General features: G+C 42.5%; 1 protein-coding gene across 2 annotated transcripts; it reads left to right on the top strand.

Annotated features, from left to right (window-relative positions):
• Window positions 1-16,371: 16,371 nt before the first annotated feature.
• Window positions 16,372-93,942, top strand: LOC311098649 (CMP-N-acetylneuraminate-beta-1,4-galactoside alpha-2,3-sialyltransferase-like). 2 transcript variants are annotated; one of them, XM_084139183.1, is made up of 12 exons: window positions 16,372-16,615; window positions 30,991-31,131; window positions 42,555-42,602; window positions 44,565-44,607; window positions 45,823-45,915; window positions 52,557-52,651; window positions 56,643-56,706; window positions 56,784-56,879; window positions 57,091-57,277; window positions 81,751-81,897; window positions 86,770-86,916; window positions 88,355-93,942. In XM_084139183.1, exons 2-12 carry the CDS (start codon window positions 31,023-31,025, stop codon window positions 88,442-88,444), a joined length of 1,119 nt encoding a protein of 372 aa, XP_083995309.1. In that variant the 5' UTR covers window positions 16,372-16,615; window positions 30,991-31,022; the 3' UTR covers window positions 88,445-93,942. The 2 variants fall into 2 exon arrangements, with proteins under 2 accessions (XP_083995309.1, XP_083995310.1); XM_084139184.1 differs by lacking the exon at window positions 42,555-42,602 and having other exon boundaries at window positions 16,396-16,615.
• The last annotated feature ends 10,419 nt before the right edge of the window (window positions 93,943-104,361 follow it).

Below are 104,361 nucleotides of genomic sequence, written 5' to 3' on the forward strand. Positions count from 1 at the left end.
ACTACCTTGAAAATGTTTTCATAAGCAAAATAATTTTAAACATGAGTTATCATCTTGGGTGCAAGGATTATGCATGGGGGGGAGGACCGAGATGTCATAGTTGCTAGTGTTATTACAAGGACTGTGTTTGCCTATGTTAATATGGCGTATCAGCACAGTTACTACTATTAGAAAATAAAGTTATTCAGAATAATGTTTTTTCCCTCTCATTGAAGATGAGAGTTCTCTGGTTCTTCTCCATGTCGGAAATCAAGGTCAAAGTCTCAGAACATTGTGTTCTTTGAACAGGAAATTTAGGGTGCTATTTTCTGCGATGTTTCTTGTCATCTTCGATGAGCAGTTTACTTTAGCTTTCTAGGCGTGTCAGCTACTGTACTGTATGTATGATGCCACTGTGCCAGTGAAATTATCTTTGGGCAGCCATTGACTACTCTGTGGGTATGTAAAGGATTATTCAAACTCTGTGCAAGTGAGTGCCATACAAACTTCTACAGAGCTACTTCACTGGAATCGTTTTGTAATTGGTTTATTAAGTGGGTCATTATTCTACAAGCAGGGGCTGCGATATGTAATAATCATTCATTATATATTGTACATTGTGTTGGGGGAAAAATGGTCCTTGAGGGTGACAAAATATATGCCATAGAATAAAACTTTATTGTCCATCCAGGATGGCCATTTTTCTTTGGCATCAACTTACATTAAAAGGATCACGTACACATACTGTACATTCTCACATCACACACATTTAAAACTGTCAGTCCATCATACTGCATACACTAAAAACATAAAGGACATTGATACATTCACTCTCAACTGACCGCTGCCCCAACTTACATTGTCCTGGGTCGACCTCTGCATGTTTCCCAGGTAGTGTGTGTTCTACTCAGTTCTTGTTCTATCCTAGTAGTCATGCCATGGTCCCATGCACCACACTTCCTGAGCTCACCACACTAGGCCATTGTACTCTGCCTCCCCAAGCCTGATTCAGCTCCTCTCTACCACTGAAGCAGACCTGGCATGATGCAGCTACTGCAGCTCCAATTACCATCCACACCTTGATTCCTCACCTCTCTTTCCCTCCCTCTTTCCCTCTCCTCCAGGCCACTGTCAAGAAAAACAAGCACTGAAAGCCCAGGAAAGCAAACCTTTCATGCGATGTACAGGCACTGTATAAATGGCCTCAAAACCCCAGAGAGAGTTCTGTCAGGTTTCTGTCCCTGTAGGGCAGCGAGAGACCTGCTGTGAGGACTATGTTCAGATGGCAGGCAGGTGGCTGGTTCATCGACTCTGCTCAGTAGACTGACAGGGAGCCACCTGCAGCCACACGACTGGCTAATGAGCATCGCCGCTGGTCTGCGGGCCCTCACTCCTCACCCCTCCCCCGGCCTTGGCGGAGGATCATATCAACATCTGCTGAAGGATGGGCAGAAATGCCAGGCCTTGAACTGAGCAGCTTTGTTTGCGTTTTCCATGTGTCTCTGCCAGATGAAGAAATGTGTGTGGTTATTACTTTAAGAAGGATTTAGTTTAGTAAAATCACCTGTGTCTGAGAATTCAAAAATGAGAGGCAAACCACAATATATCCACATGAAAATACTTTTCTAAGTAAATTATGTTTGAATTGTATTATTATGTTGCCGTTTCAATTGATATCAAAACCCCTAAAGCTGTTGGATGACTTACAGTGCCTTGCAAAAGTATTCATCCCCCTTGGCGTTTTTCCTATTTTGTTGCATTACCACCTGTAATTTAAATGAATTTTTATTTGGATTTCATGTCATGGACATACACAAAATAGTCCAAATTGGTGAAGTGAAATGAAAAAAATAACTTGTTTCAAAAAATTCAAAAAAATAAATAACGGAAAAGTGGCACGTGCATATGTATTCACCCCCTTTGCTATGAAGCCCCTAAATAAGATCTGGTGCAACCAATTACCTTCAGAAGTCACATAATTAGTTAAATAAAGTCCACCTGTGCGCAATCTAAGTGTCACATGATCTGTCACATGATCTCAGTATATATACACCTGTTCTGAAAGGCCCCAGAGTCTGCAACACCACTAAGCAAGGGGCACCACCAAGCACCATGAAGACCAAGGAGCTCTCCAAACAGGTCAGGGACAAAGTTGTGGAGAAGTATTGATCAGGGTTGGGTTATAAAAAAAAATATCAGAAATGTTGAACATCCCACGGAGCACCATTAAATCCATTATTAAAAAATGGAAAGAATATGGCACCACAACAAACCTGCCAAGAGAGGGCTGCCCACCAAAACTCACGGACCAGGCAAGGAGGGCATTAATCAGAGAGGCAGTAAACACGTTTGGTGTTCGCCAAAAGGCATGTGGGAGGCTCCCCAAACATATGGAAGGTTGGCATGTTGTGAAAATCAAATGATACAAACCCCCAAAAAATCAATTTTAATTCCAGGTTGTAAGGCAACAAAATAGGAAAAATGCCAAGGGGGGTGAATACTTTCACAAGCCACTGTATGTTGTATTTCTTGTGCAAAATTACTAATGACTTGGGCCTACTTAATACACTTTACATTTTAATACAATACATTTTAATTTAGGCATTATCCCAAAATAGGCGTCATATTACATTGGAAAGCGTTTTATTAAATATTGTTGAAACTAGGAAATTAAGTAACATTAACCCATTGATCAGCTTCCATACTCATTTGTGTAGACTACCCAAATAACGTTGAATAATTGAATAATTGAAAGTAACTCCTCTACTTTTCTTACACAAGCTGTATGTGAAAGTAAATTCAGAGTGAGGTTGGGTTTATGTAGGCTACATTGACATCTATTTGCCCAACAAAGGACACCATCATTCCAATGTGTAGAGAGGTATACTATCATACATAGATGGTTGATTGGAACTTTGGAAATTTAGAAGTAGTTACCATTAGCCATATAAATAGGATGCCAAATTCATGATATTAATAATAAACTTTACCTTTGGATATTGGATATTTTGATATATATGGTATTAATATTATCCTTAATTCCTATTTTTTCTACTTCTACTTACCCTCTCTCTTTTTGTCTCTTTCTCTCTGTCTCGCTCTCTCTCACTCTCACTCTCTCTCTTTCTCTCTCTCCTGTTCCCAGAGCTCTCCTTTATCTCAGAGGGGTATTAGTTGCTTGGGGGGCCTTGTGCCAATCACATGGTGGTCAGGTGGTAGAGCTCAGGTTACCTCATGCCTTTTAACAACTGATTTAGGATCAGCCCGAACCTACCTTTAACTATATTCAGCTACACAACAAAAGCAGCCATGGAACAGTGGTTAAAGGTTTTAAGTAACCAGGCATGGTGATAGTGTGAGGCTGTAGACTCACACTTAAGCCTGTTTTCTGTGTCTCCTTTGTCTTGTTCTTTGGCATTAGAGCAATGGGAATGACTGAGGATAAGGTGGGTCTCTCCATCCATGAGGCAATCCATAGAGTATTGCTATCCACTGTAGAATACCGACCCAAGACAACGTGGCTCAAGCAGATATGCTGTTTATTACAATATTAGTATTGGTGGTGGTTTGCTGCAACCACAGAAGACGTGGTGAATTGGTCAGATCACTGGTAACATTGTCTCCTCAAAGTTAGAATAAAATGGAGTTGAAGAACGAGAAACGACAAATTAAAACCTGGAGTGGTTTAGGTTTTGTGTTTTTTGCTTTCATGATTTGACTCGGTTTTGGTTAGGATTTGTGAGTGAATTTCTCCATTATAAGGCTTGTTAATGATTTGTAAGTGAGTTACCAGTGGTCATTTTATTAGGAGGAACTTACTACTACATGGCTTGGTCACATCCTGACTAGTGACTGCCCAATGTACACTCCCTTGTGATATCAATTTCTCAACTGTCACACTTTGGCACTGAATACTGGCCAATACTCCTGTAGTTTAATCATTACCATTTTCCACAAAATTACCTGGGGAGGACTTTTGTACTGAAACGTCTTTATGAAACATGTAAATCAAATCTACATCAGTCATCCATCTCTTGTTAAATCTATCTTGGGCTTTTGCTCATGCACATTTAGACTGCTGCCATAGCAACCACTGTCGATCAGCCAATAGGATGAGAGGGTGTGTGGGCTGAGTGGACCAGTGTTATGGGGAGATTATCCTTCTGGCCACAGGTGAATTTAAGGTCAGGTCTTTTAGCCTCTGTGAGTAACTCAATTAGTTTATCATTTCAGGTTGGTGGACTATGGATGCTTTAGCTGAAATTCAATGAAACCTGTATTAGGACCCTGTACTGAGGGAAAGTATGTTTATAATGTTTTAACAAGGATTTACGTTTGAAGTAAATCAATGTTAATTGGATGAAATTAACAAAACAAAAGTTAATCCAAAAGTGTGTTTTCTCAGTGCAGTTACACAATCATTTGAGTTTCAGTTTGAGTGTGATGAAATCCCAATGACACATTTCACAGAGGACGGCCGCCTCCATTTCCTCATTGTCCACAGGCAAAAGTACAAAGAACACTGTATAAAAGGGTCGATTTACCACTAGCAAATAAATTGGATACGGAATGGGTCTTTTTTGTTTCATCTCCTTGAGGAGGCTTCATTTAAAAGAGCACTCTTTCTTTTCAAGTGGATCGAGTTTGGCTGTGGCTAAGTTTAGTGACCTTCACCCTGCAAAGTGATGCATTTGGGATAGTTCGAAAATTACATCTTTCTTTCCTCACCCTGTAAGTGTAGCACATGGGGATGCGTGAAACTTACTCCTCACCCTGAAGTGTCGCCACTTGCAAAGGTAACTGAACGAAATGACTATCGCCCCATAGCACTCACTTCTGTCATCATGAAGTGCTTTGAGAGACTAGTCAAGGATCATATCACCTCCACCTTACCTGTCACCCTAGACCCACTTCAATTTGCATACCGCCCCAATAGGTCCATAGACAATGCAATCGCCATCACACTGAACACTGCCCTATCCCATCTGGACAAGAGGAATACCTATGTAAGAATCCTGTTCATTGACTATAGCTAAGCATTCAACACCATAGTACCCTCCAAGCTCATCATTAAGCTCGAGGCCCTGGGTCTCAACCCCACCCTGTGCAATTGGGTCCTGGACTTCCTGACGGGCCGCCCCCAGGTGGTGAAGGTAGGAAACAACATCTCCACTTCGCTGATCCTCAACACTGGGGCCCCACAAGGGTATGTGCTCAGCCCCCTCCTGTTCCCTGTTCACCCATGACTGTGTAGCCATGCACGCCTCTAACTCAATCATCAAGTTTGCAGACAACACAACAGTAGTAGGCTTGATTACCAACAACGATGAGACAGCGTACAGGGTGGAGGTGAGGGCTCTGGGAGTGTGGTGTCAGGAAAATAACCTCTCACTCAACATCAACAAAACAAAGGAGATGATCGTGGACTTCAGGAAACAGCAGAGGGTGCACCCCCCTATCCACATCGACGGGACAGCAGTGGAAAAGGTGGAAAGTTCCTCTGCGTACATATCACTGACAAACGGAAATGGTCCACCCACACAGATAGTGTGGTGAAGAAGGCGCAACAGCGTGTCCTATCACCTAAAACCCTCACAAACCTTTACAAATGTACAATTGAGAGCATCCTGTCTGGCTGTATCACCGCCTGGTACGGCAACTGCACCGCCCACAACCGCAGGGCTCTCCAGAGGGTGGTGCGGTCTGCACAACGTATCACCAGGGGCAAACTACCTGCCCTCCAGGACACCTACAGCCCCCGATGTCACAGGAAGGCCAAAAAGATAATCATGGACAACTACCACCCGAGCCACTGCCTGTTCACCCTGTTATCATCCAGAAGTACAGGTGCATCAAAGCTGGGACCGAGAGACTGAAAACAGCTTCTATCTCAAGGCCATCAGACTGTTAAACAGCCATCACTAGCACAGACATACAAACTTGAAAATCGCTGGCCACTTTAATAAATGGAACACTAGTCACTTTAATAATGCCATTTTAATAATGTTTACATTATATATATACTATATTCTATACTATCGTAATAATGTTTCCATATCTTGCATTACCCATCTCATATGAATATACTGTATTCTATACTATCTATTGCATCTTAGCCTATGCCGCTTTGACAATGACATTGCTCATCCATATATCTATATTTATATATTCTTATTTCATTCCTTTACTTAGATGTATGTGTATTAGATATTAGTTGTGGAACTGTTCAATATTACTTGCTAGATATTACTGCACTGTCAGAACTAGAAGCACAACCATTTCGCTACACTCACCACAACATCTGCTAACCATATGTATGTGACCAATACATTTGATTAGATTTTGATTAGATTTTGATTTGATTTTGATTTGATTTTGAATTGGTAGCTTTTCATGTGGCGCTGACTGTTAAGACGCTTCAGGAGGGCGGTCACTTGTGCTGGCAACGCGGTCCTGGAAATGAGCCGAATCAGGAGGAAGCAGTACTCGCTAAACAAGCAGAGTGACATCCTTTTCAGTAATGCCGTGACCCGGATCTACAGTTGTGCTCAGCTCAACACTGGGGTCACTGTTAAGTAAGTTTGAGGGCGTTCAAACAGGCAGCCCAATTTGGATATTTTCTCCACTAATTGGTCTTTTGACCAATCACATCAGATCTTTTCACATCATATCTTTTTCATAGCTGATCTGATTGGTCAAAAGACCAATTAGTGAAAAATACCCATCAGAATTGGGCTGTCTGTCTAATTGCAGCCTAAGTGATTATTTAATAACAAATGTGGTATCCGGTGCTCTGAGGAAGATGCAGGTGTCTGACATGTCTCTGTTCATTAAAATAAATGAGACATCGTGTGCTTCAGTATGAATACTCTAGTTACTCCAATGTTTGGAAGCATGCAGGTTGACTGATGATTTCCTGTTTTACCAAGGATGAGTTTTAAAAAATCACAGTGAAAGTGGCATTAAGAGGCTGCATTTACACAGGGAGTGTAATCTTTTGCCAATAGCTGGTCTTTCAACCAATCAGATCTTTGCCAATAATTGAGTTGTAATTGAATTGGCTGTGTAAATGCAGCCAGATAAAGCAGGGTTTCCCAAACTCAGTCCTGTCCCCCCTGGGTGCACATTTAGTTTTTTGCCCTAGCACTACACAGCTGATTCAAATAACAAACTCATCATCAAGCTTTGATTACTGGAATCCACTGTGTTGTGCTAGGGCAAAAAAAAAAACGTGCACCCAGGACCGAGTTTGGGAAAACCTGAAATAGAGGATATGATTTCGGGGCACTCCCCATCACCAAGCTGTCATCAAGCAGTATGCCAGACTCATCTCACACTTTTTTTTATATAGATCAAGACTCTCAGATGCCCATCTGGCTGTGTGACACAATATCCACCTTTAGAGAATAATCTCATTGAAACAGACATCAATGTCCTGCTAACAGTATAGCTTCCTCCACTGTCCATGTCCCCATACCAAACTCAAACCACTGATGTTCTGCTCGCCAACACACAGGACCGCCCCCCTCCTTGACAACGTACCAACCGTTTGAGCTATCGGAAAATATCTAATTCGATAGCTCCATTGCCGACATTTCAAGCTAGCTGTGGAGTGAGCTTACGGTGCATTCTTAACTCTGTTACATATTTATAATTTGAAAGAGAACTGGACAATAAGATCCTGGAATAAGGTTACCAGGGTCCTGTTATTATTTAACCAGTAGAGTGCTGGACAGGGCCACTTTGTCATGAATGTCTTTACTTGACTTTGTAATAGCTAACCCATTGGGCTCAAACTGGTTGAATCATCGTTGTTTCAACGTAATTTGTCAATGTATTGTGACGATGAATCTACGTAGAAAATACATTCGATTTGAAAAAAGTCGTCAACCATCAAAACTGTTGTTTTGAGGATGAAATTTCAACCACAGGATTATGTCATCATGGTAACCAAATTTCCACAAAGACAAACCTTGTATAAAATATGTTGAATTTGTACCTTTAAAACAACATCAGATGTTCTACCTTATACAGCATTCACTATCTACTAGAGACTTGATCTATCTACCACTATCCATTTGGTCTCCCATCCAGGGTTTTAACCAAGCCTAGTGCTGCTTAGCTTTAATATTTGTCACTGACTACTACCAATGTTCTATCGTAATAATGATTATTGAGAGATCTCCTAATGACTAAATAGATTCACTGTTGCTATTAAAGTCATTCCATAGGGTAGATTTACCAGAGCAAATTAAATTTAAGCATACTTTATAAGTCATACACTGTTTCATCAATGATGCTATTTAGGCCTATAGTATTTGCAAAGTCATCAACAGCTATTGTTTCAATTCAACCCTAAAAACACACAATACATAGGCCTAGGGTTTCAAGCTTTGGTTGATTTCAAATGTAATCTTCAAGTGAATAATTAATATGTTGGATTCACGTCTCCATCTCAACTAAAAATCTAAGTTAAAGAATAGAACTAAATCAAATCAAACTTTATTTAAAGTGCATTTAAAGTTTGATTTGATTTGATTTAGTCCTATTCTATCTTTTTTATTTTGGGTTGAGATGGAGACGTGAATCCAACATGTCAATTATTAATTTGTAGACAAACTGGAATTAAAGCCAGAAGATGGAACTATCCAAGCAGAAGATAAATCTCCTTCAATTGTTGAAATTTGGTTCCACTTGATAACCAAGCACAATTCAATATCACTGTTGGAATACAATAAATAGCCTATTAACTTGTTGACAAGTAAACAAATTATATGATGGATTCATGTCTCTAACTCAACCAAAAATAAAAGTTAAAGAATGGGATTAAGCTATCTGGAACTATCCAAGCAGCACATCTCCTTTAATGTTGATATTTGGTTGAGTTGTCAACCAAACACAATTCAATATTACTTTTGTAATACAGTAAATAGCCTACAGTTCATGCTATCTTACAAACTGTAACATTCAACCTTAAAATGAGTAACACATCCATGGCCACATTTTGAGGTTACTATAACTATACATTTCTTCTTATGTAATCATATAAAGCGTTCATGCATAGATCATCACAGGTCTGTGGAGATATTCAGAATTGCTGTAATAATCTGCTCAGAATCTCGAATGGCATTGATCACATGCACCATGTACTTTTAACGTTGAAATCACATTTTTGCATCTACCTATCAATTTTTGAGATTTGTTGGTATTTTGGCCCATGAATATAAGTATTTTCAAAAGGTTTACATACAAATATTTAAAATGTGATGAAAATGTATATTTTCGTTAGTTTATCATACTACCACCATCAACATGTTAATGAAATGCAACCACATAACCAATTGACATACATCAATAATTTAAAAGCTCACTACATTAAATTACACATAATCTAAAAGCCTATTTCATAGAGAGTGTTGCAAATTGGACTATATTACAATGTCCCTATTATTACAGGCCAGTCTCAAAATAAAGCCTAAAGGATAATTGAGAGTGAACAAATACATTGAAGGCCACTGATGATGCTCTTCCAAGATCATGTGATGAAGAGTAGAGTCAAGGGAGCATGAAGCCTACAGGCCAGTTGTGGCATGAGTCATGAGTGTTGCCAGAGCATACATTCCAAAGCAGAGTTTCAATGCTTGCCTATGGTCTAGGTCTCTTATGCCTTTTGAAGAGATAGAACTTTGTCCATGTGGGACTCTCAATGATGTTATGGGAAACTAATTGCAAACAAACTTCAATTTCGTGCACTGCTCAGCAAACATGTCATGTTCAATGGATGGAGATGGATCTTTGTAATGGATGATTCTGTTGCTGAGGTAACTGAGCAGTAGCAAAGGGCAATATCTGCCTGCCACCAGCGAATACTTCCATGAGGGCAGTTCTGATATATGGACATGATGTTGGACATTTGAGTGCCTGTGTGTTCTGGTATAAATACTTCATCCTCCCACTAATCTGGCTGACCCTGATGGAAAACAGTGGCTGCCCGGATTGTGTTTCCTGGTTTATTCGATATTAATAGATCAGTGTGCGATATAACTATACATCAAGGCAGAATGGATGCCTTTTTCATCCTAGCCGTGATCCCAATATAGGATGGGGCCTATGAATGTCACGTACAAGACTTGGCTGCTCAGAAGATAAGAGAAATAAGTGCATTCTGAGCAGGTGAGGGTATAGATCTGCTGAGCTCCAACAATCTATGTCAGCAGCAACATTTGGGCAAATAGCCTACGATGTGGCTTCTACCGAGAGTGTACAGCCCAGCCCCAGAAGTGACTCTTCTTCTCAACTATATGCAAGAATTTGCTATGTGTTGTCTTAGGAATTCAACATTCTGTGTTGGTCTTGCCAACCCCCATTGTCACACCTCTGAGAAGCAGTGGTTACATCATATAGGTCTGATATCGGATTGGAGGTTAACTTTACAGTAATACTGTTGGTCAACAACTCAGGTTTTGAATCCAAACAACTCAGATGCTTATAAAAGGGTCTAAGATTATTTGTATTTCTCTTATTTGTTCCTGACCTGCTGTGGTGAGATACTTTTGGGTCATGGCCTTTTAGGCTATGGTCTCTCTCTCTCTCTCTCGCTCTGACCATGCTTAGAGTAATGCATTGTAATGCTTGTTAATGCGTTGTAACTTAAGCTTTATGCCTTGTATGTGAAACTATTTGTTATATAAATTAATTAAATGCACTTGTATTTAGAATTTGATTTTGATTTGATTTGATTTGAATCCATTCAAGAGACATTTCATCATTGTCTATTACTGTAACTCAACCATAGTCTCTTGCATATTACTAATTATCGTTATGGAGTCAGATAAACATTTTAATAGGCTAATTGCTTAGTCTTAATACGAGTCGCATGTGATGTATTTATAATATACATACAGTATATCAAAAATGACTGCCCACTAAAGGAGAGGCCTATGTCCACGGTTATTTCTCAATTAGGTTTGGACATGAGACTTCTGAAGTGCTATGGTTAGAATTTATTCTGGCCATCTATCTCTGCAAATCAAACTCTCCCTGAATCCTACCCTTATTAGACCCCACTTCTCAGAATAGTTAAGGACCAATCTAAATGTGAATTGCCATACAACATGATTTTCCAGTAGATATTTATCAAACAACTGCCAGAACAGTTCTGTTTAGGATTGACCATGTCTGGTAACAAAATATGTGCATGCCAAGCAAAAATGATTTATACAGTGAGGGAAAAAAGTATTTGATCCCCTGCTGATTTTGTACGTTTGCCCACTGTCAAAGAAATATTCAGTCTATAATTTTAATGGTAGATTTATTTGAACAGTGAGAGACAGAATAACAACAAAAAAATCCAGAAAAACGCATCTCAAAAATGTTATAAATTGATTTGCATTTTAATGCAAAACATTACTTAGTACTTGGTGGCAAAACCCTTGTTGGCAATCACAGAGGTCAGACATTTCTTGTAGTTGGCCACCAGGTTTGCACACATCTCAGGAGGGATTTTGTCCCACTCCTCTTCGCAGATCTTCTCCAAGTCATTAAGGATTTGAGGCTGACGTTTGGCAACTCGAACCTTCAGCTCCCTCCACAGATTTTCTATGGGATTAAGGTCTGGAGACTGGCTAGGCCACTCCAGGACCTTAATGTGCTTCTTCTTGAGCTACTCCTTTGTTGCCTTGGCCATGTGTTTTGGGTCATTGTCATGCTGGAATACCCATCCACGACCCATTTTCAATGCCCTGGCTGAGGGAAGGAGGTTCTCACCCAAGATTTGACGGTTCATGGCCCTGTCCATCGTCTCTTTGATGCGGTGAAGTTGTCCTGTCCATTTAGCAGAAAACACCCCCAAAGCATAATGTTTCCACCTCCATGTTTGACGGTGGGGATGGTGTTCTTGGGGTCATAGGCAGCATTCCTCCTCCTCCAAACACGGTGAGTTGAGTTGATGCCAAAGAGCTCGATTTTGGTCTCATCTGACCACAACACTTTCACCCAGTTCTCCTCTGAATCATTCAGATGTTCATTGGCAAACTTCAGACGGACATGTATATGTGCTTTCTTGAGCAGGGGGACCTTGCGGGTGCTGCAGGATTTCAGTCCTTCACGGCATAGTGTGTTACCAATTGTTTTCTTGGTGACTATGGTCCCAGCTGCCTTGAGATGATTGACAAGATCCTCCTGTGTAGTCCTGGGCTGATTCCTCACCGTTCTCATGATCATTGCAACTCCACGAGGTGAGATCTTGCATGGAGCCCCAAACCGAGGGAGATTGACAGTTCTTTTGTGTTTCTTCCATTTGCGAATAATCGCACCAACTGTTGTCACCTTCTCACCAAGCTGCTTGGCGATGGTCTTGTAGCCCATTCCAGCCTTGTGTAGGTCTACAATCTTGTCCCTGACATCCTTGGAGAGCTCTTTGGTCTTGGCCATGGTGGAGAGTTTGAAATCTGATTGATTGATTGCTTCTGTGGACAGGTGTCTTTTATACAGGTAACAAGCTGAGATTAGGAGCACTCCCTTTACGAGTGTGCTCCTAATCTCAGCTCGTTACCTGTATAAAAGACACCTGGGAGCCAGAAATCTTTCTGATTGAGAGGGGGTCAAATACTTATTTCCCTCATTAAAATGCAAATCAATTTATAACATTTTTGACATTTTTTTTTTTTTTGTTATTCTGTCTCTCACTGTTCAAATAAACCTACCAAAATTATAGACGGATCATTTCTTTGTCAGTGGGCAAACGTACAAAATCAGCAGGGGATCAAATAATTTTTTCCCTCACTGTAGTGTAGGCGACAATAAAACAATCTCTATTGTTGAACGTTGTGAACCATTGAGTTAGACAGAACTTTGAAAGGACGAGGGGGACAATGAAGGGATTTTGATGGGACCACCACCACACTGCATATGCAACAGCCAAATATAATGTAATAACTGACAGGGAGAGGGCCACGTGAAGGTTTGAACAAATGAAAAGGTGCATTCAACTCAATTGAAATACTGGAGATAATCACAAATGCAATAGAACCATCCCACTGGGTACAACCTGGTTGAATCAACGTTGTTTCACAGTAATTAATCACCGTAAACTGTTGTTTTGAGGGTGATATTTCAACCACAGGATTATGTCATCATGGTAACCAAATTACAACATAGACAAACCTTGTTTCAAATATGTTGCACTTGTACCTTTAAAACAACATCAGTTATTCAATGTTATCTCCACTATCAGAAAAAACAACAATAAACTGGGCAGAACCTCCTACTGGAGAATTGATTTATCTTCAGCTACCCTTTGGCCTCCCATCCAGGGTTTTAACCAAACTCAGCCCTGCTTAGCTATGATATTTGTCACTGACGCTACCAATGTGATATCGTGAGAATAATTGTTGAGTGATCTCCACTTAAAAACTAAATAGATTCACTGTTGCCAGCAAAGACACTACACAACACAACACAGCACTAAACAATACATGAATTGCACTATAATGGTGACAAACTGTGCCCACAAACTGTTAGAACCTACATAAAGCTGTTGTAGTGTTTAAACAGTTTATGACTTTGCTGATGTTTGCAAATGATGTGTTAGAGGAAGTCTGTTATGTGGAGGCCTGGGATTGGTTTATGGGAAAACTACCCATATCATGTTACAGATTATAAATACCATGGTTGGAACAAAGGACGGGGAGGACAACATATTAGAGATTGGGTCAGTTGTTCTCCAGATGTCTGCAGGAGTCTGTAAATTGACGCTGAAATCTTTGGTGTAATAAACCATTATAATCAAGGACAGTGTCAGCGGATTTCTTGTCATCACAGCATAATTAGCATCGTTATTTCGATACCACTCTGACAATTTAGACCCATACTTCCTTAAGTGTGCTGCACCTATCATTGCTGGTTCAGTGACACACATTTTTTATCTAACATTAAGCACAGGAAATATCCCTAAGGTGTGGAAAGCAGCTTTTGTTCTGTCATTACATAAGGGAAGTGACGGTAGTGATTTGGATAACTATCGACCCATCTCTAGGCTCCCTTGTCTGGCAAAGATCCTAGAATCTATAGTCAACAAACAGTTGCAATCTTTTCTTTCTGTTAACAGTATTTTTAGCACCAATCAATCTGGTTTTAGATCTAAACACAGTACCACATCGGCCACTATGCTTGCTGTAAATGATATTGCAAATGCCTTAGATGATAGAAAGCACTGTGCTGCGTTGTTTGTAGATTTGTCAAAAGCTTTTGACACTGTAGACCATGCTATCCTTTTGAGTAAGCTGTCATCTATAGGACTGGGCACTGATGCCTGTCGATGGTTTTATGACTATCTTATATAGAACTCAGGCCGTCATGGTCGACGGGGTCAAGTCTGACCCCTTACAGTTACTTAAAGGGGTCCCTCAGGGTTCAACAATTGGCCCACTATTGTTCTCACTTTATATAAACAACATTGGTGATGATATCAGATATTGTAAATTCCATTTATATGCAGATGACACAGTGATGTACTCTATTGCTCCAACAGAGGACCAAGCTTTAATGCAGTTGGAGTCTGATTTTAGGATACTACAGGGGTCTCTTTTACAGCTTAAACTTGTTTTAAACGCTAAGAAAACAAATGTCATGTTTTTTTCTAGGTCTAAACTCTCAATTAGAAACACTTATGTAATCACTAGCTTGGATGGTACTCAAATCAAACAGGTCTCTGCATCTAAATACTTAGGGGTATGGTTAGATGATAGGCTTTCTTTAAAAAAAACATGTTACTAAATTGGGAAAAAAGCTCAAATTCAAGATAGGGTTCCTTTACAGAAACAGGGCTTGTCTGTCCTCCGTAAATAGAAAACAAATTGTGCAGGCTACTTTTATGTCCGTTTTAGATGATGGTGATATTATCTATATGCATGCATCAGCAAACACATTTAAACCACTGGATGCTATTTACCATTGTGCACTCAGGTTTATCACGGGTGATAGTTACAAAACTCATCACTGTTTCCTATATCAACATGTGGGTTGGGCCTCTCTATCTGTGAGGCGAGAGCAACATGCTCTCTTATTTATTTATAAAGCACTTCTTTTAAAACTACCTCCATATATATCATCATTAATTTCCACTAGATATACTAATTTTAAAACCAGATCACAGATGTGGATTACATTAGAGACTTCTGTGGTCTCCACAGAGTTGGGTAGGACTGCCTTCAGTTCCTTTGCACCTTATTTATGGAACAAACTGCAGATCCAACTTAAGTTAGACACTCTGGTGTCCCTTGCCCATTTTAAAAATGTTATGGAGGATCAATATGATGTTGTCTGTGATTGTTTCTGTTGAATTGTGTTTTTGTTTTGTATGTTTGAAATGTTCTTGTCTGTATGTCTAAAACTGTACATGTCAACATGTTTACACAGGGCACAGTCTGTTTTTCCCTGTTAAAATAAAGATTTAAAAAAACTTTACAAAACTCATATATCATCAATGATGCTATTCAGGTCTATATATTATTTGTTTAAATTAACCCCAGAATTTAACTAAAATAGACAATACAATCAGCCTAAGGTTTCAAGCTCTGGTGGATTTAAAAGGTAATGATATTAACCAAATATCCACATTTTAAGCAAACAAAACTACACATTTTAAGGAAATGTATCTCCTCCTTGGATAGTTACATCTGTGCCACTGACTTAATTAGTCATTGATATGTTGTAGTCACGTCTCCATGTCACCCAAAAATCTAAGTTAAAGAATAGGACTAGATCAAATTTAAACCAATGGAAGTGATGGAGGCATGTGAGCATGTTATTTTCTTTGAAATGACCAAATCACCTTTAAGTAACATCAAACCAAATATGGAGTTGATTTGAATTGATTTCAGGTGATTTGGACATTTTGTTTTAAAACATGCTCACATGCCCTCATCACTTCCATTGGTTGTTAGCTTGTGGTGGCTAAGGTTAGCTGAAGTTTGTAGTGGCTATTTAAAGAAAAACTGTAATCATGGTTCAGTTATCTTGGCCCATAGACTACTTTCAGGGTGTGGAACCATCTAACATCAAGTTGTAAAATAGTTAACTACTCCTTTAAATGGTTGAAAGCCACAGTGATAGACATTTGTGTGACAACTAAACCAAAAATCAGACATTGTTTTTTTATTGGAATTTGGTTGTGCTTTTAGATGGTTGAAAGCATAATGATAACACATTGGCTGTCTTTTTGAGTGGGTGAATATAGGTTGTAATGTCATTGATCAACCTCTCAACAAACTATTATCCAATCGATTACACGTTGAATAATTTGTTTGTTGTACCTTATTTCACTTTTTCTCCCCAATTTCGTGATATCCAATTGGTTGTCCACGTTGAAATGATATGTGTGCCCAGTAGGACATGACGAACATGCTGTTGAGCTGGAGTGGTTTAGAGAAAAAAGAAGGGGGCGCGAGCGAGTGGTCGCGTGATTTTTTGGGGATTTTCTGAAGTCTGACTGTCTTCTGTTTTGCTAAACTGAGTTCTCGGGATTAACATGATGATGGTCGGTAAAGGAGGGAGAATACGGTGGCGACCTCTTCGTTGTTTAAACTAGTCTTGCGTTTTCTCAACAACGGGCAAATCTGAAAAAGGAGAGGATAAGGTAACGACCAAAAACATGAAAACGAATCTGTTTTCTTGTAGCCAGCTCGACGTATTGGGGAGGAAATCCTATTTTTACACGACGTTGGTGAATGTTAGCTAGCGTGTTATTTGAGAACCGCTATTTTGCCTGGTTTCCTTTTGCCTGGTTTCTCGTTTGATGTCGTTTTGGTTAACTATGTAATCTGTTTTTGTAAATGACTATCGTGTATACAGTTTGCAGTGTTGATTGCAATAGCTATATTGAATGACTAATTTAGAAACCACACAAACCCAAGGCAATTTCACCAGTGTCTTTGATTTCACTTCAAACGTTAGCGAGCGACTGTAGCTTGCTAGAAAGCTAGCTAACAAGCCAAGAGTACTAGCTGAAGAAGTTAGCTATCCATCGGCTTTTCTTTTTTGTGGGTTTTGGTGGCAAATTCAACGTTTTGAAGTGTCTTGCCAACCCGACTCCTACTAGGGAAATATGTCCAACAAGCTACATAGTTTGTATTGAGAAACTGCTGCATTACTGCATAGAGAAATTAGGATTATTGGACCGTTATTTTTCTACGTGACGTTACGTGCTAGAACGTTAACCAGCTAGAACAAACCTGGCGTGTAATCATTAGCCAAACAGTTTCGCAACTAAAACGAGTTTCTATTGGACAAATTCAGGTAGGTCGTTTCGGATCTGTTTTCTTCCGTTTAAGAAGTGTTTTGCAACATAATCGGCGTAAATGAATACGCCCCATGCAGCTAAATTAGCTAGCAACTTTAGCTATCTCTATAAAAACCCTAGCCACCTGCAAATGAAGTTAGTTAAACAACAAGAAACTAGCTAGCAAGCCAAATAATGGACTAAAGGAACCTAACTCATTACTCCTTATAGTACAAGGACAGCCAAATACTCCATCTAAAAGTGAATCGATTCTCAATTGCAGTATGGTTCTTTCATACTATGGCCGGACTGGGACAAGAATTCGGCCCTGGCATTTTATCCACTCCAGCCCACATCACTGCCTGCACCATACTGAAAATGGCAGTACTGTTTTCAGTACTGCAGCACCTTATCCTTGTGAGGATAAAGACACAGCCTTTTACTGAAATGTTTTATGAGATTGAAGAACATATTGGGAGGGATCTTAGACCATTCCTCTATACAAAATCTTTCCAGATTCTTAATATCCTTCAACTGCGCTTATGGACTGCCCTCTTCAATTCAAACCACAGGTTTTCAATGGCGGAGACTGAGATGTCTTTGCGGTCAATTAACAATTTCTTTGTGGATTTTGATGTGTGCTTGGGGTTATTGTCTTGCTGGAAGATCCACTTGCGGCCAAGTGTCTGCCACCTGGCAGAGGCAACCAGGTATTTAGCTAAAATGTCCTGGTACTATGGGCCTATTTTGCTTCCACTGGTCCTGGGGCCCTTGTTAAGGTCAACTTTTTACATTTACATTTTAGTCATTTAGCAGACGCTCTTATCCAGTGAGTGCATACATTTTCATACTGGCCCCCCGTGGGAAACGAACCCACAACCCTGGCGTTGCAAGCGCCATGCTCTACCAACTGAGCTATAGGGGTCAACGGCATCATAAACTTTACCAAGTACCAGGACATTTTAGCCAAAAACCTGGTTGCCTCTGCCAGTAGGCGGACCCTTGGCCGCAAGTGGATCTTCCAGCAAGACAATAACCCCAAGCACTAATCAGTCAACCATTTCTCTACCAGTGAATGGCGAGACATGGTCCTCATCCTCTTTTCTTTTTACCAGCTCATGTTTAAAACAAATACAATATGTAAAAACACCAACTCACAACTATAACTGTGCCTCTGCTCTAGCCATTTTGTTTGCCTCCCTGTTGTGCTGTCTTATCTGTCTCAGCATATTCTCTGCTGTCACTGTGTGCTTCATCTTGTTTTCTCTCTGCCAGTCTGCTTAAGCCTTATATGTTATAAAAGCCAAGCTAACAACTAAGGTTATATTGCAAATTAGTGCTTGTCATGTGTTCCCCTGAATCAACACCTACCCTAACAGGCTGGCCACATAGCCATACAAAACATCATTTATGTATGATACCTACTAATGGTTACTTAAGACAGAAACGAAAGTAGGGAAGTTGGCTGGAACTGGAACACGCTGTCGTACACGTTGATCCAGAGCATCCCAAACATGCTCAATGGGTGACATGTCTGGTGAGGTATGCAGGCCATGGAAAAACAGACATTTTCAGCTTCCAGGAATTGTGTACAGATCCTTGCGACATGGGGCCGTGCATTATCACGCCTCAGGATCTCGTCACAGAAGCTCTGTGCATTCAAATTGCCATCGATAAAATGCAATGCAAAGTGTTCGTAGCTTATGCCTGCCCGTACCATAACCCCACCGCCACTGTGGGGCACTCCGTTCACAACGTTGACGTCAGCAAACCGCTCGCCCACACGATGCCATACACGTTGTCTGCCATCTGCCCAGTACAGTTGAAACCGGGATTCATCCAGTGTGCCAGTGGCCATCGAAGGTGAGCATTTGCCCACTGAAGTTGGTTATGACGCCGAACTGCAGTCAGGTCAAGACCCTGGTGAGGATGATGAGCACGCAGATGAGCTTCCCTGAGATGGTTTATGACAGTTTGTGCAGAAGTTTTTCGGTTGTCCGGGTCTTGTGCTGGCTCCATGGTGGCTTAAAGTCCAGGTAGCAGATAATGGACCCTAACAGATATTTATATGTAGTTGGTGCAGATTAAGAAATATACATGGGTTCTAACTTGAACAATTATTTGTTAGTTTACAATTGTACAATTTATGCTTCCCTCATATTAAAAACACAGAGACTGCCGGAAATCCCAGAATGCAAGATGGTAATTTCTATGACTCACACTGTGGAGGAACATATGGCCTGTAGCCTACTGTACATGGTAAGCTGTAAGTGGCACTTCACTGTTTAGTATGGGAAACGGCTGTGAGGAATTTATTGTGTTATTTGTTATTATGTTCACAAGATATTGACACAATTACAATCTTTATAGAATAAACATCTAATTACATCAGTTACATTTGGAAATACATATTTGAGGGAACTTTAGCAAGCCAGCAGCAGATTAAACAGAAGGTTAATTCTCTCCTCCCTCTCTCCTCGGTTTTAGCTTTCTGATATCAGTCTAGCTGGCTAGGTTTAGAATATTTACTAGCTCATACCAGTGACAAACTTGGCTAGCTGGCTATCTTATCGACGTTAGGGCTGACCCCAATTATTCGGTGGTTGGTCGACCGCAATTTTTTATTTGTCGAGCGGTAGCATATACAGTGCATCTTCAAAGTATTCAGAGCCCTACACTTTTTCCACATTTTGTTACGTTACAGCCTTATTCTAAAATGTATTTAAAAATAAAAAATCCTCATCAGTCTACACACACAACCCCATAATGACAAAGCAAAAACAGGTTTTTAGACATTTTTTACAAATGTATTAAAAATTAAAAACGGAAATGACATTTACATAAGTATTCAGACCTTTTACTCAGTACTTTGTTGAAGCACCTTTGGCAGTGATTACAGCCTCAAGTCTTATTGGGTATGACGCTACTAGCTTGGACCTCATGGCTTGGTTTTTGCTCTGACATGCACTGTTAACTGTGGGACCTTTATATTGACAGGCGTGTGCCTTTCCAAATCAAGACTTATAATTTTTCGGTATTTCGTTACATTTTTAGTTTAAAAAATTTGCCAACATTTCTAAACCTGTTTTCGCTTGTCATTATGGGGTATTGTGTGTAGATTGATGAAATAATGTTATCAATTTTAGAATAAGAATGTAACATAACAAAATGTGGAAAAAGTGAAGGGGTCTGAATACTTTCTGAATGCACTGTATATAGTTGATTTTATTAAAACACAGTGTGTCTATATATGAAAAAATACACGTAAAAAAATAATAATCGATTTTTCAAAAGAACAGACAACTTTCGGTCGACAATTATTAATATTTTGTCGGGTACAGCCCTAGTATACATATTCTGGTCTCAGACATTGCTCATTATGATATTTCTTAATTGCCTTTTTTTTATTTTTCTGGATTGTGTGTTTTTATTTTTTATTGCTAGGTATTTTTATTTTTTATTTCACCTTTATTTAACCAGGTAAGCCAGTTGAGAACAAGTTCTCATTTACAACTGCGACCTGGCCAAGATAAAGCAAAGCAGTGCGATTAAAAACAACAACACAGTTACATATGGGGTAAACAAAACATAAAGTCAAAAATACAACAGAAAATATATATACAGTGAATGTAATACGTTATGGAGGTAAGGCAATAAATAAATAGGCCATAGTGCAAAAATAGTTACGATTTCGTAATTAACACAGAAATGATAGATGTGCAAAAGATGATGTGCAAATAGAGATACTGGGGTGCAAAATAAATAACAATATGGGGATGAGGTAGTTGGGCTAATTTCAGAATGGCTGTGTACAGGTGCAGTGATCGGTAAGCTGCTCTGACAACTGACGCTTAAAGTTAGTGAGGGAGATACGAGTCTCCAGCTTCAGAGATTTTTGCAGTTCGTTCCAGTCATTGGCAGCAGAGAACTGGAAGAAGGTGTTGGCTTTGGGGATGACCAGTGAGATATGCCTGCTGGAGCGCAGACTACGGGTGGGTGTTGCTATGGTGACCAGTGAGCTAAGATAAGACAGGGATTTGCCTAGCAGTGATTTATAGATGACCTGGAGCCAGTGGGTTTGGCGACGAATATGTAGTGAGGGCCAGCCAACGAGCGTACAGGTCACAATGGCGAGTAGTATATTGGGCTTTGGTGACAAAACGGATGGCACTGTGATAGACTACATCCAATTTGCTGAGTAGTGTTGGAGGCTATTTTGTAAATTACATCGCCGAAGTCAAGGATTGGTAGGATAGTCAGTTTTACGAGGGCATGTTTGGCAGCATGAGTGAAGGAGGCTTTGTTGCGAAATAGGAAGCCGATTCTAGATCTAACTTTTGATTGGAGATGCTTAATGTGAGTCTGGAAGGAGAGTTTACAGTCTAACCAGACACCTAGGTATTTGTAGTTGTCCACATACTCTAGGTCAGACCCGCCGAGAGTAGTGATTCTAGTCGGGTGGGCGGGTGCAAGCAGCGTTCGGTTGAAGAGCATGCATTTAGTTTTACTAGTGTTTAAGAGCAGTTGGAGGCTACGGAAGGAGTGTTGTATGGCGTTGAAGCTCGTTTGGAGGTTTGTTAACACAGTGTCCAATGAAGGGCCAGATGTATACAAAATGGTGTCGTCCGCATAGAGGTGGATCCGAGCGTCACCAGCAGCAAGAGCGACATCATTGATATACACAGAGAATAGAGTCGGCCCGAGAATTGAACCCTGTGGCACCCCCAGAGACTGCCAGAGGTCCAGACAACAGGCCCTCCGATTTGACACATTGAACTCTATCTGAGAAGTAGTTGGTGAACCAGGCGAGGCAGTCATTAGAGAAACCAAGGCTATTTAGTCTGCCAATAAGAATGTGGTGGTTGACAGAGTCGAAAGCCTTGGCCAGGTCGATGAAGACGGCTGCGCAGTACTGTCTTTTATCGATCGCAGTTATAATATCGTTTAGGACCTTGAGCGTGGCTGAGGTGCACCCATGACCAGCTCGGAAACCGGATTGCATAGCGGAGAAGGTACGGTGGGATTCGAAATGGTCGGTGATCTGTTTGTTAACTTGGCTTTCAAATACTTTCGAAAGGCAGGGTAGGATAGATATAGGTCTGTAACAGTTTGGATCTAGAGTGTCACCCCCTTTGAAGAGGGGGATGACCGCGGCAGCTTTCCAATCTCTGGGGATCTCAGACATTATGAAAGAGAGGCTGAACAGGCTAGTAATAGGGGTTGCGGCTAATTTTAGAAAGAAAGGGTCCAGATTGTCTAGCCCAGCTGATTTGTAGGGGTCCAGATTTTTCAGCTCTTTCAGAACATCAGCTGTCTGAATTTGTGTGAAGGAGAAGCGGGGGGGGGGGGGGGGGGGCATGGGCAAGTTGCAGCGGAGGGTGCAGAGCTGGTGGCCGGGGTAGTGGTAGCCAGGTGGAAAGCATGGCCAGCCGTAGCAAAATGCTTGTTGAAATTCTCGATTATTGTAGATTTATCGGTGGTGACAGTGTTTCCTAGCCTCAGTGCAGTGGGCAGTTGGGAGGAGGTGCTCTTATTTTCCATGGACTTTACAGTGTCCCAAAACCTTTTGGAGTTAGTGCTACAGGATGCAAATTTCTGTTTGAAAAAGCTAGCCTTTGCTCTCCTAACTGATTGTGTATATTGGTTCCTGACTTCCCTGAAAAGTTGCATATCGCGGGGGCTGTTCGATGCTAATGCAGTACGCCACAGGATGTTTTTGTGCTGGTCAAGGGCAGTCAAGTCTGAGGAGAACCAGGGGCTATATCTGTTCTTAGTTCTGCATTTTTTGAATGGGGCATGCTTATTTAAGATTGAGAGAAAAGCACTTTTTAAAGAACAACCAGGCATCCTCTACTGACGGAATGAGGTCAATATCCATCCAGGATACCCGGGCCAGGTCAATTAGAAAGGCCTGCTCGCTGAAGTGTTTTAGGGAGCGTTTGACAGTGATGAGGGGTGGTCGTTTGACCGCGGACCAATTACGGACGCAGGCAATAAGGCATTTGTCAGGATGATATCTATGAGGGTGCCCCTGTTTACAGATTTAGGGTTGTATCTGGTAGGTTCGTTGATAATTTGGGTGAGATTGAGGGCATCTAGTTTAGATTGTAGGTTGGCCGGGGTGTTAAGCATATCCCAGTTTAGGTCACCAAGCAGTACGAACTCTGAGGATAGATGGGGGGGGGCAATCAGTTCACATATGGTGTCCAGGGCACAGCTCGGGGCTGAGGGGGGTCTGTAGCAAGCGGCAACAGTGAGATACTTATTTCTGGAAAGGTGGATTTTTAGAAGTAGAAGCTCAAACTGTTTGGGCACAGACCTGGATAGTACGATAGAGCTCTGCAGGCTATCTCTACAGTAGATTGCAACCCCACCCCCTTTGGCAGTTCTATCGAGACGGAAAATGTTGTAGTTGGGGATGGAAATATCTGAATTTTTGGTGGCCTTCCTAAGCCAGGATTCAGACACTGCTAGAACATCAGGGTTGGCGGAGTGTGCTAACGCAGTGAATAACTCAAATTTAGGGAGGAGGATTCGGATGTTAACGTGCAAGAAACCAAGGCTTTTAAGGTTACAGAAGTCAACAAATGATAACGCCTGGGGAGTAGGAGTGATACTGGGGGCTACAGGGCCTGGGTTAACCTCTACATCACCAGAGGAACAGAGGAGGAGTAGAATAAGGATACAGCTAAAGGCTTTAAGTACTGGTCTTATAGTGCGTTGGGTATAGAGAAAAAAAGGGGCAGATTTCTGGGCGTTGTAGAATAGATTCAGGACATTATGTACAGACAAGGATATGGAAGGATATGAGTACAGTGGAGGTAAACCTAAGCGTTGGGTAACGATGAAAGAGATAGCATCACTGGAGGCACCGATTGAGTCGGTCTCCGCGTGTATGGGGGGTGGGACAAAGGAGCTATCTAAAGCAGGTTGAGCTGGGCTGGGGGATCTACAGTGAAATAGTACAATAATAAATAACCGAAACAGCAATAAGCAAGGCATATTGACATGGGAGAGAGGCATAAAGCAATCACAGGTGTTATTCGAGAGAGCTAAGACAACAGCTGCTAATGGCGACAAAGTTTGGGCTGAGGCTAAACATAAACAGGATGCGGTACCGTATAAAGGAACAGTCCAGCAGGCATCAGCTGTATAGCTGAGTTATCATAAGGTCCAGTTAACAGCAATAGGAGAGTTGGGAGGTAGCTCGGGGGCTGCTACAGCACTGGCGAGCAAGAGGCCACGGCTTGCATGTGCTAGCGGGCCGGGGCTAGCAGATGGATCTTCGTGGTCGACGTCGTAACGGGAAGCCTGTTGAAACCACATCAGACGATTTCGTCTGCAGACCCGTCGTGTTGGAACGGCGGGGCTCCGTGTCAACATTAGGAGGTCCCGTCCGGTTGACAGAGCGGTAGATAGCCGGGAGATGGGCTCGAGGCTAGCTCAGGGCTGATTAGCCAACAACTACATCCATTTGGTTGCAGCTAGCTAGTTGCGATGATCCGGTATTAAAGGTCCAGTGATTCAGTGATTCCGGCAGAAAAAACGATATGTTCTGGGTCGATAACACGCTGTGCAGACAGTGCAGACTGGCCGATAATAGTCCAGGCTAGAGCTGACTGGTAGGTAGTGCAGGCCACGGACAATGGTGAAAAAACGCTAACGGTGGCTAATAGCAAGTAGCTAGTTAGCTGGCTACTCCCGTCCGGTAGACAGAGAGGTAGATAGCCAGGATATGGGCCTGGCTCGAGGCTAGCTCAAGGCCAACATGTGCTAACTTCGGGGGCAGCTGCGATTAGCCAACAGCAACATCCATTCGGTTGCGGCTAGCTTGTTGCGATCCGGTGTTAATGTCCAGTTATTCCGGCAGACAATCCGATGTTCTGGGTGAAAACCGCTAACGGTGGATAATAGCAAGTAGCTAGTTAGCTGGCTAGCTAGTTTCAACTGGAGATTCTAGATAAAAGGTAAGTCAATAATAGAATCCGTTCCACATTGAGTGAGGCGGGTTGCAGGAAAGTATATTTTGTAGAAGGATGAAAAGTGTGATTGGGAAATAAGTACGAAAAATACAAAAAAATACAAAAAACAGGCTATTTACACGGACACGCAACAAAGAACACAACCGCACTGCTATGCCATCTTGGATCTATTACTGCACTGTTGGAGCTAGAAATGCAAACATGTCGCTGCACCTGCGATAACATCTGCAGATGTCTGCGCTCGACCAATAAACTTTGATTTGACATGAAATCAGTCAAAACACCTCAAAGCAAGACATGGTATCAAGATAAAACGAATTGAAACCTACGATTCACCTACGATTCCCCTCATGGCAGATTATTGTCATTGTTGCTATCTGACCGTTCAGTATCATAACAAAGCATGGCTTCCGGCCCCATTGCGCGCATCATTTTCGTGATGTTGTCAGCCATCCCCTCTGTAAGAGCAGCACATCAGTGTTTCCCCTAGGACAGGGTTCCCCAATTAGATTTCCAAAAGGGCCAAATTTGGTCAGGCATGCCAAGCCGAGGGCCAACATGTTTGTTTTTTTGGCGACAGTTTTATGTATTATCAGTTTTCACTTCTATAGTGATTTTATAATTATTAGTAGTGGTGTTAGGAGTCACATAAGAGAAAAATTAAAAATACTAAATTAGTCCAAAACCAACTATTTAATTATGAAATGCCCCTGGAGCATATTCTGTGCAAACAGTCAGCAAACAAAAAGTCCAGCAAACACATTCACACACACACACACACACACACAGCGCCCACTTCTGTCTGGAACACCCATGCTTTGGACATCTGCGTTCAGGCGGTCTTTCTAAGAGAAGAGACGGAAGGACAAACACAGACAGACAGAGATTTTTAGTTAGGTACTTTTCAAATGTGTTATCAGAATATGCCACATTCGTTTTTAAACTTTTAAAATATGTGAACCAAATAATATCAAGCTGTTAACAACCAAAAGTGTTTGATATTAATGTGACAATATAATTAATTAGCTTTTATTTGTGTATAATTTTTTTATTGCTGTGTATTAAGTTTTACATTTTACTAACTAGTTGGATGCCATTTACTTTTATTTAAGCTGTGTAGCATATTTAGTAGGAAACATGCTATTAAATATGAAATGGTTATTTCATTGTAATAATTATTATACCACAAGAAGATTGAAAAATAGAAAAATTTTTTTTGGATCTGGTTCACTCACCAATCAGTGAGAGAAGTGAGAGCGACGGGATGAGGCAACCTTTCTGATGTCAGGCTTGTATTCTGTTGTGGCAGTCCTGTGGCAGTGAATCTGAGAGTCTGTTTCTGTCCTGGCTCTTGATAGCATTCATTGAAGAAAATGCTGATTCACAGATGTATGTTGAGGGGAACATCGTGAGTAGGAGCATTGCAATATCTCTGGTCAGATGTATGTTGAGGGGAACATCGTGAGTAGGAGCATTGCAATATCTCTGGTGTTTTTAAAACGAGCTTGGGGAACCACGTTGATCCAAAAGTCACTCACCAGTGCATCCTTGTGTTGAGCTTTGAGCAAATCAGATGTTCCCATCTCCAAGATTTCCATCTGAAGAGCAGCCTCATCTATGGAAGGCACCAGCTTTTTGTCCACTGGCCGTCAGCTGACACAGAAAACGGCTGTCTTACGAAGAGAAGGATGTCAGCTGAGAGTTTAGGGGAGCTTTCAAATCTTTCTTTGACGTTTTCTGCCAGCCTGGACACAAAATCCTTAATTGCTGGATCTTCCTGCATTTTATTCTTCTCACAATGCTCACGCAGACGTGGAAAGTGCAACTTTCTCCCATGAATGTCTCTCTCCAGGAGGTGCAGCTTTGACCGGAAAGCTTCAATCGCCTCATACATGTCAGCAACAGTGTGGTTCTTGCCTTGTAGTCGCAGGTTAAGGTGATTTAGATGAGACATGATGTCACACAAAAAAGTAACATCTGATATCACCTTGTTGTCAGTTAAAAAGCTCAAAAAGTCGCTGGCTTTTTGGCTCTGCAGGCTGGATAAAAATGACAAGTTAATCACGCAGGTCACACACCCTCTCCAACACACGGCCTTTGCTCAGCCAGCGAACGTCATTGTGGAGCGAAAGATTGTGTTCAGCTGACATTTCCTCAAGTAATGCTCTAAAAAGGCGATGCTGCAGACTAGAGCTCTCACGGACAAAGTTAACTAGTCGAGTCACAGTATCCATGGTCTCTTTCATTTTTCCACACAGTTTTGCGCACAAAACTGACTTGTGAATAATGCAGTGAAATGCCAGGAGTGCTGGGTTAACAGCAGAAAGCCTGCTTACCAAGCCCTGGCGGTGTCCCACCAATGACTGAGCCCTGTCGGTAACAACAGAGACAATTTTACTCACATCTAAGCCATTCCTTTCGAAGAACTGTGTCAGCTCGTTGAATATTATTTCCCCGGTTGTATGCCCGGGTAGAGAAATCAAACACAGCAGCTCCTCCCGGAATGTCTTCCCATCAAAAAATCGTGCGAACACAGACAGCTGTTCCATGTCGGTTCGGTCACAAGACGAGTCTATTGCCAGTGAGAATGCTTCGGTTTTCCTCAAATCTGTGAGTAGACTGGAAAAACACTCCTCCGCTAAAACTTTGACTCTTCTGGTTGCCGTGTTAGCCGACAGCGGCACTTGCTTCAACAGCTCAATAACGTATTTTTTTATTGGTTCCTCTTGGTTTAAAACTTCGGCAGCAATGTCGATTGCACATTGTTTAATTAACTCTGCATCGGCGAATGGCTTCTTAGCTCTTGGCAAGCTTCCAAGAAACATGTAATGAGGCAGCTGTTGCGCTCTCTTGTGCCGATGATGTTTTACACATAGTTAAAACCGAGTGCTTGTATGACGTTAACATGCTTGCAATTTTTTGTTTGCGCTGGTCAGATTTTTCTGGGTAGTTGGGATTAAAACTGGCAGCATGAATAGAGTTAAAATGCCGCTTCAGATTGTCCGCTTTGATTACAGCTACAGTCTGCATGCATATTAAGCATGTGGGCTTAGCATTGTTGTGGTCCGGTAAAAAAAAGCAATACCTCTCAGTCCAGTCAGTTTTGAACTGACGGTTCTCCTGGTCTACCTTGCGTATCTTGGCAAATGCTATGTTTGTTTGACTGGATTTAATAATTTTTTGTGAGGAAGTGGTCAGTCCTTTTGATGAAAGAGGGTTAACTGGCGAGTGGCTGCGGCTGCTGTGTGTGTGTGACACTACACTAGGTAGCTAGTCGAGTGGAGACGAGTATGCAAAGCGCGCAAAGTACGTCTTACGTATGTATGCACGCGGTAAATGCCACAGGTCAAGGTGTGGGATAATTTTAAAAAAAAGCAGAGCCGCGGATATTAAATTCATGTTTATTATAACAAGTGAATGCCAATGCTGTCAGTGTGGGCCAGACATTTGGCTCTTGCGGGCCGGATCTGGCCTGCGGGCCGCTTATTGGGGTTGGCTGCCCCAGGATGTTGTCAAGATTTTTTTGTAGAACGACTGCGAGGTCACTTCTGGAGCCGTTTTAAATCGACATTCTATTCAGAAGTGCATGAAAATTAAACGATGTTGACACCATCTGAAATATAACTGATGCGTGCCACTGCACTGTAGGGAGATGAGGAGAAAGTCGTGGCTGTGCACCTATGTCATTACCACTACTGCTCACTCTGTTTGCTACAAATATGTTGTAACTTGTCATTCTGATCTTGATAGTTAGGGATTTTGGTAATTAGCCCGTTATTTACTGCCCCAGAGTCAGATGAACTCGTGGGTACTATTTTTATGTCTCTGCGTCCTGTATGCAGGAAGTTAGAGGTAGTTTCGCGAGCCAATGCTAACTAGCGCTCCACCTGATCCAACTGGCTTCCCCTACCATCGGTTCCCTTGTTTACACTGTGACAAAGCAGCACTATGCCCATTCATCATTGTCTATCAGTTGGGGGGGGCTATTCATATCTGGTGGGTTATCTGTTTTCAGGAGAGAGAGTGATCGTGTTGAGAACGCTGGTGTGCACACAGGCTGGAATGCCCGAGGGCAATGTTCTGCTTTGACTTGATTGTTTATCTGTGAGAAACAACCCAAAGCGTGCGTGTCTGAGTCACGTTACACCGTTTATTGAACGTAATCCTGCTCTGAATAGTCCTGTCATATAGGCCTAGAATCTTAAAGTCCTATAGTATGCCTTTGCTTTTAACCCCTGGAGAACATCTGTTGATTTTTAAGCTGCTCCATCTCTTTTAATAGTGGTCGCTGTAAAGAGAAGATGTAATCATATTTCAACACTAATTCAGCTCAGCACAAGCCTCCAGCTGTTCAGCGAGAGAAAGTGACATGGAATTTGAATTGTGGCTCAGTTTTATATATCACGCCCATAAATCCAAGGCGAAATGTGCCTCGACTGGTTATGTGCGTAATAAAAGTCAACGAAGGTTCTTGGAATTTGCAGGTAATACCAAATTGCATTTGTGTTGGATTATATATTTTTAACAGTAGTGGCCGGGGTGATTTGGAAATGGCACAGTATATTGTAGAAGAGATTAAGGGAATGGGTTCATAATCCAGATCCAGCCACTATCTGTTCTTCGGTGCTCCACTCAGATCTCAGGGCATGACTGCATGGGCATAGTGGCTTTTCCTTTGTCGCAGTGGAAACAAGGGAACCAATGGTAGAGGAAACCAGTTGGATCATATTACCTCAGTTATGGAGAGAATGAGACATTTAAATGTTTTGGGAAATTAAAAACGTCTGTCTCACAAAAGACAATACTGTATGATTAGCCTAGTTTGGGTGTTGGCTCAGCAAGAGATCTTCCTTTTACTACAGTGTTGACCAATTTTAACCATTGCAGTTTCATAAGTAGCTGACAAGCAGGATGTGCTCCACCTGTTGCAACACACTGGCTTCTCTTTATCTTCCCCCTCCCCTCATGAGCACTGATCTTAGCATAATGGAAAGGTGAAACTAATAACACTTATTGGTGATCCACCTCATTGCATAATCACCTCATTGGGTAGTCTTAGATCTGTTGTCTCTAAAGAGCATAAAGGGTTCTCCCCAGGATTTTTAAACAAGGTGGTGATGCTGCTGAGTACGGCCGAGGGGAGGCCTGGAGGGGGGCAGAGATTTTTTGCGTTTTTGAACACCTGTAACTGCCAAAAAATTGCCTTATGAAAACAAATAAAGTTTTTAAAAAGCGTTGCTCTAAATTGCAACGCCTGTCTTACATTCTTTGGGGAGAGCCGAAGAGGAGATTGGGGAAGGTTAGACAGCCTAATCCAGGGATCATGTTTTTATTTTCTTGAGTGGATGGTGGGGTGCCGGAACAATTTGTAGACTGCAAATTGACTGCAAGAAGCCCGGACAGAGATTAATATTTGACTAAAACATAATCATTTCAAACCTTGCTTACCTTTTGTATACGATCACATGTCTCTCTATTATGCGTGGGAATACATTAACAGATTTCCAAAATGTAAAATCAATTGGAGCTGATATCCTGGTGCTTTTAGTCTTTATGTTCAACAATGAAAATGCACCCCCACAATTTTTTTGGGCTCAGAACTTGGGGGTGGTGACCAATAAAACACGCTAGTTGGGTAACCCTGGCCTAAGCCATTTCTCACAGCCAGACAGCCTATTTGCACATAACACTGACTCCTATATCCTCAACTGCCTTTTCCTCCTCTCCTCTGCATCTGTCCTGTATCTGTAGGTGATATGCCATGTGAATGACTGAGAACCACTATGAAGCCCTCACACAAGCTGCTGTTCGTCCTGTGCCCCATGATGGTCCTGGGCTTCATCTACTACTCCTCTGGGAAGCTACACCTGCACGTATGGGGTCAGAAGCCACGTGAGTTACATTAGACAGCCTACGCCTCTCTCCAATCATCCATCCATTCCTCTCTATTTGTTAGACTGCTGGTCTGTCTCTTTTTCAATTGACTTGCTTTTCAGTCTGTTGATTACACCTGTCTTTGTGTCTGTCTCCTTGTCAGTCAAGCTACCGTCTCTCTGTCTGTCAACCTGTGTGCTTGTCAGTCTATTGTTCACGGATGGTATCGTCAGACCGGTCTGTCTTTTTGTGTGTCAAGTCTTCCTCACTTCCTGTTGCCGTTTTGCACCACAAGCATATATCTCGATTTGCCCACTAGTCCATCAGTTAATACCTTCCCCGGGCCCGTTGGGAGAGAGTAATTAGAGTTGATGTACAGCCGCTCAGACTCACTGCTACTAGAGAGGATTGCAACAGCCCATACAGGACAGGTCTAGCTGTTTGCTATATACAGTGCCTTGCAAAAGTATTCATCCCCCTTGGCATTTTTCCTATGTTGTTGCATTACATTCTGTAATTTAAATGGATTTTTATTTGGATTTCATGTAATGGACATACACAAAATAGTCCAAATTGGTGAAGTGAAATGAAAAAAATAACTTGTTTCAAAAAATTCTAAAAAATAAATAACGGAAAAGTGGTGCGTGCATATTTATTCACCCCCTTTGCTATGAAGCCCGTAAATAAGATCTGGTGCAACCAATTACCTTCAGAAGTCACATAATTTGTAAGATTGCACACAGGTGGACTTTATTTAAGTGTCACATGATCTGTCACATGATCTCAGTATATATACACCTGTTCTGAAAGGCCCCAGAGTCTGCAACACCACTAAGCAAGGGGCACCACCAAGCAAGCGGCACCATGAAGACCAAGGAGCTCTCCAAACAGGTCAGGGACAAAGTTGTGGAGAAGTACAGATCAGGGTTGGGTTATATCCGAAACTTTGAACATCCCACGGAGCACCATTAAATCCATTATTAAAAAATGGAAGGAATATGGCACCACAACAAATCTCCCAAGAGAGGGCCGCCCACCAAAACTCACGGACCAGGCAAGGAGGGCATTAATCAGAGAGGCAACAAAGAGACCAAAGATAACCCTGAAGGAGCTGCAAAGCTCCACAGCGGAGATTGGCGTATCTGTCCATAGGACCACTTTAAGCCGTACACTCCACAGAGCTGGGCTTTACGGGAAGAGTGGCCAGAAAAAAGCCATTGCTTAAAGAAAAGAATAAGCAAACACGTTTGGTGTTCGCCAAAAGGCATGTGGGAGACTCCCCAAACATATGGAAGAAGAGACTAAAATTGAGCTTTTTGGCCATCAAGGAAAACGCTATGTCTGGCGCAAAACCAACACCTCTCATCACCCCGAGAACACCGTCCCCTCAGTGAAGCAAAGTGGTGGCAGCATCATGCTGTGGGGATGTTTTTCATCGGCAGGGACTAGTTATGCACGCTCAAGTTTTCAGTTTTTTTGTCTTATTTCTTGTTTGTTTCACAATGAAATATATTTTGCATGTTGTGTAAATCAAATGATACAAACCCTCAAAAAATCAATTTTAATTTCAGGTTGTAAGGCAACAAAATCGGAAAAATGCCAAGGGGGGTGAATACTTTCGCATTACTATTCCCTAGGTAGCCCATTTCTCTCATACATTTCCTGTAGTTGACGAGGACTAGATTTCCTGCTGGATGGTACTTCTACAGCAGGGTTCCCTAACTGGCGTCCCACGGGTGGTTTTTATTTGGAACCCTGAGTTTTTTTTAGAATTTCATTGTTGGACATAAGACTGTAAAAACACCAGGAAATCAGCTCCAAGTGATTTTAATGGTGTTGATCTGTTCCCAAGTATTCCCACGCATAATAGAGACACGTAATCGTATACAAATGTAAGAATGGTTTGATATGATTGTTTTATGCAAATATTATATCTGTTTGGGCTTCTTGCGGTCAATTTGCCATTGACAAATTATTTGTAATTATGTTCTGGCCCCCCGACTATCTGCTGTGGTCAGCTCCGAACCCACCTGGCATTTTTGGATATTGGTTGGTTATGAATAAGGGTGATGGAGAGGGCTAAGTAACGGTGGAAAATCTGAAACCTGACAGGGCGTGGATGGTGAGGTGATGTTTCACTTCTGGTGGTCCCTGAAACTGTTATTTGTAACCAGTAGAGGGCGCTAAAAGATTTCCAATAAACATACCCTGGAAATATTTGAACTGGCAGGCAAAGGTGTGTTTCATATCAGCAGGAAACACTGTATTTGCGCTTTTCAGTGGAAAGGTTTGATGTAACTTGAATATTTTGTGCTTTAGGCTGTGGTTGCCTCTGAGTAACATGTAGCCAGAGACATTGTATTGAAGGAAGCTTGAGGAGCTACAAGGGACATTTTGGAAGAATATCAGTTTGACACTTCAAGTTTTGGGGTCTTGTCCACCGGAGGGTACAGTAACACCACAGTGAGACAGGCATCCGAAAGGGGACGCCTTGCTTTTAGCTGCCGTCCTAAGTATCGCACTTCCTCAAGTTATCACGGTGGCTCCAATAACTGGCTGTTACTCTTTGTACACTCCTCCCATTTAAATTTGTAATAAACATTGTAATTTTAGATACGTGTGCCGCTTCAAAGATACTTATTTGAGTCTTTCATTTCACTCCTCTGAAGTTGTATTTTTGTCATTCGAGTTATTCCAAAATGATTGAGTTCTTTGAAATATATTTATAGTTATTATGAAGGTTCCGAAGTCACTGTTTCCAGTTATATTTCTCACAACACCAAGACGGCAAACATTTATTACAGAATAACACTATTTGGGATTTGGGGCTTTTTGCACACTGCCACCAGATGTTGAGGTCCCGATGTCGAAGAGGACTGAGAGCATGTTGACAAATCCCTTTTGTGTGCGCTCCCGAACTCTGACCTTTAATCTGTTATTTCACCAGAGAGAATCAAACCGGATAATCCCTGTTCTACACTTTTGTGGTATTCTACTCTGGGAGTCTTTGAATCACTGTTCAGGGTGTTGTGTATGAGTTATGGTGAAAAGATAAGCCAAGCATACCCTTTTAACTACTGTTATGTAAATATGTATCCTTACAGTGAATAGGCTAAATTTACTTCATGTTTTACAATGTAGTCCTAACACTAAACTGGTGTGTCACAAACCCTGACATGGCCAACAGAGCAGGTAGGCTATAGGGCTGAGTCATCATTTTGAACCCCGATTTGAAGGCTATTTTGCCTTTGAACATGACCTACCTGACACCTTGAACTTCAAACAAGTTCATATGGATGTTTTCATTCTGACTGCGGCAACTCGAGAGGATGTTTGACACTTCTGAAGTTGCCGTGACGAGACCCCTGTGTGCATCGCCTAACAAGTCAATATTTAGGGTCCCTGGTTTCCCCCTCTGATTTCATTACTCTCAACGACTAGAGCAATGATGCCCACATACTACACTTGGTTATAGTGTCAAGAGACTGAGCCCCCTCTCCCAAATCTAAATGCACATCACTGACTAAGGGGTCTTTATTAATCTCTCATAAAGATGTCTTGGATGGATTTGAGTGAGTGCTTCAGTTCGACAGTCAGTATGTATCTGTTTAACATCAGAGCCACCCTCTGCACTGTCACACAGGTGTGACTGAAAGTGGACACTCACCTGAGGGTGTCCACTATGAAAGACCACACCTGTGTTTGACGTATAACCAATTAGTGGTTTGCATTGGCGACAATCTATGCAGCTCATTAGCCACCTGTGGCTTCATACACGGCTTTCTCTCTTTTGTTCTTTCTACACGGCTAGGTTTTTATCCGGGCAAGGCAGCAAGCACGCTAGGCTATATGGTTACAGTTAGATAAAATGCATGGAGAGTAGTTAAGTTCCTAATTGGGAATTGTATTTGTTAACACAGACTTGTTGCACCATTGAGAGAGAGTTTGGTTAAAATGCCAGTGTATGTGCATCTTTCTCTTCTAGATACTTGGTCTCCGATACGATACAGGAACGATACGTTTTAGTTTGAAACAAATCGATACATTGAGGATTTGTTGCATAAACCCATTCATTTCCCATTCTAAATTAAAATCTGCTGCAGATGGAGCTCATGAGCTGGGGCTCTCTGAGCTGGATCTGTCTGAGCTGACTTCTCTGTCTGTGTGAGAGAATTATGTTTGTCTATGGTGTATGTACTATGGAGACACCTGATTTGAGCCATAAGGGAGACTAGGCATCTACCACCCTACTACCACCATCAGATTAGGGGGCGCAGTCTGTTCCCCCCCCCACCCACCCTTCCATCACCCACTAATTAATTTGTCATTTTTGCAGATTAAGTGTTTGAGGGTGATTCTCATGAAACCAGTTTTAATCATGGCAGTAACAAATTGAGTTCGGAAACCATGATGCATCTGCAACAATCAACTATCATTCTGAGGACTAAGATGCCTAGATTATGGCACTGTCTTATTTTAAATAAGTTTTACATTTTTCCTGAATTGTGTACAATTTCACCCCAGATTCTTATTACAGAAATGTGTCCTGATTAAATTCTCGGGTAATTTTATACAATTTTACTTGTATTTATTTGAATAAAACACTGTTGCTGTAGTTTATCCATAAATCATATTGTTATACTACTTGAAGTTTACATGAAACTCTAATATTTATTACATTTTACATTTGAGTCATTTAATTTTTCTTTCATACTGGCCCCCCGTGGGAAACGAACCCACAACCCTGGCATTGCAAACGCCATGCTCTACCAACTGAGCTACACGGGACTATTACATTAAAAACTGTGTGGACATGTTTCTCATTACCGTAACACTTTTTTGAGTTGCTGGAAAAACTCATCATTTAAAAAATAAAGTTGTAGTCCTGATGCATCATCTAGAGGAGTAGTCATTTTTCAATGGCAAACTATGTAACGCTCATTACCGAAACATGCATTCTCATCTCTGAAATCTGCTTATTACTGTAATGCATCAATATTTTGGAAATGCTACAAAAAATGTGGTTCCCACCATGAAGCATGGAGGAGGTGTGATGGTGTGGGAGTGCTATGCTGGTGACACTGTCTGATTTTATTTATAATTCAAGGCATACTAAACCAGCATGGCTACCACAGCATTCTGCAGCGATACGCCATCCTATCTGGTTTGGGATTAGTGGGACTATCATTTGTTTTTCGACAGGACACTGACCCAACACACCTCCAGGATGTGTAAGGGCTATTTGACCAAGAAGGAGAGTGATGGAGTGCTGCATCAGCCAATTGAGATGGTTTGGGATGTGTTAGACCACAGAGTGAAGGATAAGCAGCCAACAAGTGCTCATCGTATGTGGGAACTCCTTCAAGACTGTTGGAAAAGCATTCCTCATGAAGCTGGTTGAGAGAATGCCAAGAGTGTGCAAAGCTGTCAAGGCAAAGGGTGGCTACTTTGAAAAATCTCAAATATATTTTGATTTCTTTTAACACTTTTTTGGTTACTACATGATTCCATATGTGTTATTTCATAGTTTTGTTGTCTTCACTGTTATTCTAGAATGTAAAAATAAAGAAAAACCCTTGAATGAGTAGGTGGGTCCAAACTTTTGACTGGTACTAATATATATATATATATATATATATATATATATATATATATATATATATATATATATACACACTACCGTTCAAAAGTTTGTGGACACATAGAAATGTCCTTGTTTTCGAAAGAAAAGTTTAAATAATTCCATTAAAATAACATCAAATTGATCAGGAATACAGTGTAGACATTTTTTATGTTGTAAATGGCTAATGTAGCTGGAAATGGCTGATTTTTAATGGAATATTTATATAGGCGTACAGAGGCCCATTTATCAGCAACCATCAGTCCTGTGTTCCAAACGTTGTTTGCTAATCAAAGTTTATCATTTTAAAAGGCAAATTGATCATTAGAAAACCCTTTTGCAATTATGTTAGCACAGCTGAAAACTGTTTTAAAGAAGCAATAAAACTGGCCTTCTTGAGACAAGTTGAATCTCTGGAGCATCAGCAATTGTGGGTTCGATTACAGGCTCAAAATGGCCATAAACAAATCACTTTCTTCTGAAACTCGTCAGTCTGTTCTTGTTCTGAGAAATGAAGGCTATTCCATGCGAGAATTGCCGAGAAACTGAAGATCTCGTACACCACTGTGTACTACTCCCTTCACAGAGCAGCGCAAACGGGCGAAGTTGCAAAGAAAAAGCCATGTCTCAGACTTTCCAACTTAATCTTTTATTTTTATTGGCCAGTCTGAGATATGGCTTTTTCTTTGTAACTCTAACTAGAAGGTCAGCATCCCGGAGTCGCCTCTTCACTGTTGACGTTGAGACTGGTGTTTTGCGGGTACTATTTAATGAGCTGCCAGTTGAGGACCTGTAAGGCGTTTGTTTCTCAAACTAGACACACTAATGTATTTGTCCTCTTACTCAGTTGTGCACCGGGGCCTCACACTCCTCTTTCTAGTCTGGTTAGAGCCAGTTTGCGCTGCTCTGTGAAGGGAGTAGTACATTGTTAGATACTACTGCACTGTTGGAGCTAGGAACACAAGCATTTCGCTACACCCGCAATAACATATGCTAAATATGTGTGTGTGACCAATAAAATGTGATATGTTATAATTTCTTCCACAGAGTATTTTGTGTAGATCGTTGACAAAAAAATCATGAAATCAATTTTGATCCCATTTTCTAACAAAATGTGGAAAAAGTCAAGGGGTGTGAATACTTTAAGGCACTGTAACCGTGTCGACAGTTATTGATCTAAACTAAGCAAAAAAAGAAACGTGTTCTCACTGTCAACTGCGTTTATTTTCAGCAAACTTAACGTGTAAATATTTGTATGAACATACAAGATTCAACAACTGAGACATAAACTGAACAAGTTCCACAGACATGTGACTATCGGAATTTGAATAATGTGTCCCTGAACAAAGGTGGGGGGTGGGGGGGTGGGGGTAAAAATCAAATGTAACAGTCAGTATCTGGTGTGGCCACCAGCTGCATTAAGTACTACAGTGCATCTCCTCCTCATGGACTGCACCAGATTTGCCAGTTCTTGCTGTGAGATGTTACTCCACTCTTCCACCAAGGCACCTGCAAGTTCCCAGACATTTCTGGGGGGAATGGCCCTAGCCCTCACCCTCCGATCCAACAGGTACCAGACGTGCTCAATGGGATTGAGATCTGGGCACTTCGCTGGCCATGGCAGAACACTGACATTCCTGTCTTGCAGGAAATCACGCACAGAACGAGCAGTATTGCTGGTGGCATTATTATGCTGGAGGGTCATGTCAGGTTGAGCCTGCAGGAAGGGTACCACATGAGGGAGGAGGATGTCTTCCCTGTAATGCACATCGTTGAGATTGCCTGCAATGACAACAAGCTCAGTCTGATGATGCTGTGACACACCGCCCCAGACCATGACGGACCCTCCACCTCCAAATCGATCCCGCTCCAGAGTACAGGCCTCGGTGTAATGCTCATTCCTTTGACGATAAACGCGAATCCAACCACCACCCCTGGTGAGACAAAACGTGACTTGTCAGTGAAGAGCACTTTTTGCCAGTCCTGTCTGGTCCAGCGACGGTGGGTTTGTGCCCATAGGCGACGTTGTTGCCGGTGATGTCTGGTGAGGACCTGCCTTACAACAGGCCTACAAGCCCTCAGTCCAGCCTCTCTCAGCCTATTGCGGACAGTCTGAGCACTAATGGAGGGATTGTGTGTTCCTGGTGTAACTCTGGCAGTTGTTGTTGCCATCCTGTACCTGTCCCGCAGGTGTGATGTTCGGATGTACCGATCCTGTGCAGGTGTTACACATGGTCTGCCACTGCGAGGACGATCAGCTGTCCGTCCTGTCTCCCTGTAGTGCAGTCTTAGGCGTCTCACAGTACAGACATTGCAATTTATTGCCCTGGCCACATCTGCAGTCCTCATGCCTCCTTGCAGCATGCCTAAGGCACGTTCACGCAGATGAGCAGGGACCCTGGGCATCTTTCTTTTGTTGTTTTTCAGAGTCAGTAGAAAAGCCTCTTTTAATGTCCAGATTTTTCATAACTGCGACCTTAATTGCCTACCGTCTGTAAGCTGTTAGTGTCTTAACGACCGTTCCTTTTTTTGCTGAGTTTACATCCTCTATATCCTTCCTTTTACATCTTTCCTGATGAACTCAGTCACCGTGTCCATGTATACATCAATATTATTATCAGAGGCATCCCGGAACATATCCCAGTCCGCTTGATCAAAACATTCTCGAAGCATGGATTCCGATTGGTCAGACCAGCATTGAATAGACCTTAGCACAGGTACTTCCTGTTTTGAGTTTCTGCCTGTAGGAAGGGAGGAGCAGAATGGAGTCGTGATCTGATTTGCCGAAGGGAGTGCGAGGGAGGGCCTTGTAGCCACCCCGGAAGGGAAAGTAACAATGGTAGAGTTTTTGAAGCGTGAGTACTACAGACAATGTGTTGACAGAACTTAAGTAGCGTTTTCCTCAAATTTGCTTTAAAATCCCCATCTACAATAAATGCGGCCTCAGGATATGTGGTTTCCAGTTTGCATGATGTCCAATGTAGTTCCTTGAGGGCCGTCGTGGTATCGGCTTGAGGGGGAATATACACGGCTGTGACTATAACCAAAGAGAATTCTCTTGGGAGGTAATACGGTCGGCATTTGATTGAGGTATTCTAGGTCGGGTGAACAAAAGGACTTGAGTTCCTATATGTTATCATTTAAAGAAAAAATATATATTGATTTTGTAAAACAATTCAGGAAAAATAAAACATACATCTTGATTAGATAAGTATTCAACCCCTTGAGTCAATACATGGTTAGAATTACCTTTGGCAGCGATTACAGCTTTGAGTGTTTCTGGGTAAATCTCTAAGAGCTTTCCACACCTGGATTGTGCAACATTTGCCTGTTATTATTTTCAAAATTCTTCAAGCTCTGTCAAATTGGTTGTTGATCATTGCTAGACAACCATTTTCAGGTCTTGCCATAGATTTTCAAGCAGATTTAAGTCAAAACTGTAACTATGCCACTCAGGAACATTCACTGTATTTTTTTGGTAAGTGTTACAGGCCTTGGTTTTTATATTTTGAGGTTGGACATTAGCACATTGGGCGCACTGATTGGTGTCACATCGTTAGTCAGTATGTATTGCGCCTGTGCTGGCTTGTCATCTCATTTAGTCAGAAGGTCTTTCACAAGTGATATTTAAGAGCGGCTGGCCCAGTGCTCCAGTGGTCTTGCGAGATGTGGAGGGTTAACACCTTTAATTGTCTCTCCCTATTTGATTTCTAAAAAAACTATCCTTTATCTGATCTTCCCTGTTTTCATTTTGCTCCACCTTGTGGTTTGCTTCCTGTGTTTAATCTTGGTGTGGGTTTTAATTTTGTTTGCCTCTTCTTGGGCAGATTTAGTAGGTGCTCATGGTGGATGCCTTTTAGGTCCCAGTTGTTGTCAACTTTCAGAGGGCGCTCCCATGAGTGTCTTTCAGAACCCATCCTAGAACCCCACCTCTTTCGTTTTGGTTGTTACTGACTGTTAGTTTCCTTTCTGTTTGAACGACAATTTTTGGTTTCTTGCTGTGGGACGTAACAACAGTAAGCAACTTCAGTGTAGGTTTGGCCTTGTCTTTTAGGTTATTGTCCTGCTGAAATTCATCTCCCAGTGTCTGGTGGAAAGCAGACTGAACCAGGTTTTCCTCTAGGATTTGCCTGTGCTTATTCAGAACAAAAAGTGAATTGCTTTGCCAAATTGTTTGCAGTATTACTTTAGTGCTTTGTTGCACACAGGATGCCTGTTTTGTAAATACAATCAATTTTAAATTCAGGCTGTAACACAACAAAATGTAGAAAAAGTCAAGCGGTGTGAATACTTTCTGAAGGCGCTGTACATTCTTAGTTCTGAAGGAGAGGACACAGCAGTTGTCACAAAAGATGAGGTATTTTCGTAAGGGAGAAAAAGTAATATGAGCAACAAAATAAAGTGAATTGTGGATTCGTAACGTTTGAATATATTTTTTTGACCGATGCATGCTTAATTTGGATCGGTTTGTGGTCCGCGGTCCGATGCAGTTGTATCTTAAACATTTGAATCGGGGACCGATGCGTACCGGTGAATCGTTATATCCCTAGTATGGCTGTTTCGGTGCAGTCTCCACTGAATTACTAGGCTAGTACCAAACAAAACCCAGGGTTTGCCTGCCTAGAATAACCATGCCTCCTGCTTTGCTTTAATGATCAAACAGAATACAATTTGTGACTCCCATCCCATTGTTCAGCAGAGGTCTATTGGTTGTGCTTAATCATCAGCTGTTGGATAAAAGAACACAACAGCTGTCCTCTGCTTATTTTGGTAGAGGAATATTTTGTTGCTTGTGAAGACATGGGATGGTTTTGTTTGAACCTGAGCCTCGTTATGCAAGAGTTCGCCATATTTATCTCTTTGAAATACAAATTAAAACGACAAATCTGTAAGGGGAAGTGGAAAGGAAATGTGGACCTGTTGCCAACTGCTAAAGAAAACAAACCCTCGTAAACCGGGCAGGGGGATTCAAAGGTCAGGGTGGGTCCGCAGTGAATTACATTTTTTACACGGCCTGATGGGCAACGGTTACATTTATAAGCCCTCCATAATGGGCCAGTCCAACCTGCCTGAAAGTGTAGGAGTAGTCTCTTCTGTCTTGAGAAGATTTTGTAGGGCAAAAAAACAATATGGTCACCTTGAGCCCAAGCTGTGTGTGGCTGTGTCTCTGTTCATTCATTTTCTATCCGTCTGTCTGTCTGTGCTTGTTTATCCGTGTCTGTTCTACCTGACTCCCAGGCCTACTCTTCCTTCTCCTGTCGAGCCCTCTCGGTCTCAGTTGCTCCAACAGCTCACCGGCGATGGCACGAGTGAGCTGCCATTCTAGCTCCTCTGATGTCCTCTAACCCATTTTGTTTGCAGAGATTGATTCGGAGCCCACTATCAAATTCCAGACTAAAGGTCAAAGCACCACAGGCAGAGGCGCTAGCACTCTTACGTGGGGGGACAGTGGGGAAGTGGTGCAACCGGGATGCTTAGGGGATCACATTGGAACATAAACAATTCTCTGCTAACACTACAACAAAAGCCTTGCATTTTATCCTCTCCTTTTGTCTTTCTGAAGAGAAGGTACTCATTCACTCTTTACTGTGGTCTTTGCTTGTACCGTTCAGAAGCCACAATAACACACTAAAATAATCGGGAAGGTGCATTTCGTAGATGATTACCAGCACAATGGGTAGGCATCTATGTTTAAAAAAAAAAATGAAACTTTGGGTACTAATGCCACTAACCTCTCCTCCTCCTTCCGCCTTGGCTGTGGACACTGTTTGCCGTGGTAACCTCCACCGACTGGGTCTAACTGACCCTCTTTTTTTTTCAGAGTTGGAAGCGGACATTGCTCTCACCATGGGAGGAATAGTAGGCTCAGGTACAAACCTTTCCCCCTCCCTCTCTCCCCTCTTCAACAATACACTTCCAAGTGCCTCCTGAAACACATATTATACCTCAGCAGCCATGTTTGGGGGGTTCCTCATCTCCAAGAAGTTCACGCTTCTCACAAAGATAATCGTACGCCATTTTGTTTTGTGCCAATAGAGCTTCTCCCAACATCGTGCCTGGCCAGACTCCCTGCAGGGCTCTGTGTCGCTGCCCATTGTTTTTACAAAGGTCCCACGCTTGGCTCCCTTTCCCTGGAAAGGACTACTGGACATGCTCCCAAACAGTTTTTTGAAAGGCGTTCTATTGGGATGGGATGGCAAGCGAGAAATTAGTTTTACAAATGTGGCACCATCTCTCTCCAACCTTTTGAACCCAGTCAACAACCATGCATACCCTAGACATTGGATGGACCCCAGACACTGGTGTCCGTGGATGAGTTTCAGCCAGCCTGATCTGAAAAGAGCACAACTGTGAGCTGCACGTAGACTCTTATCGTCTTTGACCACATATCCCCAAACCCATTGTGGATGGAGCAAATAAAGCACAGCTCAATCATTCGTCGCTCTATTGAATGTGATTCAACAGCGCCCTCTGTTGTTGAGAACCAGAAGAGCACCTCTGGATCAGCCATGTAAAAGGGGCATAAAGTAAAGGTTAGGCAGCAACACAGAGTCTGAATGCGTCTGGTGCTAGGTGGTTTCAGTGGCCAAGGTTTGTGCTGTACAGGCAGGGTCCTGCTGCTTTCTCTGCTCAGCTACGACACGCTTCCTTCCACCGAGACACACACACTCATAGCTGCTGCATTAAAACCCATGCCCCCAACCACCCGTTCCTCCTCTCTCTCTCTCTCTCTCTCTCTCTTTCTCTCCTCTAGCATCCCTCTGAAGTCGTAGCACAACCACTGGAGTGGTGAGAACTGCTTCCCTTTCACCTTTTTCTCCCCAATTGCTAATTGTATTATTTTGATGAGGCGTCATTTATGTAACAGGCACGTTTTGAAATTGCTGTCCTTTCATGTTTATACAATCACAGATATAGCCTACAGTGTTTACTGGCTTAATCCGAAGATGCTGTTCAGTTGTGAGTAATGGTTAAGATATGGATAATTGAGGAACTGTAGTAGCTTTTAGAGATTCACGAGTAACATACTGTAAGTCTTTGCTGTATTTCACAGAGACATGGCGAAATGTAAATACTTCAGTAACAGTTGGTTCCAGAGACCTGGGGCAATCTGTAGACCTAACGGTTTGACAGAATGACATATGAACTAAGTCAGCATGCCTCGTAGTATATTGCTGTCATGCCGAGTCACGTCCAGGTCACAATGATAGATACATGTGTACACAAACGGACTGAAGTGGAATTCAAATAACTGTCTTGCAGAATTTATTTCAATGTTGAAGGACACACTTATACTAAGCTGTTAACAGTTTTATCTTGTCTGAGGGGAAAAGAGCAGGTAGGTCTTTAAAGACAAATCTGGCTTGTGCTTCTTTCCCCCTCTCTACTAAAAAAGCCTAAACGCCGACAACGCTTGAAACGGCACCTATGGACCGACCCCACGCGGTCCTCCTCCATAGGTGAACCACAACCGCTGTTTTTAACTTATCATTTGGACTTGAACCTCGGCAGAATGTTTTTGGCTGGCTTTCCCTAACCCCCTGCTTGTTTGACCGGCTGTATAAAAAAAAGAAAAAAGATAAAAAAAGAAAGAAAAAATATTTAAAAAATAATAAAATATAAAAGCTCTCTAGCCCTAATGCTTTCAACCAAGTGTTTTGCTTTTGTTTATTTTCTTTATGAAAATTCACTGGCTGTTTACTTGGCGAGAGATGTACAACTACGTTCAACATGAGGATGGATGATCACTCTGTCTCCCGTGTATGGGACGAGTCCTAGTTCATGAGCCATTTTGAATCCTGTTTGTTAATTTCAGTTTTCTTCTTTCTAGTGTATGATAAGGAGGGCTTTCTGCTGAAGCTGGATGGACAGTTGTAAGTAAAACTACTTTTTGTAAAGTACCATTTTATCATTTTAAACCAATAGGGTCATTGGTTACTCATCTCCAATTGATTGTTGTAGCTAGTTGTCTGAGGCTAGTTTTTTAGGAATGGGCTTAGCTATGACCAAGACGTCTCCCATCGTAAGAATGGGCTATATTCAGTTTGAACAAATCAGAAACTGAACTGAATATTAGTTGTATTTTTAGATTGTGACTCAGATTCTTAGATTATCCGTAGGCCAATGGATGTAATCAATGGGATAATAAATCAAATGTGACACTGAACTTGTGACCTATTAATCTCACATCTGTCACAAGTCCATTCAAATTAACATGCCATCATTCATTGGGATTATTTTAGCCAATTTGACACCAAGCAAGTGTGCTTGGTCGAATTGTAATGGCCACATGAATCTCTGTATGAATGTCAAGGTGTGTTTGTGTGTTTTTAGATAAATTGAGGTGTTGGTTCTGGCTTAGATGCAAACTTGAGTAATTGTATTTTGTCGGCGTGAGAGCTCAGCTATGTGCGTGTGTGTTGCACTCCCACTGTAAACGTTGATAGGAGGCCTCAGTCCCTCGTCCCCTAGCTCACAGGCCATATTCTCATCACCACTCCGGCCTCTGGGGACATATCTGTCCTCACCATACACTCACACTATAAGCATAACTTCATGAGAGGGGTTATGCTGGTTCTTATCTGGGGCTGCTAATACATATGCCTACAGCAGTGGTCACCAACTCTGATCACTCCCTCTGACCTAGCAAAGATAGCACGTCAGCAAGAGACCCCAGTCCGCTCCAGCTACAGCCTGTCCATCCACGCCCCTCCTTTACCCTGACATTCCCCCCCATCTTATCAACACTGACTCGGTGTGTGACAGATAGGTCCCAGCACTATGGGAGGCCTCTCTCCTCTCCCTCTGTTTATTTGAACTAGTCTCTCATGCCATATAGCAGGTAATTAATGAGTATGATCGCAGTGAGGAGGAGATACAAGGGGTTGGTTTGAACTTGAACTCCTTAGTCCCTACTTTACCTTTAAATCGGACAGCACCAGCATAGGCTGGGTTAAAAGGGACATCTCAAACCGTTTTTAGTTCTATCTTCCAGGGAGATCTTTGTCTAAACAGTGCTTGTTATCTGGTCACGTTGTTCTCAGTCTCATCTAATCCCCTTTATCCTCCCCTCTTGGCACCATTTGCAGGCCAGCGGAGTTGGCGTACAAGTATAGCAACCTCAGCGAAGGAGTTTGCAAGCCGGGCTACGCAGCTGCCAAGATGACCACCATCTATCCAAAGTGAGCAAAACTCCTTCTGTTCTCTCTTCAGGGTTTGATTAAGGTCCTTGGGTGCATCTCAAGAGTCTTAAGAGGCTTCCTCTCCTTGTCTCCACCCCTTTTGTACTTTGCGCTGATGTGAAAAAACTTGTAAGATGGAGGCAAATTCACAGTAAGCATGTGCCATATTTCAGTTCAGTGCAGATGGAGAGGAGATGAGGAAAGGCAGCCACTCTAGACTATTGAGACGCACCCCTGGAGACGTTATGTCATTACTCCAGCCAGCATGGCCTACGGGGAATGACTTGTGACATAAAAGCCCCACATTCCCACACAATCTTTTAGGTTTCAGTCATGTTTCATTTATTCATATCCTCACCACAAACATTATACCATGTCCTCGTCAGCCCTCCGAACACAAAAGCATCTCTGTTTGGAGAGCGTAGCCCCCCATCCTACCCCATTTGAAATGGTTGCCAGCGGTGCCTCAGGCTTATTGTCGGAGGGGCACCGACTTCCTGTCCAGCAGGGCATGACTCATCACTTCCTCCTTCTAACACAATCCACGGAACACTTGACGGCCCTTGGTGATGTCACTGGGCCTTTGATGCCCTCCCTCCACCCTTCTCTCCAGCCATAGGTCATTATCCCATGAGTGCTCATCAGCTATGGCCAATAGAGGGGCATTTTCCACATAGCAGAACATTTTCCCAAGGCATTTTACTCAGCTGCCCCTAAATGTGGAAGATGGTGACTCCATCTTAACAGTGTTGATGCATAGTCTGCAAAAAGATGGCTAATAGTGTCTCATAATGCTCAAATTCGCTTACAGTTTTGAGTGACAAACAAGACCAGCAATGACTGACAGCTTTATTAAAGATGTCCCGATATTTCTTGTATTCTGTGTTTTGTTATACTTTCTGAACAGAAAAGACTCTGGCATTTTTGTATAGATAATTGACTTTCATACGGAAACCAAAAGGGGCAGTCAAGGCGTGTTACACAAATAGGCTTATGATTATTATGACTCGAGAGAAAAGGCCTTACTTGGAAGAGCTGCGTTGGGGCACTGCTAAATTAGAGCAGTCGTTAAAGAAGCCGGCTGGTTTCCAGGGCACTGCCATCACAATGAAGAGGGTATGTGTTAATGATGTCTCCCAACGACTTCCTCTAATCAGCCACACGTTTCAGATCAAAGTTCCCTACAACACAGAGCACCCGCTGGGACCGCATTGACTACTACCACGTTCTCTTCAGTCACACACAGTTCAATTAGCACTATTAATGGCTAATAGTGACAAAGTTGTGTGTGTCTGTTAGATGTCCTTGAGTTTGAGGTTTGTCATGTGTGATGGGGAAAGCAAAATGTCAGTGGTCGTACATGACGTACAACCACAGATGCCAAACCTCTTGACTTATTCCCCCCAAAATTATGTTACAGCCTGAGTTCAAAATTGATTAAATATTTTTTTTAATCTCACCCATCTACACACAATACCTCGTAATGACAAAGTGAAAACATGTTTTTAGACATTTTTGAACATTCACACCCCTGAGTCAATACTTGTTAGAATCACCTTTGGCAGTGATAACATCTGTGAGTCTTTCTGGGTATGTCTCGAAGAGCTTTGCACACCTGGATTGTTTAATATTTGCACAATATTCTTCTGAAAATTCTTCCTCTGTCAAGTTGGTTATTGATCATTGCTAGACAACTATTTTCAAGTCTTGCCATAGAATTTCAAACCGATTTTAAGTCAACTTTAACTAGGCCACTCAGGAACATTCACTGTGGTCTTGATGAGCAACTCCAGTGTATATTTGGCCTTCTGTTTTAAGTTATTGTCCTGCTGAAAGGCGAATTCATCGTCCAATGGAAAGCAGACTGAACCAGGTTTTCCTCCTAGGATTTTGCCAGTGCTTAGCTCCATTCCGTTTGTTTTTTATCCTGAAAAACTCCCTAGTCCTTAACAATTACAAGCATACCCATTAATTGGCAGACTCCAGTCACCCAAGTCATAGACTGTTCTCTCTGCTACCGCACTGCAAGCGGGACCGGAGCGCCAAGTCTAGGTCCAAAAGGCTCCTTAACAGCTTCTACCGCCAAGCCATAACACTGCAGAACAATTATTCAAATGGCCACCTGGACTATTTACATTGACCCCCCCCCCCCCCTTTGTTTTTACACTGCTGTGACCCGCTGTTTATTATCTATGCATAGTCACTTTACCCCTACCTACATGTACAAATTAACTCGACTAACCTGTACCCCCCGCACATTGACTCGGTACTGGCACCCCCTGTATATAGCGTCGTTATTTTGCGTTTGACTTTTTACTTTTGTTTATTTAGTAAATATTTTCTTAACTCTATTTCTTGAACTGCATTGTTGGTTAAGGGCTTGTAAGTAAGAATTTCACGGTAAGGTCTACGCCTGTTGTATTCGGCGCATATGACAAATAAACATTTGATTTGATGATGCAGCCACCACTATCCTTGAAAATATGGAGTGTGGTACTCAGTAATGTGTTGTATTGGATTTGCCCCAAACAACACTTTGTATTCAGGACAAAAAGTTAATTGCTTTGCAGTATTACACTTGTTGCAAACAGGATGCATCTTTTTGAATATTTGTATTCTGTACAGGCTTCCTTTTCACTCTGTCAATTAGGTTAGTATTGTGTAGTAACTACAATGTTTTTGATCCATCCCCAGTTTTCTCTTATCATAGCCATTAAACTCTGCAACTGTTTTAAAGTCACCATTGGCCTCATGGTGAAATCTCTGAGCTGTTTCCTTCCTCTCCGGCAACTGAGTTAGGAAGGGTGCCTGTATGTTTGTAGTAACTGGGTGGATTGATACACCTTCCAAAGTGTATTTAATAACTGCACCATGCTCAAAGGTCAATGTCTTTTTTAAAATATTTTTTTACCCATCTAACAGTAGGTGCCCTTTGCGAGGCATTGGAAAACCGCCTTGGTCTTTGTGGTTGAATCTGTGTTTGAAATTCACTGCTTGACTGAGGGACCTTACAATTATCTGTATGTGTGGAGTACAGAGATGAGGTAGTCATTCAAAAATAATGTTAAACACTATTATTGCACACAGAGTCCATGCAGCTTTTGTGACTTGTTAAACACATTATTACTCCTGAACTTATTTAGGCTTGCCATACCAAATGGTTGAATACTTATTGACTCAAGACATTTCAGCTTTTCATTTTTTATTAATTTGTAAAAATGTCTAAAAACATAATTCTACTTTGACATTATGGGGTATTGTGTGTAGGCCAGTGACACACAATCTCAATTTAATCCATTTCAAATTCAGGCTGTAACACAACAAAATGTGGAAAAAGTCAAGGGGTGTGAATACTTTCTAAAGGCACTGTATGTCTGCAAAGGGCTACCTCTTTTTGGCCGCTTTTCCATGTCAGCCCACTCGCATAGAGGAGTGGCAACCCCAGCTCTGTATGACAGATCTGAATCCCGTCTTTGGTCTCTCACAGCCAAATTAGTTAATAATGAATGTAAAGATGTAGCCTACATTTTCTTTTTGGCTAATTTAATTTTGGCATAAATGAATTGAGTCTGCAGTAGAAACAACTGAGAGTTATTTACTTGGCCAGAGAAATCCCCTCTCCCTTAACCTCTTGAAATGAGGTCCCTCCCTAATCATCTCCATCCTCCATGTTTGTCCTCTTCCAAAAGGCCCTGCCCAGTGGAATCCAATTTATTTTCAACACCTCCCCTCCCCTCACGCCAAACTGTTTGTATTGGAGCCCTAAATCAAGTGTTGCCGGTGAACTTGGGCGGCGCGGTTATGAAAATATGGCCCCCAGTGAGAGGAAATGAGCACAATGTGCCTGGGCCTCCTGTTTTGGGAGCACACTCTCTTTACGACAAGCAGACCAGACCCTTGCCTGTCCATCCATTGGCTAGGAGACTCTTGACAGTCCCAGTTATTTAAAGCCCGGCTCGGCCCCTGAATGCCACACGTTAATGAATCACGGTTTGTTTTGGCAAGGGTCTTTGCATGTCTGTCTCTGTCAGGTGATGTGAGGAGAGGGAGCCAGTCATGACTGTTACTATTCTTTCTTTCTTGGTGCAACTTGTGCATCAAGTGCAATTAAGGAGTTTGAAGGACGCACAATGTATTGAGAAGTTGACAAGCGACTCCTCTTGTAAACCATGTTTGGTCATTGAGTTCAGACACGATTAACAGGATGTGAAGTCTGGTGACCTGATATCGAACTCGGATTCCTTTGGTGTTAGTAGCCATCTTGACTGGGCGCACTGTGGGCAGCCATAACTAGTGGTTGGTTAAGACAACCCGTGGATGTAGACATATCCCCCACCTGGGGGTTAGCCTAGTGAAGCCAGCCTGAGTTCCTGCTCCAGATGTTGTTGTGGTTTGCATCCCGGGCCTGTGTGAGTTGTAGAGAATGTCTTGTTGCTGTCAGTGTAAACACCACGGGGGCCTCACTGTGTAATCACAGCGAACTAGTCTCACACGAACGCTTGCTCTCACATTGGTCTTCTATGCTGTGTAGGTTTTCATAGGATGCAAAATTATTTGTCCTTATAAGTCCTTAAAATGGGCTTACAATATCATTAATATAGCATGTCATGTTTATCCATACTCATTTTTCTGACTAGAATCACCTAAATGTAATCTCAGATGACTTTCTACCACAACCACATTTTTCAAAAGAGCTACTAATCATACAAAGAATTTCTCCACAAGAATAACTTCTGACATAAACCATCCTAGGATCAGTAATGTCCTTGTTTTACCCCCCTCTGTTTAAACACCAATCTGCGAATGTGTTGTGATACCTTCAGTGCGAGCTGTAAAAGTGGAGCATTGGAGCTGCGGGCTTGTTAAACAAGGACCCTGGTGCTCTCCCCAGCGAGACTGCGGGTCATAAAAACAGACATCCATCGTCCGGCCACACTTCCAGAAGCCGCACATACAGCCTGGGTCTGAGGCCTGACCGGGGGAAGTGGCTCCTTTTTGATTTGAGAGGAGTGCTTTATCAAATAGGGGGGTCGCACGGCCGGGGGTGGAAATGTGTTTAAATGTACTGTGTACCCTTATCGGTCACAGCTTCTTTGGGTATGCCAAACTGGATTTTGTTTTTATTTGAAACCTCTGAGGGCAGGGGGAAGTGGGTTTATACTGTCATGGCACATTTTCCTGTAATCATTTATTTTTAAAGATCTTCTAAGGATGATTTCTTAGTTTAGGTTGTTTCCTTTTTGTTCATCAAACCCTGGTCTATATTCCTGTTAGTAAGTAGGTTGGCGTATGAGTACTTTGTTTGTGAGCCAGCTGTTTCTGCAAACATTACCGATCAACACTGCCTTCTTCAGTAAGACATTTCCTCGAAACAGCCCGTCCCCAAATCTGGGACAGAAAAACACTGACATCAAAACATCGTCAGGACACGTATACCCAGACTGTGTCAAGAATGGTTTCGGCCTTTTCCTGGGAAGAAACGTTGTCAATAAGAGTACATGATGCAGACTTGTTCTCTCTTTCTTCCCCATGTAATTTATGTTCCTCTCTTCCTTGAGTCAACCCATTTTGCACTCTGTGTGCGCAGGATGGGTTCGGTGAACGGGGGGAGTGGAGAAGTGGGATGGACGCGGTGAGATTGATGAGAGTGGAACAAGCGTCTCCTTTTACGGCCCAGTGTCTTTAACTCTTGGCGGGGAATTAACCCCAGAGCCCCAGGGTCACGGTAGAGATAAGTGGGGGCCATGGCCTTCTTAGGGAGGCAGAAATGGGAAAATAAACACTTTTAGAAAGAAACTGTCAGCTTCTAAGTTAGAGTCCAGAGAGACATCGGGGTGGTGTACGCCCAGACCCACGTACTGTGCTTGATCACTCACTCACCTGTGCATTGGGTTATCAGGTAAACTGTTGCTCATTGACAAGTCTCAATTCAACTCGAGGAACACCGCAATCTATCTGCGGTGAATCTCTCACTGCATATTATCTGATGCAGGAAAGGGCTAGAAATGCATCTAGAAATGAGAGGGCATCGCAACACAGTAGGCTGATTTTGGTTAACTTGAGTCATGCTGGACTTCTCATGGGTGGACAGACAAACTGTTTTACAAATTTATATTATTTAAAACTTCTATTAAATGCAGTCTCAAAAGGCCGCCTGTCCCTTTTAATAGCCGGGCACACATTTCAGCAAATAAACACGTTTTCAAATAAACGCAGTGTTTAAAATAATTGTTTACGAGGTTACCATGGACACTGCTCTGATATTCCCGCGGTCATGTGCATTACTTTTTAAATTTTTTATTCTGTCATTGTTGCTAGCCATTGCGTCACACCAATTCATGCTCTCCATGACGCTGAAGGGTGAAATCGGGGGTGTATGATAGGCAGCCTAGTCTTTGCACGACTGATCTGCGATGGATTTGTTACTATAATGTTTGTACTGGTCATACTGGTCACAGTGTGATGGTCTTTTCAACATGTTATTGAGCAAAAGCTGTGTGCGTTAAGTAAATAGACGCTTGGCTCAAATAGGAGCCTGTCTCTAATAAGCACAGTTTTTCTTCAGCGATTGAAACGCCAGGCTATTTATTGAAGTTTTACGGTAATCGCTCCTGTTCTTCTCTCTACTGTTCTTCTCACAGGTTCATGAAGCCAGCTCCCATGTTTCTCGACCGGAACTTCAAGCGGCTGGCCAAAGTCCGCAATTACTTACCTCCATTTGGATTCAAAACACAAGGTAAGACTAATTGTACGTCTGACATCGGACAGATTTGATTGTTCCCCCATCCATGTATCTCATTGATGGCAATGGATGTGTCATTAACTTGTCATGGTGGTTTTGAAACTGTGTATAGATGATGGTTTGGGCTGGATAGGTAAGCTAAAGAGGAGATGGTGCCAGGGATCTACCATCCTTATCGCCACGCGCCAGTTGGCGCATCTTCATGCTTGGTGATAGAGCTGGCAGAACATCCCTCCTGGCCTACTTGGGTTGATCTCACTCTGCTCCTGTCATGCTCTCTGATGGTTACACACACTGCCACTGACCGTGCAATTGCCTGGGTTGGGGTGAAGGGTAGAGGGTGAGAATAGGATGCTTGAATATTAAAGGACGTTTCTTGCTACGGCAACATCTAGACAGTGAGACAACACTTCAGTTTCAGTCTTCATTCTTTCCTCGATTGTGAAGCAGTAGGGCTGGCACAATAACCGACTGTTATGGATGAAAACCGTCATAACCATAAAAAATAAATAACGAACAGCTGACTGAATGACCAAAATGCAGGAGCAGCACACATGGAAATAGAGCGGATAGAACATTCTTGGAACCTCTAACCCTGGCAATTTGACTGGTAAACTCATGGGTACAATCCCAATGGCTGCCTGGTATTGTGATGCAATAATTTCCATGGAAATGTAGAATGTTCATTCAAATGATGTTAACTGATGTGGCTCATGCAATGAATGTATTTTTTTGTAATGCCAGTTGAGTTGAATCAACAAATCACAGCACTTATTTTACTTCCTGCTTTGCTCCTAGATCGAACATATACAGGTTAAGACAACGTCGTCACAAATCTGGGACCAGCGCCGTTGCTAACTAGCATAGCTGGTCCCATTGTTGCAAAGAGTTATGGGATATTAGAATCCCGTTGTCTTAACCTTTGTCATCTTCAACCTAGCTTTGCTCCTATGGGTACACTCGCAATGGTCGCCAGTCCACCCATTATGCAATCATTGACTTGAATGGGGACGCCCGTTCTATTTATTTATTTTTTGTAAGATTTCATTTTCTTTTATAAACAATGCAAAACATACAAACGACAACCTCATACAAACATCAACTACATCACACCTGCCCAGACCCACTAGCACTCACCCCCATCACCAGCGCCCGCATCACTTTCCGCCACATGGCCTGAAACTGCACCATTTTGTTTCTCTCCGTAGCCCACACACTTTCAATATTTAAATAATTAATCATTTCGATTTTTCCATTGTGTTAATGATGGCGGGTTAATTTCCATGGTTTTAGTATACATTTTTTTAAACATGAAGAGAATTGTCAAACCTATCAGGTATCTCACTACACCCCCATATGCCATGTCTTGAAATATGCAGACAGACGGTTTAAAAGTACGTTTACATTGTAATACTTCTGACAGCCAACTTTCTAGCGCCGCCCAGAACTTCCGGACTTTATAGCATTCCCAGAAAGCATGGATGGCATTCCCAGAAAGCATGGATGGCATTCCCAGAAAGCATGGATAGCATTCCCAGAAAGCATGGATGGCATTCCCAGAAAGCATGGATAGCATTCCCAGAAAGCATGGATAGCATTCCCAGAAAGCATGGATATCATTCCCAGAAAGCATGGATAGCATTCCCAGAAAGCATGGATAGCATTCCCAGAAAGCATGGATAGCATTCCCAGAAAGCATGGATAGCATTCCCAGAAAGCATGGATAGCATTCCCAGAAAGCATGGATGGCATTCCCAGAAAGCATGGATAGCATTCCCAGAAAGCATGGATAGCATTCCCAGAAAGCATGGATATCATTCCCAGAAAGCATGGATAGCATTCCCAGAAAGCATGGATAGCATTCCCAGAAAGCATGGATTATTGAGTCATTATTCGTTTTACACTTAAGACATTACTCTGCCGTTGTCTATGCATTAGCCCGTTCTATTCAATTAATTATATTTCTATGTCAGCACATGCGGTCAGGAGAGGGGGAGAAAATGTACCCCAAAAAATGTATATCAATGTTTTTTTATTAAAATTACATTTACATTACATTACCGTGACTGCAGTCGTTTGGCTGGCCAATTACCATCATCCAAAATTCCATGACCGTCACAGCCCTAGTCATATCTCAATACGGGTTTAGGTAGCTCACTGACCGCGACGAGACCGTCAAGAATCTATGCATTTTACGAATCAAACATGAGCACATCATGCGATCGGAATTGGGAAGATAAGATAGAGCATGCATTCAGGCTACCCTTTATCACACAATTTCCAATACTTATGAGTGAAGTGCACGTAAAGGTACACTGAATGTTACCTTTGTGCTCTGGCAAGGGCCCTCTACCCCACACAAACACACTCACACGCTGGTTTTCAAAGGCGAGTGCACTACACCTGGTTTCTGTTTTCTCCACGGTTGGTGACTGCAGTGGGGTTTCCCTTTTAGCTGTATTCATGTGGAGAGGTGATACGTGTGGACCTTGAATAGAACTCCACAAAGGATTCCAAATTAGGAACAAACAAAAAAATAGAAAGCATGAAAATAAAAGTTTATTTGTACTTTTTTTTTGCGGCCAAGCAGTCTGAGGTTTACCTCAAACAGCCTTGTTCGCTAGACTTAGAAACACAGGGGAAACCTCCATTCTTCATATGGTTTCTAGCCACTCCATCATACTGTAAGCAAGCATGGGGGGCCAGTTTTTTCACACAGACCTTTTTGACACCTGAAGCTATACATTGGCTAAGCTTTTGGATTGCCTAGACCAACTGAGCAGACCATAATATTCTCTTTTTTAAAACGCACCTAGAATAGATAGCTTTATTATAATGTTGAGATATTTCTGGCCTGGGTACAGTTATGCTCTTTGGCAATCCCAAATGATTCAACAAGAATTGTATATTTGTATATATTTCTTCATGTACGTCAAGACGTTGGCCATTTGTCTGAGCTGCCGCCTAGACATACTTGGCTGAAGTGTTTATCCTGGGTGCTAATAACAATTAGCCGCCATGTCTCTCCTCTTCGAGAAACATGTCCCGATTTTGATTTCACCCCCTTGAGTCGGGTGTGGTCTGGGCCTCTGTTTATGCTGCCCAGGGTGATGCTTGATGCCAGACTTCGACACCGTGTCCAAACAATGGGCCACTGCTCATTTTCTGCTTTTTAATCATAAGGATCGTTAGAGGGGATAAATCTGTAGGCCTACTGCATTACTCTAGCAAGAGGCAATGTAGACGCCTACATGGGGTTGTGGTGAGCCTAATGACATTTCATATCAGTTGTTTAACAAATGAACCCAGCAAGCAACTGAAATGTGATTATACAAGTGAGTGATTCATTTGGATATTACCTTGTTGGATAAATTGGACACAAAACCTAGATATAAATCTCCCAATAATTTATGGTAGACCTATGACTAATATGAGAAGGAAAGAGTCAAGAGGTGCTAGTGGGCTATGGGGGCAAAGACAAATATGACTCTGCCAGAATACCCTCTGGAACATGGCAGGAATGCACGCTATGGCTAAACAGCCCCGTATCTCACACCACCAGACCCAGCTCCGCGTCCACACTGAGCGAGCACAGCACACTTCAACCGGGAGAATGTGCTTGTTTGAAACAGCATTCCTCACTGAGTGGTTGTATGGGCAGCGTTTTTTCTGAATTGCCGTTTCACCCGGATTCATCCATCCTGAAAGGGCTGACGGTTTTCCAATGTTACTGTCACCGGGCCCGTAGCTTATCCTTATCTGTAATTGAATAAACGGTTAGGGATGTTCTCTCCTCCAGACCTCCACTTCTCCCAAGGACCACCTAGCCTGCTACATTGTTTTCTGGGTGTTGAAGTCCTCAACATTTTATTAAAGAGGAGCTATTAATCCTTTTCATGAGGGGTTTTGTCTGTGATCTAGCAATAACAATGAACTGTAGTTGGTATCTAAACTATATATTTTTCTTTCCCGTTTCAATTTGCAGAAAGAATAATAGACAGTATTCTAACTGCCACAAAAAACTATGGCTTGGGTGAAGACCTTGACAGGTAATTGCCATGGGAATTAAGTAATCCACTTGCGCGCGGACACACTTTATAAACCCTCAGATGTTCTTCTCTTCCAGTCTAGGTTGTAAAAGATGCATTATCGTGGGCAATGGTGGTATCTTGGCCAACAAGTCTTTGGGCTCGCGCATAGATGATTACGACGTTGTGGTGAGGTGAGTACTTCCAATGGAAGGGCAACATGATGCCAGTTAAGAGGGTAAAGATGATAGTTCAGCTAATTACTCTAGCACTGGTTAGATGTTAATGGCCTTGGGGTTAGTTTGATTATCTGCGGCTGGCACCCAGGCTATGAAAAGTCCCCAGTCATGTTGTCATGTCAACACACAACGTATTCGCCCCATAGCATTTCTTCTCTAACCGCAGGTTGAACGAGGCTCCGGTGACTGGTTTCGGCAAGGACGTGGGCACCAAGACCACCATGCGTATCACCTACCCCGAGGGGGCCATCCAGAAGCCTGAGCGTTACGAGAAGGACTCGCTATTCGTTTTCTCCGCCTTCAAACCGCTGGACTTCAAGTGGCTCAGACAAATGGTCTTCAAAGAGAAACTGGTGAGGCATACGTCAAGGCTGACTTTTACCTTTTATTAATTTGGACCGCTAAGAAAAAGTTAGTTGATCATGTTAGTTAGTGGTTGGGTGCACTTCCACTGCCCTGAAAGAGTATGCATTCTTCTGCAAAATGTCCAGTCCCACCTCCTTCTAGGTCTCTTCCATTGCTTCTCCATCTGTCATAACATTGAGGCAACCACATAAACGTGAATCCCACTGGATGTTTTGGATAGTTTGAGTGATTTCTGTGGCACTGAGTGACTAGCGGTGTTTTATAAAAGCCATTATGGTCATAAACGGACACTATACGTGTATATCTTCTGTTGCAGTCTTTTGCTCGTCCTGTGACATGCAGTAGATGTGGTTATGGGTTCTCACAATACTTTCCCATTTTCTCATGAATATGAAAAACAGGGTTTAAATTGGTTTATAGAGAAACCAATCTGAAAATTCTTCCCATTTTCATTCTACACTGGTGAGAAATAAAACACAATTTTCCCATTTAAGGACCTTTGTCCTTTCTTTTGATGAACCACTGACTGCCACGCTTGAGTGACAATCTGCGAATTGGCCTCTTAATCTGAGGGTCTGGCTGACTGAATGGGCTTTTGCTTATCTCTGCCAGGGAGGACGGCAGACAATCCTGTATCACTGAAAGTGCTTGCACAAGCACTCTCGCCAGTCTGCAGTTACTCTACCACAGTCAGGGTAGGGTATGCTAAATTCATGGACATTTGCGAAGTCTCTCCAGATGGAGCAAAAATGGTGTCTGCTGTTGAACTTGCCGGTCGAGCGTTCAATTTTGGCCGTGTTGAGTTTCTCCCTATAGGGGTCTGCTAATTTTCAGAAGGGATAAATCCGGCAACCCAGTGTCTGGGGAACCCGCTTCCTATCCAGCGCAGCTGTGTGACTTTCAGGGACCATCGGCCAGCAGGAATTTTTACTGGGTGACATTTGTCAAAATAAAAGACTCTGGAGAGATGAGAGGGGTTAGGAGGAGGAAAAGTGAGAAAGAGGGGGTAAAATGAGGGTAAGGGAGAGGCCGTAAGAGTAAGTGAGAGAGTAAAAGAGGGCTGCTCGATGGTGCCTTAGCTTTTGAATTGGGCAGATTTGACTGGACTGTCAGCTGGTAAGTAGCGGGACAGTGGAAATGGTGGACATGGAAAACATTTATCTGATCTATGGCTCCTCACAGATCAGCCTTTGATCTGCAGGGGAAGGAATTATTTCTCTCATGAAATAAATCACTGGTCAAAAGTCCTCTGTCTTCCATGATGGCACTGTAGTTGTGATGCATGCACGCACATTTGCACTTAACTCATAGTCACACCAACTCACTATTTCGGGTCAAACTTGCCTCATGCAGCTCATTGTAACTCACAAACTAAATGTGTTGGTAAACACTTTTACATTGCCGCAAATGTACAGTGCCTTCAGAAATTATTCATACCCCTTGACTTTTTCCACATTTTGTTGTTTTACAGCCTGAATTGAAAATGGATTACATTAATTTGTTTTGTCACCGATCTACACACACTACCCCATAACGACAAAGTGAAAACAACAGGTTTCTAGACATTTTTGCACATTTTATTAAAGTTAAATACAAAACTATTCACACCCCTGAGTTAATACTTTGTAGAAGCACCTTTGGCGGCGATTACAGCTGTGGGTCTTTCTGGGTAAGTCTCTAAGAGCTTTCCACACCTGGATTGTGCAACATTTGCCCATTATTGTTTTCAAAATTCTTCAAGCTCTGTCAAATTGGTTGTTGATCATTGCAAGACAACCATTTTCAGGTCTTGCTATAGATTTTCAAGTAGATTTAAGTCCAAACTGAAACTGCCACTCCAGAACATTCACTGTCTTCTTGGTAAGCAACTCCAATGTAGATTTGGCCTTGTTTTAGGTTATTGTCCTGCTGAAAGGTGAATTAATCTCCCAGTGTCTAGTGGAAAGCAGACGGAACCAGGCTTTCCTCTAGGATTTTGCCTGTGCTAAGCTCCATTCAGTTTCTTTTTTTATCCTGAAAAACTCCCCACTATGCTTGAAAATATGGAGAGTGGTACTCAGTAATGTAATGGATTTGCTCCCAAGGATGAGCCAGACTTGTGGGGATCTACAAATTTTTTTCTGAGGTCTTGGCTGATTTATTTTGATTTTCCCATGATGTCAAGCAAAGAGTCACTGAGTTTGAACGTAGGCCTTGAAAAACATCCACAGGTACACCTCCAATTGACTCAAATTACGTCATTTAGCCTATCAGAAGCTTCTAAAGCCATGACATCATTTTCTAGAATTTTCCAAGCTGTTTAAAGGCACAGTCAACTTAGTGTATGTAAACTTCTGACCCACTGGAATTGTGATACAGTGAATTATACGTGAAATAATCTGTCTGTAAACAATTGTTGGAAAAATGACTTGTGTCATGCACAAAGTAGATGTCCTAACCAACTTGCCAAAACTATAGATTGTTAACAAGAAATGTGTGGAGTTGTTGAAAAACGAGTTTTAATGACTCCAACCTAAGTCTATGTAAACTTTCGACTTCAACTGTAGATGTTCAACCAGACATTCAACTAATATCAGGTATTCAAATTCAATGACCCTGAGTAGATTTTTCTTTATGCATGATATGGGGAAAATGAGTGATGAGATGCGTACCTGTCTCCAAACATGATTCATTCTCTCAGTAAACAACCAGTAACCCTGGTAACAATGTAGTCAGTCAGATAACTGTTGACTGGAAACTGTAATCTGCTGTTTAGTCAATTTGGAAACCCTCATTAAAAGACAAGTAATCCTGTTGATTGAATTTTATCGTCACTTCATTGCTACCGGAGTAACTGCATCATAAGTGACCTAAACTATTGCAATGGAAACATAACATACACTTTGTATGTCTTTAGCAACTGCGGCTAGCAAGCCCCTTTGTGCTGTCAGGTTTTTAACCCCTCACGTTTTCACCTTGTTAATACCAGTAGGCAGGTTGTACACCGGTAAAGCCATGAGTAACTGTACAAAGACAACAAGCTTTAGAAAACGCATGTTTTTGGACTCCCGTCACACTAATCCCTGTACATAGCTAACCCCCTTGCACACTCTCCTTTTAGTCTGGCCCACAGGGAGACTTATATGTAACTTTGAACAGTTGCTCTGTGGGAGCTTTGATGTCTTTCGTCTGGCGGGGGCTCCTTTGTGTGGTATGGGCGCTCACAGGTGGAAGGAATGCAAGGCCCTTTCAGGATGCCTCTCTCTCACTCGGTTTGAAAGGGAAGGTTTCTCACTGCTTCTTTTAGGTGGGTGGGAGGTGCGCTTTCATAATAGTGCTTCTGAAAGTGACTCACCTGTACTGTCATGCCTCCACCCCCCCTCTCTCCTGGCAGATGTTTTTTGATGAGTGACTGACTGACACCTCTGACTGTAATGTCTTTTGAAGGTTGGAGAGTTTACTAACATTTGGAAATGTCATAATAAAGGTGGAATGGCGGCCGTTTTATGGGCTCCTGACCAATTGTGCTATTTTGTGTGTTTTGTTAAGCTGATCTTAACTTCCTTTGTACATAATGTTTCCGCCATCAATTCTATGACAGAAAAGAGCTTCTGGATCATCAGAATAGCTATCACTAACCTCGATTTAGACGAGGACTTCTACTTCAATGAGTTGGAGGCGAAAGACATATTGATTATCCCGGACCTGGCCCTAGTCCCCGACGCTCGTAGAAGGCGAAGACTGCGCTATATAAGCCGGCGCGTGAGACTACGTCGGCGAATGAATAAATCGCCTCTACCCTCTGTTCTATTGGCGAATGTGCAATCGTTGGAGAATAAATTGGACGAGCTCCGTTCAAGACTATCCTATCAACGGGACATTAAGAACTGTAATAGACTATGCTTCTCGGAGTCACGGCTGAACAAGGACATGGATAATATAAAGCGATCTTCTTTTTCTATGCGTCGGCAGGACAGAATGGCAGAGTCCAGTAAGATCAGGGGTGTGTCTCTTTATTAACAGCAATCTCTGATATTTAGGAAGCCTCAAGGTTTTCCTCGCTGAGTTAGAGTACCTCATGATAAGCTGTAGACCATACTATTTACCAAGAGAGTTTTCATCTGTATTTTTTTGTAGCTGTCTATTTACCACCACAAGCCGATACTGGCACTAAGACCGTATTCAACAAGCTGTATAGGGCCATAAGCAAACAAGAAAATTATCATCCAGAGGCGGCGTTCCTAGTGGCCGGTGATTTTAATGCAGGAAAACAGAAATCGATTTTTACCTAATTTCTACCAGCATGTCACCTGTGCAACTAGAGGGATCAAAACTTTAGATCTCATTTACTCCACACACAAAGACCCATAAAATGCTCTCCCTCGCCCTCATTTGGCAAGTCGGACCATAATTCTATCCTCCTACTTCCTGTTGACAAGCAAAAACTCAAACAGGAAGTACCAGTGACGTGCTCAATACGGAAGTGGTCCGATGAAGCGGATGCTAAGCTACAGGACTGTTTCGCTAGCACAGACTGGAATATGTTCCGGGATTCTTCTGATGGCATTGAGGAGTACACCATATCAGTCACTGGCTTCATTAATAAGTGCATCGATGACGCTGTCCCCACAGTGACCATACGTACATATTCCAACCAGAAGCCATGGATTACGGGCAACATCCGCACTGAGCTAAAGGCTAGAGCTGCTGCTTTTAAGGAGCAGGACACTAATCCGGACGCTTATTAGATATACAGTGAGGGAAAAAAGTATTTGATCCCCTGCTGATTTTGCACGTTTTCCCACTGACAAAGAAATGATCAGTCTATAATTTTAATGGTAGGTTTATTTGAACAGTGAGAGACAGAATAACAACAAAAAAATCCAGAAAAACGCATGTCAAAAATGTTATAATAAGTATTTGACCCCTCTCAATCAGAAAGATTTCTGGCTCCCAGGTGTCTTTTTTATACAGGTAACGAGCTGAGATTAGGAGCACACTCTTAAAGGGAGTGCTCCTAATCTCAGTTTGTTACCTGTATAAAAGACACCTGTCCACAGAAGCTATCAATCAATCAGATTCCAAACTCTCCACCATGGCCAAGACCAAAGAGCTCTCCAAGGATGTCAGGGACAAGATTGTAGACCTACACAAGGCTGGAATGGGCTACAAGAACATCGCCAAGCAGCTTGGTGGGAAGGTGACAACAGTTGGTGCGATTATTCGCAAATGGAAGGAACACAAAATAACTGTCAATCTCCCTCGGCCTGGGGCTCCATGCAAGTTCTCACCTTGTGGAGTTGCAATGATCATGAGAACGGTGAGGAATCAGCCCAGGACTACACGGGAGGATCTTGTCAATGATCTCAAGGCAGCTGGGACCATAGTCACCAAGAAAACAATTGGTTAACTGAAATTAACTTGAAGGACTGAAATCCTGCAGCGCCCGCACGGTCCCCCTGCTCAAGAAAGCACATATACAGGCCCGTCTGAAGTTTGCCAATGAACATCTGAATGATTCAGTGGAGAACTGGGTGAAAGTGTTGTGGTCAGATGAGACCAAATTCGAGCTCTTTGGCATCAACTCAACTCGCCGTGTTTGAAGGAGGAGGAGTGCTGCCTATGACCCCAAGAACACCATCCCCACCGTCTAACATGGAGGTGGAAACATTATGCTTTGGGGGTGTTTTTCTGCTAAGGGGACAGGACAACTTCACCGCATCAAAAGGACGCTGGACAGGGCCATGTTCCATCAAATCTTGGGTGAGAACCTCCTTCCCTCAGCCAGGGCATTGAAAATGGGTCGTGGATGGGTATTCCAGCATGACAATGACCCAAAACACACGGCCAAGGCAACAAAGGAGTGGCTCAAGAAGAAACACATTTAAGGTCCTGGAGTGGCCTAGCCAGTCTCCAGACCTTAATCCCATAGAAAATCTGTGGAGGGAGCTGAAGGTTTGAGTTGCCAAACGTCAGCCTCGAAACCTTAATGACTTGGAGAAGATCTGCAAAGAGGAGTGGGACAAAATCCCTCCTGAGATGTGTGCAAACCTGGTGGCCAACTACAAGAAACGTCTGACCTCTGTGATATCCAACAAGGGTTTTGCCACCAAGTACTAAGTCATGTTTTGCAGAGGGGTAAAATACTTATTTCCCTCACTGTACCGCTATGCCCTTCGAACCATCAAACAGGCAAAGTGTCAATACAGGACTAAGATCAAATCCTACTACATACTATCATGAATTACAAAGGGAAACCCAGCTGAGAGCTGCCCAGTGACGCAAGCCTACCAGATGAGCTAAATGTCTTTTTTATGCTCGCTTCGAGGCAAGCAACACTGAACCATGCGTGAGAGCACAAGCTGTTCCGGACGACTGTATAATCACGCTCTCCGTAAGACCTTTAAATAGGTTAACATTCACAAGGCCGCAGGGCCAGGCGGATTACCAGGATGCGTACTTGTAGCATGCGCTGACCAGCTGGCAAGTGTCTTCACTGACATTTTCAATCTCTCTGTGACCGTCTGTAATACCTTCATGTTTCAAGCAAACCACCATTGTCCCTGTGCCTAAGAACTCCAAGGTAACCTTTCTAAATGACTACCTCCCCCGTGACTACATCTGTAGCCATGAAATGCTTTGAAAGGCTGGTCATGGCTCATATCAACACCATCATCCCAGAAACCCTGGCCCCACTCCAATTCGCATACTGCTCCAACAGATCCACAGATGACGTAATCTCTATTGCACTCCACATTGCCATTTCCCACCTGGCCAAAAGGAACACCTACGTGAGAATGCTATTCATTGACTACAGCTCACTGTGCAACACCATAGTGCCCTCCAAGCTTATCACTAAGCTAAAGACCCTGGGACGGAACACCTCCCTCTGCAACTGGATCCTGGACTTCCTGATGGGCCGCCCCCAGGTGGTGAGGGTAGGCAACAATACATCCGCCACACTGACCCTCGACACGGGGGCCCCTCGGGTGCATTCTCAGCCCCCTTCTGTACTCCCTGTTCACCCACGACTGCGTGGCCACACACGACACCAACACCAAGTTTGCCGATGACGGTGGTAGTCCTGATCACCGACAACAATGCAACAGCCTATAGGGAGGAGGTCAGAGACCTAGCAGTGTGGTCCCAGGACAACAACCTCTCCCTCAACGTGAGCAAGACAAAGTAGCTGATCGTGGACTACAGGAAATGGATGGCCGAACACGCCCCCATTCACATCGACGGGCAGTAGTGGAGTGGGTCAAGAGTTTCAAGTTCCTTGGTATCCACATCACCACCAAACACACTAATACAGTCGTGAAGAGGGCACGACAACACCTTTTCCCCCTCAGGAGACTGAAAAGATTTGGCATGGGTCCCCAGATCCTCAATAAGTTATACAGCTGCACCAACGAGAGCATCCTGACCGGTTGCATCACCGCCTGGTACGGTAACTGCTCAGCAACCGACCGTAAGGCGTTACGGAGGGTAGTGCGTACAGCCCAGTACATCACTGGGGCCAAGCTTCCTGCCATCCAGGACCTATATACTAGGCGCTGTCAGAGTAAGGCCCAAAGAATTGTCAAACACTCCTTTCACCCAAGTCATAGACTGTTTTCTCTGCTACCGCACGGCAAGCGATACCAGAGTGCCAAGTCTAGGTCCAAAAGGCTCCTTAACAGCTTCTACCCCCAAGACATATGACTGCTGAACAACTAATCAAATGGCCACCCGGACTATTTACATTAACCCCCCTACAGCTCAGCCTTCAACATCATAGCACCCTCCAAGCTCATCATTAAGCTCGCCCTGTGGAACTGGGTCCTGGACTTCCTGACGGGCCGCCCCCAGGTGGTGAAGGTAGGCAACAACATCTCCACTACGCTGATCCTCAACACAGGGGCCCCACAAGGGTTCAAAAATAGGTTTTTAGACATTTTTGCAAATTTATTTCTTTTTTTAAACACGGAAATGTTACATTTACATAAGTATTCAGACCCTTTACTCAGTATTTTGTTGACGCACCTTCGGCAGCGATTACAGTCTCGTCTTCTTGGGTATGACGCTACAAGCTTGGCACACCTCTATTTGGGGGAGTTTCTCTCATTTTTCTCTGCAGATCCTCTCAAGCTCTGTCAGGTTGGATGGGGCATGTTGCTGCACAGCTATTTTCAGGTCTTTCCAGAGATGTTCGATCGGGTTCAAGTCCGGGCTCTGGCTGGGCCACTCAAGGACATTCAGAAACTTGTCCCGATGCCACACCTGCGTTGTCTTGGCTGTGTGCTTAGGGTCATTGTCCTGCTGGAAGGTGAAACTTTGCCCCAGTCTGAGATCCTGAGCGCTCTGGAGCAGGTTTTCATCAAGGATTTCTCTGTACTTTGCTCCGTTCATCTTTCCCTCAAACCAAACTAGTCTCCCAGTCCCTGCCGCTGTAAAACATCCCCACAGATTGACGCTGCCACCACCATGTTTCACAATGGGGATGGTGCCAGGTTTCCTCCAGACGTGACGCTTGGCATTCAGGCCAGAGAGTTCAATCTTGGTTTCCCTGGACCCCCTCCCTATAGGCTGTTGCGGGGCGGCAGGTAGCTTAGTGGGTAAGAGCGTTGTGCCAGTAACCGGAAGGTCGCTGGTTCTAATCCCCGAGCCGACTAGGTGAAAAATCTGTCGATGTGCCCTTAAGCAAGGCACTTAACCCTAATTGCTCCTGTAAGTCGCTCTGGATAAGAGCGTCTGCTAAATGACGTAAATGTAATGTAAATGTTTCATCAGACCAGAGAATCTTGTTTCCTTTTGGCAAACTCCTAGCGGGGGCTGTCATGTGCCTTTTACTGAGGATTGGCTTCCGTAAAGGCCTGATTGGTGGAGTGCTACAGAGATGGTTGTCCTTCTGGAAGGTTCTCCCATCTCCACATAGGAACTCTGGAGCTCTGTCAGAGTGACCATCGGGTTCTTGGTCACCTCCCTGACCAAGGACCTTCTCCCCCGATTGCTCAGTTTGGCCGGGAGGCCAGCTCTTGGAAGTGTCTTGGTGGTTCCAAACTTCTTCCATTTAAGAATGATGGAGGCCGCTGTGTTGTTGGGGACCTTCAATTCTGCAGACATTTTTTGGTACCCTTCCCCATATCTGTGCGTCGAGACAGTCTTGTCTCTGAGCTCTGCGGACAATTCCTTCGACCTCATGGCTTGGTTTTTGCTCTGACATTACTGTCAACTGTGGGACCTTATATAGACAGGTGTGTGCCTTTCAAAATAATGTCCAATCAATTGAATTTACCCCAGTCAAGTTGTAGAAACATCTCAAGGATGATCAATGGAAACAGGATGCACCTGAGCTCAATTTCGAGTCTCATAGCATAGGGTCAGAATGTTATAATTTTTTAGAACCTTTATTTAACCTGGAAAATCACATTTGAGTCTCTTTTTCAAGGAGACCTGGCGAAGAAGGCAGCAACAATCAATACATTACAGAATGAAAACATACAACAATACAATACAATTCAACAACATAATTCAGCCTAAAACAAAAGCATTTCCACTCCTCTGTAACATAGTCTCCCATCAAAATGTTTAATTCATTCAGGGGCACTAACATATCTAGATGAAGCATGGATTGTGGACTATTCCATGCCTCTGGTGCACAAGACGAGAAGGCAGTCTTGCCTAATACTGTAGATGTCCTGGGGACTTTAAGTAGCAACCACCTAGCAGACCGGGTATGGTGACTGCTAGTGGTGAAGGAGACCAGACTACAGAGATTTTGAATTTTTAAAAATGTATTTCACCTTTATTTAACCAGGTAAGCCAGTTGAGAACAAGTTCTCATTTACAACTGCGACCTAGCCAAGAAAGAGCAAAGCAATGCGATTTAAAAACAACAACAGAGTTACATATGGGGTAAAACAAAACAAAGTCAAAAATACAACAGAAAATATATTTATACAGTGTGTGCAAATGTAGCAAGTTATGGAGGTAAGGCAATAAATAGGCTATAGTGCAAAATGATTACAATTAGTATTAACACTGGAATGATAGATGTGCAAGAGATGATGTGCAAATAGAGATACTGGGGTGCAAATGAGCAAAATAAATAACAATATGGGGATTAGGTAGTTGGGTGGGCTAATTTCAGATGGGCTGTGTACAGGTGCAGTGATCGGTAAGGTGCTCTGACAACAGATGCTTAAAGTTAGTGAGGGAGATAAGAGTCTCCAGCTTCAGAGATTTTTGCATTTTTTCAGAGATTGGCAGCAGAGAACTGGAAGGAATGGCGGCCAAAGGAGGTGTTGGCTTTGGGGATGACCAGTGAGATATTCCTGCTGGAGTGCATACTACGGGTGGGTGTTGCTATGGTGACCAATGAGCTAAGATAAGACAGGGATTTGCCTAGCAGTGATTTATAGATGACCTGGAGCCAGTGGGTTTGGCAACGAATAGGTAGTGAGGACCAGCCAACAAGAGCGTACAGGTCACAGTGGTGGGTAGTATATGGGGCTTTGGTGACAAAACGGATGGCACTGTGATAGACTACATCCAAAGATAAAGAGGGAGTTTACCCAAAAGGGCTTTGTAGATTAACACGTACAAATGTAGCTTTCTGCGCAAACAAAGTGAGGTCCAACCCACCATTTGGTACAAGGTGCAATGGTGGGTGAGTGACTTGGCATTTGTAATAAAGCGCAAGGATGCATGATTAACAGAGGAGGCTGCATGCATATACAACAACACACCATAATCAATTACAGAGAGAAAAGTGGCCTGAACAAGTTTCTTTCTAGTCATAAGTGGGAAGCAAGCCTTATTACAAAAATTAAAACCCAATTTCAATTTAAGCTTCGTCACAATATTATCCACATGAACTTTAAAGGACAACTTGTCATCCAACCATATACCTAGGTATTTGTAGGATGACACTTTTTCAATGGATAAGCCACTAGATTTGACAATGCTAACCTTCTCTGGCTGAGTGCGAGCTCTAGTCAAGACCAGTTTTAGTTCATAAAGGGAGGCCTGCAGTGACTGAAAAGCAGTCTGGAGTTCTTCAACAGCCTGAACCAGAGAAGGAGCACATTAATATATGACGGTATCTGCATATAGATGCAACTTTGCTGGTTGCATCCCATTTCCCAAATCATTAATGAAAATTGAGAGCAACACAGGAGCAAAAATGAAACCCTTGGGCACACCTCTATTAATCTCAAGAAAGCTAGACTTGTGATTGTCAGCATATACACGTTGTGTTCTGTCAGAAAGATAGTTCCTAAACCAATTTACTGCCTCTTCACTGAGACCAGTGTTACTGAGTCTAGCTAGCAACTATTAATGGTCAACTGAATCAAATGCCTTTGATTAATCAACAAACAGAGCAGCACAATGTTGCATTTTATCAAGTGCATTTATGATCTAATTTGCCACTGCCATAGCTGCTGTTGTGGTGCTGTGGCCTGATCTAAAGCCAGACTGAACCCCGCTTAGTGTGTTCTTTTCAATTAAGACATGTTTTAACTGTGAGTTCCCTAGCTTACATTAGAGGCCTGGGCCCCACCATTATCACCATTATGGGGGGCCAGTATGAAAAAAAATAAAATAATGTATTCACTCACTATCTGTAAAGTCGCTCTGGATAAGAGCGTCTGCTAAATGACTAAAATGTAAATGTAAAATGTAAATTATCAAAAACTGAACCAGCAGATATGCAGTGCTTGTTAAAACCTCCTACAATATCAGCTTTATCCTTCACTTCATTAGAATTATTATGTAAATACGGTATTTCTGGGTTTTTTTATTTGCAAAAAATTCTAAAAACCTGTTTTCGCTTTGTCATTATTGGGTATTGTGTGTAGATTGATGAGGATTTTGTTTATTTAATTCATTTTAGAATAAGGCTGTAACGTAACAAAATGTGGAAAAGGGAAAGGTGTCTGAATATTTTCCGAATGCACTGTATATACTGTATTCTAGTAAAGGCCTATCCTATTTAACTATTCCAATACGCTACATGGCTAAAGGTATGTGAACACCTGCTCATCGAACATCTCATTCCAAAATCATGGGCGTTAATATGGAGTTGGTCCCCCCTTTGCTTCCACTCTTCTGGGAAGGCTTTCCACTAGATGTTGGAAAATTGCTGCGCGGACTTGCTTCTATTCAGCCACGAAGGTCATGCACTGTGAGGTCGTGCACTGATGTTGGGCGATTAGTCCTGGCTCGCAGTCGGCGTTCTAAATCATCCCAAAGGTGTTAGATGGGGTTGAGATTAGGGCTCTGTGCAGGCCAGTCAAGTTCTTCCACTCCGATCTCGACCAAGCCATTTCTGTATGGACCTCGCTTTCTGCATGGGGACATTGTCATGCTGAAACAGGAAATTACCTTCCACAAACTCTTGCCACAAAGTTGGAAGCACAGAATCGTCGAATGTCATTGTATGTTGTAGCGTTACGATTTCTCTTCACTGGAACTAAGGGGCCTAGCCCGAACCATGAAAAACAGCCCCAGACCATTATTCCTCCTCCACCAATCTTTACAGTTGGCACTATGCATTTGGGCAGGTAGCGTTCTCCTGGCATCCGCCAAACCCAGATTTGTCCGTCTGGCTGCCAGACTCTGAAGTGTGATTCATCACTCCAGAGAACGCGTTTCCGCTGCTCCAGAGTCCAATGGCGGCGAGCTTCACACCACTCCAGCCGACACTTGGCATTGTGCATGGTGATCTTAGACTTGTACGCGGCTGCTTGGCCATGGAAACCCATTTCATGAAGCTCCCGACGAACAGTTCTTGTGCTGATATTGCTTCCAGAGGCAGTTTGGAACTCTGTAGTGAGTGTTGCAACCGAGGACAGACTATTTTTACACGCTACGCGCTTCAGCACTCGCTGTCCCGTTCTGTGAGCTTGTGTGGCCTACCACTTCACGGCTGTTTTGTGTATGTACCGACATGTATGTGTAACTGATAGATGCACGCACATTGCATATTCATGTTTTTAAATGTACACTACCGTTCAAAAGTTTGGGGTCACTTAGAAATGTCCTTGTTTTCCATGAAAACATACATGAAATGAGTTTGAATAGGAAATATAGCAAAATGAATAGGAAATGTAGTCATTGACAAGGTTAGAAATAATGATTTTTAATTGAAATAATAATTGTGTCCTTCAAACTTTGCTTTCGTCAAAGAATCCTCCATTTGCAGCAATTACAGCCTTGCAGACCTTTTGGCATTCTAGTTGTCAACTTGTTTAGGTAATCTGAAAAGATTTCACCCCATGCTTCCTGAAGCACCTCCCACAAGTTGGATTGGCTTTATGGGCACTTCTTACGTACCATACGGTCAAGCTGCTCCCACAACAGCTCAATAGAGTTGAGATCCGGTGACTGTGCTGGCCACTCCATTATAGACAGAATACCAGATGACTGCTTCTTCCCTAAATAGTTATTGCGTAGTTTGGAGCTGTGCTTTGAGTCATTGTCCTGTTGTAGGAGGAAATTGGTTCTAATCAAGCGCCGTCCACAGGGTATGGCATGGCGTTGCAAAATGGAGTAATAGCCTTCCCTCTTCAAGATCCCTTTTACCCTGTACAAATCTCCCACTTTACCACCACCAAATCACCCCCAGACCATCATATTGCTTCCACCATACCTGACAGATGGCATCAGGCACTCCACCAGCATCTTTTCATTTGGTCTGCGTCTCACAAATGTTCTTCTTTGTGATCCGAAGACCTCAAACTTCGATTCGTCTGTCCATAACACTTTTTTCCAATCTTCCTCTGTTCAGTGTCTGTGTTGTTTTGCCCATCTTAATCTTTTATTTTTATTGGCCAGTCTGAGATATGGCTTTTTCTTTGCAACTCTGCCTAGAAGGACAGCATCCCGGAGTCGCCTCTTCACTGTTGACGTTGAGACTGGTGTTTTGCAGGTACTATTTAATGAAGCTGCCAGTTGAGGACCTGTGAGGCGTCTGTTTCCCAAACTAGAGACACTAATGTACTCTTGCTCAGTTGTGCACCGGGGCCTCCCACTCCTCTTTCTATTCTGGTTAGAGTCAGTTTGCGCTGTTCTGTGAAGGGAGTAGTACACAGCGTTGTACGAGATCTTCAGTTTCTTGGCAATTTCTCGCATGGAATAGCATTCAATTCTCAGAACAAGAATAGACTGACGAGTTTCAGAAGAAAATTATTTGTTTCTGGCCATTTTGAGCCTGTACTCAGCCCACAATTGCTGATGCTCCAGAAACTCAACTAGTCTCAAGAAGGCCAGTTTTATTGCTTCTTTAATCAGCACAACAGTTTTCAGCTGTGCTAACATAATTGCAAAAGGGTTTTCTAATGATCAATTAGCCTTTTTAAAATGATAAACTTGGATTAGCAAACACAACGTGCCATTGGAACACAGGACTGATGGTTGCTGATAATGGGCTTCTGTAAGCCTATGTAGATATTCCATAAAAAATCAGCCGTTTCCAGCGACAATAGCCATTTACAACATTAACAATGTCTACACTGTATTTCTGATCAATTTGATATTTTAATGGACAAAAAAATTGCTTTTCTTTCGAAAACAAGGACATTTCTAAGTGACCCAAAACTTTTGAACGGTAGTGTATGTAAATTGTAAAGTCTTTTGTCTGTAACGTGTTTTTCGTATTTTTCGTCCTTCCTCACTGTTGCCAGAGAGGAAGGAAACCGCTTAGGGATTTCACCGAGGCCAATGGTGACTTTAGAACAGTTCGTTTTAATGGCTGTGATTGGAGAAAACTGAGGATGGATCATAACATTACTGAGTACCACTCTTCATATTTTTAAGCATAGTGATGGCTGCATCATGTTTTCTTAGAGGAAAACCTGGTTGTCTGCTTTCCAATAGACACTGGGAGACAAATGCACCTTTCAGCAGGACAATAACCTATACACTGAAGTTTCTTATCAAGATGACATTGAATGTTCCTGAGCGGCCTAGCTACAGTTTTGACTTAAATCTGCTTGAAAATCTATGGCTGTCTAGCAATGATCAATAACCAACTTGACAGAGCTTGAAGATTTTTTAAGGAATGTGCAAATATTGTGCAATCCAGGTGTGCAAAGCTCTGATTTACCCAGAAAATCTCACATCTGTAATCGCTGCCAATGGTGATTCTAACGTGTATTTACTCATCTTATCTAATCAAGATATATTGGTGTTTTTTTGTTTTTACAAATGTTTACATTTTTCTTCCACGTTAAGAGTATTTTGACAAATCCATTTTAATCCCACTATACAGAAACCTTTACATACCAGTAAACAAGGAGTAAGAACATTAGCCAAGCAGTATCTGTGGATATTCAAGAAGTGAAAACCATAATTTTGCCTGCCAACTTTGATACACTTTCAGATGTAGGCAAGCTCTTAATTCCCTGTTATTGACAGAAGACTGTGGGTTATTGAGAGTATCTTGATAGAGAGGCTTCTGAATATTATTTTGATGGTTGGCTACAGTACTCATTGAACTGCTTTGAGGACCATAGGGCTGCTGTAGACTGTTTGCTGTAAGTAAATGGCTCCAGGCTGCCAGTGGAACAAGGGTCGTTTCAGACACCCTCTAAACGCCCTGAGGCCACATAGTTCACACAAGTCCTCCTTTGGGTCGGAATGCTGTCAAGTGTTCCCATTGTTTTCCCTGTTTGCCGTCGTGGGAGTGCGAAGGCGCGGTTTTCACACACCGGATAACCCCGGCACGACCGGGAGAAGAGAAACCGACGTGACCCCCAGAGAGGGCAGAGAAGGTCGTAGGGCGTCACAGAGTTTGGGCTGTTTGGATTTTTGGTAACTGGAAACCTGGTCTGTCTGGCCAACCTGGTTTTCTCTGGGCGAGCGCCCCTCAAAAGCCTCCTTCCCCCCCCCTTTCATACAGCTTTCTCAAGTTCCTCCCCCGAGGGACATTGTGCTGAGACACTGTGAACCTCGTAAACTCTGAGTTAAACATGTACACAGCGCTAATGACCTCCAGACAACCTTAATTGGGTTCGTTTGTAGCTTGGTGCTGCCATTTAGACTTTTAGTTACACTTAGTAGTGCATCCCTGTGACCTGCTCTAGCCTGGTCCATAAACAAGTCCTGACGATTACCCCTTCAGTGATTGCGGATCGGAAGGAACCTGAATGGTGTAAGCAAAAAGGCAGAAGCTCTCCTAATCCCATTGGAACCCGAGCACCTATTGCTTACAGTACACCTAAGGTGTATCGGGTCCTTCCAGACCGTCAGAACACCCAAAGAGTAGCCTACTGGGAGGGGGTATGGGGTTGTTTTTGGACAGGGAGTCAGTGTCCCTCTCTGTGGTTTGCTCTTACCCTTTCCATCTTGGTCCAATGTCTCGCCTGGCTGCTTGTGGCTTGTGTTTGTTTTTATTTGCATAGAGGGGCCTTATGACCATCTGTGTATGGCCTGCACATGTGAACTGTCCAACTCGCTTACCCTTCTTTCCCTCTCTCTCCCTTTTGCCTTTTCTCCATTCCCTCCCCTTCTCATTCTGTCCCTCAAGCTGGTTGTGACTAGTTAACTAGAACATGCACCGTGTAAAAATAGCTCATTTTACTTTTAAGTGTGTGTTCCCAAGGTTTATCTACCTTGGCTAAACATAAACTGAAATGCGAACAGGAAACCATATAGGCTAGACATCTCCAGGGTGTTCTATTCTGAGGCTGCCTCCTTCCCATTGAGGAGCATAACTTGAGTGGCTTCTCGTCATCACTTCAATTGCACATCTATGGAGTGAATGCACCACAGGAGGTTGGTGGCACCTTAATTGGGGAGAAAGGGCTCATGGTAATGACTGGAGCGGAATTAGTGGAATGGTATCAAATACATCAAACATGGTTTCCAGGTGTTTGATGCCATTCCATTTGCTCCGTTCCAGCCATTATTATGAGCCGTCCTCCCCTCAGCAGCCTCCACTGGAAATGCACAGTATGTTATATCATTGTGTTTATGTGTACGTCCACATTAAGTACTTGCCTACGAAGCGCCTGGGGCTACTATTAGGTGTCTAATGGTATTTCTATGTGCTTTAGAGATTATTTGTTATCATATACACTACATGGCCAAAGGTATGTATCTCTCTGTGTTGTCTAGGTGACAGGGAGGAAGCTTAATGGTGTGTGTGTGTGTGTCTTGTCTAGGTAACAGTGTTGCAACCGAGGGCAGACTATTTTTACGCGATTCAGCACTCGGCGGTCCCGTTCTGTAAGCTTGTGTGGCTTACCACTTCACAGCTGAGCTGTTGTTGCTCCTAGACTTTTCCACTTTACAATAACAGCACTTGACCGGGAAAGCTCTAGCAGGGCAGACATTTGATGAACTGATTTGTTGGAAAGGTGGCATCCTATGACGGCGGCACATTGAAAGTCACTAAGCTCTTCAGTACGGGCCATTCACTGCCATTGTTTGTCTGTGGAGATTGCATAGCTGTGTGCTCGATTTTATACACCTGTCGGCAACGGGTGTTGCTGAAATAGCCTAAGCAACTAATTTCAAGGGGTGTCCACATACTTTTGGCCATGTTGTGGAGGGACGTGTGGGCCGTAGAGGTTGAAAGTGTTATCTCTGCGAATACACATAGGTCAGGAATGTACAGACCTTTGAGATAGTCTTCCATATACTTCAGGTGTTTAGAGACTTATGTTCCACCACTACTTTTTCCAGTGAGGGATTTGGAAATCTTCTTGGGGGTTTTGGATTTCGTGTTGGTGGCATTCAGCCTTTTCAATACGACTGTCCTTAAACACCACTTTCGTCAGACTTGGTTGCCATAATTTTCCACATTCAGATTGATCCCCCCCTTCTTGGTACACATCTCTATTCTTCTCCGGCCTGGCATTGTCTTGCTTTAATCCCGCCCTTGACTCTTGTGTAGGTTGATCTGTATTTTCCTATGACTTGGGAACGACTAGATGGAGCCTCTGTTTTAGTGCGCTCAGATAGGTTGATTTGCGAGACTGCCATTTAATGTTTTTCAAGTATCAGACTATTCGTGGAAAGTCACAAACCGTATCCAGCCATTCCTTTGATGGTGATCAACAGAAAAAAAACACCCCACTTGACATTTTGATATGATTTGTTAGGTCTCCTCAACATACTTTCCCAGAAGTGCTCCCATTTTAGAAAATGATCTCCTCCGGGTCCATGGTGTTTACCATCCATACACATTCTGTTTTCCACAGACACACCTGTTTCTCATCATAGGAAAAAGTGTTTACCTTACCAAGTCTTGCACCTGTTTTATGATTGTTGTTGTGCAGTTAGAGTATATGATATGAAATGACTTTCCAAATGCCATCTATTTGTTTTCTAACTCCGATTTGTTAAACCAAGCGGCCTTTGTTTTTTTATGCAGAGTCTATTGAAGAGAGAAGATTTAGAGATTGAGTCAGAGGCTGGACGGAGGGAAGAGGCCAGGAAAGTTAGTGAAGGAAAGAGTGAGGTGAGAGGATGACTACCCTCTTGCTGTGTGATGTTTATGGAGTGATTTAACACTGGGCTGGCATGCTGTGGGGCTAGTTTAGAGGGTCGCAGGCAGGATTGACAGCCATTTACTGGTGAAGGAGGAGGAGGAGGGCGACTCGCCCAAGAAGCCTCACTCACCCACTGGGTTATGGGTCGGCTCAGTTACACATCCCACTGCGAGGGAAGAGAGCGTGGCGGTTGTTAGCCTGATTCTCTCGCATCGCGTACGATCCATCAGGTTCCGTTTTCTCTCCACAAAGAGGAAATTCCCAAACTGGAATGCTGGTGGGAGTTCTGGCCTCGTGCCAACCAGAGAAGACAGCTGGAGAATGTGGAAGATTTTGAAATAACTTTGATGCTTGAATGGGAAAATCAGACCCTGGCACAAACACCACAATGAGCACAAACAACATTTGTGGATGCTGGGGCTGTAGAAGAGGAATGTGAGCATTAATCTCACTGAGATGGTAACATGTAGTATGGACTCATTCAACACTGTGTAGCAACTTAGATGGACATGTAATACAATGATGTTCATGTCTTTCTGTTTTGTGGGTCGGTCCCTGGGTGACAACATGTTTGCTTTAGTCTTCTGGTATGATGAAATTAAACACTGGGTATTCGGCTAGCAGGCCCACCCAGAGCTCCCATGTCTGGTTATTGAGTTGACCGGTGACACACCCATAGCTCCCATGTCTGGTTATTGAGTCATTCCCCCTTTTCGACATCTAATATATGACCAAGAGGCGACATCTGTGTTTTGTCTCATTGATGAGCCACTGTTAGGCGTTGAAATATTGTCACCCGGTAAGCCAACGTCAACACTGGTGGAACTGAGGTAGTTTGGCCAGAGCTGAAGCCCTTGTCTGGATGAGAAATCTTAACCACACTCCCATTCTCTCTCCCCGCTATTCAAACTATTACCTCTCCAATTAAAGCCTGTTATAACCGGTGCTGGCATCCGGGCACACAACCTCATGCACACATTTTAAAGTAACTATCCAGTGTTTCCAGATTTCTATGAAATATTACCTACAGTGCCTTCAGAAAGTATTCACACCCCTTTACTTTTCCCACATTTTGTTGTTACAAAGTGGGATTAAAATGGATTTACTTGTCATGTTTCTGTCAACACACAAAATACTCTGTGAAAGTGGAAGACATTCTAACGTGTAAAAAAATAAAAAAAATAAACACGTACAAAAAAAAACACTTGAGTCAATTTATGTTAGAATCACCTTTGGCAGCGATTACAGCTGTGAGTCTTTCTGGGTAATCTCTAAGAGCTTTTTTTTTATTCTTGAAAAAATGATTCAAGCTCTGTCAAATTGGTTGATCATTGCTAGACAACCATTTTCAGGTCTTGCCATAGATTTTCAAGCAGATTTAAATCAAAACTGTAACTCGGCCACTCCGGAACCTTCACTGTTTTCTTGGTAAGCAACTCCAGTGTCGATTTGGCCTTGTGTATTAGGTTATTGTCCTGCTAAAAGGTGAATTCATCTCCCAGTGTCTGTTGAAAAGCAAACTGAACCAGGTTTTCCTCTAGGATTTTGCCTGTGCTTAGCTCCATTCTGTTTTATTTTTTATCCTGAAAAACTCCCAAGTCCTTACCAATTTACAAGCATACCCATAACATGATGCAGCCACCACGATGCTTGAAAATATGGAGAGTGGTACTCCGTAAATGTGTTGTAATGGGTTTGCCCCAAACATAACATTTTGTATTCAGGACAAAAAGTTAATTGCTTTGCCACATTTTTGTCAGTATTATTTGAGTGCCTTGTTGCAAACAAGATGCATGTTTTGGAATATTTGTATTATGTACAGGCTTCCTTTTCTCTCTGTCAGTTAGGTTAGTATTGTGGAGTAACTACAATGTTGTTGACCTATCCTCAGTTTTCTCCTATCAGCCATTAAACGTTCTACTTGTTTTTAAGTCACCATTGGCCTCATGATGAAATCCCTGAGCGTTTTCCTTCCTCTCCGGCAACTGAGTTAGGAAGGACGCCTGTATCTTTGGAGTGACCGGGTGAGCTGATACACCATCCAAAGTGTAATTAATAACCTCTCCATGCTCAAAGGGATATTCAATGTCTGCTTTTTCTTTTTCTTTTTTTTTTCTTTTTCTATTTGTTTTACCAATAGCCGCCCTTCTTTGTAAGGCATTGGAAAACCTCCCTGGTCTTTGTGGTTGAATCTGTGTTTGAAATTCAGTGTTCGACAACCTTACAGATAATTGTATGTGTGGGGTACAGAGATGAGGTAGTCATTCAAAAATCATGTTAAATACTATTGCACGCAGAGTGAGTCCATGCAATTTATTGTGACTTGTTAAGCACATTTTTACTCCTGAACTTATTTATGCTTGCCATCACAAAGGGGTTGAATACTTATTGACTCCAAGACATTTCAGCTTTTCTTTTTTAAGTAATTTGTAAAAAACATACTTCCACTTTGAGATTATGGGGTATTGTGTGTAGGTCAGTGACACAAAATCTTGATTTATTCAATTTAAAATTAAGTCTGTAACACAACAACATGTGGAAAAAGTCTAGGGGTGTGACTGCTGATTGGCCAGCTCATCCTCCTCTAGACCGTGGATTTGCCAGTTCATCCTTCTCAGGAGTATGACATCATACTCTGAGGAAATAGAAATAATTTTTGAAACGGCCTGTTTGAGATACATGTTTATGCTTTGGTTGCAAATATGAGTATAGGATGAGTCAACAACATTATTTGGGTATGAGTTAGCAGAATATTAACTTTTAAAAGTGAGATTTTCACTTGACAAAATCTAATAATCCAGACCAATTTCACCATAAACCTGTCACGAGAGAAGGGAAATAGCCATTTCCTCTAGGCTATACCACAACCCAATACAGCCACCGCCCTACAAGCCATACACGTCTGTTCACCCCAGTGTGTGCGTGTTCGCACATCCATCTGTGCGTGTGTATGGTTGACTCAGGTTTAGTGTGGCATGAGAGCGAGTAGGACAGGATCATTCTGCAGCTTCCTGTTTTATCTGTTCAAACGGCTCATCAGTTAAGTTTCTCCTGACTCACCGACCCATGTCACAGCGGAGGGGAAATCACTTCCTGTCCCCCAGGGGCCCATTCAGAGACCGTTCTTTGAGTTCTGAGTGAGAGAACTTCATTACATTCAGAAACCTGTAGAAATAGGCTATATCTCTCATTTCATGTTATAGGTAGCTTCATTGGAAATGATCAGTGTTTATTGAAAAGCACTGCTGTTACCCGCTAATTAGCTTTCCTCTTGGATGTACCTTTCTCTTAATACTTGTTTGTCTGACTCCTCAGACATGACATTCTTGTCTCTGTGTGTATGTGTACCGTCTCTTTGAGTCGGCACCATCTCTGCTTTCCACAGTAAAATGCATTACTTACTGCTACGACAGCGCTGCCAAACAGATCCCATAACACAAGCAGCGTGTTGACAGTAGAGATGAGGTTTTCCTGCCACGGCTTGCGGAGGGCTCGGAGGCCCCTGGTTGAAAACACGCTATCTAACCGCCTCTTCCATTATTCCCCCCTAATATCAAGGCGGCAGGGCGGGCGTCTGACTATTTGAACAGGTTTCCCATTTACATCTGCTGACCCCTTTGATTGTGTGCAAGGTAGTCAGTCAGGCAAGCAGGCAGGCTAGTCAGTCGACCAGTGCTGTTTGTGGCAGAATGCTACTGTTTGTGTGTGTGTGTGGAACATCACAGTACAGGCATGATGCCTGAGGGATGTTGTCAGAGGACAAGAGCTAGCCGTAGCTACCTAGCTAACGTTATAAAATATTATTGTGGATTTGGCAGATACAGTTGAAGTCGGAAGTTTACATACACCTTAACCAAATACATTTAAACTCAGTTTTTCACAATTCTTGACATTTAATCCTAGTAATAATTCCCTGTCTTAGGTCAGTTAGGATCACCAATTTATTTTAAGAATGTGAAATGTCAGAATAATAGCAGAGAGAATGATTTATTTCAGCTTTTATTTTTTTCATCACATTCCCAGTGGGTCAGACGTTTACATACACTCAATTAGTATTTGGTAGCATTGCCTTTAAATTGTTTAACTTGGGTCAAACGTTTCGGGTAGCCTTCCACAAGCTTCCCACAATAAGTTGGGTGAATTTTGGCCCATTCCTCCTGACAGAGCTGGTGTAACTGAGTCAGGTTTGAAGGCCTCCTTGCTTGCACACGCTTTTTCAGTTCTGCCCACACATTTTCTATAGGATTGAGGTCAGGGCTTTGTGATGGCCACTCCAATACCTTGACTTTATTGTCCTTAAGCCATTTTGCCACAACTTTGGAAGTATGGTTGGGGTCATTGTCCATTTGGAAGACCCTTCTGCGACCAAGCTTTAACTTCCTGACTGATGTCTTGAAGTGTTGTTTCAAAATATCCACTTAATTTTCCTTCCTCATGATACCATCTGTTTTGTGAAGTGCACCAGTCTCTCCTGCAGTAAAGCACCCCCACAGAATGATACTGCCACCCCCGTGCTTCACGGTTGGGATGGTGTTCTGCAGCTTGCAAGCGACCCCCTTTTTCCTCCAAACATAACGATGGTCATTATGCCCAAACAGTTCCATTTTTGTTTAATCAGACCAAAGGACATTTCTCCAAAAAGTACGATCTTTGTCCCCATGTGCAGTTGCAAACCGTAGTCTGGCTTTTTTATGGCGGTTTTTGAGCAGTGACTTCTTCCTTGCTGAGCGGCCTTTTAGGTTGTGTTGATATAGGACTCGTTTTACTGTGGTTATAGATACTTTTGTACCTGTTTTCTCCAGCATCTTCACAAGGTCCTTTGCTGCTGTTCTGGGATTGATTTGCACTTTTCGCACCAAAGTACGTTCATCTCTAGGAGACAAAACGCGTCTCCTTCCTGAGCGGTATGACGGCTGCGTGGTCCCATGGTGGTTGTACTTGCGTACTATTGTTTGTACAGATGAACGTGGTACCTTCAGGCATTTGGAAATTGCTCCCAATGATGAACCAGACTTGTGGAGGTCTACAATTTTCTTTCTGAGGTCTTGGCTGATTTATTTTGATTTTCCCATGATGTCAAGCAAAGAGGCACTGAGTTTGAAGGTAGGCCTTGAAATACATCCACAGGTACACCTCCAATTGACTCAAGCTGTTTAAAGGCACTGTCAACTTAGTGTATGTAACCTTCTGACCCACTGGAATTGTGATACAGTGAATTATAAGTGAAATAATCTGTCTGTAAACAATTGTTGGAAAAATTACTTGTGTCATGCACAAAGTAGATGTCCTAACCGACTTGCCAAAACTATAGGTTGTTAACAAGACATTTGTGGAGTGGTTGAAAAACAAGTTTTAATGATTCCAACCTAAGTGTATGTAAACTTCCGACTTTGCGAAAAACTGCATCAGATTTTTATCTTAATATTCTGGCTTTAGATTCACATGTAACTCCAACTTTCATTGTCTTGAGTAAAGTATGCGCGGAAATCTGTTTTTGGCATTCCGGAGTATATGAAGTCAGACAACAGGTAAATACGTGCCCTTAGATTTGGGAATAATTTACCTCTGGTGTGGTGTAGCTAGTCGGGTCTGGTCTCTGTGGTGATTGGAGTAGGAGGTACCAGAGGGGTGTGAGTGCTCCCGGAACCCCTTCTGAGGTCAGGGTGTGATTTGGCTTACTTCCTGTAACACTTCCTAGCTGATGAGGGGGCGCTACCGTGGTCGTAATTATGGTCGATTGGCCATCCTCCATGTTACCCCCGAGGCACAGCGCCATTTTCCCAATCAATGTAGGTAGCGAGTCTGTAGGTGGGCCTCTCTGGGTTATGTGACCTTTGTGTTCTATGTCAATGTTATAAAAGATAATCTCTTTGTGTTTGAACCTCCGGCTACCTCATACTAAGTAGTACTCCTTTGACCCCCAAAATTACAAATTGTATGAACATTTTTACTTTCAATGCCTTTCCTGAAACTCAACATCTCCTCTCTTTCTCTCTCAGCGGGGTACAGAGGGCTTCTGGAAGTCTGTTGCACACTACGTCCCCAGGGAGCCCACAGAGATGCGCATCCTTAACCCCTACTTCATCCAGGAGGCTGCCTTCCAGTTCATCGGCCTGCCGCTCAATAATGGACTCATGGGCAAAGGGGTGAGTGACACTCAAACAGAAACCCGCTCCAGTTGAATAAAAATATAAATGTTATCAAAAAATTGCATTGCATTGGAATGTCCTGAGAAGAACCATCAGAATGTTCTGAAAAAACATGTATGGTGCTAGTAGACGTTTGCAGAAAATGCCATGTCTTCAATCACCTGATTCAGGTGGATAAGATTCAGCTCAGTTTGCAGTCTGCACGCAAACACATGCAGACATGCATTCACACATGCAGTACAAAGTGTATAGACTCTTACTCACTTTTTTTTAAAGTTCAAGAATAATATGCACACCCCGACAGAGGCGCATTCCCTCTTTCACACATATACAGTGGGGAGAACAAGTATTTGATACACTACCGATTTTGCAGGTTTTCCTACTTACAAAGCATGTAGAGATCTGTAATTTTTATCACAGGTACACTTTAACTGTGAGAGACGGAATCTAAAACAAAAATCCAGAAAATCACATTGTATGATTTTTAAGTAATTAATTTGCATTTTATTGCATGACATAAGTATTTGATCACCTACCAACCAGTAAGAATTCCGGCTCTCACAGACCTGTTAGTTTTTCTTTAAGAAGACCTCCTGTTCTCCACTCATTACCTGTATTAACTGCACCTGTTTGAACTCGTTACCTGTATAAAAGACACCTGTCCACACACTCAGTCAAACAGACTCCAACCTCTCCACAATGGCCAAGACCAGAGAGCTGTGTAAGGACATCAGGGATAAAAGTGTAGACCTGCACAAGGCTGGGATGGGCTACAGGATAATAGGCAAGCAACTTGGTGAGAAGGCAACAACTGTTGGCGCAATTATTAGAAAATGGAAGAAGTTCAAGATGACGGTCAATCACCCTCGGTCTGGGGCTCCATGCAAGATCTCACCTCGTGGGGCATCAATGATCATGAGGAAGGTGATGGATCAGCCCAGAACTACACGGCAGGACCTGGTCAATGACCTGAAGAGAGCTGGGACCACAGTCTCAAAGAAAACCATTAGTAACACACTACGCCGTCATGGATTAAAATCCTGCAGCGCACGCAAGGTCCCCCTGCTCAAGCCAGCGCATGTCCAGGCCCGTCTGAAGTTTGCCAATGACCATCTGGATGATCCAGAGGAGGAATGGGAGAAGGTCATGTGGTCTGATGAGACAAAAATAGAGCTTTTTGGTCTAAACTCCACTCGCCGTGTTTGGAGGAAGAAGAAGGATGAGTACAACCCCAAGAATACCATCCCAACCGTGAAGCATGGAGGTGGAAACATCATTCTTTGGGGATGCTTTTCTGCAAAGGGGACAGGACGACTGCACCGTATTGAGGAGAGGATGGAAGGGGCCATGTATCGCGAGATCTTGGCCAACAACCTCCTTCCCTCAGTAAGAGCATTGAAGATGGTTCGTGGCTGGGTCTTCCAGCATGACAACGACCCGAAACACACAGCCAGGGCAACTAAGGAGTGGCTCCGTAAGAAGCATTTCAAGGTCCTGGAGTGGCCTAGCCAGTCTCCAGACCTGAACCCAATAGAAAATCTTCGGAGGGAGCTGAAAGTCCGTATTGCCCAGCGACAGCCCCGAAACCTGAAGGATCTGGAGAAGGTTTGTATGGAGGAGTGGGCCAAAATCCCTGCTGCAGTGTGTGCAAACCTGGTCAAGACCTACAGGAAACATATGATCTCTGTAATTGCAAACAAAGGTTTCTGTACCAAATATTAAGTTCTGCTTTTCTGATGTATGAAATACTTATGTCATGCAATAAAATGCAAATTAATTACTTAAAAATCATACAATGTGATTTTCTGGATTTATTTTTTAGATTCCGTCTCTCACAGTTGAAGTGTACCTATGATAAAAATTACAGACCTCTACATGCTTTGTAAGTAGGAAAGCCTGCAGAATCGGCAGTGTATCAAATACTTGTTCTCCCCACTGTATGCGCACACACTCAACACATGCGACGAAACGGTACACAACCCACAGGCAGCCGGAAGCCGTTGACCGACCGCGCGGTCATAACCAAAGTGTGTTTGACACAAACTCAAACCTCGCTGCCAGTAGAACCCCTGTTCCTATGACAACCACCGCCATCACCATGCCGTGCCATCACAGGAAATTAAACCGTTAAAGGGATACTGCGAGATTCTGGCATTTAAGCCATTGTTTTACTTACCCAGAATCAGTTGATGTGCTGTATGAAGGAAGTTAGTGGTCGTTTTGTGAGCCAATGCTAACTAGCATTAGCTCAATGACTGCAAGTCTACAGGTACGGTAGCATTATCCCGCAGTATTTCTTTAAAACAAGTCTCCAAACATGTCTTGGAGATCAAGGACCCAAATGACAGGAATACTTTTTTAAATATATTCTCACAAAAACCTAGTGCTCTGGTAGCTGCAATGGATGAACCCTATGATTGATAGACATGGCCGCACCTGACTTCATTTCAAACTAAACTAAACAGAATTGTGTTGAATAGTAAGTGGTCTAGCCAACTTCAGCTGTTTTCATGTTCTTTTGTGAACTACAACTAATTTGATGGGTTAATTGATAGTATAGTCTATTAATGACTAATTATAGGTTGTCATGGAGCCACAAAGGGGCAGTTAAAGAGCCACATAAGGCTCCAGGGCCACATGTTGCAGACCCCTGCTCTAGAAAACGGTTTACGGAGGGAAAATGAATCTTCAGACATATTACCGCAAATGCTGTCACCCTCCAGGACAGGAACTGTGCAGCAGACTAGCTTGAAAGGCTGAAGTTCCAAAGAAGAGAGCAGGGGAGATGGGTTAGGGGTTAGGGAGGTGGGCTGCAAAAGGAGTTAGGGAGGTGGGAAGGGGTACAAGAAATGTACAGCCTTCTGCCCTGAACACCTGGTCTACAGGAACATGTGTAGAACATGTGGGGAGCCCTGGTGCCCCCTCAGTGTGTGTGTGTGGGTATGTGTGTTGGTGGGGGGCTGTCCCAAACAATAATGATCAAGGCAGGATGCAGCCTGACACATCATTCCCCTAAAATGCCCACCTTTATTGCTCCTGATTAGTGCGTGTGGGTGTTTACGTGCTGACACGGGGGGGGGACACTAAGATACACCTGCCCTGAGGGCTCCAAATCAGGCTGATGATTTAGAGGGGGCCTCTCATCCCCTCCAACCCTCCTCCTCCTCCCCATGTACCCCTAGGCTTTGAGGAAGTGGAGGTCTGCCCTCTCAAACTACTGTGACATTGTGGGGGTGCGCCTCTTTAAGCAAATTGTTGATCACACTCAGATCAGGACGAGTTAACAACTCCGGAGCAACAGGGGGAGCGGAAAGGGAGAGTGGTGCCAGACCAGTCACAGACTAGAAGCAAGATAGCAGATGTAAAGGAAGATGGGGAATACAACGGTTCATATAGACATTTTCAGTTTTGATTTGATTTCCAATGCTTTCTTGTACTACCTACTGCTCTTAGTGTAAAGGGTGTTGGCTCGTTGATGACAAACTCTCGTCTCACCTTCTAATAACGCTTTGTTCCTACATTGCACCCCAACATATAAGATACGACCCACTATAATAAAGTGACATGGCCGCTAATGATGCACGGGTTGACTAAAGAAAAAATAATACATAAATATTATTTTTTAAAGTATAATTCTTGTGCAATTTACATCTATAGGCTACATTGAGGTTTTTCTTTTTAGGCTATCTGTCATTAGTGCGTAAGTTTAAGCTTTAAGGCCTAACTTTACGCGAGCCAAATAGCCTACACGCCAATCACCAAACGCTTTTGGGAACAGGCAGAAAAGTTAGTCGATCCACTGAGGCAAAAAGGACAATGTCGGAGTTTAATTAAATAAGAAAAAAGCTGCAAAATGGAGAGTTGAAAATAAAGAGAAGGGAGGGCCAGAAAAGTAATGTTTGGGAAAGATTTGGTAAAGTGGTAAAGAGGATGATAGCAGTGCCGGCTATGTTATGTGTGATGGTTGTGAGGTGCTATACAAATTCAACATTCACAAGACGGACTTCAAATAGGCCTATGGCACGTCAAGGGAACTGTAGCCTACTGTTCAGATGGGTTATATGGAAACTGAGATCTGGACACTAACTGTAGGTCTATAACCTTTCTTAATATTAACTCCTGCAGAATTAAGCATTTCTTTTAGTAAAATGATACACCAAATGTACATTTTGACTCAGGAACAGGAGTTGAGAAATATGATTTCTTGAGCATTTTCAGCATCTACAGACAGTCCTCTATCTTTATCAGCATCATAAAAGCTGATAGTATTTAAACCACATAAAATATGCAACCAAGCCGAACTGAAATCTTATCAGAAACATGTTGGGTCGTTTTCACAGCATTTGTATTTCCTTACAAGTGGTCAAACTGATGTCATTTGGAAATTTGGCACAGAAAATTGTTCTCATTTTTATTTTTCCCCGGTCCCTAAACGTCTTTGCTCCGCGAAAGAGGCAGGGATGACATAACTTTACCGATGTCGACTAGATTGAAGCATTCATTCTATAATTTATGACATTCTGGTGAGCAAGGGTTTATTTAGTTTTCTAGGTTAACATATAATGACAGAAGAGAAGCTGCATGTATTTAATTATAGACAAGTTGACTAACAAATGACAGAAATTATAAGCAGAAACATATGTAAATTAAACAAAGAAAATCCTGCATCCCCTGTCATAAAATCATTCTGCCGTCTCTGACTGTAGCCTACAGCACATTTACTATATTTGCGGGTCCGGTGCGGGCCTCAGATTTCCACTTCATCACATATAGTCGGGTGGTTTCAGATGGGTTATGAGACGGGTGCGGGTGAACAAACAGCTGACCCACGCACCACTAATGGCCACCTCTGTGCTTCTGCTTTTCCAGAATATTCCAACCCTGGGGACGGTCGCCATAACGATGGCGCTGCATAACTGTGATGAGGTGGTGGTGGCCGGCTTCGGTTATGACATGAACACGCCTCACGCACCCTTGCACTACTACGAGACGGTCAAAATGTCCGCCATCAAAGAGGTGCGTGTTTTTGTTGCATTCATATCAACTGGAAATGAGTACATCTCAGGACTCTTCGAGTGGTGTGTCCTCTCCTTGTGAAAACGCATTGTCAGTACACATCCACCATATTGCTTTCCCTGATCCTGTGTTTTCAGGTGAGTGCAGATGAGAGAGCGGAGACTACATTGGCTCCCCACTAGACCTATTAGACTAACGAGAGTGTTATTCCGATATCTGTGTCTTTTTGATTGGCTCTTGCATCCCCCCCCTCCTCCCTTTGAACTTCGACCAAATAAATTACCCCAAGACAGAGCGTTTTAATCCTCCACTCCCGACTGCATCAGTGTTCTATTATTACAGATGTCACAGAGGGGAGCTGTCATATGAACTATGAGCTCAGAATGATAACCTTTGTCTAAACTCCCAGTGAACTCCTGACATTTGCCATGTTGAGCAGTGTAATCAATGGAAACATCAACTGGTAGGTCTATCGTCATTGGAACACTAAAAGACTACCTCTCCCTCATGTCCTTCCACTGGTGGTAATGTGCTGAGGTCACCTCTCAGGGGGTGATGAGATGCAATAGTATCCTTACTCACTGTCTGACGTGAACTAGTCCCCTCCTTCAAACAGCGTTACCCACCATAGACGCAAGACGGCTCAAGGTGCACTTTGGGGTGTTTTTCAACTTTCTTTAGCTCATTCAACTTTCTTTAGCTTAGTGTAAAGGGACCGTACAGGAGTGAATGTAGAATACCACACTGTACAGCATGGCTGTACACACCATTTGTATGTGTGTGTTAAGTGGATGCAAAGATGTTAAAGCAAGAGGGAGGTTGCTTCCATATCATCTACTTTCTGACCTAGCTCCTCATCCCTGGACTCTGAAGACACACACCGGTGTTACCGCTCCCGTCTTTCCCGGCCAAGCTCCCTGTAGAGCATTGAAACCCTAGCCCTGGATCCGTGTGGTTCCGTGTGAGTGAGATCCGTCAGTGTCCGGGCCGGGCCAACACAGACAGGCCAGGGGCCCTCGAGCGGCTCGGTCCCACAGCTTGGACCCAGGTGGGTTCCCTGGGCCAGCTGTGGGGCCCAGTTCAGCCCAGTCCTCGCACTATCAGGCCCCAGAGCCCACCACCTGCTCTGGTTACACACACTGCCGACCGGACTGAGGGCCTGGATCACAATGGGGAGGGAAACTTGGTGTGGCTCCATACACACACACTTTAATCTATCACACATTAACCAGAAAAAACTATGCATTTACTAAAGTACTTATGGCAAGGCTCTTAACCAGGTCAAGTTAATTGTTTTGATGCAGAGAGATAGAGAAGCAGAATAGGATGCAAGAAACATCCTTCAAGTTTAGGCTGATGAGAACAGGGTCTTTGAACCTGACCCGTATTCATCTGACAATCTTCTTGTTTCTCATTGTGTTCCCTTGCACCTCCACAGTCCTGGACACACAACATATCCAAGGAAAAGGAGTTCCTCCGCAAGCTGGTGAAGGCCAACATCATCACGGACCTGACTAACGGGATATGAGTCTGACCGTCCAAGAGGTTTGCCTTTTCCCAAAGGAACTACAGAACAGAGGATGCTGGGAATTAACCTGGGTGGTGGGGGGGAGAGGACCCTTAGAACCCGGACCCTGGTGGTCTGCACACTGCCTGAGTTTTTATATAGAGGAGATTTAAGCGGACGGCTCGGTGGAAAGGCGCACATATGTGCCTTCTGACCCAGAGGCTCCTGTCTGACACAGCCAGGAGGGACGGACATGGATCGAACGTCAGTCAGCAGACAATCAGACAACCGCCTTTACCATTTTAAAACCGGCGAGCTCCGCGTGAACGCACGAGTGGTATGGAGGAGGAGGATGACACGGATGGCAGAGTACGGAAGGTCTGACTGACAGACTGCAGGAGAGACAGACAGAGGGACAGATAGTTACAGCAGTGCCAAATGTACCTCGTTACAAAGGGGGGAGGAGACTACGTCTCCCTCTACTGCCTGAATGTATTTACTTTAACAGTGTAAATGTCAAAGATTTTTACTGTGCTTTTTAACAAACTGCAGCGACTCCCACCCCATCCCCAGTTCTCTCGGTACGTTCTTCACCGGCGAGACTCCCTCCGTCCAGGCCTGGCGGAAAGGCCTTTTTTAAAAACCTCTATCTCCCCCTTCTCGCTTCCATATCAGCAGGCCTTTTTAAGGCCACCCTGCGTTTTGAGATTATAATTTCAGATTTTAACAGGAAGACGGCCTGGATTATTTTATTTTGGTTTAATTTATTTATAAATGAAGGCTGAGAATTGGTGCGCTATCATTTCCTCCTAACAGTTCGCCATGATGTGCTTCCTCAATGACTCACTGTGGTGTCATAAATTGTTGAGTGGATGTCCCTCAAACCCTAGTATTTCCAGTATGGCTCTTCACAAAATGAAGCGCTAACAGTCCAGTATTACAGCGAGGGACCCACTGGTCTGGTAATACAGTGATCCCGTTCATACCCAAGTGTTACAGAATAAGTCCCCACTTGTCCAGTATTTAAATAAAAGCCCAAGTTGTCCAATATTGCAGTAAAATAACCGCTGGAGTAATATTATGAGTCCCCACTTGTCCAGTATTTAGTTAAAAACCTAAGTGGTCCAATACTTCAATGGGTCAGTTATCATATTAGACCCCACATGTCCAGTATATCAGTCAGATTGCAGTAGAGTCCTGCATCGGGTCAGATACCCACGATTCCCTGCAAAGGAAATCAGCTGGTGGGTGCAATGAAAACATTCTTTCAACCCGCAGGTCGGCTCGCGGTTCAGAACAATTATATTTCGGGTCGGAAACGTTTTAAATGAAGATGTCATTTTGTTTTACAAACCCAAGAGCTTGTTGAATTCTGTTGCATATTCTATAATGTGAGCGGTGAGGCAGAAAGGCTACCAGCCACGCAGCGAGAGAGTGGAGATGGGAACTGTCCTTGATTTGTGTGGTGCTGAGAAACATTCCTAATTTGTCCATGTGCAAAGCTTATGTTCCCTTCCGCCATGCGACTATATGTTGCCAAGTTTATTTTCCCTGACTCGTAGCACATGCGAAAATGGCTAACTTAACAGGATAAATAAAAAGAAAGGTTATGATGGTTGAATATACACCATCGTGGAAACAGGTGCTGCGCAAGTGAAATCCCCATTTTGGAGTCCTAGTGGACAAGGAGGACAACAACCCGGTAGATGGATACAAAAAAGTGCAAGCAGGTGTTTGTTTACAATAATTATGTTTATTATCAGTTAATTATTACATGAATTAACCTTGCACAGGCTATATAAAGTTTAAAACTGTGCAGCTGGTAAAAGCTTGAGTAGCCAATTTTTACAGCCTATAACCTATTCGATTCAGCGAATTGTTTGTTTCAATTAAACTATTTGATTATCTAAACAATATTGAATGTAAAGGTATTGTTTTATGTCGGCTATAGGCTTTCATTAGGTAAGAAGGCTAATTGGAAGGCTCTTTGATTCAGAGGGTTAACTGACTAGGTATCCCCCTTTCCATTTTAAAAGCAATTTGAGTTGTCAATTGTGAAAATAAGAGAGGCCTATCGTTCTTAATTCATGGCATGGTTTCCTTTTATCCAAATGTTGAATAGACATGCGGACAAATTAATACAGGGAATGGGAATAGCCTATTGCTCTCCTACTCTGGAGTCATAAAAACTATTAAATATCTACTTTTTTTGGCGGGTCACGGATCGGCTCTCCGAACAATTCTATGCGGTTGGGTCGGGTTGCGGAGAATAATCTGTCCTGATGTCGGATATCGGTTTGGGCTCGGAATTGATGTGCCTGGTGGGTGTGGCTCCAAAAAACTGACCCGTGCAGGACTCTAGATTGCAGTAAATCATCCACAGGAGTTATTACAATATTGAACCATACTTCATTTACATTTTTATCCGTTTGGTTTGCAATATTAAACCCAGACTGGTATTACAATGTGAAAGCTTATGGGTCCCAAGTTTCTCAGCAAAAAGGCCAATTTTTTGGTTAGTTCAAAAACTAACAGTTCAGTATTTACTGTAAGTGTTTCTCCGTGCATAGCAGTGGTTCAGTATTGATCAGATGAGATCATGCTATGGTTGCACTTAGCCTCCCTCGCTGCTTCCCTCAACATCCTCAACAAAACTTACGAATGTCAATTTAAGATTTAATTTTTTTTAAATTTACTGAATGTGAAAGTCAGCTTTATATGGTGGTGAATTTTATTCTGACATGACAAGTTTTGGTTTTTTGTACATTTTTGGATTACATTTAATTTGTTTTTTGAAAGTGAGTAATTTTCTATGAGGATTTTTCAATTAATCAAATGTTTTTTTTTTGTTTTTTTTATGTGTATCCTGGACTGGACAGGAATTTAAACAGAATTGACCCCAACCCTGTTTTTCCAGCCTGGTCACTAAGCAGAATGTAATTATTAGAACTGGAGACAACAATGACATCATACAGGAAACCTCACCATATCACCCATTGAGAGAGGTCTATATCAGTTATCACCTTGCCCTGAGCAATCAATCACTGGCAAGGTCGTTACAGATCAAATCACAAGTGTTGCAGTTTCTTTTTATATTATATATACAGTGCCTTCAGAAAGTATTCATACTCCTTGACTTATTCCACATTTTGTTGTTACAGCCTGAATTCAAAGTGAATTTTCTCACCCATCTACACACAATACCCCATAATGACAAAGTGAAAGCATGTTTTTAGCAAATGTATTGTAAATAAAATACAGAAATATCTCACTTACATAAGTATTCACACCCCTGAGTCAATACTTTGTAGAAGCAACTTTGGCGGCGATTACATCTGTGAGTCTTTTTAGGTAAGTCTCTTAAGAGTCTTGCACACCTGGATTGTACAATATTTGCCCATTCTTTTTTAAATTCTTCAAGCTCTGTCAAGTTTGTTGATCATTGCTAGACAGCCATTTTCAAGTCTTGCCATAGATTTTCAAGCCGATTTTAAGTCAACTGTAACTAGGCCACTCAGGAACATTCAATGATGTCTTGGTAAGCAACTCTAGTGTAGATTTGGCCTTGTGTTTTAGGTTATTGTCCTGCTGAAAGGTGAATTTGTCTCCCAATGTCTGTTGGAAGGCAAACTGAACCAAGTTTTCCTCTAGAATTCTGCCTGTGCTTAAATAGCTGTATTCAATTTATTTTTATCCCCAAAAAACGTCCTGGTCCTTGCCAATGACAAGCATACCCATAACATGATGCAGCCACCACCATGCTTGAAAATATGAAGTGGTACTCAGTGATGCAGTGTTGGATTTGCCCCAAACATAACGATTTGTATTTAGGACAAAAAGTTAATTTCTTTGCCACATTTTTGCAGTATTTCTTTAGTGCCTTATTGCAAACAGGATGCCTGTTTTGGATTATTTTTATTATGTACAGGCTTCCTTCTATTAACTCTGTCAGTTAGGTTAGTATTGTGGAGGAACTGACTGGGTGTATTGATACAACATCCAAAGCCTAATTAATAACTTCACCATGCTCAAAGGGATATTCAGCGTCAGCTTTTTTTTTTACACATCTACCAATCAGTGCCCTTCTTTGCGAGGCATTGAAAAACCTCCTTTGAATCTGTCCTTGAAGTTCACTACTCGATTGAGGGACCTTACAGATAATTGAATGTGTGGGGTACAGAGATGGGGTAGTTATTCAAAAATCATGTTAACCACAATTATTGAACAGGGAATGAGTCCATGCAACTTATTATAATAATAATAATATAATATGCCATTTAGCAGACGCTTTTATCCAAAGCGACTTACAGTCATGCGTGCATACATTTTTGTGTATGGGTGGTCCCGGGGATCGAACCCACTACCTTGGCGTTACAAGCGCCGTGCTCTACCAGCTGAGCTACAGAGGACCACATTATGCGATGTGTTAAGCACATTTTTACTCCTGAACTTATTTAGGCTTGCCATAACAAAGGGGTTAAATACGTATTGACTCAAGACATTTCAGCTTTTAATTTAGCATTAATTTCTAATATTTTCTACAAACAAAATTCCACATTGACATTATGGGGTATAGAGTCCCACAGTATCATAATCCCACAGTATCAAAAGAGTCAAAATACCCATAAAACCTAGTGGTCAAACAGAGAAATGGTTCCAATCGTTTCTCCACCATTCATTTTTCCCATAGGGGATTTTGGAAACACTTCAAATAAGGGGGCTGTGTTTCGTGTAGGCTTACCCAGGTGTGACGTTTTAATAACCATGTAAATCTCTCACAAATATATTTATCAATATATTCACCTTTAATTACCCACGAAAAATGAAATGATAATTAGCTGCTAGTGTGGCTATCATAAAGAACTACAAATGCCATGACGATCTGGATGAGACTGCGGAATCGAGGCAAAGGTAAGAATATCTGGATTAACTATCTAATGTTAGCTAAATGTAGTAATGAATAAGTAGGCTACATTTCTTTAAATGGACAATTCTATGAACTGTGTAAATGGACACAATATCTGTTAACAAAGGTATCTGCTAGAGATGACCTGCAGGAGCTTGCAGGGATTTGTAGTTTTGCATGATGTCTACTTTGACGCTAATTAGCATTTTTGAATCAGAGTAAATAGAACCGAATATATTGATGAGTCACCTTTTCCGAGAGATTTACATGGTTATCAAAACGTTATGCCAGGGTAAACCTACACAAAACACAGCCCTTATTTTAAGTGTTTCTAAAGTGAATGGAGGAAAAATGATTGGAACCTGTTTTGACCTCTAGGTTTTATAGGTATTCTGACACCTCCACTGTGGTGCTCTATTGTGTGTAGATCAGTGACACAATCTCAACTTAATCCATTTTAAATTCAGGCTGTAGCAACAACATTTGGAAAAAGTAAAGGTTTGTGGATACTTTCTGAAGGCACTGTATAAATGTGTGTGTGTATATGTAGACTTTGTCCTATCTGCAACTTGTTAATAAATACGTTGACCCTTTGGTCTCTTGGTGCAGTTGACTGATGGATGGTGTGTATTTCTTTTGTTTTATTGTTTGTTTTTTGTTAACACACATAAAGGACTGTCAACGGGTGGTCTATAGTGTGCAGGCAACTACCTGAGCAGGCCTTAATTAGGTTACAAGGCCCTGGTGTTCTTTACTGTTTTGCAGTACCCATACTATATGTGTCCATTTTTCTGTTATATAGGTTATAGACTCCACAGGAAGAAAAAAAAACATACTGTTAAGGTAAAAAAAATGATTGGTCTAAGCCTGGAGCAGGATTTCCTCTTATTCCCTCTCCCTGCTACCCGCTGAGAGACAGGAAATACTTTTTCAATCCCTATCCACACTTTCTCTCTGTTCTTCACCTGCCAAACCCTTATGAGGATCTAGTTTCATTGTAGTGGCCCGGAGGGACCCATCCAAACCAGGACACACACTGTTGTAAGGATACTCTTAAGACGCACACACATAAATTATTTGACACACACACACATACATCGCCTAGTGAAAGTCTACACACCGCTTGCATAGTCTTCACATTTTGCTGTCTTACAATTCAATCTGAAAAGGGATTCAATTCGATCCTACCGATCTACACAACCTACTCCACATTTACAAAGTGAAAGAAAAATGAAACATTTTCCAAATTAATAAAAAAAATGTATTGATTGTCTTCACACCCATTTTTACATTACATTTTAGTCATTTAGCAGACGCTCTTATCCAGAGAGACTTACAGTTAGTGAGTGCATACATGTTTGTTTTTTTCCCACTGTAATTTTTAATTTAAAAATTATGCTGGCCCCCCGTGGGAATCGAACCCACAACCCTGGCGTTGCAAATGCCATGCTCTACCAACTGAGCTACATCCCTGCCAGCCATTCCCTCCCCTACCCCGGATGACGCTGGGCCAATTGTGCGCCGCCCCATGGGTCTCCCGGTTACGGCCGGCTACGACAGAGCCTGGATTCGAACCAGGATCTCTAGTGGCAGGATCTCTAGACCACTGCGCCACTCGGGAGTTTATACTTGGTGGAAGCACCTTACAGCTGTGAATCATTTTTAATAAGATTCCTCTCAGGGCAACATACAGTGCTGTCAGTAATTATTGAGACAGTGAAGCATTGTTTTCTTCTTTTGGCACTATACTCCAAAAGTTTGGATTTGAAATCAAACAATGACTGAAGTTAAAGTGCAGACTGTCAGCTTTAATTTGAGGGTATTTTCATCCATATGGGGTGAACTGTTTAGAAAGTACTGCACTTTTTGTAGATAGTCCCCCAATTTTAGGGGCGCAAAAGTATTGAGACAAATTCACTTGTGTATTAAAGTAGTAAAAAGTCCCAGTTTCATAGCATGCAATGACTACATCAAGCTTGTGACTCTACAAATTTGTTGGAAGCATTTGCTCTGTTTTGGTTGAGTTTTAGATTATTTTGTGCCCAATAGAAATGAATGGTAAATAATGTATTGTCATTTTGCAGTCACTTTTATTGTAAATAAGAATAGAATGTTTCTAAACACTTCAACATTAATGTGGATGCTACAATGATTATGGAAAATCCTGAATGAATTGTGAATAATGATGAGTGAGAAAGTTAGACACAAATATCCGTAATCATGGTAGCATTGGCATTAATGTAGAACTGTTTAGAAATATTATATTCTTATTTTTTGATGTAATCATTGCGTGCTAGGAATATGGGGCCAAATACTAAACCTTTGACGACTTTAATACACAAGTGAATTCGTCCCGATACTTTTGGTCCCCTAAAATGGGGCGGGGGGACTTGTAATTTCTAAACGGTTAACCCAATATGGATGAAAATACCCTCAAATTAATGCTGACCGTCTACACTTTAACCGCATAGTCATTGTTTGATTTCAAATCCAAACTTTTATAGTACAGAGCCAAAAGAATAAAAAAATGCTTCACTGTCAAAATTGCGCAAACTCAGTAAATTTGGTTGGGAATCATTAGTCAGGTTTCCAATTACCCAGGTTTATTCAACAAAAGCAATGTCGCAAAATAAATAATTGCGTCGTGTAATGGAAACAGCAGTTATAGGGGACATTTTCTAAAGATCGACAAAAATGTTATCTGTTCGAAGGGTGGGTTTTTCTTTTGTAAAACTTTCTTTATTGCAAAATATAATAGAAATTGTGTTTTTCCAAATAAATTATGAATGCCAAATCATTTTGAAGGTACGCGAGGCACATGTCATTGTGTAACTAAAGCTCCACACCACATTTAATTATAATTCTACTGCTTCCCCCAAAAAAATTTCAACTATTTAAATGTTTATTTGCCAGACAAGGATTGTCCTGACTTTCAAGAATGCCTGAAATGCTTTGCTGTTCTGGTTGGCTGGCAAGTTTCACCATCCAATTATTTCAGATCTACAGGAGTGCACGTTTCACCATGGCACGGACTGTGGCGATACGTTGGCACATGAGAATTATTAGTGAAAGATAGCGACCCGGCTCTACGTATTTTACTGGTTTGTGTCTCACTGACACCGCTCCCGGTTAGAGGGGAATAAAGCAGCCCAATAGTTAACACACACAGGAACTTTATTTAAACACACGAGGAAGATGAACATGGGGATGAATAGTGGAATGATGGTGGAATGATAGTGGTTCTGAAACAGGTAATGAATCCACTACACAATACTATAACTGATAGCACAAGTAGAGCAACAAGGCTATTAAGAAGGGAAGTATGAAAATGTATATGCTACCTGCACATATGACAATACAGCTATACACAAAGACCGCACATAACAATAGTAACAACTAATTATTAAGAACAATATATACATGTCACAACACACTTTGGGCACGCACACCATCCCACAAGTCCAGAGACATGAGTGAGTCCAGTTGTTGATGGGCAGAGACAGAGATGTTGCTCTCTGCCACTGCTTGAGGGAGACTGCATGTCACACAATACTTGCAGAGTCAAGAGGATGTCCGGTCCCCTAGTAACCTCCCTAGCAACCTATCAGGGCACAGGTCAGAGAGAGTTTGAGAGGTAGGTTTATGGTACCCCCTAGACTCTCAGTCTCCGGTCGTGGGGGAAGGGGAGTGGAGTGTGCAGCTCAGGATTGTGAGGTGTAATAATAGTCACCGGCAGGGAATTTGTAATAATTAGAATATGGCAAATATTAATCAATTATTGCATTCTATCCATGTTGGCTTTCACGGGCTACAAGAGACATGAAATGGATAGGTGGGAGGGCATTCAGGCTGTCGCCAATTTATTAATGTGCAATTTGCCTAAATGGGTAATGGAACAGTAGCGGTGCGTGGGAGAATCACTGGGGAAGCTAATCCCCCCAAAAAAGCCATATTACAATCTATATGTTGTGATAATTGCGTTGTTTGCTCTATAACCTGTTAGTTCATATGCCTTGCGACCGTGATATATAGGCCTAAGGCAGAGACAATAAGAAGACACAGTGGCAGAATAAATTCAACCAAACATTTGTTTCATTACAAAACCAGAGAGCAACCTCTGTCCGGTGAAGTCCACAAATCATATTGCATGTAACAAACAGTTACATGACCTACAGCATGGTCAAGCAAGGTAATGTTTCTGACATTTTCTGACTACTAAATAACTATTGATTTAGAAACACAGAGTTACCGCAAGTCACAAAGAAAACAGGAGCTGCCTCCACTATTCCAGCACCATTTCAACTTCAACATTTCAACATCATCTATCTAATCACCTATGCTTAGTCTAATATAGTGACAACTAAAAGATACCAAAAATAATTTAGCCCAATCAACATAAGCTAAATAGGATGTGGCTGTCCATGGTTCTGATTTCTGTGTGTGTGTGTGTGTGCGTGTATGTGTGTGTGTGTGTGTGCGCAAGTAGAAATAACATGTTGACTCACCCTACTTGTAGAGAAACGCCAATGCCATCCTCCTCTTTCATGTTGCCTAAATGGTCTATGACTGTCATACAGTACATGCTTTTAGTTTTTGTTGCCCTAGGCTACCTGGCTAAAATACTTGCATGCTAACTTCCGCCAGGTAGTTAGCATTAGAATACTACATCTAACTACATGTTGAACTTCCATCCTCTCAGGCCAGGGGCATAATGTATGAATTTATGGTTGGATCAGAATTGCCATCATAATCATTGGCCATTACTGAGAATTAAGTAAAACCACAAGTCCAAATCCCTATCTCCATCCATAGCTAATTTAGAAAAGGGATTATTTTAGCTAGCTAGCCACCGGAGGACAACAACACAACAAGATGCAACAATTCAAGTTTTCTTCTGTCAGTAATGACTGTCAATAATGACATTTGGCTTGTGATGTGATTGGTCTGAAGCCAAATCCAAACTGGCTTCCCTTGACACTTTTTTTTTTTAATGCTCCAAGACCATTCACAGCTGAGCTCGCTCAGTTTGGCTCAATGCTGATTTGGCTATTATTATTTATTCATTTTTATCAAGGGAGGCCAAATGCTCGCTGGCTTCCCTTGTGTTCAATGCTATGGGCGGCAACAATGTCATACTCTCTGACCAGACAGCATCAGATAGATACGCTACACATACTGAGACAGAGGGGCGCTGTTTCGTTCGCTCGGATGCTTTCTCCCGGTGAGATACATTCAGCCTCTTGCAAATTGAAGGACATTTATGAAACACAGAGAAGAGACAAAAGATACATACTATTTTCTTGTCCATTTTTTTGGGAAGCCAGGCTTCCCTTGGCATCCATGAATACATACCACTGTAATGGAAACACTTCAACCACTTCATTTTTATTCGACACTGTAGGATTTTGCTAAACTTTTTTTGTTTGGTGTGATGTCATTACATCCAGCTGTTTTTATTGACACAATAAATGGTTAAATGGAAACGCACTGTAGCAGGCAATTGTTGCATCTATTTTCTATGCGAACTTTCTACATTTCGACAAAAAATCACTGAACAAGTTAATGGAAACATCCTACTGGACAGACGATGTCATTTCAAAGTGGAAATGTGGGTAATATTTGATCGAGATTTCAACCTTTATTCACCCACTCAAAAAGTCAGACAGAAGTTTGTTGAATTCCCAATGTTATCAACATGCTTTCAACAGTCTAAAAGCACATCCAAATTCCAATGGAAAAATCATGTAAGATGTTTTGTTTAGTTGTCATCTAAATGTGTTAACACTGGGCTTTCAACCATTTAAAAGCACAACAACATTCAAATGGAAATTCAATGTCAGATATTTTGTATTTATACAACAAATTAATGTGTTATCACTGTGCTTCATCTAATAGCGCTACCAAATTACCTGGTTTGAAGTTGAGATTACATTAAATGTACATAGTGCAAGTGATCAATGCTGATTCTGCACAGATTCTTATAGCAATTGTGATAAACTCCACATACCTGCGACCTTTGCATGCAATCTTGAACATGCAGGCTTTCTATGATTGCATATGAAGACATTTATTGTTACAATAGGCTAACCTCAGAATGTGGCCAATATCAACATTTAAAGGCTATCTAATGCTTGGATAGTTTCATCTGAGCCACTGGCTTAATCCTATTCTTTAACTTTTATTTTTGGTTTAGTTGGAGATGTGAATCTAACATATATATTGTTAACGTTCAACAAGTTAATAGGCTATTTACTGTCAATGCAACCAAATATCAACATTTGAAGAAGATGTATATTTTGTGCCAGTAACTAGGTTTCCATTCAATTGGCGACAGATTTTCAAGCGAATATTCTAATATCTGCATAAAACAAAATGCGCATTTTCCCACCAGAGATGTTTCCATCAAATTGACTCGTTGCAGATAAACTGCTGTGAGTGATAGCGTGCACATAAAAATACCTTTTGCGGTTAAATTGGTTTCCATTGCCTTTTCAACTCTACTGATGGTTTTCTCACAAAACAAATGTGCATTAGGCTATATAGTAAGTGTGCCCACTCTGGTATTGGCACGTGCGCTCTAGCCAACATCGCGCAGTTATGGACAAAAGAGCAAACTTATTTTTAATTGTCAAACAACAGCCAAGCATCGTTGATCATTTCACCAGTATAAGACCATCGATATTTATTGGAAAGAGCATCAAGCGCATCACCTTGCACTTTCACCACCCTGTGAAGTCTCTACTTTCTGAAGGCACGGTAAAGTCTGCCAAAGGTGCTTTCCCCTGATCTATGCAAACGGAAGTGGGAGCGACTGAGAGAAATTACTGTTGCACAGCTGCTGGTGCTGTAAGTGAATTGCGAGTGGGGGACGCTGGAGCACTTTAAAAGGCCAGTGGTGCTAATCCATCCTGCCTTTAAAAGGGTGCCAGCAAAACCGGACCCATTACGCGCGGCTGACCACTACTAACACGCCGCTCTCACGGCTCTGTTGGCTCTGACTCTACAGAATGTACTATTATCACAGCTAGCCCTAACCACGCTCTGCCTCCCGGGCGGTGAATATGTGCGCCTGCGGCCCTTCAGCGGACTCCCCTTTTATTCCCGGCGACAGGTTCTGCACTCCGCCTCCTCTCCGTGGGCTTGGAATGGGAAGGCTGTGACCCCTGGGCCGAAACCTAAACTCCTCGTAAATGTCGGGGACGTGTGAAAGGGAAAGAACGCACGCACACACAGACAGGAGAACAACATCCGCCTTTCACTCTGTTTACTTTAGAGAGGGTAAACTGAGACAATGGAGAACATCTTTTTACCCATCCCTCTCTTTGGTCCATGGTGACACACTTAATCCGTGTCAAGTTTAGGGCTTTTTAGGAAATACTGTATAGATCATGTGACTAACGATCTTCAGAAAACGTTTATATACAGCACAAGTCAAAAGTTTGGACACACCTACTCATTCAAGGGTTTTTCTTTATTTTTACTATTTTCTACATTGTAGAATAATAGTGAAGACATCAAAACTATGAAATAACACATCTGGAATCATGTAGTAACCAAAAAAGTGTTTGAGATTTGAGATTCTTCAAAGTAGCCACCCTTTGCCTTGATGACAGCTTTGCACACTCTTGGCATTTTTAGGATAAAATGAAACGGAATTGATCTAAGCACAGGCAAAATCCTAGAGGAAAACATGATTCAGTCTGCTTTCCAACAGACACTGGGAGACAAATTCACCTTTCAGCAGGACAATTACCTAAAACACAAGGCCAAATAAATATACACTGGAGTTGCTTACCAAGATGACATTGAATGTTCCTGAGTGGCCTAGTTACAGTTTCGACTTAAATCGGCTTGAAAATCTATGGCAGGACTTGAAAATGGCTGTCTAACTATGATCAACAACCAACTTGACAGAATAATGGGCAAATATTGTACAATCTAGGTGTGCAAAGCTCTTAGAGACTTACCCAGAAAGACACAGCTGTAATCACTGCCAAAGGTGATTCTAACATATTGACACAGAGGGTTGAATACTTATCTAATCAAGATATATTTGTGTTTTCCATACATTTTTAAAGAATGTTCGATTTTTTTCTTCACTTTGGCATTACAGAGTATTTTGTGTAGATTGTTGAATTGTACAATTAAATCAATTTTAATCCCACTTTGTAACACAACAAAATGTGGAAAAAGTTAAGAGGTGTGAATACTTTCTGAAGGCACTGTAGGCTGTATTTGTTGTCTGTTTGCATAAACACTGCCATAACCAGCCTTGAGAGACTGCACACTTGAAATACCATTCATGAAATGAAAACCCCAAAAATATTTTATGGGAAATGTTCAATTCATTAGTGATTTCATAAATTGATGAGAGCTAAAATGGCATTGACCTAAATTGGGACTGTCTTAATAAATAATATAATTCATGTAATTTAGCTGACGCTTTTATCCAAAGCGACTTACAGTACAGTCATGGGATAGAGGAGGCACAGGCACCTTGGGATAGAGGAGGGTGGGGGCAGGAAACAGACCTGTGCACTAGATGAAACTGGAGAAACCCAAAGGGAAAATAACTCTCTTAAAAACTGTCCCTCACATCTGGAGGGTGCACCACACTCCTAACCCCCTCCGTCCTTCTCATCATCCCTCCATCCTTCTCATCATCCCTCCGTCCGGGACAGGGACAGCCCCCCATCCTGTCTGGAAACAAGACGGGTCCAACGGCCCAGACGTCCGTCCAGTAACTGGAAACTGCTCTGGATAGCCACCTGCTGAGCAGTACAGGTACTTGACAACTCTGCATCTGCTAAGAAACATTTCTGTAGTAATTAAGTGTCCTGTGTGCGCTGGACTGGAGCGAGAAGCCCTCTTAACAGGACAATGGCTTTGCCTTGCAGCTGGCCGGTGACTTGCTGCCATAACTCCAATACTGTTAAGTCATTCAGCTTTTCATCTCAGGGGTTTCTCTTTTAGGTGACTATCTGAAACATTTAATGAAAAGTGTGATGAGGAAATGAGTTTGAAAGTATAAGTAGGCTATAGAAAAGGCATGTTATACTATATGTGAAGTCGCCTATCAGATTAAGTGTAGTACAAAGTACGGATATGGAATGTTTGTCATTGCAGGTTGAGTCAGTATGTCATATTCATAAGAGGGAAGAAGTAATGTGTGTTTGTATTACAGTTTGTATTGTTCCACAGCCAATTCAGTTGTAGGTAAAAGGTTGGCAGTGATGTAACTTGTCATTTCTCCAAAACCTTAGTTGACTACATTTCTCTGACTGGGCTATTCTTGGGAGTACTGGAGGACGCAGGGCTCAGATTTACTGGCAGAGGTTTCACCTATTGACATTACTGTCTTGTTGGGATTGGAGGAGCGAGGTGACATACAACATATTATGTGAGGTGACATACAGCATATTATGTGAGGTGACATACAGCATATTATGTGAGGTGACATACAACATATTATGTGAGGTGACATACAGCATATTATGTGAGGTGACATACAGCATATTATGTGAGGTGACATACAGCATATTATGTGAGGTGACATACAGCATGTTATGCCCAAAGTAGTGTTCAGAGAGTGTGTGTGTGTATGTGCGTGTGTCTATGTGTGCTTTAGTGTGTGTGTGTGTTCTTGGTGCCTGAGAGTTTGTTGTCCTTGTGCGCATGGGGCTTAACTGTGGGTGTACACAAAGCTGTGCTGTGAAGCCGCACACAATGCCGTACAAGTTCATTACCATCTGTCAAAGTGATGGCTTGGCACCAGTACCACAGAGAGGGGACTGCTCTTGGCTCTTGTCATAAAGCCATGCATTTCAAAGCACATTCTGGTTATTAAAGGCCCAGTGCAGTCAAAAACATGTTTTTCCTGTGTTTGATATATATTTCCACACAGGTTGGAATAATACTGTGAAATTGTGATTATGATGATAATGCCCTTTTAGTGTAAGAGCAGTTTGAAAAGACTGCCTGAAATATCAGCCTGTTTTGGGGGGATGGAGTTTTGGCCTGCCTGGTGACATCACCAGGTGGTAAATGAGTTAATAGACCAATAAGAAAGAGAGTTCCAAACCTCTCTGCCAATCACAGCTAGTTTTCTGTTTTCCCCTCCCCACTCAGACCACTCCCAGACAGTCCTAGCAAAATTCTTGTTTGAGAAATTGCTCTTCAAAAATAAGCTATTTAGTTTCCTTTTGACCATTTTAATTGAAAACAATCACAGTAAGGTACTTAATTGTTACTCAGATATGATTTGAGATAAAAACGGCTGCATTGGACCTTTAAGTAACAATGCCGAAGAACTGATGTCACGGCTGTAAAGTAAAGTAGCCAGAAAACATATACGTAGGCAGCACCTATTGCCAGAGGCATGTTCGAAGAAAACACTGTCAAGCTCCTCTTCAAAAAGCTTTGAAACTGTCATCCATTAGTTTTCGTGTTCTTATGGTTCATTATCACTCTTCAGCATTGATGTGGTTTTATACCTATGGTTTCACATTCCCATCTCTGTGTGAGAGTCATCCAGAGAAATGTAGTAACCATGTATTGCTTAATCCTCCCCATCTCCCCATACCCAGGTTTCCCCTTGCTTTGGGGTCCCTCTCTGGCATAGGCACAGAACAGTTCACGGGTCCCACTTGTTGTTGAACCTGCCATGAGGTGCTGGACACATTCCTGCCTGCCACAGTCAGCTGTGTGTGTTGTTACCCAGGTTCTATTTATAGGGACCGTGGATCCTCCCCTGTGTTTGTCTCTGCCTTGTGTGTGGTGGAGAGGAGAGCGGGGCGAGCAAGGTGCTGTTTGCCCAGGCTTTGTGCTCTGCAGGCCCCATTGTTTGCCCTGGAGGGAGTTCCCCCACTGTGGGGGTGGTGGAGGTGGAGGGAGTTTGGGTTGGCCTGGTATGGGGGTGGGTTGGGGCGGGATGCCCTGGAGTTGAGGTGTGTGCTGTATGGCGCAACTATAAGCCTGGGTCTGAAGTATGTCAGGTAGGTCCTTTCTGAAGGAATCCCCCTCCCTGCCTCTG

The sequence above is a fragment of the Coregonus lavaretus genome (assembly GCF_964263955.1).
Source record: "Coregonus lavaretus genome assembly, chromosome: 23".
Classification (NCBI taxonomy): domain Eukaryota; kingdom Metazoa; phylum Chordata; class Actinopteri; order Salmoniformes; family Salmonidae; genus Coregonus; species Coregonus lavaretus.

Bases quoted from the DNA above. Each gene is read 5' to 3' on its own strand.
- LOC311098649 (XM_084139183.1), top strand. From the start codon at position 31,023: ATGAAGCCCTCACACAAGCTGCTGTTCGTCCTGTGCCCCATGATGGTC. The intron at 42,603-44,564 runs GTACAAACCTTT...TCTTCTTTCTAG, and splicing joins GGGAGGAATAGTAGGCTCAG to TGTATGATAAGGAGGGCTTT. The intron at 45,916-52,556 runs GTGAGCAAAACT...TTCTTCTCACAG, and splicing joins ATGACCACCATCTATCCAAA to GTTCATGAAGCCAGCTCCCA.